The sequence below is a fragment of the Lissotriton vulgaris genome, chromosome 5, assembly GCF_964263255.1.
Source record: "Lissotriton vulgaris chromosome 5, aLisVul1.2, whole genome shotgun sequence".
Taxonomy (NCBI): Eukaryota; Metazoa; Chordata; class Amphibia; order Caudata; family Salamandridae; genus Lissotriton; species Lissotriton vulgaris.
In genome coordinates, this window is record NC_141693.1 from 1,600,392,303 (window position 1) to 1,600,536,481 (window position 144,179).

At 47.3% G+C, this 144,179-nt stretch overlaps 2 protein-coding genes across 3 annotated transcripts; both read right to left on the bottom strand.

Annotated features, from left to right (window-relative positions):
* Nucleotides 1-14,584: 14,584 nt before the first annotated feature.
* On the bottom strand, nucleotides 14,585-86,138 carry TGM1 (transglutaminase 1). Of its 2 annotated transcripts, XM_086923738.1 has the most exons (15): nucleotides 86,033-86,138; nucleotides 64,151-64,438; nucleotides 63,345-63,536; nucleotides 57,717-57,968; nucleotides 56,472-56,590; nucleotides 56,283-56,390; nucleotides 47,970-48,144; nucleotides 26,971-27,109; nucleotides 26,503-26,606; nucleotides 24,090-24,178; nucleotides 23,392-23,545; nucleotides 21,738-22,079; nucleotides 19,629-19,789; nucleotides 18,113-18,249; nucleotides 14,585-16,718 (listed from the first exon to the last, which is right to left on the bottom strand). In XM_086923738.1, exons 2-15 carry the CDS (start codon nucleotides 64,431-64,433, stop codon nucleotides 16,574-16,576), a joined length of 2,400 nt encoding a protein of 799 aa, XP_086779864.1. In that variant the 5' UTR covers nucleotides 64,434-64,438; nucleotides 86,033-86,138; the 3' UTR covers nucleotides 14,585-16,573. The 2 variants fall into 2 exon arrangements, 1 of the variants encoding a protein (XP_086779864.1); XR_015296046.1 differs by lacking the exons at nucleotides 14,585-16,718; nucleotides 18,113-18,249; nucleotides 19,629-19,789 and adding an exon at nucleotides 20,064-21,043 and having other exon boundaries at nucleotides 21,098-22,079.
* A 27,953-nt stretch (nucleotides 86,139-114,091) lies between these two features.
* On the bottom strand, nucleotides 114,092-118,643 carry LOC147716786 (uncharacterized). Its single transcript, XM_086919777.1, has 2 exons — nucleotides 117,281-118,643; nucleotides 114,092-114,114 (listed from the first exon to the last, which is right to left on the bottom strand). The coding sequence occupies exons 1-2, from the start codon at nucleotides 118,641-118,643 to the stop codon at nucleotides 114,092-114,094; spliced, it is 1,386 nt and encodes a 461-aa protein (XP_086775903.1).
* Nucleotides 118,644-144,179: the final 25,536 nt, after the last annotated feature.

The following is a 144,179-nucleotide window of genomic DNA, read 5'->3' on the forward strand; positions in this document are numbered from 1 at the left end:
ACTCACCCTCACCCACCCTCACTCACCCTCACTCACCCTCACTCACCCTCACTCACCCTCAACCTCTCACCCTCACTCACCCTCAACCTCTCACCCTCACTCACCCTCAACCCCTCACCCACCCTCAACCCCTCACCCTCACTCACCCTCAACCCCTCACCCTCAACCCCTCACTCACCCTCACTCACCCTCAACCCCTCAGCCTCACCCTCACTCACCCTCAACCCCTCACCCTCACTCACCCTCACTCACCCTCAACCTCATGCTAAAGATTTACAAAAAAAACCATAAACAATTCTAAAAGCACTAACTCTAATGCTGCGAGACCTATTGCATTTCTAATGCTTGTTCTTCAATTCATTAGCTTAAATCTGCGGTGAAACAGGGTTTTGTGAGTGTAATATTTTAGGATATGTTCTGGTGTCATGCCCTTCAAGTGCAAATTCCTTTGTAGAGACAACTGCAGACGGGTCAGACGCTTTGGGTGGGTGCTGTGTGCGCCGCACTCCTGCAATTCATTGGTTCCTTGTAAAAAATAACACATGCATCCTCTGTTGTGCCTGCTTTCACTAGGCATTAGCTCTTTATACACAGTCCAGTCAGGCTGTCTTAGTTGACCAGGCATCGAAACCTATGAGTGTTTGCACTGCTCCTCCTCCAGGGACGCCCCTTTGGCGCAAATTCAATTTGGCTGTGCTGGATAGTAATACCGGGTTACGGTGGTATCAGTGGCCTCAGATACCACCGTCCGTAAACCGGTATTACTATCCAGCACAGCCTCAGATGTCCCAAGGTGAGAGGCCTTCAGTGTAGGCCAGAAACGTTCTTCTTAGGCCAATTAGCCAGATCCAAGAAACATAGACACAGAATAGGTTTATTGGTCTGACATATGTCCTGCCCAAGAGGAGGGTGGCTGTAGCCTGTCAATCACGTACAACACACCCTATCATGGTTAAAAGATCTAATAAGAGAACTGTATTCACCAATCGGGGGGCGTGGAACAAATTCAGGGGAGATATATGTGAACCACAAGTGAGCGAGATGGGGAGAGTGAAAAAACCATAGGTTATAGACCATATATAGTTAGGAATTCGCATTTACAAAACCTTATTTTACTCACACAAAACCATTGAAATTCCATATATAGTTAGTTGCACTAACTATATATCGCGCACCCGCAATCCACTGCTGATGATGTCACATATTACATCATTCATGACATGGTCAGTGACATCACTGATGACATCACTGATGACATCTCAAATGACATCACTGATGACATCTCAAATGACATCACTGATGACATCACTGATGACATCTCATTTGACATTACTGATCACATCACTGATGATATCATTCATGTGATAATACGATGAACCTCTTCAGACTCTAATATAACCTTAGTTACAATCAGTGTAAACAGACACTCACAGACTGTCACTCATCCATGGAGTTACTCACACACCTAGTCAGTCATGCAAAGAATCAATCACACCTCCATTTCCTCAACTATACAGTTATACAAACTTTACTTATTCAAACATATACTAACACATATTTACTCTCTTATACAATCCCTGATACAAGTTCACAATGATCCATACAGCCACTCACACATTCACTGGCTCTTATGCACAGTTATTTATATATGTCAACTCTCACATGTACTGTGTTTTACATATGTACTTACTTTGACATGTAGCACTGAGATATCCATTCACTCACCAATACACTCATGCACACAGTCAACCGCCCATACACCTGTTTCCACATGCACTTTTGAAACCATACATCTAGTAAATCAACTGCTCACTCATCTATGCACAGAGTCATACACCTCCCAGCCACCCACACACACACTCAGTCTCCCATACAAATACTTGGGCAACCAATCAATAACCCATATAGTTACTCATATAGCTACTTATCAACACATGCAACAGTTTACAGAACAACAGACATAATGATGCACAAATTAAGACAGTTTAGTCACTAACCCATGCACTCAGTGAGACACATTTAATCACTCACTCATACAGTCAGTCATGCACCTACTAAATCCTTCATCCAGACACTTATACATCCACTCATTCTTCAATATGTAGAGTGTCGAGGAAGAATAGCATGGAAAGAAATGTTGGAACTACGAGGGGAATGGGTTGCGAAGGAAAAACGGACTTTGTTGAGGAATTGCCTGTAACAATGGGGTCCAAGTGTATAATGAAGTTTCATACTGCACATCTGAGAATTTCTAAATTGCTGTGCTGTGATTTCCATGTTGATAATTCAATAAACATAAATAAAAATAAAAAAAAGCCCTAATAAGATCAAAAATAAGAGGAAAAAGACACAGCGCGACGCGCTGGTGTGTTTCCTACCTGCTGCCAACTTTGGGACCTACCACTATTTCCTGCCCTTAGAAAATCTTTGGAGACCGACGCTGCAAACGAGGCACCGCCGCTAGCAGCCACACTTGCTGACATCAAGGCGCAAAGGGACTACATTACCCAGAACTCTCCTGGGTGCTGGATTAGCACGTCACTGGGAGCGCCGGGAGGTGCTCAATAACACCGGAGCCCTCACGCGTCCTGCACGGGTGGGAGGCCATGTGATGGATAGATCACTGTAGCTGTATTCGTGCCACTTAGCGGGTTGCTGTTGGTAGCTAAACTTTGTATTATTGCTCTATTGGTTGGTGTATGCTAAACCAAGGCTATGGCTAAGATCACACGTAAGTGGGGCAATGGGGCTGGAGTTGTGGGCACACTAGACGCCTTTCTCTCTAGGGCTGAGTCCGTGCTAATGCATGAGATTCAGCAAACAGAGCGGAGGCTTTCCTTAGAACCAACAAATTCATTACCTTCACTCGCTGCTCCGATTGAGCCCAACCAAACGGTAGCCTTGAGTCCTAGTTCATCATTATACAGTATACCCAATCCACAGCAGGGCACTCCTGGTCTATCAACTACAGTTAATCCTCCTAGTTTAAACTCAGTTCCCTCTCCGCTACACACCAGCACTAGGCAGTTAAAGCCTACACAAGCCACCAAAGTGAAAGATCAGTCACGGAAGAGAAAAGCGGATAGTGCACCCAAAACGAGTTCCCAGATCTCCAAGCACGCCAAGAATAGGAGCCCTGCCGTTGTGCAGGGAAGTCTTGTGGTGTTATCTCTGACTTCAGATAGTTCTAAGGGGGTGTGAATAATCCAAATACATCTGTGGCTGTCGAGGGCCCTAACTGTTCCCAGATTACATCGAATCTAGTGAAACAGCTAGAAGAAAAGTTCCTAGAGTTGATTAATCCTGTTATGGCTAAACTCAATGTAATTTCCCAAAGGCTAAGCATTCTAGAGAAGCATCTATCTAAGGATCCACGTGCTAGTCAGGAAAAAAGTCACTTAACTAAGCCAAAGGATAGTGAGCTAATACCATCAATAAGCTCAGAGGACAGTGGGCCGCCAAGTTTTCCATCAATTCCAATGGCGATACCTCAGAAAGATCAAACACAGCCTGAATACAGGGGTAGTGTAGTACGACGGGCCCCATAGGTGGTTCTAAGGGACGTGGGAATGAACTGCCATTGGGAGCATCTCTACATCTCCCACCTGAGGCGACGCCATATACCATTATCCTAGCCAATGTACCACACTTCCCACATCAGGAAGAGGAGCACTGGTCCTCATTTAAGGAACAAGTCTCTCCACTTCCTGAACCACACAACAGGGCTAGGAAACCATCTTTTTCAGCCATTTATGATGGTTAGAAAGTTTTCATGGGTAGGGCTATCCCAGAAATGCTTGAATGGTGACTGCATTGTGCTTAGCTTTAGATCACCAAATTTGGTTCGGGATATACTGCATCGGGTAGCAAACTTTAGGCCAAATAACGAGGGTATCAGTGTTCTCCGATTGGGCTTCTTTTATTGTCCCGATATATACAAAAGACCAGTAAGCAACAGAAAACAACCAATTTACCTAGAGATATTAACAGGGCAATTTCAGTGTCTAACCGTTTTGAAGCACTGAGCACACTGGATGCCAATGATTGACTGCCCATCCTAATAGACCCCAAGATTCCGGGAATAGCCTCCCTCCGGCAGAATGGTGAATTTGAGATTATTAGTCTAACTAATAGTGCCGAGGCTAACACCTTATCCACTTAGGGACTAATGAAGTGTAACTGTGATGCCATCAATAGCAGGGTGGACATTATAGAGACAAGTAGTTTCCACATTATGGGGAGGCCAGCTGTTGTCGACCCAATACCAGGCCTTCTAACTACAAACGATGTTCCTGGAGGTAGTCCGTCTTTGCTAAGTGATCATAATAGTCCTGGACGGATAATACAAACCCTGGTTTCCTAGAATATTGCAGGGTTTAAGCCCAAATTAACATCCCAAGATTGGCTAAAATTTATAGACAACCATAATGTCCTATTATTCCAGGAAACCTGGCAAATGGAACCACAGTACAGATTAGGTCACCTGAATTTTTATAACTCAGCTACCCCTAGTCTGAGGGGAAGACCAATGGGGGGTCTGACCATCTGGGTCAGACAGGATGGCAGCTATAAAGTCAGTCAATTGGCTTCTAATAGTAGAGACATTCTAATTATTAAAATCCAAAGACCCAAATGCAGAGATCTGTTTAATTTTAACATCTGTGCAAGAGGCAAACCTGGGGGTAAACCCTCGGAGACCATCTCCTTGCTGGATTCGTATCTTGATCACTATAATGGCGAGGGGATTACGCTTGTAGTAGGAGATTTCAATTGCTGTTTTGAGCCACTTGATAACAACGACATCGAACTTACATTGGAGGAAGACCTTGCTTGGGATATCCCGCAATTGACCATACCTCCAATCAAAAAGTGGTCCCATGCGGCTTTACAGCTTCAAGTCTTATGTCTGGAGCCAGGGCTTAGGCCGGCAAATGGTAGAACAAAGTCAGATACACAGGGCGATCCCAATTTCAATAATCCAATACATAGTAGTCGCATAGACAACATTCTTTTTAATAAAGAGTATTGGTCCTCTATTAGGAATATGGTTGTATTGAAACGGGTGGAAAGCGACCATAACCCACTCATATTATCTGGAGAACTCTATAGAAGCAAAGAGCCCAAACTTAGTACTAATACATGTGATATATATCCCTCAAGTGACACCAGGAGGGTAAAATGGGCAGAATGTCTTCTTAAAGAGGACCACATAGCAGTAATGAGTGAACTCGCGGCAAAGGCCACATTAGAACTCCAGAGTTGTGTCACGGACCACGACATGATGTCAAAAGTTATCCCAATACATAACAATCTTTTTAATAGGCTTAGGGTTTTTTTTAATGCGGAGGTCTACAAATTCAATCGCAGGCCCAAATTCCGGGCAGAAACATGGTATGTTAAAACTTGCAGGGATGCTTATAAAACTTTAGCTTTAGCAGTAAGATCAAAAGCCAGGGATCGGATTCAAGTTGCAAGGGTGATGTATAAGAAAGCCCAACACGAAGCAAAACGATCCTGGAACGAACAGTACTGGTTGGAGTTATATAATGCTAGTAGAGCTAGAAACATGGGTGCTTTTTGGGATATGGTGAAATGGGGGAAGGGGCGCCCTAGGGACCATCCACAAAACCATGTCCCTCCTGATTTATGGTCTCACATTTCAAGACGCAATTTGCCTGTCCGTCCCTTGACACGATGTTGAGCTTTGACATCCCCAACATCCCTCCAGATTTTACACCACTACACTTTAGCCTAAACGAGGTGGACAGAATACTTAACTCTGTCCCACAGGAGAGTAGTGTGGGCACCCTATATCCAGTCCCTTGCTAATGCAATTGCAAAAGGATCCCCCATACCAGACACCTGGAAGGGTGCCAGATAATCCCCATCTATAAGAAGGGGGATCGTTCGGACCCAGACAATTACAGGCCTATAAGCTTAATAGACTGCATCCAGAAGGTGATAGCTAGGCTCGTTCTGTCCAGGATCCAGGCCTGGATTGATGAGGATGATATTTTGTCCCCTCTCCAGGCCGGATTCCGCACACATACGAGCACGATAGATCAGGTCTTCAGATTTGTTTTAATTTATTGGCGAGCGGTATTCCTTAGAGGTGGCACTCTTTTTGCGGCGTTTGTCGACCTTAAGTCGGCGTTCGACTTGGTACCGCGCTCGAAAATGTGGAGTGTCTTTTTAGAACAAGGTATGGCACTGGACGTACTTGCTTTTTTAATTAAACTCCACGATGCTAATTTTGTCCAAGTCCGGTTGTGGGAGCACGGCAAAGTTACAGACAGGTTCCCGATTCTTAGAGGGGTAAGGCAAGGGTGCGTTTTGGCGCAGACACTGTTTTCATTGTACATTACCAGGGTTATCGATTATTTCAAGAACGATCAGACAGATGCCCCCAAGTTGAATGGAATATCGATTCCCCTGCTACTGTTTGCAGATGACACTCTTTTAATATCTAAAACGCAGCAAGGCCTACAGAAGGCTATTGGGCGTTTTGAAGTATTCTGCAAAGATTATGGCCTTGCCATTAATGTGACCAAGACAAAATTTATGGTTATGCACAAGCAAAAGCTTGTGAGAGGGAGGGTTACCATGAATGGTGAATTGCTCGAACAGACCCAACTCTTCTCTTACCTTGGTATCACATTGGGTTCCAGATTAGAATGGAAACCCCATATAAACCAGTTGACTACTAAACATTCCCAGTTAGCAGGTGCATTAGTAAGGGAACTGCGCCTTTCTGCCACTAAACCAATTGCCCCAGCGATCAAAATCTACAACACCAAAATAAGCGCATCTATACTCTATGGGGCTGAACTATGGGGGTTTAGTAATACTGTCCAACTGACGAATTCCCAAAATAAGTTTGTGAGGGGTTTAGTTGGCCTTTCGACATCTACGCCACTTCTGCCCCTTTATTATGATCTGGGCTGTCAACGATTAGAGGATGTGGCGCGCTTTAGACCAGTGGCTTACTGGCGGCGGCTCTGGGTTACACCAGAGCCCTCCCAGTATGCCCAGGCCCTCTTCGAAGTCCGAGACGCAGACACAGCCAACAGAATCCCATGGTTGAGAGAGATGAAGTCTGTTTATACCGCCATAGGCTTGAATTCATTATGGGAGAACCCTACTCTTAATCCTTTCCCCATCTCGAACGGCGCTCAGGGAGGCTTACTGGTCAATGGTGTCAATGCAAAATTTTAGAGCTTGCATTGGCCCATCACTTACAAGAAACTTCCTTGAGCTTAAACATGAACCTGTCCATGAGGGCTATCGGGATATTATTACCATTCCAGAAGATCGGAAGCGATACCACCAATATATGGTGGGTACCCTTCCTGTCAATGCCTTTACCGGCAAATGGCAAACTAAAAATAATACATCATGTCCATTCTGTCCAACACAGCTGGAAAGCATAGCCCATATTCTGTTTATTTGTCCTGAGTACAAATATCCTCGGCATAAGTGGCTGAAGCCCGTATGTTTGTTAAAGGGCATCACTACTTGGGCAGAGGCCCTAAGGATCATTCAATCTGAGTGCTCAGAATGTATTGTAATTGCTGCTGCAAAATTTCTACATTGGATGTAGGCAATTCGGAGGAGAAAGCTTCGCCAGAATTAGAATGGCTTTTTATTGGAATTTTGTGTACTATCACTTCTGTGATGCTAAGTGATTAATGACCTCATGATCTTTAAAAAAACATTTAAAAACTTAATTTATTGTATAGGTTTTTACATTTTGCTGTTCTTTTTAATAATATTAACTTATTGCATAAATTAACTTTTGGACTTGTTTCTCTGGTAGGAATGCTGTGTCACTGATGCTGTTATGGTTTTTAACTGGTGTAGTTTTATTTATGTATAGTCTTTCATGATATATTTATCAAAATAAAGGCTTCTTTGAATTGAATTGACACAGTTACTAAACTATAGCGGTAACATCGAGGCCATGCTGTCCTTTTGGTCAGTCAATCAGATGACATGCCACCATCACAAGGTATGGATTTTATGGCGACAAACTCAAACTTGAAGAGGATTAATTGTAGCGACTCTATACCTCACGAACAAAATGATGGTGGCTCATTAAACCCTCCCCGAAGCAGGGAAGAATATAACAATTAGGGAGAGTGCTGTAGGGGTGGGTATCCATAGTGTAACCAGTAGGCCTTCAGACACACCCAGTACTACATACACACAAGCAATAAAGTATCTGTTGAATGTGATGGACCCTGACCCGAGGGCCCAAACACTGGAATAGGTGACTTTCATGGTATTAAAAGTTTGCATTGCTGCCTAAATGATCTAAGCTGTAGGTTATCTGGTATCCTAATACTTTTTGATCCCTGTAATCATGGTAGCCTTATGTGCAAGGGGAGGCCTACACTTTTTATCATGGTTCTGAGCCAAGAGCCACACTCTGAGGCCTTGAGGGATGCACCAACCATTCTCTCCAGGCAGCAAGGGCCTACTGTCTATGTCCTCAGTCATATAGCTGAAGCAGTGGTGGCAGTGGAGCATTTTCCTAATTGACAATACTGCTCAGACAGGGATAAGTGTGATTCCTACAGGCCTCACATGTGTAACGTTCTGCTTGGTGTAATGCCAAGACCCTGCACTGACACACCTGTGTGCTTGCAGTGTCTGGTAGCAGTGCTCCATATTTCTTGTGAGTGTGCGGTTGCATAGACCCCTGGGATCCATCTTGGATAAACTAGTAAAACAGAGCACAAGATGGAGGCCACGGTACATACTCTAAGGACAGTAAATTGATACTTGTATAGTGCACTACTCACCCGCAAGGGTCTCAAGGTGCTTGTACAAATACCGCTGTGGAACCCATCCTGGCTTTCCCTGTGAGGCATCCACTCCTGGGCACCCCCGAGGTGGAGGCCAGGCATCCTTAGAGTTTTGGGGGCCGTTGTGGAGATTAAGCAAGCTATTGCCCAGAGTTGCACTCCATGATTGGAATAGGCACCGAGGCAAGAATTATCAGTTCTGTGGAATTTTTGAGCCCAAGACCCACCGAGGCAGGGAATTGAACCCTGGTCCCGGGCAAGACCTCTGCATCAGGGTCTGTCGCTCTAACCATTGAGCCACACTTCTCCACTCACAGTGGAAGTGTGTTGCCTGCATTCCTTCACTAGATCAGGGAGCTTGAGACAGTGAAGTGTGGGAGGATAGAGACAGGGTTCCCCTAGTTATTCAATTGTGACCTGTAAGCAAGGGTCTGGTGAGTATCTCTTCCCGAGCACTGCAATTTGGGTTGATAGCAGGGAATGGGAGGTGAGTCAGCAGATTTTGTTGTTAAGGAGAAGTAATCTTCTAGGCAGAGTATCCCACCTTTGTGTCTCGTCTGAGTGCAACTCCAGTACCCTGAAGACAGACCGGTGCAGGGTCTGCACACTTCATTTTTTCACATTTTGGGTGCTCAGTTGGACGCAGTCTCTTTGTTACCGGCTGAGAGAGCCAGAAGGAAAAATTAACTGAGAAATGAAACTGCTCGAAGCTGGTTCTTGATTTTTGACTGTGGGATCAACATCTCCCGTCTAGAAAATGTGTATAAAAGTGTGACCCTGCTTTATTCCAGTTTCATGCTCTTAATGGCCAAGATAGGGAGTGCTCTGCAGAGTACTCACAGGACTGCTGGAAACCAGGGCTGGTGTCAGACATCAGTGTTCCCAAGGGTGAGGGACATCTGAAGTCTGTAAATCCTTCTGGAAGATGTGGGTTTAGCTATGATTTGGAAAAGAGTGCCCGATTCTGCAGGAAGAGAATGCTCAAGCAGGAGACACCCAGCTGCTGTGTCCAAAGTGTCAGGCAGGCTAAACTGGGGAGTGTAACTAAAGGTTGGAGAGGGTCTCCCATCCTGCTTATGATTTTCCACAACAAACCGAGAGAGCTAAATCCTCCTTCGACCTCAGTACGTTTCAGTTAGTGCAACGATGTTCATGTGGTCTGCCGGAAGCAGAAGGACTAGTGCGACTGCTGCTTGTGTCTGCTGTTGGCTGTATTGAGTTCTGAGTTTACCCCCACACTGCTTCCCTGACAAGGCGTGGGCTGCTCTCCTTTCTTACCCTGAGAGTGAAGTTTGGAAAGGGTGTACTTGGCGACCAGTTTGCAGTGCCAAACTAAGTCAGGACCCAGGACATCAGTGGTAAAGGGCCACAACCCACACGGCTGCGGCCCTGTAACCCTGCTCGCCCCTTGGCCCCCAAATAGATTCTAACAGTTAATTCAATATCTACCAGCCATACAGGCCACGTTTTAGACTTGGTTTAATTAATTGTATTCATTATGTTTTAATTGCTCATAGATTTACATCTTGGCAATAGTTAAGTGAGTAGAGCAACTGACAATGAGAATGATAGGTTTACGTACTGATATGATAATATGAAAAGAATAACGAGTTTTAAAAAGTGTACAAAATATATATGGAGAAAACCATTCTAAAATGGTTTAAACGTTTCTCTTAGTTGTCTGCCTTCTGATAGTATGTGTCCCTCGAAAGGGGGGAGGGGGTATTGGCAGGATATAATATATACTGTCTGCAGGCGATTTTAATCAACCTGAACATTCGCTCTAGCAGACAAGCAGTGATAAGCTGGCTGGAGGGTTCGTCATGCATTCTGGCTTGCCGAGGAATCAAGTATATGAAATTGGTAAACAGCTGCCTATCGCAAGCGGACGATGTCTAAACTTAAATGTATGTAACACCTCCCCACACTCTCACTTGGAGGCTCATGAAATTTTATTTCTTTGCTGTAACTTGATCTTAATACAGTTTTAGTATGATTTTATACTAATAGCATTTTATACACTCGAATTGTATGGCAGACAGAGCACGGACATAATACGATCGCTCGCATAATGACAATCCTAGCTGCCCGTGTAGATGCAGTTCATTTATTTTATGTAGGGGGGGGGCTTTGTGATTAATTTAATTAATCAAGCAATAAACATTGAACTTGAACTTGAAACTACTGTCTGCAGGCAATTGAATAGCCCACTCTTCACTACAGCCAGTACAATATTCAAAATATTTCCTTGGGATGGGTAACATCACGTGTTTCGACTCTCCAGTAGTCCTGTGTGGTTGTCCTCAGGACAGGGTGGCCCTTGTTACCTAGTTGTGTTCTGAATGTGCCTAATACTGGCAGGCATTCCTTATTGGTTGCTCATTTCTGTGCTGTGTGCTGAGGCCCACAGAGGACATGAGAAAGGTGAGCTGTACTACATTGCTGCTTCCTCTGGCAGACCGGAAAGCAATTCTTCGGGGTTTCTGCATTGCAATTGCATCGTCTGTGAATTACTCCTTTGCCTCCTCTGTGTCGGAGGATTGTACAGATTCAAAAGTGTTTTTACATCACACTGAATTAATTACTCTCCGTTGACATGTTCAGACTCATACTCTAAATAAATCTTATGTCATTTCAGAACAAGATATACTTTTTTCAGATGAATATGTTAATGCACTACTGGCTCTTCTGGAAGAGCAGACACAATGTCTAATGGCTCTTGCTTGGCGGGGTAATTTCTATTCTCTCTCATACAACCTCCTCCATATAACTCTCAACCTGCATCTTCTTTTCTCTAATCATACATTATTAGTTACTGAACTATGGGCTTTAACTATATTGAGAAGAGTTGAAATTATAGTTGTCTTTGTGAAAACTGTCTTAAATTTTTTGGAAAAGTTGTCCTGCATCTCATTTGTTGTTTCATGTACAGTGTTCTGACACCAAGAAGCTGAGCAGGGCTCTCAGACCCCGTTCAGGGGCCACAGAGCAGCTGGGGCCTAGCGGGCTTCAACCGTGTTGTTTAGGGTCATTTGCCTTTGGTGTCCTGGAGTCCGCCACGCGATGGCTCTACAAACTGGACACGCACACCCCTCCTGCACTCTCTCGGAGTAGTGAAGGTGAGCATTGCAAGGCATTTGAAGGAAGTAGTTTAGAGAGTAGAGATTCAACACTCAAACACTCAAACAATAGACACAATAAGAGAATTTCCATGTACCTTTCCTATTAAAACACAGAAAAGTACTTTCAACTCACCACAACTCAATACAATCAGTGGGAAATATGCAGCACTATGGATGCTACAGGGGTTACTACATATACAAGTTAGCTAAGGTGAAATGGAGCAACTCTCCTGTGTTCTGTGACCCATAGGTCTTTGTTTATGGTATGAGCATGCATCAGAGTCATTTTAAGGCATGGGTAAAGGGAGCGATGGCACAGGCCCCGGCCTCCCAAGGGGCACGCTTGTGAGGTGATCAGGACTCTTAGGAGACGCTCTTGTTTTTGCCTGTCTGTCTCACCCTTCCACCCGCTGTTTGTCTATCTCTACCTCTGAGACACTCTTTATGCTATATATCCCTACCTCACCCCTCCCTAACTTTCTCTCTACCTCTTTCTGTACCTCACCTATCTATTGCTACTTCTCAGGCGGTCGGCCAACGGGTCAGGCACACTGAAGGCAGTGCCCACTCCTCTCCCTCAGTGCCTGTCATCCCGTGGCACCGCCCCCAAGACTACATGGTAGGAGAAAAATAAAACTATAATAAACGAGGTATATTACTGTTTTATTTTCCAGGATTTGCAGCTTCTGCTGCTGGCAGGGGGCGACGCTCCGAGCCGCCCCTGATTGTATACCTTCTATGGCATAGCTCTGGGTTGTAACGGGCAGTATATCTTCTCCTTACGGTACAGACTTGAGGCAGGAGGTGCTTATTCAGTGTTTGTGAAGGATTAGTAGGTACTGTTCCTGCTGTATCTAGTGCACAGGTGTGTGGCAGAAAGTATTTCTTTTACATCTAAAGCACAAGGGGCCAGGGGCCCGATGTAGGTCGGTCGGTAACGGCCGAAAATCGGTATTTTCGGCCGTTACCGATCGGTATACATGATTTGACATGTAGGTGCACTATTTTACCGAATCGGTAACTTTACCGAATCGGTAAAGTTACCGATTCTGTAAAATACAGAATCGGTAACTTTACCGATTCGGTAAAGTTACCGATTCGGTAAAATACCGAATCGGTAATTTTACCGATTCGGAGCCACCCATATGTAGGTGGGACTCTTCAGAGTCCCAGGAGCCTTAACGAATCGGTATTTTACCATCAAATCCTATTTGATGGTAAAATAACGATTCCGGTGTGCATGCACATGTGTGCATGCACACCTATGCCATGTGACAGGCAGACCTGCCCTTAGGGCAGGTATGCCTGCCACATGGCACCCGTGCCTGTTTTGGGGGTGCCAGAGGGTGTCAAAGTGACACCCCCTGCACCCTTGAGAAATTCGGTATTTACCGATTCGGTAAATACCGAATCGGTAATGTCCATTCATTCCTATGGGCTTCAAAGCCCATAGGAATGAATGGGCATTACCGATTCGGTATTTACCGAATCGGTAAATACCGAATTCATCCGATTCGGTATTCCAGCACATCTGGAATACCTACATATCGGACCCATTGATTTACCGATTTTAAATTACCGAATCGGTAAAATTCGGTAATTTAAAATCGGTAAATCAATTTTACCTACATCGGGGCCCAGATGTAGGAGACCAAATACCGGTCGGTAACGGCCGATTTCGGCCGTTACCGACCGGTATTTGGGTTTTGTAATGTAGGGGGCCTTTGATTTACAGAATCGGTAAATTTCCCGATTCGGTAAATTTACAGAATCGGTAAAATACCGAATCGGTAAATTTACCGATTCTGTAAATCAATATGTAGGTGGCACAGTAAACAGTGTCACAGGCCCTTTAAAAATCGTTATTTACCACCCGATACTATTGGGTGGTAAATAATGAATTCCTGTGTACATGCACATCTGTGCATGTACCCCTAAGGGCATGTATGTGTGTCACATGGCACACAAGCCAGAAACAGGGGTGCAACAGGGTGTCAAAGTGACACCCTGTCCCCCTTGGCAATTCCGTATTTTTACCGAATCGGTAATTACCGAATCGGTATTTGCCATTGATTCCTATTGGCTTCAAGGCCCATAGGAATCAATGGCAAATACCCATTCGGTAATTACCGATTCGGTAAATACCGAATCCTACCGATTCGGTATTTGTTACCGAATAATTACCTACATCAGATTTACAGATTCATGAATACTGAATCGGTAAAATTCGGTATTTATGAATCGGTAAATCTGATTTACCTACATCTAGCCCAAATCTGCTCTACCCAGTGCATGGGGATGCAGGTGATTTTTATCCAAAGACTTGCTGACAGGGCTGCGTCTTTTCTCCGTTTTTAGCATAGCACGGAAGTGAGGAGTGTTTTCTGACAAGTGTACAGGTTGTATCATATTGTATTTTATATCCAAGACAGTTTTGTATTAGGTGATATGTACTTTGTCTATGGCACAGGTTTGTACTAGATGAAATTTTTTATTTATCTGGTGCACAGGGCATAAAAGGGTGTATTGCTTCAATGCTTTCCGCGCATGGTTTGCTCTAATTGACTCCCCAGGACCTCTGTAACAATGGTAGGAGCTGCACCACCTGCTTCTGGCTATGTGATACCCAACAACAGATCACAACACACCAAGAACTTTATATCATCTATTTAAAAAAATGTTTATTTACCACAGGAACAGACAACAAAAACACAGATTCCCACATACAAGAGAAAAATAGAAAGGAAAATAAAATATTCCCCCATCCCACCGTTCATGCTCCAGTGCCTTCTGTCATCTGTGTCTGTTATTATATAAATACATCAACTTTATTACTTTATAAATATTTATATACCATATACTATATTCATTAATCACAGCTAGAAAAGAAATGGCCTAGTGTAGCATGCCCAAAACAGAGTTGTAATAAGGTATCATGGAAAGTGCTGGACGGTGTCGAGAGGATGGAGAGTTTTAATCTCGACAGTTACGGGGAAAAGTCACAAGAGGATTTTAACCATAAGAACTTTGCCTGATGAGAAAAATCCAACTGAACTACAAGCGAGACATGCTTGTCCAGCCAATCTTGCACTGAATACGCAATAGAGTGTCCAGCCAGTGAGACCTCAAATGGTGACCACTCATAGCCTTCAATCAACCAGATCTGAAGCAAGGGAAGAGATGTTTAGACAATCACTGACCATTAGGCTAAAATGCATTGAAGAATTTATATTCCAAGTGTTGACCGTGAAAGGTATTCAGCCACCGATTATCAACAGGTCCACTCAATAAAAGCTCACTAAAGTTATTCAACCAATCGCTAACTTCAACAATGCACACTATTTGGCGTGTGTTTTCACAGTGAATCGTTCAGAACCTTTGCATATATAAGGTTCTGTCGTATAGATAGGTGCCATAGATCATCAGACTCAAGGCTATGTAAGAAGGTGAGACAGCCACAGACCTGCCCAGAAATGGCCACAGACTGGTCCATTGCAATGTGGAGGAGGCAAGGTATAAAAGTCCTTCAGTCCATACAGGGGTAAAGGGCCTCCCATATACTGTAGGAATAGGTGAGATGCACTGTGTATCGCTTTGGACTAGTCTGCAGCCACTGCCCGTACTTTGGAGAAGTTTAGTTCAACATACTTGTCTCAAGGTAGGTCCTTGTCCTCTCTACTGCACGGCAGACCTTTTCTGGAACTGTACTGAGCTACTGCTAGGATCTGGAGTCATTCCACAGTACTTCGACAGGGTCTTAGGCACACTGGATGGAAGCACTGATAGATTGTCCCATCATTCATTGCATAGAGGCAATGTAGTGAACTCACACTTTTTATACAATGGATTTCTCCTTTTTCACAATTTTTTTAAAAAAAAGATGCACACAAGATTGGGTCTTTCACAGCTGTCACGCCTAGGAGTTCTCTGACCGTATGAGTAAAATCTCCCACAGGGCACAGTAGGAGCAGATGCCATGACAACTATAGCGGACTAGAAAGCTCATCTCTCTTTTGGTGAATTACTGTGACAACATTACCCACAGTGTATTGGTACTTGCCTGGTCACTCATGATCTGGTGTGAAAACGATTTGCCTACAGTTCAATTCTTTGGGTCCATATTTCTTATGGTGCATTGCCTTAACAATATTACACACCATGCCCAGTGAGACCCAGATGCAGGAAGTGATAAAAAGAAAAAGTGACAAATGGTATAAACTATAGCATTACTTCCTGTCTAGGAGTATGCAACATAGTGATGGGTACCGACAGGAATGACCATCAATGCAGATATTGATTTCTTTGAATTGCTGCACCGCCATGTAAGTCAAGAACATTTCCTATAACTTTCAAAAATCTGAGGCAGTAACCAGATCTCTGAAACTAGTGCAATTGCATTCTTGGGTCCTTCAATTTTCTATTTTTTAGCTAGATGTTTAGGTCACAATGGCGTCTGCCCCTGCAATTTGCAATGCAGTCAAGAACTCACAAAAAAAAGGCATTGGTAACAGCCAATGGAGCAAAACACCAGGTGTTCCAAGACTCAGTAGGTCCAAAAGTGTATTTTTAGGGATGCGGTGGTGATAATACTGAATATAATCTTCACGCCACTGGTAGAGTCTCTTTCACAGCCACTGTGGGTGCTCATGCATCACGCACCATGACTTCAGTTGACCCATGGATCTGACTGAGCTCTGAGCTGTCGAAGCTGGCCATCAGCCGCCGCGGTCCAGGTCTTGTGGGGGTGAACTTCTCAATGATAGATGACGCCCTCAAAGGCCCAATATTCCTAAGGGAGTGGGAAAATATAAACATATGTCAAGAACAAAAGAGGTTGTGCAAAGAGACAAGTGGGAAGAAATACATTGACGTGATAAGGAGATAAAGCAAGGAAAAAGGCAGATTAAATGGACTTTTTAGGATAGATAGAGCAAATATAGTTTGGAAACTGAATTAGACAAATAAACATTGCATTACCGGGAGCCCAGAGACACAAGAATACATTAAAATAGCCAACTGGAGAGGAGACTAAAGAAAGATGGACAATAGGGAGTGAAATTTAAAATGGTCAACCGAGGAGGAGAATAAAGAGAGATGGGTATTGAGGAACGAGATTAAAGATCGCCAACAGAAGATGAGAATAATGACAGATGTCCAACAGAGGAGAAGGAGAAAAAAGAAAGATGGCCTTCCATTAGGAAGAAATATGGCCAACATAAGACGAAATAAAAAGATGGCCAAAGGTCGAAAATTAGGAAGAAAATTGGTCAAGATAGTACGAAAAAAATATATGGCTAAGAGAAGATGAAAAAAAAGACAGATGGTCAACAGAAGAGGAAAATAAAGAAGATGGCCATCAGGAATGAGAAAGAAGATGGCCAACAGAGGATGAGAATTAAAAAAAATGGCCATCACAAGATGAATAAAAAGACAGATGGGCAACATAGAAGAAGAAAAAAGAAAGGTGGCCAACAAGGAAGGAGAAGAAAGCTGACTAGCGGAGGATGAGAAGAAAGATGGCTGAAGAGAAATGACCATAAAGACAGCTGCTCAAAGCAGAACGATAAAAAAAAAGATGGTCATAAAATAAGAACATGAAAAAAGAATTGCAAAATAAGGAAAGAATAAATACAGACGTCATGGGAAGCAACAACTGACAACGATATCAGCAGATACAAATAAAGGTAGGAGGCTAATTGGAGAAAGATTTGCCCTGGGAGAAGAGAATGAACAAGAATGATCAACATCAAAGACAGTCGAGAAAGATTCAGCGAGAAAAGACAGAGTAATGTTTTTGATGGTACCTTCATAATAATTATAAAGATTACATTAATGATAGCACTTTTTTCTTAAGCACGTCACCCAGTCTAAATTTAAACTCATTTCGTTACTCTTAGTTTATTGTCCTTTTAAAGATGAAAGACTGTGTTGAACCTGCTGTGAATTGAACCCCTGACCTGTAGAAGAGATGCAAATATAAGCACTTTGGGTTATCTTTCTGCTGCTCCCACAGTGGTGGCGGAACTATCTAGAAAAGAACCGGAACCTACGATCGTTCTACCAAGACATTGGGAGAGCAGAAAAATACCAAGGAGAAGAGAAAGGGGTGAAGAAGAAGAGAGGTCTAGGGATGCAGAATGAGGAGAGGCAAAGCATAAAGGATAGACTGGCGTGGATACATACCCGACACTAACCACCTTCGGCCTTTGTAGGCCAGGACCTTCCACGTGGAATTCGCAGTTGTGTAGTTGTTTATTCAGAGGGTTAGTAAAGGTGATTTCTGCAATAATCTGCCTTCCAACTAGAGCTTCACCTGTTACCTGCGAGTGGACACAAAAATGTACTTTGAGAGATCTAGGAACACAACAGATAAAAAGAACATTGCAGCTGAAAAGGCTACTCCTAGATGAAGAGGCTTCCATGGTAATCCTTCATAAAATACTCATTATGCTGAAGGCTCCATGATACTAAACTGGGAGAGCATAACCCTACTACAGGAAGATATTTGTATTCAACCAGAATAAGCAAACCTCATTCAATATTGAAGCTATTCTCCAGCGGGAGAAATCAAGCCATATAGACCCTCTTTAGAAGTAAATCTGAATTAGCAAGCAATAAAATCAAGTTCCTGGTCGGAATAAGGAATAACATGACAAATATGTTTTATCAAACTCCAAGTCCCCACGTTCTTCCTTGTTCAGACCTCTTTGATGTGTACGTAGAAGTGAAAGGGTCATAACATGGTCGAAACCGTGTTAGTCAACGTGGTTCCGGGACAGACCCTGCTACTGAATAATCCTATCTAACACGGAATCCGACTCTACACTCGAGGACCTCTACTATAGAAGAAAATAATCTTAGGCCGGAAAACCCTTGCTTATGGAGTCCTCCCCCTACTGCTTGACGAACCTTACACTACACTTGAGACATCCTCCTATTCAAGGACGGGAGATGTGATTTAACAACTAAACTGTCTACTAACCTGGGAACCTGAGCTCAAATGCTGACTCTGACACTTGACTGAAAATCATGTGATTCTCGGTAAATCACATAACCGGTCTATAAATTGTAACTATGTGAACTGCAATTGTAAATATCTTTAATATAATAATTGTGTAATTCAAGGTTTTACATCCCCACGTACACATCTTGTATCACCTTCCAACGCATCGCACAATGTACAGCGGTATACTGCCCCCAAGCTAGATCTGTGCTACCTAAATTCCAATGCATACATACACGCTACACGGGGCCATATTGCTCAATAAGCCTCACCGTACTAGAGAGTGCTGGAGGACTCTCCCATTAAATGGAAGAAACAATATGACTAGATGAACTTCAATCACACTTGGGACACCCTAACGCTTAATGAACGTCACACTAGAGCAGAAAGCTGCCACTACTGGAGAACTTTCATCTTTCATGACAGCATCCCTACCTTTCCCTGGAAATACTACAAATTGGTGACTCGTGACTACTTGAGCAACAAATCCCAACACTGAAAGCATCGTATTGACTTGAGAGAGGTACTTAGGCTCCATGTTCATTCAGGTTAGTGCTTTTACTCTTACCCACATTGCTCCATCAATGGGACTCCACCATGCCTACGGGGATTCTCCTTGACACTCAGGACATTCAAGCAATACTGTGCCTGCCCAAGAGGATCCCCTTCCCTTGTCTCTCCGTTGTTGGCTCTTACCGTGATGGTGAGGTCGGGAGTGCGGATACGGAAGCTTTGCTGCTTGGCAATGGTCTGTCCAGTCTCCTTCACTTGCCCAGAAGCGGTCAGCATCATGGCGCCCTGATCCACCAGCTGACTTTGGTACTCGGTGTGGCGTAGAAGCATTCCCACAGGCCTGGCTGGAATGAGAGTAGAGGCCTTGTGAGAAGCATGCTTAGGTTCTTCCTATAGAGTTACCCCAAAAGTCCACACTCCCTCATAAGTGACCTGCAGTTCATCCTCGCCTTGAAGTGCCTCCTAAAGGCCTCCGTCGCCTCACGTCTACAGCCCTGTCCAGTTTGATGGTAAATGTACACTCTCCCGTACTCTGTGGCCCACTTTTTCTCTTGAACTACCTATACACTCCCAATCTCATCACCAAAATATGTTGTAAATAAAAGATGTCCAGTTCCAGGGTAGATTAGATACATTGGTTTATTAAGTAAGATAGTATGAAGAGCCCCACCAGGAGCAGCCTTCCTGCTGCTCAGCCCATCCTCCAACCGACTGCCTCACTCACCCAACATTCCACTGCATCATCACACACCAACATCTCACACCACAGTCACACTGGCTGGGCAGCAGGTATAACAACTACCTCTGGAATTACTCCAACAGCCCAACCCTTACACCAAAGTGATCCATATTTTGGAGTGGACAATACTGACTACCTGGCTTTGCCTCAATGATAACTCAGACAGGCCAGCCTTTGGCACTTGAGTGAGCTGCACAGCCCACCCTCATTCTGCTCTTGACTGACCTGCAGAGCCCACCTCCACTAGTGAGTAAATAAAAATGCACGCCCTGATTCTCGGGTGACCTGTACAGCGCCTGCTTGCTCTGGAGAAATCCAAATGGCAGATCCTTCTTCTTGAGTAACTCTTAGAGCTCACCCTCATTTGAGTATCCAGTATTGCTCATCTTAACCTTTGAGTAACCTGTAGAGCCCACCCCATAATCTCATGTAACCTGTAAATCTCACCATCACTCTTAAGCAACCTGTAGACCCCGCCCCGCTTATGAATAAGCTGTTGAGTCCACCCCACTCTTGAATAAATCATAGATCCCACCCTGACTGTCGAGAGGCTTGTAGAGCCCACCTCCACTCTTGAGTAGCCAAATGGCAGACTCGCACTCGAGTAATTCTTGATGTTCCCCTCACTTGAGAAACCAGTATGCTCAGTCCAACTCTTGAATAATAATTAGAGTCTCCCCTCAAACTGAAGTAACCTGTAAAGTCTTCTCTGACTCTTAAAAAACCTGTAGGGCCCACACTCACTCTTGAGGAAATCATAAAACCCGCCCTGACTGTCGGGTAACCTGTAGAACCACCACCTGTAGAGCAATTCTTGCTCTTGAGAAACCTGTAAAGTCCACTCTCACTCTCAAGTATCCTGTAGAGCCAATCGCTCTCAAGTAACTTGTAGAGCCCATCACTCTCAAGTAACCTGTAGAGCCCATCGCTCTCAAGTCACCTCGAGAGCCCACCCTCGCTCTTGAGAAACCGGTACAGTCCACTCTCACTCTCAAGTAATCTGTAGAGCCCATTGCTCTCAAGTAACCTGTAGAGCCCACTCTCACTCTTGCATCGCTCTCAAGTAACCTGTAGAGCCCATCGCTCTCAAGTAACTTCAAGAGCCCACCCTCACTCTTGCATCGCTCTCAAGTAACCTGTAGAGCCCATCGCTCTCAAGTAACCTCAAGAGCCCAACCTTACTCTTGAGAAACCCGTAAAGTCCACTCTCACTCTCAAGTAACCTGTAGAGCCCATCGCTCTCAAGTAACCTGTGGAGTCCACCATCCCTCTCAAGCAACCGTTACAGCCCATCCTCACTCTCAAGTAACCTGTGGAGCCCACTATTGCTCTCAAGTAACCGTTAGAGCCCATCCTCACTTTTGAACCGCCCATAAAGCCGATCATCACACTCGAGTAACCCATAGAGACCACCCTTAATCTTAGTAACCCACACAGCACACAGTCACTCTTGAGTAACCCCTAGAGCCCACTCTCACTCTCGAGTAATCTGTTGAGCTCTGTGACTCTTAAAGCCTGTATTTACCCCGACACTGACATATGATGGCTCTTACCTTCTCCAGGCCCTAGGGTCACATCTTGCGTCACCTCTTTAAAGGCCGCCCGACACACCCCAGTGTAGTACATGGCTGCTACGCGGAGGCACAGCGCCACATTGCGCTGCGAGTTGCTACAGTTCTTCAAGATGACTCGTACGTTCATGTCGTTGCCCATCACCACGCCGTCCTGCGCCTCGATGGTCACCTCTATGTCCTGACCCGCATTCACTTCTGCGCCGGGCGCCTCTCGTCGGTCTCTAGGCTCTGGGGCCCCCGGTTCTGGGGCCTCAACAACAGGAGGTTTGATGCCACTGTACTGGAGGGCTGTCATCACCGCTCTCCTCTCTTCTGCTGAGCCTGAGCACAGGTCAAAGGGCCAGAGTTAGTATTAAGATACCTATACATGTGATGTGGGTTGCCGTTCCCTCTTTCCTATTTGTGTGGTCATACAAGTGTATTAGGGGCTACTCGCTACTTGGTGCTGATACAAGAATGTCTTGGGGTCCTGTTAACTTTTCTGTGCTCACACAGGTGTGTTATGTCTTTAAATTCTCAAAAGTGAGTGAATAAATTAACTCTCGTAGGTGAGCTTGCACAATGTACTTTGCGCTGTGCTTTCATTCAGAGTTCTGGTAGAGGGTTCTTTTGTGATGTGTTTGTAGGTGGGTTTTGTGGCGACCTACTCTTTGGAGCATTGGTACAAGGAGCATTCCTTCCCTTCAGAGAATTTGCCTGGGTATATTTTGGGTTCTTTTCCCTTTGAGGCTTTTTTACATGACGTGCTGACACAGCATGTTTTGTTATGCTATTCCCTGTCAAATACTCTGTAAAGTTTGTTTTGATGTCTCTTTCCTTTAGGAGGCCGCTGCAAGTGTGGTTTCGAGTAACGTTTTGTTGAGGGCATACATACTACTGTGTTGTGGGGGTCTCCTTCCCTCCAAAGTCCTCATGCAGTTGAGCCCCAGAGGACATTTTTGGGGGCGGAGAGTAGATGTTGGAGGGTAGAGAAGAAAGGTGTGAGAAGAAATTAGAGAGAATCCAAGGTCATGGATACATTTGAACGTGACTCAAATGTATATAAAAGTAATTATTTGATACTGGGGTAACCTGTAAAATTGGTAGAGAGGAATGGAAGAATGAGCAAATTGGAGGAGGTTGAGAAGAGTAAGGAGTGGAGATCTGAGAATTTGGAATGAAATGAGAGTAGGGACAGAGGCCAAGAAGATTGAAAAGTTAGAATCATCAGAGCAGATCTTCAGGTATATGTTGTGGTTTCCTTTGTTTAGGGTTCTTTCCATACGTGTTTCGGGTCTCCCGCACTCCTCATGCTTGGAGTTCTCATACAAGTGTGTGTGGGGGGGGTTCAGAGTTTGGGATATTGGTACAAGTGTGATTGTGGGAGCTTTCCTTTTAAAGGAACTCTTATAGTATTGCTTTCAGGTCTTGTTCTTCTAGAGTGTTGCTGCAGTTGTGCTTTGGGGTTCCAAAACTAGGGAATGCTTGTATAGGTGTGTTAAGTTGGTCTACATGTATGTTTGGGGTTCATTACCTTTGAGTGCTTGTAGATGGATGCCTTGGAGTCCATTTACTGTTGGGCTGCTCATACAGGAGCATTTGGAGTGTTTTGATCTTGGGGTACTCATGCAGGTATGTAGTCAAGTTCTCTTACCTTCAGGGTGCTTGTACAGGTGTGTGATGTCCTCCCGTGCGTTGGATCCCACAGCCTTGGTACTGATTCGATGTCCCACGGCCCTCTCTTCAACAAACACCTTCTTAAACGTGCCATCTGCCTGCCTTTGGTAATACACCTTGTCACTATTGACCTGTAGGAGAAGTTAGAGCTGTAACAACCAAGGCCACAAAGGGACATAGCACAACCATGCAGTGGCCTGAGTGATGGCACCAAAGCCACTCTGCTTCAGAGTGAATCAGAGAGATTGGGGGAAATCCAACAGCATTTGGAAAGATGGTCTCAAAACTCCTCACCCTCAAGGCCCATGGATAATTCAGCAAAAGGAATAGCCCGCACAAAGGCCTAGGAATCTCACTGAACCCACTTCCCTTCGAGAACCAGGGCTAATCAAGGAGACTAAGCATTGCCCCTACTTGGAATGTGTCTCATCAAAGTGTTCAGATGCCAGACATCGCTATATTTCACACCCCGCTTAGTGGGACAGGCTGACCCTGCCACAGTGTGATATTAAGTTCTAGGAGAACGGACAGAGAGTGGCCAACAGAGTAAACCTACTAGATGAGATAGCAGATCTCTCAGATGTGGGAAAGACAGACACCAACACCTTCCCCCAGAGTGGGGACTCATCAAACACAGACAGAGGCAGAAATGGAGGGAAGGTCTGGTGATCTAACCTCAGCAAAGATAAACGGTGCATCGTACTTCACGTAGACCAAGCCGTTCTTGATGGCCGGGAGGGGGCAGGGTCCGCAGCGGAACATACCTGGAAGAGGAAGAACAGAGGAGAAAAAAGACTCATCAGCATCGGTCTGTGCACTGTGCCATGCTCTCCTGATTGTCTAAAGCTGTCAGACCTCCATCATTCACTGACTGGAGAGAGACTAAACTCTACACAGTTCATAGCAGCCATTTCCCACCAAGAAACTAACGACCGCCTTTTTTTTCACCCCTCGCCCATTTCCCTTCTATCCACTTCGCAGAGATGTTCTCCTTTCAAGATCCTCCTTGGATTCAGTGCTCGCGCGGCCACCCAGGTCCCATGCAGAGCCTCACCTACATACAGCCTCCTCAGCAGAAGAGACAGTGTCTATGTTATGACCTGTAAAGGCTAGTTTTGGATGAGGGGCAAACGGTTGCTCTTGCATTACTTGATCTTAGCGCGGCCTTCGACACCATCTCACACAACAGACTACTCGCTAGGCTGAGTGATGATGGTGTCGGAGGGAAAGCGCTTGACTGGATCGCGTCCTACTTGAGCAACCGGACGTTTCAGATCTCGTCCTCGCAAGCTCAGTCAGACACCTTTCTGTCTCCACATGGCGTGCCTCAGGGCTCAATCTTGGGCCCGCTGTTTTTTAATCTGTATCTCCGCCCACTCGCCGATCTAGCTGAGCGAGTTGGCCTAGAACTTATGTCTTATGCGGATGATTCGCAGATTATTTTTTCTCTCACCAACTCTAAGCCTTCATCTCCCTCTGCGTTGAAAACAGGCCTTCAGGAAGTCTTCAGCTGGATGTCAACTAATCAGCTGAAGCTTAACGGGGAGAAGACAGAGATTCTTCTCCTAGGGAAAAAGAGAGATTTATGGCAGGATACCCATTGGCCGCCCTCCCTGGGTGCTTTCCCCTGCCCGGCCACTCAAGTCAGAAACTTAGGGGTATGCATTGATGACTCTTTATCAATGAAACAGCAGGTAAACAAAGTAGCGGGTACGTGCTTCACCATCCTGAAATGGTTACGGAAGATCATCTGGATGCTGCCTATGGATACCCAGAAGACCGTAGTCAATGCACTGATTACATCCAGGCTTGACTACGGTAACATCTTATACCTGGGCTCCAATTTAGCTGTGATTAGGCGGCTCCAACTGGTTCAAAATTCCGCCGCCAGGCTGCTATGTAAGATCCCTAGGACAGCTAGGATATCAAAGCACCTAAAGGACCTGCACTGGCTTAGGGTTGAGAACCGGGTCCGGTTCAAAGCATTGACCTACATGTTTAGGATCAAGGCAGGGACCGCACCAAAGTACCTGCAGAATCTGGTTAGGCCCTACGTTCCTGAACGAAACCTCCGCTCTTCAAATGGAGCCAACTTTGTGGTTCCTAGATTTAAACTGGCCCGTATGGGGGGAAAGTCTTTCTCCCATCTGGGACCAGTTCTTTGGAACTCTTTGCCTTTAGCCCTGCGTAAGGAGGTAAATCTCGCCAGTTTTAAGAAAGGTGTAAAAACCTGGCTCTTTGATAAATAATTGCAGGCTTCTAATAGGTTGTTTTTCTGCGCTTTCGGTGTTTCTCAGCTCTCACATCTTTTGCGCCGGGAAACCCTTTGTGGGTATCTGCGCGCATTATAAGTGCAAAAAATAAATAAAATAAATAAATAAAAGAAGAGCGTCTTCTATTTTCAGGAAGTGCATAGTATATTCACACACCCGCAGAGCCGCTTATGTAACGAAGAGATACCCATGGAGCGGGCATTTGAACATGAGGCACAGGAGTCTTTCAGTTTCCATGAGGTACACAGATCCCAAATGGCTATCAGAACCATCTGCTGCAGAGCTAGAAATACAAGTAGCCCTGGCAAAAATGCTGAAACCAGTTCCATTCCCTTCATCTCCTTGTGCTGTCTCCCTTTCCATCCATCCATTCTCTTTCTCTCTCTTCTCCCTCTCTGATCCCTTTCTCTCGTTCATGCGCAGATGGGACGTTAGGATCGCCTTCCCACCCTAGAGCCCAGGATTGCCGCCTTGGCCGCTGACTGGGTAGGAAATGATGGCTGTCAGTGTTTTGCAGAGTAGAACAGTGGGGGAGAGGGGTGTAGAGCCCAGTAGGGATCGCTTCAGGACCCAGCCTTGCGAGTAATGTCAAATCGGTGAGGTAATCACGCAAAGACAGGTAGGCCCGAGCCCGATGCGCTAATGCACTAGAGGGAGTGGGGAAGACGCAGTTGTTAATGTTAGACTGCTGATTGGGCATTTATAGTTCCTGCAGCTGAACTGAAGGATGAAGTCTGTTGACTCAGCTTGCTTCCAAATAAAGTCACCCTTCCACAGAGCCAAAATGTGAGTGTTGTCATCACCCCCCAACTTACCGCTGCTCGTCTCCTGCGGCGTGGCATCCACGGCCTGCCACCCACCATACCCCGAGGGCAGATCAGGGCGCGCCATCCAGCAGTCATTCCAGACGTGGTAATTCCTGCAGGTAACGAGAGAGAAGGAAACATTATAGGGGGACATTCAGTTGGGAGTGTGTTTACTGTCAGGATTGAGCGCTACCTTCTGGGGTTACTTATTCAATAAAGTCATTTCCCATGCACCTGTCTATGTTCCATACAGTCAGTGACCACATACCACCTCCACTTGGGCCAGTTACTGACTCCCAGATGCCTTGGTGAATGAATGACCATTCGATGCAACTCTTGCGCGGTGCCTTACCAGACACGTTCAGTGCATCCACACACCCTGCCCATTCAGGCCACCACTGATTCCACACTCACGTCAGTCATGCCTCCCCTTCCCCCTCCCCAGTGTCAGTGCCAGCAGCCCTCAGGCTCACTCACCACACGGAGTCTGTGTTCTTGTCTTCCAGTGGCTGCATGTTTTCGTCAAAGTAGACGTCGAGGCACAGGTTGGCGTCAGTGTCGTGGGCAGAGGCGAAGTTAGTGATACTGCGGGTTGGGATGCCGAAGCACCTGAGGACTGTGGAGGGAGAGACACACACCGGATGACACCTCAGGAGAAACAAACCATTCTAGTGCTCCACACCCCTCTCTCAAATTTGACGATGCAGTGTGCTCAACAAAATTCAATTCAATTCAAAGAATCTTTATTCGGTGATTAAAAAACACCATAAAAGCACACACATATGTACATAGATAAAAAAGTCATTAAACATTGTTCAAGATCCTTATACACAAAGTTAATAAAAATAGAAATACAGACAGGCAAATCCAACAATGTTAAAATAGAAAATCAAAAGACATTTCATTCCTCTCCCCTTGTTAACCTTAAACGGACCGCTACCTTAATAAAATTCATTATACAACACAGGGTTAGAGGGTCCGAGGCTTTTTGTAAAAAAACGAGTGCCTCCCTGGCATGTTCCTGTTGGGCTTTTTTTAAAACATTTACAAGAAATCTGCGCCTGGGCATAGAAAAAAAGGGACAGAGCAAAACAAAGTGAAGGGAGTCCTGCGGAGGCCTGTTGTCGCAGCCGCAGGGTCCCTTCTGCTCAATTGATGTGGTGAAACCTGCTGGTGAAGCCAACATAAATGGAAGTAAATTCAGTCTGAAACGGCACATCAGGTATCTGTCCTGTGCGTTGTGCATAAGGTACAGATAAGGCTCCATACCCTCCACACTCTTCACCAGGTTATGGGCCCTCACTGTCTTTTTTACTCCTTCAGCCTCAGCTCTACACTGGCCTTTCCGCTCTAGGAAAGTTTCCCCTACTTGTTTCTTATGCTGGGCTAAAATTGTTGCAGGGTTCGTGAAAAGGTTTCCAAAACCTAGTTCCTCTAGGGTGTTCTTTACGTATTTGAGCCAGGGAATGCGCATACATTTAGCCCTCTCCAAGCAGTCCGATAGAATTTCTCTGCTGAGAGACGCATCAGGATTAACCCAGATTTTTAACCAGGCCACAATTGGCCTAAGTTTTACCAGGTCATCCAAGTATGGCCTCCCTAACTCCCTGTGTGCTACAATTCCAGCAGTGCTAGGTGGTGCCCTCAGGATAGATTTCAAATATTTATTTTCTTCCTGTTGGATTCTAGTGGTGTTCATGAAGCCCCATACTTCTGCCCCATAGATTACTTTGGAGCATGATACGGAGCTATACAAATTCATCACCTGTTCCGGGCTCCATCTGCCTAGCCTCCTACCATAGCTAGCTATTGCCCCGTTGGAGGCAATCATTTTGCTACAACGTTCCTCCACCAGGGAGTTAAACTGCAAGGCGCCGTCAAAAGTTACTCCGAGGTAAGAAAACGTTTTAACCTCCTCTAAAATATGGCTGCCTATTGTATAAGTAAATTTAGAGGAAGTTCTTTTACCGGCCAGGAGCACATACGATTTACCCAAGTTAACAGAAAGGTCTAAGGCGCCCATGAACTTAACTAAGCCATCAATCAGGATTTGTAAGCTCCGGGGTGTACGTGCAATCAGGACCGCGTCATCTGCGTAAAGCAGAATAGGAATATGACGCGACCCCACCCTTGGGGAATCTGCCTTTAAGCCCAACAGAAACTGCTCCAAATTATTGATATAAAGGGAAAACAAAAAAGGGGCAAGAATGCAGCCTTGTCGGACTCCACTCATACAGGGAAAGGAGTCGGACAGTCCCCCCTCCCTATTAAATCGGACCTTGGCCGTGGTGTCACTGTGCAATTCCCTTAATATGGTAACTAAACCACTCTCGATCCCCATACTTGACATAATTTACCACAGTTTCTCTCTATTGACGTGGTCGAATGCTGCTGCCAAATCCATGAATCCCATGTAAATCGGTTCATCGCTGGCCATAGTATATTTGGCAGTCAGCATATACAGGTTCAGGCATTGGTCACTAGTGGACCTCCCTGTCCTAAAACCATATTGAGTGTCCGAGAAGGTGTTATTTTCTTCGGTCCACTCGGACAGTCTATTTAGTATTGCCCTACCCAAAAGTTTGGCCGATACGTCAATCAGGGAGATAGGCCGATAGCACTTGGGATCGTCCCTATTGCCCTTCTTGAAAATCGGCACAATGATCGCTTTAGACCAAGACGGTGGCAGGCCACAGGTGATTGCAGTATTTATAACCCTGGTCATTAAAGGGGCCCATAGTTCTATGTTGCTCAGAAACAGGTCGGGGGGAATTCCGTCCGGGCCCGGGGCTTTATTTTTAGTCAGACCCTCCATCCCAGCAGTGATCTCCTTTGTCATGTGCTTATCTAGGTTCCTGATCGATACTGTGACCTTATGCCCCTATTCGGCTATAAATCCATTTATTCCCTATATTGGCATAACCGTTCAAGTGCGATTTTCTGTAAAGTCATCTCTGGCCTCACACGAGCAGAGCCACAGAGCCACATTCCAGCATGACTCTCTGCTACTTCCTTTGCGACCAATTAGTGCAATGACAGAGCAGCAGTCACTATCTGATATTCCTAGATAACACTCCGAGTTCTTCAACAAGATAAAAACTTAGCAAACCTGGAAATCCCCGCTTGCTATGTTTTGATTAGTAATGGAACTCTAATGAGCAACTGATAGCTGCCACTTCCTAGTGACATCTTTAATTGACGTCTTATGTCCAGCAAACTTGCGTCAAACCCGGCACCTGTCAGGTATAAATATTACCAACGTTGCCTTAAGCAATGAGCGAACATGTTGCTGATGCCAGCTGCCTGCATGACCCCGTGTTGGTAACAACTAGCACTCTGTCGCTGCAGCCTGCTATCCTGTGGTGGTGAAGCTACTGATTACCATTATCGCCGCTACAGCGCGACCTATGGTGCAGTACGCTTGAGGAGCCGTGCAGCCGTCCTCTGCGAAGACATCCAGCCCAGCTGCCCGCGGACGCTGTCACCCCTCCTTCCTCCAGACGCGCTGAGAGAAGCCGCTGCCTTTCTCGTGCAGAGAAATCCAGTCCCGGCGCTTCCGGTTTACCCTCGCGGGTGACTGGGATATCGAGAGAGACCCCTGAAGGAGATACCAATCCTCCATCATTCTATTCAGAGGTATGGTGTTGACTAAACCCTTAGAAGAGAATTCTTGAAACAAACCTTGGCAAAACCAACTTAACTTAAGCTACTTACTTACTCCCCTTCTCACGTGTTAGGCTTAGGTCAGGCACACCGGGGTAGGCTTAGTTAGAAGCACCAGTTGAGTATGTTAGCCTAATGTATATATGACTGTATATATGTTTTATTACTTTTAAACCATTGTATGGCTAAGAAACCATATCAATGCTTTTACAGTTCTATTTCGCTATTCTTATCTTACTGTACGTACTTTTTATAATAACAGTTATTGCAATTGTGGCAATACATCTCTCTTGTATGAGAAGAAAGACTGTTCAATAAATGTTAACCCTTTATTGATACACGCCCGTCTCTCTATTCTCTACATACTGTGAAAGTAAACTGCACTAGACTGACTGAGTGAAATCTGTGTCTATTGTTTCACACGACCCTAGAGATCGACTCTTGATCTGAGGAGCAAAGTTGTCATGTTGCACGGTTGTTGGAAAGCTGAATCCCTTCTTGTCTGTGCCAAGGAAGCTGATCACTTCCTATGCAGAGAAGAAAGTTTCCAGTGACCTCTGAGCTAGTTGGTAACACAACCCAATTAAGTTTAGCATAGTCAGTGGAGGCCTGGAATATAGCCAGTTCCACGTCGATACTACTGTTTATGTTATTCCAATGCGCAGGGCCTAGTGGGAAACTAGGAACTACACTACATGGCGCCCTAACGTTTGGTAAGGCGATAAACTAACGTAAGACTTGTAGAGTAACTCAGTCGTGCATATTTCACACCCCTTTCTCCCTTAAAATACTCCAATAGACGTCTGGAGTGGGTGAAAGGTTAAAATCCGCCCGACCTTAGTAGGAAGAGATTCCTATGTAAAGCTCTGGTTTATTCAACGTTGAAGGATACAGTGTTCCAAAATATTGTGCATCTAATCTTTGTCTCCTTGGAGACCTACTCTGCAAAAACTGCATTTATACAATGTCAGTAGAAAATAACGGAACCACTGGGGCCGCAGCAGATGCGACTCAGCAAGGTCCTGAATACACAGACCCGGATGCTATTATCATCCCGGTCCACTTAAGAAGATCTATAACTTTAAAACTTATAGAACACGGACTGACACCTCAAGGTGGTACAGTAATTTTCGTGATAGAGGCTCACGAGTATCGGCAGACAGAGGTATTCTATTCATGGATAAACTTTCCAGCGGTAAACGCTATAACACAAGAGTTTCACTATTACAAAATAGAGGAACCTCCGGGAGAGTACGCTCCTTTCGAGGAGATTGAAATCCCACTTAAATTTCAAGAGCACCTGCTCTGGTTTAATGGTGCCCTAAAACACAATGATCACATTACCAGGCTCGGTCCACTAGGTAGACCAGGAGCCACGTGGCCGGTTCTAGCCAGCTACACACCACATCCTGACATTATAAAAATGTCTAGAGAAGAGCTGTTAGCACAGCTAAACACATTAATAAAAATACATAGGCAATTAGTCCAATATGTAATACGGACTGCAACAGTCCAGCCAGCTGTTAATTCACACCAGCTGACCCCTCATCAGGGGAACACAAATAAAATTACACCACAGAACATACAGTCATGTCTTGGTAAAACACCCGTAAAACGGGAACAAATTCCTTTCTGGTTAGCCCAGAAAATCACTCAAATAGAGGCAGTATTTCCTGATACTACCCCTATTGAAAAACACAGAATCTTGACCATCTGCCTTCCTATGGGAATCGCACCACACGTGGAGGACTGCGACACTTGGGGTACAGTCTTTGCTTCCATTTACACAAAAACACACGGTGTTCCGTCTATGGCGGTAATACCAGACGTGCTAAAACAGATTCAAAATGAATTCGGTCCAGAACCCGCTTTAAATCTAGGTATGAAATTACTGAAAGACTTCAAGCAGGTCACGGCTATATTATTAGCCAATGTAAAGGGAGAAGCAGCATCTGTGGCGATTCGCCAGAAGTTGAAGGAAACAGATATAAAAGATCCTGTTGAGCTTGCAAAAATCATAGAAAAATGCTATGAAGAATTAGGTAGAGACAGCTTGGGTGGGAAACCAGTTAAGCCCCAACTGCTCGAAAATCCTGAAAAATTATTTATTAAAAATAATTTAAACACTCCTAAAAAGAGCTGGGATGGAAATAAACAATCCACTCCCAAGGAAAAAGTTTTCCAGTCCAGAGGAAGGTCTCCTCGACGGAGGGAAAGAACTCCGACTCGAGAACGCCAGTCTCCCCAGCGGGAGCCCTCTGAGAAAAGATATAACCTTAGAAATAGGGATAATATAAAAAAACCTGATAGATATCAAAGTATTGATACACGTCCCTCTCGATCTTTTCCACAGAATTCGGAAAGAAGAGGACGGTCAGACCCAGGAGAGCACACCAAGTCCAAAGACAAGGAACCTGCTCAAAATAAGAAATCTCAATTTCAGAAAAAGAAGGTAGCCAGTATTAGAGTAATCAACAATGCCGAGAATACTGAGGACACAGTTGAAAAACGGGGAGTGGGCATTGACAATGTTGGACAGTGCAGCAGAAATCAGTATAGCGCGCAAGAACTTGATGAGTCATCTGGAGACAGTGGACACGAATGAATACATTCAGGTTGAAACTGCCGACGCCAGACTTAGCGAGCCCCATAAAATATACGAAATAACATTGCGTATAGAGGGTGATAAGACTAGGAAAATTAAGGGTCTATTTTGGGATAAGCTCTCAAAAGGCTATGATATTCTGTTAGCTGAAAAGGATTGGCCCCCAGAGTTTGTCAGGGAGTGCCCTCGTGGCGAAGAAGTGATTATGCCTGCCTTCTCGAATCACATACCGATTCACAAAAAATACACATATGCAAGGAAATGGGCTGTAGCCCAGGCACCTGCATTGTATAAAAATCATGTAGGATGGGATGATGATTCACCTCCTCACAAAATCCAACTAAAAAGTGAACCAACTGCCCAACGGCAGTATCCCATAAAGCAAGAAGCTAAAAAACAGGTCAGGGAGATCTTAGATCAACTTGAGTACCAGGGGGTGATTGAAACATGCACCTCTCAAATGAACAATCCTTTGTTTCCTGTCTCCAAGCCAGACAATTCATATCGTCTAGTTTTGGACTACAGACACCTTAATACATGTTGCAAAACTTTTGCAGTACAAAACTCGCATAGTGCAGCCCTAATGAATAACATAGTTAGGAAAAAATATAAAACGACATTAGACATTTCTAATGGTTTCTTTTGTCAAAACATTGCACCAGAAAGCAGATACTTGACCGCTTTCTCCGCATTTGGGTCGCAGAAAAAATTCTGTCGTCTCCCACAAGGGTTCAAGAACAGCCCAGGACTATTCTCAGCTAGGGTAACAGAGTTACTACAAATCTATGATGATGAAGCATTATCTTACGTAGATGATATTTATCTCACAGACGACGACTTGGATACTCACTTGAAAAGAGTGAACACCATTATACTTGGGTTCGCAGCAGAGGGTTACAAATTCAACTTTAAAAAGTCTCGAATTGCCCATCTGACAGTACTGTTTTTAGGGTACGAATTATCAAGTGAAGGGAAAAGCCTAGCGGACAACTTCTTAGAGAAGTGCGCTGTACTCCAAGCTCCAAAAACGCTGAAGAATTTACAATCAATACTAGGTTTTCTGAATTTCGGAAGAACTTATATTCTAAATTACGCAGAGAGGGTTAAACCTCTCTACGAACTAATAAAACCTGATTTAAAACAAATCAATTGGACTCAAAAACACACAGAAATTTTGAGATCACTGCAAACAGACATGTTAGCAAAAACAAAATTAGATACACGTGACAACACGATCGATCTTGTAATCCGAGTCATCCCAGGAAGATGCGGATTCACGTACCTAACCTCTAATGAGGGAGAAAAGGTACCAATTTTAATTAAGTCTCACTTGTACACACAAGCAGAAAAAACATTCAGTCGCACAGAAAGAACTGTGAACGCAGTGCAAATCGCATTAGCAAATGAAAGAGAACTAGCACACGGCAAACGGATTAATATCCTTACAGCGGAATCCGCCTTCGAGGCGCTATTCAGCCCAGTAAACCTGCCTACAGTGTCACTGGATCCAAAATGGATACAATACATAGATTCTCTAGGAGCGGAAGACGTGAAATACTATTTCGCCCCGCAATACGAAGAACTGAATGATTTAGAATATGAAGAAGAATATCCTCTGCCAATCGAAATCCTGCCTCTCCCACAATACGCATGTATAATCTATACAGATAGCTTTGTACAGCATTTTAATGTAGAGAGCAAATCCTACAATGCAGCATGTGCGATCATTAAAGGTCGTTGGCTGTGCGGTAAATTCAGACCGAAAGTAACAAAAACTGAATCTGTAAGAAACTGTTCGGTTCAAAGAACTGAAATCAGATCTTTAAAGATGGCGCTCGAAAATGCAGAACGCGAATTCCCCACACTTATAGTGTGCGATTCTCATTTTTGCGTCAACTCTTACAACAACAAACTGCAGAGTTGGATCGAAAACGACTACAAAGATGACACAGGTGCCACAATAAAGCATAAATTGCTTTGGGAACAGGTAGCTCTTTTACACAAAGAACTACAAAAGACTCACGTGATACACGCACAGAGTCTTCAACGTGATGGCGTTCACGTTGCAGGGAATTCATTGGCTAATACAGCCAAAGCGGAAGCAACTAAACCGGCTTCCGTAGCCACAAAAAAGCGTACAGATAAGTATATAGACGGGGAAACTATGCTAGCAGTAAAAACGACCGTAAAAGGCGACTGTGCAGCACTACCCGTAAACTATCCACTCAATTATGCATACATAATCGATGCAAACTCCGTTCCTTTTGCTCGAATCCCTGGAGTGGGGGACAGAGTAATTCCAAACATGAACAGGAGAATATTTTTAATAGCAGACGCACACATGGGTTTGGGTCTACGGCACAGAGAGATCAAGGAATCACTGACTGAATTACAATCAGTATTCTGGTGGCCGGGAATGAGTGTAGAACACCAAATATATGCAAACAACTGTGAAAACTGCAATAGGGATCGCAGTAGCGAACCTTGCTACCGGCTACCAATCAGAAAGAGCGTAACGCTGCCTACACCCCGTCCTGCGTCCTATTAATAGTTAAGACGAAATGCACTTAAAATAATGAGGCCACCAGCACTCGGCTGACGCCTAGAACTGTTATAAAAGATTAGCGAGTCCATATCGGCACATACGCAATTACCACGTTCCATTCTGACCAGGGTCCTGCTTTCAGCTCTCGAGCTTATGGGGGGGCCATGGCTAGCATGGGAATTGGGTTGCGGTATTCTTGTCCGTCGCACAAGTGTGGTAGAAAGAAAAAACCGGGATATAAAGCAATCTATAACAGCGAAGGTATTAGGTTCAGGCGCTGGGTGGGTCAAACATTTAATAAGTGTCCAGACTAGTCTTAACAACATGCCAAGAAATTCTCTAAAAGGTTTCAGCCCATACGAACTATTGTTCGGAATAAGAATGCGCGTTCAGGACCTCGATAGTCAGATGTCAGTGGTACAAGAAGAAACAAAGCAGTTTGAAGTAAAAGACCGTTTGGCTGTTTTACAGGAACTGAATGAAACAAGAAAATCATTAAGCAACATAAAGTTAAAGCAACAGCCAAATACCACTGACGAGGCACCACCCGCAACAGCCCCAGCAAGGCCTGTCTGGATTCCAAAGATTGGGGATCTAGTCAGAGAAAAGATCGCGGTGAAGAAGGAATTTGGGCCTTCTTACAGAAAAGCAGTACCTGTCTTAGCAGTCACCGGAACAAGATCAGTTGTGCTACCGCCCCTTGCTGGTAAAAAGGAGAACAGAGTCGTGTCTATCGATCTGGTAAAACCACAAGCATGTGGCCTATAATCAACAGTAGGCCCAGTGGACTCCCAAGAAACAACAGAATACCCAAACTTGCAACAATCCAAGAGGTTCAAACTGAAAGACTAATCACATTCGATCAGCCTGCAGTGCACAATGAAGGACTATGCAATACAGCCATGGAACTCGTGCCTCTTGAAACACAGATTGAAACAGTTCGTCAAGAAACAACACCAGTCTACAATGATGTGGCATCAGAAAGTGCTACCGAGAGACAGATTGAAAGAACAATCCCATCAATTGACAGAACTGCCTCTGGTTATTTCATCAACTTCGACAACTTCTCTGAAGATTTAAGTGACCCCGAAGTGATGCCAGAAACAAAAAAGTCTTTTAAAGAAAAAGCAACGGAACTCTTTCATCAACTGAAGGAAATCTACCTTATTTCCCCTTGGTTAGAGTTCTGGTTCGGTCTAGGTGTATTTTTCCTCCTGCTTTGGCTCATCATGGTACTGTGTTTGGGAAAATTCATTGAAGGAAAATATATTACAATGGACACAGCAAGTCAGAACATCAACCTAATCCTGAAACCACACAGATCATCCCACGTGAAGAAAAGAGAACTGTCAACAGTAAATGTCACAGCAATTCCAATACCTGGTGGGGTAGTATGGGAGAAAACAGACTATGAGATCTATGGTCCGGTCGAAATCCTGAAGTATCCTCATCAACTAAAGGTTTCCTTAAGTGACTTTGTGACACCAAGTACATTCTCTGATGATTGGGACTTTAACAGTATTAATGACATGATGTCTGATTTAGTAATGTCAGCTAGATTCACAGATCATGATTATTTACAAGGTTCATCTAGTTATGAGCAGTTATTCTGTTACACCCACTATGGGGATCATTACTTGCATAAATCTGCACAGCCTAGAAATGTTTTTATGTATAATCAATGGGAACATTGTGCTACACCACCTAAAAGCAGTTCTAAAGCATTTTTTGAGAAATTCAAATATTTTTCAGGGTTTAACACCAGTGATGCAGAAACGTTTTATTATAAACTATTAGATAAAACAGGAATGAAAACAATGCTGACAAATTCTAAATTGATATATTCAGAAGCATTTTATGACAAAATGATGACATTCGGTTTTGATTATTGGAAAAATAATATTGAAACAAAAACAATTTGGGGTACAAAAGATTGGCAGGTGCAAGGCATAGAAGCACTGTTTAGAACCTGCATGATACCAGAACAAATGTTATTTTTAAATGACACTGTACACCAAACATCTTGTCTTGGCCTAGCTAAGAACAAAGAAATGAAAACACCGTCTATACCAAAACCAATAGCTGAGAATACAACTGCAGATAATGAGTTAGACGTGTCACACATTTTACATTTCAACAGAACACATCCTGATTGGAAAAAGTGGTTAATCTGGCCTACAGACACAAATAGCTGTCAAGATAGGTTCCTGAATAAAACACAGGGTTTAAAAATGACCAGATTAGACTCAAGATATTCCCAGAGACAACATCCAGGAATTATAACCACATACAGTGTAGGCAAACTCTGCCTAGAATGGCTAACTACATCCACACTGGCTGAAATTAAGCAACACTTGTCTTTATTAAAAGATGGTGCTGATTTGCGCGATTTCATTCTTGGACCACGCAAACAGCGTCAAAAGCGTTTCATAGCGACCAGCATCTATGCTGCTTACAACGAGGCTTGGAAAGTAAAGCAAATTGAAACTGCTGAAAAGATACGAGAAATTGATCGTATTAATTTGGAAAAATCACTTTCTGTAGTAGACAATGGGTTAATGACTCTGTCTTCCAGAATATATTCTTTGGACAATATTGTATCATCTGCCTTTGATGTGATAGACAGAGATTTGCTAATGTTACAACATGGCCAATCTCAATTACGCTCTATTATAGAACTAGGCTGGACGCTGCAAAATCTTCGTTCAGGCTATGTGCCTTGGCGTCTGATAAACACAACGTCATTATTTTCCATTTTTAACCTTACTGATAAACAGATCAGTTTGGCACAGAAAGGAGCAGACTATACAATCTTGAGCATCGAGAAACTCGAGAGATTACCATTGACAATGTCAGAGAGTCCTGTCATTGAATGGATAATACACGGAATTATCACAATTCCGATAACAACTTTCCGCTTTAAAAAGTGCCTTGAATACATACCTGCTGGCCAGTATGAACAATTGGGTAAGGGATATGTAAAATCCGAATGGAAATTACCATACACTCATTCTTGCTATAGTGACAGCGACAAAAATGTATTTCTTAGTGGTGAAAATTGTAAACACTCACTAAGCGGTATACTTTTGTGTCAGGGTATTAATTTACACGGAGCATGTGATGGCAATTCAAACAACCTTTCATGCCACCAGCTAGTCACACCTGCAACTCAGATAGAGCCCTTCTTTATGCAACTCGCAAACGGGAGTTACATTCTAAGAACGGATCACAGGTGCTGTGGCCTCGCGCCCGGACTAAGTTATCTAGTAGAAGTTACGTCCATGGTCAAATGTTGCATGCAAGCATTGTTCCCGAGCGGGCCTCCAGACACAGTGACTCCCCTCTGGCCTCGTCTGAATCTCTATTCTATACGAATTGATACATTAAGCAAAATGAAATCTGTGCTTTTACAGACAACAGTGCCTATAACGTCATCTAAAGAGACGTATGATCTTCTAGTCGCAAGGACGGCTACTGAGGTCCATGACCTTTTATCAACAAATTGCCCCGTGCATTTCGTACAAATACTCGAGCAACTCCTTAACATGTCTAGTGCTACAAGCATCCCAGGCATATTTAAGACAGTCTTTACGGGACTGCTAACACCCTTCCAGGCAATTTTGGGAATCTTTCCTAATTTTGTGCACTCCATCTTTGGTGGTATTCCACTATTTTTTGGACTCATCGCAGGGATTCTATTTTTGACCCTCCTGCTACGTTATGGCAAACCTCGGCTCAGACATAGCTCCCATGGGAATGGAAGAAACAATCCTAGCAATGCGCTACAGGGACAGGATAACTAACGTCCTCGGATTGGCCAGGCTGAGAGATCTAAACATGACCTGGTTCCTTTCATTCAGACCAATATGGCAAAATTGCATTTTACCTGTGCTACGGTGTATGCTTTGCGGCGAGGAATGCGTGTTGGACATCTGTCTTTCACTTCCATCAGCAGTACCAATGGACGTCGATACTTTGCTAAGTCCAATAACGGCTCACGCATTGTGTTGTCCCCAACGGCTACCCATCCTGATGACGGCATTCGTGGAGACTCCTGTACTACAGCCAAGTGGTAACAGTGGAGCGAGTGACAAAAGCAACATCATCCAGGTACAACGTTCTGTGAGCATTGCTGATCCTGCGTTCGATGACAGCAATCATTCTCACACCTGCCAAGTTACAGCGCTATCTAATTTGGTTGAACTATCACCTGATTTTGTAGACCAATTCTTTGCGAGCCTGTCTGATACGATGTTCTCACCCACAGAGAAACAATAACTTTTGAGAAGCTTTCCGACACACAGCGTTCCCATGAACTCTGAATTCGGCCTTCAGTTTTGATCAACATAAAACTGCCAGGAGCTTTGGAAAACTGATTTTTTCTTTGAATTGGACAATTTTTAAAAAATATTGACCCTTTCCTTTTGGCACGAAACAATTCTTTGCTTAAACGTAAAAACTATTCTTAGAGAACAGAAGCTTCACACTTCTATTTCTAAACACATCTAGAGACATAACAACATAACACCAGCCTCTAGCACACATGTTATTACAATGCATTTTTATGTGATGATTTATCTCGCATTTCTTCTGTCAGAGATACTTCATGTGTAATTCTTTATGCATAATCGTTCATTGATTTCATATGCAATAATTTTTTGAATGATTACTATGCTTTTTAAAAAACGTACAGTACCTAAATTCCATGTATTACAAGTACGCCTATTTCGAATGCATTTATGTATTTTGGGGTGGGCTATGTTACACAATGTTACACATACATCTAATTGCTTAGTTTTAGTAATTTTGATGGACATGAATTCGTGGAGTGGGTGTCATGTGCTTATCTAGGTTCCTGATCGATACTGTGACCTTATGCCCCTATTCGGCTATAAATCCATTTATTCCCTATATTGGCATAACCGTTCAAGTGCGATTTTCTGTAAAGTCATCTCTGGCCTCACACGAGCAGAGCCACAGAGCCACATTCCAGCATGACTCTCTGCTACTTCCTTTGCGACCAATTAGTGCAATGACAGAGCAGCAGTCACTATCTGATATTCCTAGATAACACTCCGAGTTCTTCAACAAGATAAAAACTTAGCAAACCTGGAAATCCCCGCTTGCTATGTTTTGATTAGTAATGGAACTCTAATGAGCAACTGATAGCTGCCACTTCCTAGTGACATCTTTAATTGACGTCTTATGTCCAGCAAACTTGCGTCAAACCCGGCACCTGTCAGGTATAAATATTACCAACGTTGCCTTAAGCAATGAGCGAACATGTTGCTGATGCCAGCTGCCTGCATGACCCCGTGTTGGTAACAACTAGCACTCTGTCGCTGCAGCCTGCTATCCTGTGGTGGTGAAGCTACTGATTACCATTATCGCCGCTACAGCGCGACCTATGGTGCAGTACGCTTGAGGAGCCGTGCAGCCGTCCTCTGCGAAGACATCCAGCCCAGCTGCCCGCGGACGCTGTCACCCCTCCTTCCTCCAGACGCGCTGAGAGAAGCCGCTGCCTTTCTCGTGCAGAGAAATCCAGTCCCGGCGCTTCCGGTTTACCCTCGCGGGTGACTGGGATATCGAGAGAGACCCCTGAAGGAGATACCAATCCTCCATCATTCTATTCAGAGGTATGGTGTTGACTAAACCCTTAGAAGAGAATTCTTGAAACAAACCTTGGCAAAACCAACTTAACTTAAGCTACTTACTTACTCCCCTTCTCACGTGTTAGGCTTAGGTCAGGCACACCGGGGTAGGCTTAGTTAGAAGCACCAGTTGAGTATGTTAGCCTAATGTATATATGACTGTATATATGTTTTATTACTTTTAAACCATTGTATGGCTAAGAAACCATATCAATGCTTTTACAGTTCTATTTCGCTATTCTTATCTTACTGTACGTACTTTTTATAATAACAGTTATTGCAATTGTGGCAATACATCTCTCTTGTATGAGAAGAAAGACTGTTCAATAAATGTTAACCCTTTATTGATACACGCCCGTCTCTCTATTCTCTACATACTGTGAAAGTAAACTGCACTAGACTGACTGAGTGAAATCTGTGTCTATTGTTTCACACGACCCTAGAGATCGACTCTTGATCTGAGGAGCAAAGTTGTCATGTTGCACGGTTGTTGGAAAGCTGAATCCCTTCTTGTCTGTGCCAAGGAAGCTGATCACTTCCTATGCAGAGAAGAAAGTTTCCAGTGACCTCTGAGCTAGTTGGTAACACAACCCAATTAAGTTTAGCATAGTCAGTGGAGGCCTGGAATATAGCCAGTTCCACGTCGATACTACTGTTTATGTTATTCCAATGCGCAGGGCCTAGTGGGAAACTAGGAACTACACTACACCTTAAGAGTAAATACTACCGGTGAAACCTGGCTTGAGGTTACCGGTAACTCTACAGGGGTATCGGGCTCATGATTATATAGACCCCTATAATGGGTGACCAACTGCTCTGGGAGGATGTTAGCCCCTATCTCCGGAGAGTCATTTTCTTGGAAAGTCGGTTTATTAATGATTCTCCAGAAACCCGCTAAATCCTTTCTTTCCCCTGCCTCTCTTAGATCTGCCCATGCTTCTGCCTGTAAAGCAAGTTTCCTCCTCTTGGTCTCTTTTTTGTATATTTCTCTGCACACCTTAATTTTTTGAGGGTCCCTTGGTTTTAATTTAAGGCGGCATTTCAATTCCCTCAGTGCTTTGGAACATTCTTTGTCAAACCACCGGGGATTAGCATGGTTCCGTGTGGGCGCACTAGTTTTGAGTAGGCCATCGATCAGGTTAGCGATCTGATCAAATGCTTCCAATAACCTTGGTCCATGGACTTCTAGGTCTAAACAATCATTAATGGCCGATTTGCCCATGTCCACCAGGGCTTTATAAAACTTTTCCCCATCTATTTTGGACCATTTTAATCTCCTGCCTTGGTCTGTGACCCTCTCAGTGATTGTGCACTGGACTCTGATTCTAGCGCCCGCCCTATACATCAGCTCCAGAACAAGAGGGTTATGGTCGCTGAAACTGCTCCATTCTATCCCTACGCTAATTATTTTATTTATCAGGGATCTCGAGGCCAGAATATAGTCTATGACAGATGTGCAACCCCTGCCCTTGAATGTGGGTGGGAGTGTGCCATCCGTCTGTGTGCCTATCATATTAACGGTATGCTCTAGGTCATACTTAAGCCGAAGCGTACTTAGAGCCAACCCAGTGGGCGTATGGGAAAAATGCGGCCCCTTCTCAATAGGGCATTGTGACCAGTCTGTGTTAGCCTGGACCAGTGCCGAACAGAGGTGGCAGTTAAAGTCTCCCATTAGTAGCAGCGCGTAAGACTGCCCCTTTTGTTGAAATGTTGTTTCTTGACCCAGCCTGTAATCCAGTTCAGCTACTAGTGGGATATGATTATCCGCTGTCTCGTTGTTATAGATGTTGAAAACAGTAAATCTTAGCCCCTTCCCGTGGAACCGGACTGCCTGAATCCCATATGAGGTCCAATCTGGGGAGGACCAGCTACCCGGGAGGTCTAAATCTACATAAATGGATAATCCACCCATTGCTCTCCCTGATCTGGATTTCCGTGCGGGAACAAAGAAACACTTGTACCCCTGTAAGTGGTAATTATTCACCGGGGCCCATGTCTCCTGCACACAGATTACGTGAAATTTTCTAATGTAGTCATGCCACTCTTTGTTATTAAATTTGCCTGCCAGGCCTGCTGTATTCCAAGAGATCAATCTCAGTGCCTCCCCCCTCTGCTCTAATCCCCCCTGGGGCCTCGATTGTTTCTCCTGCTCTAGCCCTTGCGTGTTCAACCCATCTCCCCCTCCTATACATACTTTGTCTGTAACCCTCGGTTCAGCATACACAAACTCCCCAACACCACTCGGTGGGGTTTGCTGAACCTGGAGGCTTTGCTCCTCCATCTCCTCTGCCAAAGCACCCTTTTCCTTGTCACCCAGTGGGGCATTATCCGTTTGTCAATCTACCCCCTCGAGACCATTCAGACAGTTGAACCGATTAAAGGTATGAAAGGGTGGTTCTGGTCGGCCAAATAATGGTCTGGGGTTGGATTCATAGTGTCTCCCCCTCCGGCCAACCCTCTCCCAGTTATCATGATTTTGGGGCGGTTGTAATGGAGCAGGGATAAGGGGAAAAAAGAAAGACACACGAAGGGTTTGAATGGTAGATTCCCTAGATCTGTTCTTTCCTTGGCATATATAAGACACAGTTCCTGCGTCCCTGAAGCTCACCAATATGCAATCCCCTATTATGGATTTGTATGTTTTCCCCACCCATGGCACCCTTCTTACCATTATGATTTCATTATTAAGGTGTACCGGGAGAGGTCTGTTTATATTTAACCACTTGATTACCCTACTTTTTAGGGAACAAAAATCCTCAGTTTCACCTACTTCAAGTGGAGGGACGCCCGCCATGACTACAGTGAAATCATTTGTCTCAGGGGGTAGATTAGGCCTACGTGGTCTGGGGGGAAGCTTCATTAGGGGAGTCAATGTGGTGCTATCTACCGGCTGTGCCAGGGGAACAGGGACTGCAGAAGGAATGGGCGTATTAGAATTGAGGGACTTAGTTGGCACGGACTTGGTCCTCAAGGGTTGTTGCGGGACCGCCGCATTCGCGGCCTGTAGAGGGGCTGGATTTGCTGCACTATTTGAGGGCTGGTGAGAGACCAGTGGGGTAGAAATGGGCTCTGAATGCCTTCCCTGGTGACCAGCCGGGATTTTCATGCTACTTAATGTTGCCTTCAGAATGGTAAGTCTAATCTCGACCTTTTTTATACTCTCACTGATTGGTAGTAATAGAGACCTAAGCAGGAATTCCAGGTTACCAAGCGGAACCACAGAAAGGTGAACATTAACAATATTAGTTCCTGTATCTTTTATCAGAGCGGGAGCCAGGGCATCTTGGACAGTAGGTTTGGGATGTGATTCGTCCGGTAATTTCGCTGCCAACGTAGGGGGTTTTGAGGACCTCCCAAAATCGGAGTGAGAGATTTTGGGTTTGCTCTTCCCCTGAGCTCCCTTCGATTTCCTCCTACGTTTATTAGGAGGGGGCCCAAGTACACTTAGCGTAGTGGCAGGCTTGGGTTTGGCTTTCCTAGCCTTAGGGGCTGGAGGGAGTTGGGAAACTAAATCAATGGTCACCCTGGTGGGGCTTGGGCTGATAACTGGGGCTATACTCATGGTTGGAACTGGTGGGATGTTCGTACAATCCCTCAACAGGAGTGGGACATCATCTATTGGAGTCAACTCCTCCCTAGGCGTAATGGGATGATCTCCAAGGGGTGTATGTTTCAGGCTATCTATTGAGCGTCTCCGCTCTGCCCTTAGCCGGGATAAGTTACTCTCCTTGTCCCCCTCCCCCACAGCCCGGGAGAAATAGTTCTCCAAGGTCTTGTTTTTAACTCCTCCCTGCTTCAAGGGGGTACTCTCCCTTGCCGGGGACGGCATAACAATAGATGGTAGATTGTACTCGGCGGGGGGCTGTAACAACAAATAGGACCAGGATTCAAATAGCCAACACAAGAAGGTAGGCCCAGCCCGGCCTACTCCGGCCTATGACGGCCTTAGACGGTCCCGCCCTTGTCCCGGGCTTCTCCCGGCGCGCTCCCGCTCGCTCCCGCGTAGCGGAAGCCCTAAGGACTGTTATACACTATGCAACTCAATGATAGGCTGATAGGCGGGGGGCGTGGCCAGCGGGGAGAGCAGCCCAGGTGTTGCGAGTTGGGCGCGCAGGGACTCCTGGACACTGGAGTCCCTGCCAGAAAGCTTGCAGCCCCGCCGACACACTTGCCTGCCCCGCGGTTCCCTCAGCGATGACACAGGCACTCAGCAGAAGTCCAGGTGTTTTCCTCGAGCGCTGCGGGACCCGCGAAGCGGGTCCGGCGAGGCGCTAGGCGGCTCCTTGGTGAGTAGGGTACAGCAGTCCGCAGTCCTCGATGAGGCAAAAGGTCAGTTCCACGCACTCCAAAAGGGTCCCAGTGAGCAATGGGCCGAGCCCGATTTTACTCCGTTGGCGGGGGCGTGGCCAGCGGGGAGAGCAGCCCAGGTGTTGCGAGTTGGGCGCGCAGGGACTCCTGGACACTGGAGTCCCTGCCAGAAAGCTCGCAGCCCCGCCGACACACTTGCCTGCCCCGCGCTTCCCTCAGCGATGACACAGGCACTCAGCAGAAGTCCAGGTGTTTTACTCGAGCGCTGCGGGACCCGCGAAGCGGGTCCGGCGAGGCGCTAGGCGGCTCCTTGGTGAGCAGGGCACACCAGTCCGCAGTCCTCGATGAGGCAAAAGGTCAGTTCCACGCACTCCAAAAGGGTCCCAGTGAGCAATGGGCCGAGCCCGATTTTACTCCGTTGGCGGGGGCGTGGCCAGCGGGGAGAGCAGCCCAGGTGTTGCGAGTTGGGCGCGCAGGGACTCCTGGACACTGGAGTCCCTGCCAGAAAGCTCGCAGCCCCGCCGACACACTTGCCTGCCCCGCGCTTCCCTCAGCGATGACACAGGCACTCAGCAGAAGTCCAGGTGTTTTCCTCGAGCGCTGCGGGACCCGCGAAGCGGGTCCGGCGAGGCGCTAGGCGGCTCCTTGGTGAGCAGGGCACAGCAGTCCGCAGTCCTCGATGAGGCAAAAGGTCAGTTCCACGCACTCCAAAAGGGTCCCAGTGAGCAATGGGCCGAGCCCGATTTTACTCCGTTGGCGGGGGCGTGGCCAGCGGGGAGAGCAGCCCAGGTGTTGCGAGTTGGGCGCGCAGGGACTCCTGGACACTGGAGTCCCTGCCAGAAAGCTCGCAGCCCCGCCGACACACTTGCCTGCCCCGCGCTTCCCTCAGCGATGACACAGGCACTCAGCAGAAGTCCAGGTGTTTTCCTCGAGCGCTGCGGGACGCACGAAGCGGGTCCGGCGAGGCGCTAGGCGGCTCCTTGGTGAGCAGGGCACAGCAGTCCGCAGTCCTCGATGAGGCAAAAGGTCAGTTCCACGCACTCCAAAAGGGTCCCCATTTTATTTATTTATATGTTTACTTACCTGTATTTGGCCGTATTCCGTAGTTTACTAACTCCCGCCCGCCCCTCCTCCGCCTCACGTCACCGCCCGACAGCACTCCCACCACCGACCGCTACTGGTCCCAGGACAGGGTCGGACTGTCCTACAGCGCAACATGGCAGTCCTAATGGGCTGATCTGACAGGGAGTGTGTGGACCGCTTTTATTGGTTGTTTGTGGGTCAGTTTTATAGTCTGCTAGACCGGTTATTGCTGTCTGTGTCCTGTTTTTAACACACAAATATTGCCTGCAGCAAGCACAAACGCAAGCAGACTCTCATACTTTGCAAAATGCCTATACCGAGCGCCTCTACAAGTTCTGTTACGATCTGCAAATGTGGCCACTTTTTAGCTGTCTGATGCGGTAACTTTTATTTTGGTGCTCGGGCCTGTTTTCTGCCCCAGTATCCTCCCTCCCGAGGGTGGCAGAGCCCCCCGATAATCTCCTGAGTCCCCCTGCAGGCTGTGCTGGTTCGAGAGGGGCCACGCATTCTGCTGGACAAGAGATCTCTCCCTGCTGCAACTGGCCCATCGAACCAGGGGCTGGAATCAGTACTCAGGGAGGCCCTGGGTGATGATTTCATGGGCCCTTTGGGTGACCGCCTGCAAGTAAGCACCTTCGAAGCTGCCCTTTAAAGTGCTGGACAGTCTTTTTGAGAACACTGATGGATAAATGTTACTTTGTGACCTTTCGACTGCGTTTTTAGGTGGTGGACCAGGTGTTTCGCAGAAGAGGCCAAAAGCCTATCAATAGAGGAGCTTGGCCACCCTTTTTCCTGTGAAACCCACCTCAGGACACCAAAGAAGTGGTGAGGTGAGTTGAGTAGAACTCCACCTTTCAACATTGAAATCAAACTTAGAGATGGTGTGTGGATTGGTCCTGTCCCCCATGTGCATTATTGCAAGTGATTATTATACGGAATTCTGAACACTGCAATATATATGACATGGATGTTTTTATTTCAGGTACCTATCATAGCCGTAAGACGTGAAATGGTCTTGTGCTATGCAATGTGGAAAATGACAAAAAAACTAAAACCCTGCTTAGATTGTTTTTGTGTGTTTGTTTTGTATTTGCTACAAGTGATCTCTTTTCGGAGTATGTTAAAGCAAATATGGAATTTTAGTGACTTTTATACCCTCCACCTAAATTCATAGATTTAGCTTTCAAGCGGTGATGGAGGGAGTTGGAGAGGGAGAGGGGAACTTACCCAAATATGGCGAGAGGTCGACATGGGTGGAGCTATCAATAGTGCACCAAGTGCAGCCGCGGTCTGTGCAGGTAACAGGTAAGGTAAGGGGGAATTCCAAGGGACGATGCAGAGGGAAAATCAAATAAATAATTAATTTTCTCTCTGCATCGTCCCTCGGAATCCCCCCTTATTCGGCCCCACCGCTGTTACCTGCTCGGACCGCAGCTGAAGTGCAGTGGCACCAGGGTCAAGGTGTTTGAGTGGGCCTCGGCGACCCAATTTCACTGCCCAGCCATGTTGCTCAGGACCCAGTTTCCTTGCTGGCATTGTGGCCCATGGCACCCTTGCTACGACACAAGTATCAGCTCTAAGATGAGCCCTCGCTCTTACAGCAGGCCGTAAAATGGCGTACCTGTGGTGGTGACTCCGGAGAATACCCAGCACTGGCCAAATTTCACCGGCATCCCTGTCTGGTGGTACTTCAGCAAGATGTCCACGCTGCCCACCCAGGCCGTGGGGTTAGTTCCCGCCGAATAATCTCCGGACCAGTCACCGGCCACCACGCCATTATCGTCCATTGAGTTCACCTGAAAAGAGCACAGAGGTAAAGAGACGTAAGGATATGGTAATAATAGCTTCTTTTCATATAGGCTTATTTTCACACACTATAAATAACATGTTTTACTGTCATCTAAATTAATAGTATCGGCCTCAGAAGAACAGAACCTACTAATCTCTGCACAACCAAGGACCACCCTACATCAACCACCACCTGAACTTCCACCAGCCCTCCAGACACTTGCGCTCCGCCTCCCTCTGCCTCGCACCCCCGCATCTGCAGAAGCAACGGTGGGGGATGCTCCTTTTCCTACCTCAGGGCTAACTCATGGAATGAATTCCCCCTGCACCTGCGGACCGCCACCTCTCTCTTACCACTCCACACGTCACTCAAGACCCGGCTATTCAACTAGTCCCACCTGAAGCAACTAGACACCCAGCGCCTAGACACCCTCACGGGTGATGAGCTGTGCTTTATGAATCCAGCTTGATTCTCTGATTGAATCGGTAGCCATACAGAGGACTCCTGCATCACAGCGGCGAGATTTGAGCTCACTGATCCACAATGCCTTTCGGCCGGTGAAAGCCATGTTCCCCTCAGTATTAATGGGGCGAACCTACGAAATCGGACTAGTAGCAATTTTTGCAATGACCACTCTTTTTTTACCAACGCATTTTCCTCTTCTTAAACGAACCCATAACTTTGAAGGGGAAACAGGATTGTTAACACTGCGTTAAACATATCCCACGGCTGTTTTTGAACAAAGATACACAGAGGCATGTCTTCGAACTGATCCCCACCACCCGTGCTTGGGGTTAAGAGGTTTTCTACAACTACACAGGTTGAAGAAAGTGGGCTTACGTTCATTATCTGTATTTAATTCCAGTTTAACTGCATTGTGTGTAGTACTTTCTAGTGTTCATTTTTCACTGAATATTCAAGTATATTTGAAATAACTCGGAATAACCAACATATCAGTGTGCACGAGCCCTCCTACCTGAGCGGCGGCCGGCGCAGTGTGCGTGTCTTGAACCCTGTTGTAAAAACCCCCCCTCCCTATTTGAACTGCGAAATATAGCAATATTAATGGTTCTGCGACCCCTCAGGCCTCTGGTCCCTGGTGCCACTGCACCTGTCGCACCCCAGGAAACCACGCCCCTACTCTCAGATTTTGTGTTATGTGAACTCTTTTTCACCTCTTCGCAGTGGCTTTCTGGCAGTTATGCAGGACGGGCCCGCATTTGCTTATCTTTTGACGAGCCCACATTAATCATAAACTACGCTGTAAAAACACGTCTAACTCATCTGGGCGCGCCCGGCCGCAGAAGAGGAAGGAAGGGCCCTCCCGCTGAGCAGAAGCAGCTCAGTCGGTGTCAGAGGAAGGTGGAGATAAAAAGAGCCCAAAGAAGAGGGGTGGGGCGGGGGAGGTCTCCCATGCATATCATGCAGCAGGCTGCTCCCTCCGGCCAAGCCCCTGCCGGGAATGCCTGGCACACTGGCCTAAAAGGGATGGGGCGCTGCGCTCCCTACAGAGACGGGCACCGCGCCTCCCGGCTCCTCTGAGGCCTGACTCTTACGTCATCTTCTGCAGCCCGTTGGTCGCAGCAGTGTCCACCTTCCCAGAGGGACAAGGGCCACGGCAGCTCCAGAGAGGGGTCCCCAACATTGGCTGCGGCATAGAGCCCCGTACGGTGTTCATTGATGCTAAAGAGACCTAAAGTCTGACTGCTGCCAAGAAAAGCAACCACCTCAAACTGAGCGTCTTAGAGAGAGCAGCAGGCCTGAACTCCAGTGTCATTGAACCGAGGGCCCCAGAAGCAACTAAAGCGGCAGGCCTGAACTCTGGTGTCATTAAAACTGAGGGTCCCAGAAGCGAGCGGCAGGCCTGAACTCGGGTGTCATTAAAACTGAGGGTCCCAGAAGCGAGCAGCAGGCCTGAACTCTGGTGTCATTAAAACTGAGGGTCCCAGAAGCGAGCAGCAGGCCTGAACTCAAGTGTCATTAAAACTGAGGGTCCCAGAAGCGAGCAGCGGGCCTGAACTCCAGAGTCCTTAAAACTGAGGGTCCCAGAAGCGAGCGGCAGGCCTGAACTCTGGTGTCATTAAAACTGAGGGTCCCAGAAGCGAGCAGCAGGCCTGAACTCAAGAGTCCTTAAAACTGAGGGTCCCAGAAGCGAGCGGCAGGCCTGACCTCCAGAGTCCTTAAAACTGAGGGTCCCAGAAGCGAGCAGCAGGCCTGAACTCGAGTCCTTAAAACTGAGGGTCCCAGAAGCGAGCAGCAGGCCTGAACTCAAGTGTCATTAAAACTGAGGGTCCCAGAAGCGAGCAGCAGGCCTGAACTCAAGTGTCATTAAAACTGAGCGTCTTAGAGCGAGCAACAGGCCTGAACTTAAGTGTCATTAAAACTGAGGGTCCCAGAAGCGAGCAGCAGGCCTGAACTCAAGTGTCATTAAAACTGAGGGTCCCAGAAGCGAGCAGCAGGCCTGAACTCCAGAGTCCTTAAAACTGAGGGTCCCAGAAGCGAGCGGCAGACCTGAACTCCAGAGTCCTTAAAACTGAGGGTCCCAGAAGCGAGCAGCAGGCCTGAACTCCAGGGTCCCAGAAGCGAGTAGCAGGCCTGAATTCAAGGGTCATTAAAACTGAGGGCCCCAGAAGCAAGCAGCAGGCCTGAACCTCAGTGTCATTAAAACTGAGGGTCCCAGTAGAAAGCAGCAGGCCTGAACTCCAATGTCATTAAAACTGAGGGTCCCAGAAGCGAGCAGCAGGCCTGAACGCCAGAGTCCTTAAAACTGAGGGTCCCAGAAGCGAGCAGCAGGCCTGAACTCCAGAGTCCTTAAAACTGAGGGTCCCAGAAGCGAGCAGCAGGCCTGAACTCCAGGGTCCCAGAAGCGAGCAGCAGGCCTGAATTCAAGGGTCATTAAAACTGAGGGTCCCAGTAGAAAGCAGCAGGCCTGAACTCCAGTGTCATTAAACTGAGGGCACCAGAAACAAGCAGCAGGCCTGAACTCCAGTGTCATTAAAACTGAGGGTCCCAGTAGCAAGCAGTCAGCCATACATAGCCAGTCTCTAGCGCCATTAAACTGAGGGCCCCAGAAGCAAGCAGCAGGCCTGAACTCCAGTGTCATTAAACTGAGGGCACCAGAAACAAGCAGCAGGCCTGAACTCCAGTGTCATTAAAACTGAGGGTCCCAGTAGCAAGCAGCCAGCCATACATAGCCAGTCTCCAGTGCCATTAAACTGAGGGCCCCAGAAGCACATGGCAGGCCTGAACTCCAGTGTCATTAAGGGTGAGGGTCGCAGGTGGAAGGCCCGAAGTCCTGCACCATTAACAGGGAGGGTCAGAGGAGGTAGGCCAGTACTCCAGTGTCATTAAAACTGAGGACCCTAGGCTCAGTCATCAGACAATAAAGCACAGAAGATGCTTGATTTTGGACATGGCTTGGCAGTTCGGGCTGGACTGTTCCCATGAGGCACAGGGTCAAGACTGATTTGCATATGGCCATGTCTGAACTGGGGTGGCGTGGTGAGCAAAATAACAATGGATTAAACCCAGATCTGTGAGTGGGGGTGAATGTTTTCCCAATGTGCAACATTCCGTCCATCATCTTGTGTGTCAGTCAGCAGACAATAGCCAGAACACCACTGTAATTAAAAGTGAGATCGCCAGACACCTGCCAGAGGCTGAACCCCTATGTCATTAAAACGGGGGGTCCGAGAGACCAGCATGGGGTCAGAACCTGATTCTGATTGTCTTTACCTCTGAGGGCCAAGACACTACAGCAGCCTGAAATACCATAGGCATTACAAATGAAGGTTCCTGAAACTACTAGAAAGCTAGAAATGCTTGAGCATTGGGAACAGGGGCACCAGACCCCCGCATGTCACAAGAGAGACGCGAGGGAGAGAGAGTAGGTTCCTCTTGCAGTCTGTAGGGCCCACTGGCAACTCGCTATAAACCTGTGTAAACACGGAGCGTAGAAAGAAAGTGTCTGTCACACACGCCATGCGGAGCAGGCAGGCTGTCAATGTTTACTCTTGTGGAGAAACAGGTGGCACTTCCTGAAAAATGTGTTAACCACGTGCCAGAACCTGCGAATCACAGCTTCCGCAGGAAAGACCTGAAAACGCAGCCACCTCACGTAAGAATGAATAACACATACACCTCACGAAAGACGTGCAGTTTTCGTGCACGTTACGAAAGACTTGAAAACGCAGCCACCTCACGAAAGAAGGAATAACACATACATACACCTAAAAAAAAGACGTGCAGCTTTAATGCACGTTACGAAAGACGTGAAAATGCAGCCACCTCATGAAAGAAGGAATAACACACACACCTCAAGAAAGACGTGCAGCATTCATGCACGTTACGAAAGACGTGAAAACGCAGCCACTTCACGAAAGAAGGAATAGCATATACACCTCAAGAAAGACGTGCAGGTGTAGCATTCATGCACTTTTCGAAAGACGTGAAAACGCAGCCACCTCACGAAAGAAGGAATAACATATACACCTCAAGAAAGACGTGCAGCATTCATTCACGTTATAAAAGACGTGAAAACAAAGCCACCTCTCGACAGATACTATTACACCTTACGAAAGACATGCAAAACAGCCACCCCACAAAACATGCAAAACACGCACCTTTACCAAAGACAAGCAAACACGTGCAGCTTTACCTAAGACAAGCAAACACATGCACCTTTACCGAAGACAAGCAAACACATGCACCTTTACCGAAGATCAGCAAACACGTGCACCTTTACCAAAGACCAGCAAACGCATGCACCTTAACCGAAGACAAGCAAACACATGCTCCTTCACTAAAGAGAAACAAACACTTGCACATTTACAAAAGACAAGCAAACACATGCACATTCACTAAAGACAAGCAAACACATGCACATTTACAGAAGACAAGCAAACACATGCACCTTTACCAAAGACCAGCAAACGCATGCACCTTAACCGAAGACAAGCAAACACATGCTCCTTCACTAAAGAGAAACAAACACATGCACATTTACAAAAGACAAGCAAACACATGCACCTTTGCTAAAGACAAGCAAACACATGCACCTTTACCAAAGACCAGCAAACACTTGCACCTTTGCTAAAGACTAGCAAACACATGCACCTTTACCAAAGACCAGCAAACACTTGCACCTTTGCTAAAGACAAGCAAACACATGCACCTTTACCAAAGACCAGCCAGCAAACACGTGCACCTTTACCAAAGTCAAGCAAACATGTACACCTTTACCAAAGACCAGCAAACATGTGCACCTTTACCAAAGACCAGCAAACACGTGCACCTTTACCAAAGTCAAGCAAACATGTGCACCTTTACCGAAGACAAGCAAACCCATGCACCTTTAATGAAGACAAGCAAACACTTGCACCTTTACTGAAGACAAGCAAACACTTGCACCTTTACCAAAGACAAGCAAACACGTGCACTTTGACCAAAGACAAGCAAACGCATGCACCTTGACCAAAGACAAGCAAACGCATGCGCCTTTACCAAAGACAAGCAAACACATGCACTTTTACCGAAGACAAGCAAACACGTGCACCTTGATCGAAGACAAGCAAACATGTGCACCTTTACCAAAGACAAGCAAACACATGCACCTTTACTAAAGGCATACATAACTACACCCGCAGATGGAGAAACACTGAGCCATCACTAAACACAAATGAGAGACTGCTCACAAATGATTAACAAAACACGATGTACTTCACAAAAGAAGACTCACTAGTCAAGGAAGAGCAGAGACTTTTGCAGGAAAAGTACCTCCCAGAATCTAGCTGTTAAAAGGGAGTGAAAAGGAGACCATTTTGAATATTACATATCGTGTTCGATAACAGGGAGCGGAATTCTGTGGCCGTCAATTTAAATTAAAAAGACTCAAGTCATGTTTTTGTAAGGCTGCTAGCAATATTCTTGGCGCCTAAGTGGAGCACTTTAACACGAGTGAGGCATTCCAGGTATCTGGGGGTTGTAGTGACGACAGATTGGGCTGGGGTTTGAAGCCGTAGTCAGCTTAGATGTAAAAAGTATGTACAACGTGTGATGATAATCAAAATGTTTTAATGCAATCATGTTTTGTATACTAAATACAGCCTGAGAATCGTTTCCTCAAATGCAAGAGGCGATTGTCTCAGGACAATTCTGTGTCCTTTTCTATAGAGGGTGCCAGTATCTCGGGCCTTGGGATTTTCACATCTCCTGTGGGCATCGGTGTGGTCACCTACCTGTAAAGGAATACAGTCCCCCCATTGTTTGGAGTCAGTGGCATGGATTCTATGTAACAAATTACCACTCGATGCCTTAGAGGCTTAGCTTTGCCTTCGGAGGGTGATCAGGGTTAGTTATGATTAATTTCTGTCTGGTATTACTCTCTGACACAGGTTCTTGCACCATTCTGCAAAGCCACCATGGACTAAAATCACTAATCAGGAATGATCGGTCACAGCAACAGGGTGGCACGTATGTTCTGCTGGGTGGAGATTGGCAGCCATGCCACAGGCCAAGACCCTAGGGTGTTCAGAAAGGGGATTGTCACTTAGAAGCAGTTTAACGTTTGTATTACCACTATGTGTGTGTCACTGATAATGCAGTTGCACGACCTGGAAAAGGTACTTTTTAAAGAACACTGTTAACCTCTGACTTCCTAGGTTATATTATTATTTCAAATAACATAAAGCTCTGTAGGCGACATCTACAGATTCGACTGTGGTTTCGGTTGGTATTGACCTTTGAACCATTCAGATTTTGTCAGACAGGCTCAGGCGAATAAAGGTTACTCATTCTGATATGCTATATAAATGTCTAAAAATCGTTATGTCCTTCAGTTTTTTTGCTATATGGCACCCTTAGTTATTTCTGATTCGAATGGCGTGCTGTGTTACAATATGGGGATTTCATTTGTGATATTAATTTAAATCAGCCAAAATATTGTATCTATGATATTGGCTACCAACATATTGTATTTAAAAGGGAAGTAAAGATTTACTATTTTAACACCACATCTGCTCACTTTGGTAATATACGAGTTTTTTAACAAAATACAAGGTACATCAATCAAAAAATACAATACCTATCAGCAGCATATGTCTGGCTGCAGACAAATGAACACCAGTTCTCAAGCTCCGTAGTTCGGCTGTGAGGAGAAGTCTGAGGGAAACTAACTCCGTGCAAAGGACCTCAATCACAATCACATATAGTGACTGCTACAATCATGCACCTTAACTCAGAAATACTTGATGTACACACCACCCATGCATTTTGTGTCTATTTACGTAGCAGCCATACTTTTAATGTCATCTTTTCACAGGTTATTCTTTCAATTGGCCCCCATATATCTCTGGGTCTAGTTGCTTCGGGTAATTCATCGACGTACATGTAAAGCTGTTCATTACAGAAAGTTACATCTTTTGGCCATTGCTTCTGCGTATGGAGCCTATCTCAACCCCAGCGCATCACCACCTGCTTCTTAGTCATGAGGATCAGATGTCAACAAACTTCCGTACATTTGGATGTATGTCTTTCACCAATCCCAACAAACACATTTGGAGGGACATACCCAAAATGACTGATGTCATCGTAGACAGGCAGTCAATGATCTCCCCAAGTAATTTTGGTTCCCATAGCAGCGTCACGCCAGATGCAAGAACTCTGCCATGAGAGCTGGATATCTGACACATCCCTCGGTCTACTGAAGCCCACGTCTCAGCAGACTGGCAGTTGGTGCAGCAGTTTCCAATGGTTGATACCCAATCTACAGTTACAGGTCAATTAATGCTCCTGTTTTACATTGTTGATGTACTGGTAGCCAACATCATGGGCACATTATTTGGGCAGGTCAACTGAAAAGCACCGATATTTGGAATAACACCTTAACAGTGCTGTTAAACTAATACTGATTTCAAATAAAACAACTGGAATCAAGGTCTGTAACTTCAGGAATAGCTTTGACAAGACTGTTATGAGCACATGAACTGTATGATTAAAACTAACTTGATCTGACTAATATTAACTATTATTTTAAACGTTTAGATAGTGTAGTTGAATGAATATCCATTTATTAATAAAAATGAATATATCTATATATATTTATCATATCGTATGATATACATTATTGCAGCTCTTTGAGGTGCTTACCAGAGCAGACACCACCCGGGTGACGTTGATAGGGTCGCCTCGTCCTGGGTAGGGCATGCCAGCCCGGTCTAGCAGGTATAAGCATGCGTCGAGCACCCCTTTATTAAACTGAGGAGAAAGAGTGGGCTGTTAATATCTGCAATGATCTCCAGCACCTTGTTCGAGACCCTTAATCCCTCAGTAACTTACCTGCCCAAAATTCCATGAGCGCTCGCCAATCTGCTGCTCAGTCCCGTAGTATATACGTCCAATCTCACACAGAACATACTCTCGCTTCCAGGACTCGTCGCTCATAAAGACGGTATCCACTGCGGAGAAAAAAAGAGTGGGGATAAGAGGCTAGCTTATGCATCTGCATAGCCCTTGTCAATGATCACCGGTTCACGTATCTTTATCATAGCAGCATGGTATATCTTCAATTAAGCATGGAATGTCACTGTAGAACTCCCCTACATTTTAGGTTCTATGGTTATCCTTCTGCATGTATTCTGGACCGGCAGTTGCTCACATCTGCTGGCCTGTGAGCACCATCACAAGATTAATGCCAGAATAAATCATCCTTAAATCAGGAATACTAGAGCATGTTCGCTACAATTTTGCGATGATTTTGTCCAGGGCAGCAAAAGGCTTAGGCATAACCCTGATGATGACTTTTGAATCCTAAAACTGATCCTGTGAATGCAAATGTCAATGATGCCATTCCAGGAGATAAAGAGCAGCTCCATTCTTACATGGGGTCAATTAAATGCTATTGTAAAGTTGTAGCAGATTTTGCTGCTAGAACTAAAAATGTACCTTTACTGCTTAGGAAGGGAATGTTGTTTCCGTGGAAGGATGTACAACCAGAAGCGTTTACAAAATTAATGCAGTAGTTGGAAATGCAGGCATTCTGTTGTCCCTTAATGTCAGATGGAAAACGATGGTGACTGGAGATGCGAGTGCGATTGGTCTGGGTGCTAAACTCTCCCAGATTCATGGCACTGAAGACAAGCCAGTGACTATTGCCTCTCTGTCAAAGTGAAGTTCTGAAAGGAATTATTCTGTGATCGAGAAGGAGGCGTAATCTGCTTCGAGGGGTCATGGGTATTTTAGAATGTACATATAGGGTTTTGATATGATTTTGGGAACAGATCACAGGCCTTTTCTAAAAGTTTTAGAACTGGAAGAACTGGATCTGGAAGAAGGATTTCAGGGTAAAAGTGGTAAAGAAAGGAGACAACGATTAGGTACTCTGGATTTTAATGATGAAGGTTATGAGAGAAAGAGGGAATAACAAAAGGTTACTGTGAATACTTACTCAGGATTGGGCACTGATGAAGATGCTGGACTCAAGGGTCCAGCGGTGACGCAGATGGTTGTGAGATAATAGGTGGCGTTGAAAGTAGTGTACATGGGGGTGCATGTGAGGAAACGAGGCAGCGATGAGGTACTTACATTGACACCATGGGTTGTAGAGGATGTAGACAGCGTGTTTGGGGTCCCTTTCCATGACGTAGCTGCCGCCACGTGACTGCGTTTTCACCAGCATCTGCCACCTGCCGATAGGCGCCTGGGCTGAAGTATTCACCCACAGGGTGACCTGGTTCCCGGTCGCCTCACACACCTGTGACCCCCACTGGCCGTTGTCGAACTCGGAAACCTGCGGCACCAAGACCATCGTGCCCTTGGACACCTGAGGAGAGTTTCCTGCAAGGAGAGAAAACAATAGTTATTGGAGGGACTCGCCCAGGATCACACACACAGTAAGAGCTCGAGTTAGAGAAGCATGGTAAGGTGAAGGAACTCGCCCGGTCTTACCAACATTCCGGGGCAGGGCTCAGGCTAGACTGGGTAAGGGTGCCTAAAAAGACTCGCCTACGATCACATGGTGAGGCAGAGCTCGGGTTAAAGTGAGGCCCGAGAGATGAAAAGACACGCCATGGCCACGCACAGTCAGAGGCATGGCTCAGGTTAGACCAGGGCAAGGGGAGGTGAATGGACACGACTCAGACTCAGCGCTGTAAAATCTGCTCTGGGCCATTTGACGAACGCAGACCAGTTTAATTCATGTAGTCAGGGGTATGGATGTTTTTCGAGATTTATGTAAATGTATAGGCATTTATATAGCGCACTACTTACCCGGAGGGTCCCAAGGCGCTTCGACCGCTGCGAAACCCTTCCTGGCTTCCCTGAGAGATGGTCCCTTAATGGGTATCTCCAGGGTGAAACCAGGCATCCCCGGCGGTTAGTGAAGATGAGGCAAGCTAATGCCCAGAGTTGCCGAGTGTGATCGCTGATCAGAGTGGGCACCGAGGCGAGAGAATTATCGAGTCCGCTGACCCTGGTCCAGAAACCTGCCGCGCCGGGAATCGAACCCTGGTCCCGGGCCGTCCTCTGCTCTCGGGTCTGCCGCCTCTAACCAGTGAGCCACACTACTTATGGGGGACATTGTGGTGTTTGCCTAAGGTCAGGCCGAGAGTCAGAGGCAGAGCTAGTATTAGACTTATGCACAGGGAGTGGAGGGGGTCTTGCTTAGATTACAAACGGAAGCTGGGTAAACTGGAGGCACTGAAGCGCTGGCATCTGCAGGGACTCGCCCGAGTCCACACAGTTTGGCAGAGCCATGACTGAACTGACGCATATGAGGAGAATGTGATTCGTCTGGGGTCACAGTCAGCCAGTCAGCTGGGATTATCCAGCTGTCAGTGCGGCAGAGCCAGAGAGGTCATACGAGGTTGAGGCAGAGTTGGGGTTAGACTGACACACAGGTGAAGGGCTCGTCTCAGGTCACAACCAGTCATTTATTATTACTACTACTACAGTCGGCGAACGTGCCTCAGTCTCAAGCAGAATGTCAGCGCAGAGCCGTCATCACGCTGCGGAACAGGAAGGCTCTGCCGCGCGCCGTCTGTCTGACGTCACCATGTCACCCAGGGACGTGCATTGAGCCGGATACCTTCGCAGAGCCGCGCTCTCCCGTGCCTCTGTCTCCCGGGGCGTGTCCCCAGACTCACCCTCGATGGTGCCCCGAGGCTGTCCATGTTCCATTCCCTACCAACCTCACCTCAGAAGCGGTGTCCCCCGCCCGCCCTCGAGCGACTCCGCATATCACCCGCCACTCCCAGGCCTATCAGGAACTCCGTCATCTCACGCCAGGGCCCAGTCTGCACCGAGGCTTTACCCTGCTGTGTCTCCCCCTCCGGGCCCTCCCCAATGTACGGCCGGAGCCCCCACAGCTTCACAAGGCCCTGGTCACCAAAGAGGCTTCCGTACTTCACTATTTAACAGTAAGGTACCTAGGCCCGGGCATGGTCAGGCACATACATAAACATAACGTGTATTTGTAGAGCACGTTCACCCCTGACGGGGCATCTTGGCGCTGAATAACAGATGTTTACAGACTCGCCTTAGTTAGGCTGTTGGGACAGTCAGTCTTGTAGGCGTGTTAACCCCTTCGAAGCTAATGACGAGCTGGGCTCGTCATGGCGCTTACCTGCCGTGCGCTGATGACAAGGCCAGCTCGTCATGAAATAAAGTAAAACAACAATTTGCAGCACAGGACGGGAAAACGCCTAGCAGCCATGTGGTTAAAAGAAGGTTCTTGTGTGGAAATGATGGTCCTTGAAGGAAGGTTTAGTTTGAAAACCTTTATTGGTTACATAGGTGATATGTAGCACAACCCACGACCACTCATCCTGGTATTCCCGCCATAACTGCCAAACCTGCAGAGCAGCAGCGTTTGAACGAGAACTCCAGGATGAGTGACATATCAAATAACAATAGCGCACGAGGGCAGGCGCGCGGACTGACAGGTTGTCCTTAAATAAAAAAGAACAACTTGTGACTATAACAAGGGGCAGTGTCTCTGATAGGACTGTTGCGCAGGGCAGAGTCATAGAAATTATGCAAACAGGTGGTAGGGCGTGGACGTTAGGGCTGGAGTAGCGTCAGTGATATGGGCGGGTTGTTTTACCACATTCTGAGACTGGCTGTTCAAGAGTTACTCTTGTAAGCCTATTTGTACCTGATGTATGACTGACTCTGCCTCAAGCCCCCCAGCCTTCCACAGGCACACGTCTGACAGTACAGTCTGTTGGGGCTGACAGACATTAGTCCGGGCGCTAATTACCAGTCCTGGAGGGAGGTAGGCCCAGCCAAGCCTCAACTACAGGCCTAGGCCGACAAGCGAGGCACAGAGGGGCGCGGCTGGACCACGGTAACTGGAGGGGGCCGCACACTGCAGAGGCAGCCCAAAGAGGGCAAAACGCAGCCTAGGAAAGTCTGCGAGGCTCGGCAGGACCCCAGGAAGTGGGAAAGGTCCGCCGGCTACCATGACCCCAGGACTGGAAGGGATGGTGAAGGGCTGATAGGGAGGTGTCGGTCTGGGCCCGAAGGTTGTCTAGGGGCAGGGGATAACAAGGGATAGACACTGCGGCGGTACCGTGTGAAGGGGTTGGGGTGACAGCTGTGGAGTAGGAGGGACTAGAGCTGTAAAGGACAGTGAGGGAGCGCCAGCAGTGAGGGAGCTCTGGGGGGCGCTACAGGGAAGGAGTCCAGCTGTGAGAGAGCGGCAGCAGTGGTGGAATAGTGCTGCCCGCGCAGGGAGCAGTAGGGAGTTCCGTCTGTGAGGAATCTGCAGCGAAGGTTATGGAGCGCTGGCTGTGAGTGAGCTGCAGGGAGTGCAGCAGGTGTGGAGGAGTGGTGTGATAGTGTCGGCTGTGAGGGAGCTGCAGGGAGTGCAGCAGGTGTGGAAGAGTGGTATGATAGTGTCGGCTGCGAGGGAGCTGCAGGGAGAGCAGCAGGTGTGAAGGGGTGGTGTGATAGTGTTGGTTGTGAGGGATCTGCAGGGAGAGCAGCAGGTGTGAAGGAGTGGTGTGATAGTGTCGGCTGTGAGGAAGCTGTAGCGGATGTGCTGTCTGTGAGGGAGATGGGACAGTGGGTGTAGAAGCGGTGCTTGTATTAATAGTTTCAGCGTTGGCCCTCTGGTTTTGATGAGTGCTGGTTTGAGCGAGTGAGCTCTGGTTTCTGATACCAAAGCTAATGTAAGATACTCGCAAGACCTGAGTGTCACAAACAATTTTGATATAAGAAAGGGTGTCCGTCAAGGATGTATTTTGGCTCCCTTTCTTTTTAACTTTTATATTATTGATCTGGATACCGTTCTACAGGAGGTGCCGGCTGACTGCCCTAGAGTCGGTCGGAGGGGTATTCCAGTTCTTTTATATGCAGATGATGCAGTTTAAATATCTAGGACTGAAAGGGGCCGCCAAGCTCTTTTAAATGCTTTTAAGTCCTTCATGACAGATAGAGACCTAATGATTAATAATTCTAAATCATTTATCATGCAAGTAGGTCAACAACCCAAAAGAAATTTTCTATTCAAAATAGATGAAGCGGTAATCCCGATATCAAAAACATTCTCCTATCTTGGGGTCCTTTTTGATACTAAATTAAATTGGGGCCCGCATCTACTTAAAAAGAAAGGAGAACTGGTCCGGGTGAATGCCTCTATTTTTAATTTTGCCTCGAAATTGGGGAAAAAACCTTCTGGCGCCATGCTGCAACTTTATAATGCTAAATCAGTGGCAACGGCCGTTTATGGTAGCGAAATATGGGGGTATGTCGCTGGCAAGCAGTTCCAGATCACTGAAAACTCCTTTATGAAGCGTCTTTTGTGCGTTCCCTCTGGCACATCCAACCTTGCAGTGCACGAAGAATTGGGGATACAATAAATATGTGATATCTTTGCGCTACGCCCACTGATTTGCTGGATAAAACTGTGGCTGAACCCTGATATCCCATTGACACACCTGATAGTGAGGGACTGCTTGTCTCAGAACAATGCACTGGCAATCCCATGGATAAAATATCTGAAATCCAGTTTCTCTAGACTAGGGCGCCTCGATTTGTTTAAAAATCCCAGTCAGATTGTCAAGGGGGACCGGGAGGTAACTAAACGGGCCTTCCTCATGGTCAGGAAGACACAGAGGGAAGGCATGGAACTCCAGAAGCCGAATGTTAGAAAATATGTTATGTTGAAAACGTGTGTAACTACTGAGCCGTATCTATTGGGTTCCCTGTCTTCCCATGAAAAGTTTTTATTAACCAGGTTCAGGTTGAATCTTTTTCATCACCTGCTTGTTAGGCCAAAAACTGCTAATTTTAATAAGACTGCAGCTCCCTGCGGCTGCGACGGAAAGTCTCCGCAGAATATGCTGCATTTTATATTTTTATGTAGTTTTTTATGAATACGCTATCTGGTTGTTTCTTTTAAGAAAGCTTAATTTTACTCAGATCAGACCAGCCTTGATGTATTTACAACTTTTGCACAATGATAGTATTCTCCAAGTGACTGAATTTTTAAAATTAACTGTTAAATATAGAAAATGTATGGATCTGTAGTGGCCCTCATGTAATGAATTTTTCCAATCTCCTGGCTTTTATGTAATGAAAAAAACTATACCCTTGCACCTTTTGTACTTTATCATGATATGTGATTTTAACAAAAGTATTATGAATTGTGAGTATTACTGTATATGCACTTTTATGGTTTTGAACAAAAACCGAAATAAAGTTTATTTGATGATTTGGAGTGGTGTGATAGTGTCGGCTGTGAGGAAGCTGTAGCGGATGTGCTGTCTGTGAGGGAGATGGGACAGTCGGTATAGAAGCGGCGCTTTTAGTAATAGTTTCAGCGTTGGCCCTCTTGTTTTGATAAGTGCTGGTTTGAGCGAGTGAGCTCTGGTTTCATTGGAGGAGTCGGGGATCAGGCTGCGGTGTAGGAGTTGATGTAGGAGCTCAGGCGTCTGTGTCAGTGTAGTGTAAAAAGCTAGTATCAGTGCAGGAGCATAAGTCAGTGTCTGAGATCTGGTTTCAGTGCAGTGAATAGGAGCTCCGGTTTTAGTTTAGTGGGCAGTGTGGGATTTCTGGTAAAACTGTAGGGTCTGGCGAGGCGCTCCGCGGCTTCAGTCTAGCGCTCAGCGCAGGGCCTTTGGTTTCAGTGCACAGGTCAGTGTAGGCGCTCGGGGCGCTGATTTCGTCGTGCCGCCCGGGGCCCGGGTTTGCCTGCACAGCCACACTCACCGATCTGGAACTGCAGGGAGATCTGGTCGCACTCGGCGTTGAAGGGCCGCCTGAGCTGCAGGCAGATCTGGAAGGGCTGTCCGCGCCGCACAATCAGGTCGTCGCACTCGTACTCGTTGGTGTGGTGGTCGCAGCGGTTCTTGCCGCTCCTGTCCTTCATCAGGTCCACGCCGGTCACCACGAGCATCTCATCTGAGGAGGGAAAACATGGAGGCAGTCAAAGATGGGCAGGGCGAGCTGGGGCAAAGAAGAGCTCTACTCCACACCAAAGATCCCTGCCCCCCCTACCCCCACCCTCACACACACACACACACATCTGAGTAAAATGTACGCTCTGGCACATGGAAGGTTCCCTGTCTGACATCTAAGGATGACTGTGCGCCCTGGCCCCGTGGCGGCAGTGCTCTCTCGCCCACTGAAGGATAGGCATAGGTTGTACCCTAACCCTCATCAAAGGGGGGCTATCTCCATTCTGTGGAAAAAGCTGTGCCCCGGCCCTCCTGGAAGGGGTCTGTGCCAGTGTGATTCTAAGCAGGTGCCACCCCAAGTTGGTGAGCAGCCAGCCTGTCTAGTGCCAATAGAAGCGCGCTCTGTCCCTGCGGGGGGTTCTCTCTCCCTCCCCTCATCAGGTAAAACTAGATATAAACTCCCCTCCCAAGAGGGAAACGCCCACCTTAGAGGAGTTCCCTCAGACTCCATTCAGCGCCCTGCTGAATGGATGGCCCCGCTGTGCGCATACGTGTGCGTGGGGCCAGCCGCCACTCTTCACAAGAGCACGCGCCGCCACGTGCGTGAGTGTCGCTCACCATTCGTCTCCCTGGTCGGCAGCTCGTCCAAAGGTATACCGTCTGCATCCACGCCTCCGTGCCCGTCTCGGCCATTTGTGTCCCTCCCGTCCCTGTGCCCTCTGTACGGGCTAGAATAGTCGTCCTCAGTCTGTTTGCTGCAACAGCCGCAACAGCGCTCGAAGAAGGACTTCTTCCTCTCCACCGGTGCCTCGATGGCAGTCACTCGGCTGGGCCGGTGGGGCGTGCTTGCAGCGACGGCGGGCGGCCACCTGCCTGGGTCCGCTCTCTCAGCTTCAGGCATTGTATCTGTAAAACACATTGGATATGGCTTAGAGCTGCATGTACAATGTGTAATCCAACACACAAACAATATCTGCAAACACACTATAGGTGCAACCTCGATAGATCATCAAGGACCATCAATCATCATTAAAGTTATAATCACAACATGATAGACACCTTCCATGACCAAAGGGGGGCAGACCAGAACCTTACAGACAGCTCCCACAACCCAATGTGGTAATCAGCTACTTAACAAGCACCACCCATACCCCAAAATGCGCCAACCACAACTTAATAGACAGCTTTCATGATCCAACAGGGTCATCAACTATCCAACGAGCACCATTCTTCACACACATGGCGCTAACCACAACCAACAGGCGACATCCACAACCCAAAGGAGTCATCAATAACCCAGCAGACCCTAACTGTAACCCATGAGGCAACAAGCACAACTCAACAGACAGCATCTGTACACCATAGTGGCAATCAATAGGCCAACAGGCCGCATCTGTAGCCCATGAAACACCTACTACAGCTAAACAGGCACCATTCATAACCTATAGAGGTCATCAGTAACCCATTATATCGAAGCCACAACCCACAATGCAAGAACCACAACCCAGCAGACAGCATCCACCTCTCAAGGAGGTCACCAACAATCCAAAAAGTACCGTTCATAACTAAAGAGGTGCTGAAAACAATCAACCAACACCATCCATAACACACAGTACCCATAAAAACTCAACAGACACAATATTTCAGAAAAGCAACAATAACCCAAAAGGCCCCATCCATAACCAATGAAGCCTCAAACACTTCCCAACAGAAAGCATCCATAAACCGGCAGGCCATCAATACTGCAACACATTCGCATTAGTAACACAACAGACACCCTCCATAAACCACTGAGGTCATCACCATGTAACAGGGACCCAGCTGGCAGTAGAGATGGGAAACTCACATAAATCAAAGACAGTCAACCTAGGGAACTGGTTTCGTCTTAACAGTTACAATACCAGCCAAGCAACTTAAAGAAGTATCATGTTTATCATATAGAGGATGACGTACAAAACATGATGACTCTTAAAACTCGGAAACAATCATGTGGGAGGGTATAATTATTTGCAAGCTCACACCCTTGGAGTAGCTGTCGGTGAATGTTTGAAAGTTTCACTTATAGAAGTCATCAACGACTAACACCATCTAGCATGCAGACACACACCATTAAAAGTGAAACTGGCCTAGGTGGTGAAAAAAGCCCTAGGTGGTGCACTATGGAAGACCACCTCAGTCTGAGCAGGGCACCCGTCCTTAGGGGTCGAGGAGGCAGTAAAGGTCTCACATCCACTGCTCGACTGTACATCTTGGGCTTATGATATTGTCTCAGATCATCGCTGCAAACAATGTGGCGACAAAGGGGTCTCTTTTTATACCCAGGCCCCTTGTGCAAGCGTTTTGGAAAGAGGCCGACAGCATTATCACAAAAGTCACAGGAATGACGCGGCCAGCAACTTCAATGTCGAATGTGCCTCCTCAGACCGCGGAGCCCTGGTGTCACCCCGAAGTTGACAACAGCCCTCATAGTTGCTAGAAAACATATTCCCAAAAAAGTCTGAAGAAGCACGTGTAATAAGACCTCAAAAGGGGCCACAGAATAAAAAATAATGAATATTTGCAGAATGAGTAAAAAGCAACCTAGCATATTATATGGATTGAGATACAACGTGTCCACCTAGAACCAAGTTCACTGTGAGGGAGCAACGCGTGCCGTGGGTTCATGTCACTAGCTCCCCAACCTATCAATAACCCAACAAGTATCATCGATAAGCCAACAGGAACTTGTCACATTACTACTCCAACAGATACACAATCTCTAAAGCCACAATTCATATATAACCTACATACACCAACAGCCAACCATGGATAAACCAACACATACCAATAATAATGCAACCTGCACTATAAATACCCTGTGTAATCCAAGCGATAGCACTGATAACTCAACAAACACCAATAATAATGCAAGAGGCAACATCACTAATCCAGCACCACCTATCAATAACCCAACAAGCATCATCCATAAGTCAAAGGGAACTTGTCATATTACTACTCCAACAGACATTAACACTCTCTAAAGTCACAATACATACATACCGTTCATACACCAACAGCCAACCATGGGTAAGCCAACTCATACCAATGGTAAGCCAATATGCACCATAAATAGCCAGTAAATAACTCAACATAAATATTCAGTAAAGCAACAGGCAGCACCACTAATCCACCACCAACCAATACGCGCATCAGTGAAAACCAGCAAGCTTCATCCATAACTCAAAAGGAACCAGTAACATTAAGAATTCAAGAGACATGAACAACTACTCTAAACATATTATAAAGCACTACAGGAACTCATGGCTAAGTCAACATATACCCTTGAAAACCCAAAATACACAATAAACAACTCAACAGGTGCCATAAAATACACAAAGAGAGACAATAAATAATGTAACTGACACCATAATTCTTTTATGGTAGCGACAAGCGCTAGTCATTCTTATGCTGTACAGAGTACTAAGCCGTCTTTGATTTTAATGATTATTTCCTGAGTCCTACAGATGAACACGCCCTACTGCCACTACCTAAGGATTGACCTTATAGATTCGTTCTATTGTATATTATTACCATATGACATACCAGAGCAGGCACTTGCGTCAGCCTTTGTCTCTTTTCACTCTACCTCTGCGGCAGGCAAATTGAGACAGGAATGACACCAGGCCCTTACCTGCATGCTGCTCCTTTTACTTATTTTTCAATTCACTATGAACAGTAGGAATGTAATGTTAAGCAAAGCGATTTACGTCAGATTTATGCCATCAGAATGTAACTGTAATAAATTAATATAGTTGAGCAGCTAAGTTAATTTTTCAAATGTTATTCAATAGGAGGGCAACACCGTATCCTTTAATTAATAGCACAATCAAGAAAACGAATCCTTCCAGGCTTATAATATTGCCAGCTGCAATCACTTTTGATCCAAGTGCTTTTATGTAAAGTCTTTCTTTCTCTTTCCTCTCCTTCAATCAATCTCCAAATACTTGTATCATTTTCATAATCCTTTATTATTTCATTTTCCAGACACTTTCTCATAGACCCATCCAACGTGTTTCATCCCTTAGGCTTATAGGGACTTCATCAGGGCCGACTTACTGTCTGCGTTCAGGTCGCACACGTTCCCGCTTCCATTTGAATATTATTTGGAGATTGAATATCCCAGCATGCATGGAAGATAAATCCACAGACCTTCCCTGATCAACCAGCAGGCACAATTGTTAACCCTGTTCCAGCGGCGATGGGTAGGTGCTAGAAACGCAGCTCAGGACAATACCAACCTTATGGTGGAAGATCTCCCTGAAGCTTTACCCGCTGGACACTGTCGTTGTCTGATTGTTTTTAACGCTAGGTATTGACAATCGCAACTTGAAGAAGGGTAATATAATAGTGTTATCCCTCCAAATACACAATTGTCGTAGCCATAGGAGCATACATACACCACATCCTATATAAATGAGTGTAGACAGTTCTTTTCACATTTAGATACCTGCTAAACTAGTCAATCTTGGTCCTGAAGAATCGCTAGATATACTCTCTGTAGCGAGAAACATGTTGACCTGACTATTATAACCCTTGGACCAGAGTTGGAAACATTACTTTCCACCACTCTCCTCCAGGTTAATCGTTTTTAACCAAAGCAGTGGCCCTTCTGAATAAAGTACTCTTGGCACCACTGGCTTTATTTTAACCCACCATATCCACGTCTACCACCGGTATCTGGTCCCATACCCACACTTCATCTATACAGCAGTTGGAAAAAGATCTCCGCTAAAGAGCCCCTCTTTGAGGTGTCGCCCGTTGGGTATTGCACCGCCGACCCAACGAGGAGCAGGCCCAAATGATGAAGCATGACACCTGAAAGGGTGTGTGAGAGCATTAAATCCAACAAAATGGATTCCCAGGGTGAACTTCTGACCACCCTTCCATAATCCACCTACATCACTGACTATACCAATCTTTCTTTCGGTAGGAACAGCACGACAACTCTTTGCAGAGACAATTGTTAACCCGTCAGGTGCCAGCAGTAACGCTGGAGCTGTAAAGGGTAATCTAAGGTCCACTGAGGACCTACCATCAATGACCCCCAGACAAGGGGAAGGAAAGACAAGAGGCTGTAGAGCAAGAAAACGCCAGGCAACGCTAGGGGTCCCCAAACCCAGTGAGTCTTTTACCCGCATAAGGAAGAGGACCCTGATGTTCAGTGCACAGAGGCCCTGGCAACAGGACCTCAGTGATCCGGTAGAGCTATCCTGGACCAGGGCTGCTCAATGTGTGTCCGGCAGAGCTGGAGGCCTGATCCTCAGCTCCACCACCGACTGGGCAATATAACTGGGCTTCTTTTACAGTAATTAATGCAAATATATTTTATGTGGACATCCAGGAAATCTGGGATGGATTCCGCACCTGTGGGTTTATATTCACAAATTTTAGGCAATGGAATCCTACAACTGGTTGTGTTGTTCTGCTAACAGGCACTGCGGATGGCATAATCCTGCCATCAGATTCTCTTGACGACGTAATCCTGCCAACTAGAGCTGCTCTAGATGATGTAATTCCGCCAACAAGCACTCAAAACGGAGTGATCCTCCTACCAACAGCCGCCCAAAACTGCATAATCCTGTCAACGCATGTTCTAGACGGCGTAATCCTACCAACAGCCGCGCGAGAGGATGTAATCTTACCAACAGCTGCGCTAGAGGGCGTAATCCTGCCAACAGGCGCGCTAGAGGATGTAATCCTGCCAACAGGCGCGATAGAGGATTTAATCCTGCCAACAGGCGCGCTAGAGGGTGTAATCCTGCCAACAGGCGCGCTAGATGATGTAATCATGCCAACAGCTGTGCTAGAGGATGTAGCCCTGCCAACAGGCGTGCTAGAGGATGTAACCCTGCCAACAGCAGCGCTAGAGGGTGTAATCTTACCAACAGCCGCGCTAGAGGGTGTAATCATGCCAACAGATGTGCTAGAGGGTGTAATCCTGCCAACAGCCACGCTAGAGGATGTAATCATGCCAACAGCTGTGCTAGAGGATGTAACCCTGCCAACAGCCGCGCTAGAGGGTGTAATCCTTCCAACAGGTGCGCTAGAGGATGTAATCATGCCAACAACTGTGCTAGAGGATGTAACCCTGCCAACAGGCGCGCTAGAGGGTGTAATCTTACCAACAGCCGCGCTAGAGGGTGTAACCCTGCCAACAGCCGCGCTAGAGGGTGTAATCCTGCCAACCGCCACGCTAGAGGGTGTAATCCTGCCAACAGGCGCGCTAGAGGGTGTAATCCTGCCAACAGGCGGGCTAGACGACATAATCGTGCCAATACTTTCTCTAACCCACATAATCCTTCTGGCGAAGCTGGTATATTTCTTCCATCAGCTGTGGTAGGTTGAATCCTGCCAGAGGTCGCCCTAGGCGGTGTGACGTAGGTGAGATCGTCTCCAGACCGTATAATCTGCTAACACTGAGAGCTGCTCCGGGGCCAGTGGTATGGTTTTCTAGTACTTACAATGGTGGTACCAGCCCGCCAATCACAAGGGTGCACACAGGCGCACGAGTGCCCGGGAAGTGATGGATAAGAGTGCACCCTCGAGAGTGCACAATTACTCCCGCGCCCCGGCGTGCCCCAAACTTGACCCTGCGGTACCCTGGTCTGCTCACAGGGAGCGCCGGAGGTGAGTGTTGGGGAGTGGCAGGGGGGCGGGGCCGTGCATGCCCAGAGCTGCCCTCCGGAGCGCGCACACTGAACGGAGATGAATCTGTACGCAAAGGACCGGAATGTACTACGTAGATCCAGTTCAAGGGCGGGGGGTTGGGGGATGATGTTGCGAGCCAAAGGAAAGCAAACTTCTGCGTGGACTAAAATACATGAGTGTTGCCTGTTTAAGATCACGGATGATATTCCAAAACTGGAAGGCACCTTTCAAACACAATCATTCAATAGTAGCTTTTCTCTAACCGCCTTACACTTTGGACTTTTTCGATTACCTTATCTGCGGTTAAAGGCCACAGCCATACAGTATGTAAGGAGCACAGGGCTCTCCACATAGCGCCTCTCGACCACGTCCCACAAAGATAGCCGCCTGCAGACTTGCAGCTAGGCCCCACCTTCACGTGCACCCCTCTTCAGAGCTGGTGTCTGCATTTCACTTTCTGACACTTCAGCAAAGCCTAAGAGAGGACATTTAGGGACAGGGAGCCTGCCCACTAGCCTTCTGGGTGCAGTGTGTCTCAGATGTGCCTCCTCGGATTTTGGGGGTTCCCGGCATGCGGGGCCCTTCCCCCCCGAGAGGCTAGTGGGCCCTGGTGAAAGTCAGCGTACTAAACTGGGGGGCCCCGGTCGTTTCCAGGCCCGGCGCGTGGCTAGGTCATTGAAGGACAACATGGAGTGTGGAAACGGGAAAAAGAGACAGACAGACAGCAGCATGCAAGTGTGACAGGGTTATGCGGGCGACCTCGGGGTAAAAGCACGGATCGGGAAACCACGGCGTCGATTCGATCCGTACAACAATTAACCCTTGGTGGGTGGTCGGTGCCAGGGCAGGGGAGGGAGTCAGGCCCACAACGTGGAAGTATCAGAGCAACTTTGTTTCCAACGCTCGTGAAGGAAGCGCTTCGAATGAGATGGAGGTTAATGTCAAGTGACTCATCTGATTACCACTTTATAGCGTTATACTTATACTTACATACACGTTTCAAATCTTTTATATAAGGACGATGGTATGCGGAGAGGCAACGGGCCAATAACGGAGGATATGCCCCCCCCCCCCCCCATGCACCAACATTCTATTGTTTTTTCCTTCTGTTTCCGCCTGTGCCGTTTAAAACGTTCTGCCCTCAGGCGGTGGGATGTTCCAATAGTATTTTAGCCCTTATCCGCCAGGGCGCGCCGATCGGTAAAGGCTCTTGCTCTTGCCCTCGTCGAAGGCCCTGCTTGTGCTTTAGGTCTATACCTGGGAGAGACGGCCTTTACAGCTGGTATAACCCCGCCAGCAGGGTGTAATGCTGCAGTGCAAAATGAGAACGCTGGGCTCCATTGGAAACAGTGGAGTGGCAGAGGGCCAATAAGGGATAGTATTGCCTTCTGCCCCAAAATGCCAGCCAGTGTCCGCCCGCCTTGGTGGAGTGGTCCACTATCAGTACAGCTCTTTTGCTTCAGGCTGGACTGGCTCACAGGGCCTCCTCCCATTATAGGCCCTCACCTCCAGCACGTTACTGGACATTAGGGAGAGGGCCTTTAACAGCCAGAAGTGCCCTGAAGCCACATTACACTATATAGCTTTATTTCAAGCTACAGCCCTTCATCCGTGTGGAAGTTCCGCCTCCGACAGGCTCATAACAATACAATACAATACAAGCAGCGTGCCTGACAACCAACTTACCCCGCCCTCCCATCAGCAACGCTTCTTGCCACCGAGATCCATCTGGTGCCGTCCTACACTACTGGTGGTACCCCCTGTGGCAGCCGCGTCTCCCCTGTGATAGGCACTGCCCCTCCTGAAGCCCATATATTATTAATACCTTTGGTTATTATATTATAAGACTGTGTCTAGCCACCGAGATAAACAGAACCGAGAGTCCAACTATGATTGGTTACGGCACTACCGTGGATCGATGAAGTACCTTCCGCTGAAGCAAGCGCGTGTGACTTGGGAGTCCCGGGTCTTCAAAGAGAGATCAGACTCCAGAAAGGTAGCCACGCCCTGGACAGCCTGAGCAGCCAGGGGTCGCTATTGCTGTACGGGGTATAAGGGGTACCTCTAATGAGACCTGTATAAATATCTAAAAAAGCAAAATTCAAAAAAGACAAAAGAAAATAAAATAATGTTTTAGTAATATTTATAAGTCTTGGCTTCTGTCTATAGCATCCTTTCTTATGTAAATGTTTTTGGGATAAATTCTTATGACAAAAGCAAATAGGTCTCATTAGAGGTACCCCTTATACCTAGTTCATTCTTGTCTCCCCCCTCTGGACCTAAAACTTACTGGGAGAACTCTTCTTTCTTTCTATTCGCTATTGCTGTACGCACACTGCACCTAATAAGCAAGCAGCTTAAACCAGCATAGTCGTTGGCCTAAGGTATTTTAAAGCAAATTTAGCAGTACAGCAGAGTAGTTCATCCAGAAAGATGGAGGGCAGTTAGAATACAGCAGGTGCGAGGCCTCGGGGCCTGCCCATGCATCTTGGCTGGTGGACGAGATGTCTCTTGGCAGAAGGGTCAGTTTTGCACATACCCGTGACCTTTGCTTGGGAATGAAGCGAGAGCCTTGCATTTCATCACTGCTCCACAGGGAGCCAGTGGCTGTGATGCTGGGGTGGGGTCACTTGGTTCCATTTGTGGCAGCCTGATTCGTTAGTCTGTGCAGCCTATCAAAGAGCTCCTTGGGGAATCCGCGTAGATTGCATTCCAGATCAGGAAAGGTTGCGTGGAAGCTGTGGGACATGAGTAATACATTGTAAAATCGTTAGATGGCCCAGCAGACGTCTGGTCGTGAGTTTGAATCCGTTGACTCTGCATTACCTCCTCGTCCAGTCTTCCTCGCCACAGTAATCACACATGAGCCTCTGGCTCCACACAGAACTCCAAGTACAAAAACATCGTTCTAGTCTCCCTCTCCCTCCTCCAATATGGCCCCCAGTGGCTCCAGCCAATCCCATAAAGGGACACAGAAGCACCAACACGACCTGTTCTTTTTTCAGCACTTCTCCGAGTGCTGTGTTCCCTGCTGGTCAGGTGAGTGGGGCTGGGTTCCTGCTTTAGCGGTTCCCTTAGTCCGTTGGTATCTAGTTGGGGGAAAGTAGTGTTTGTTTAACTTTTGCGGTGTGTTTTCATTTTTTATTTGCATGTGTATCTGGTTTGATATTTTGGTTTTTTTCCCCCTTCTTCTGCCTATGTGCCTCGTGTCCTGCTTAGCGGACGTACGTGGCGTTTATTGGTGGCTGTGTGACTACTGTCTGGTCGGGACGCCTTGTGTCCTGTCTGCCGTTTGGTTAATTTCCTTTTCCCGGCCGCGCGTCCTGCTGAGCGGACGTTGCGCGGCCGGGGGCGATGTCTGTGGGGGCCGGAGGCTTCCGTGGGCATTTTCTTACCTGCTGCCGGTTGGACGGCATGGTTTGCTGCCTCTTCGCTCTCTGCTACTTCTGGGGCGCATTCAGGGCTCGGCTCGGCACACTCCCAGTCTGAGGCTGCTTTTTTCCTATGTGTGCGCGCGGCTTTTCCGACTGCATTTATTCTTTGAGCATGCATCGAGGAGGGGTTTGTGGGGTTACTTAGCAACCTCTGGTCCTTATTTTACCGGGCTGTTCTGCCTTTTGCCTGTGTTTGTTTTGACACTCGTTCACGAGGCCATGGATGTTTCTTCTGAAGGTGCTCCTGATTCTTTGGCCGTGACTTCTGGTTCTGGGGTGCAAATTCCTTCGATGGAAATTTTACAGCAGATGATCAATTCTGCTGTGTCTGCTGCCTTGAGCGGTCAGGTGCCTGTCCCTCCTGCAAAGAAGGCGAGGGTTGATGGCGCTGCTGCTACTGCTGATTCTGAGAATGAGGAGGAGGTTGATGTCAGAGGTCGCTTTGTGCAGGGTGCCGACCTGAAGGAGGTGCTGGGTCACATTCGCGATAACTTGGTGTTTCCTGCTTCTGTGGTGCCTCTGGAAGACGATCTGTTTTCGCAATATCATCGTCCTGAGCCTGATTCTTTGCCTCTCCATTCTTCTGTTTTGAAGGTCCTGGAGAATGAGTGGAAGGATGTGGACAAAGGTTCATTTCCTCGTTTTTTGAGTAAAAGGTACCCTCTGCAGGATTTTCCTGTGAATTACCCTGCCTCTGTGAAGGTTGACTCTTTGTTGGCCAGCATGTCTTCCCATGGGACTGTTGTGTCGGAGGATTCTTCCCCTGCTGACCCTGTTGACCGTAAGGTGGATGGTGCTGTGAAACACACTTTTGCAGCTGCAAATTTTTCTATCAGGGCTGCGGCCTATTCGTCTTACACTATCCAGTCGTTGCTCAAGGATTTTCAATCTCTGTCGGAGTTGTTGGACCAGGGTGAGGATGTTTCTTCTACCCTAGCGGTGATGGAGCAGCAGGTTTGTCTGCTTTCGGATGTGTCCTTTGATTCACTGGGGGCGGCTGCTTCAGCGGCCGGGTCCTCTGTGGCTGCAAGACGTCAGTTATGGCTCCGTTCATGGAAGGCTGATGCTGCGCAGAAAAACTTGCTTATGAAGATCCCTTTTTCGGGGGTTAAACCTTTTGGTTCGCCTCTTGACGATATGGTGAAGAAGACGGCGGAGGATCGTAAACTGCTTGCTCCTGAACGTCCTGGCAGGTTCCGGGCCTTTGGTTCGCAGAGGTCTTTTGGTCCTTCTAAGAGGGGTCGGGCGGGTCAGCCCTTTCGTAGTAGGGGGCGTGGCCGGGGTGCTCCTTCCTTTGATAAATCCCGGTTCTCCGGTACATCTGCCTCCTCCGCTCCTGCTTCCAAATCCTGACTGGATCGCTCCTGGTGTAGGTCCGGTTGGGGGTCGACTGTCTTGCTTCATGGACTCTTGGCGGGAGACTGTGTCAGACCAATGGGTGCTTCAAGTGATTTCAGAGGGTTTGCGCATTGGATTTGCCCAGACGCCCCCAGACTGTTTCAAGGCCACTCCTTGTCCCAGAGATCCTGTGAAAAAGTTGGCGCTTTTGGAAGGCATCGATTCCATGGTGGTCAAAAAGGCGGTGATTCCTGTGCCCTGCGATCAAGTGGGAAAAGGAGTGTATTCCATTCTTTTTCTGGTGTCCAAGCGCACCGGGGATCTTCGGCCTGTGATGGATCTGAAGTGGGTCAACACTTTCATCCCCCACCAGAAGTTCAAGATGGTTTCACTTCAGTTGATTCTTCCTCTGGTGTTTCAGGGCGATTTCCTTGCGTCAATAGACTTGAGGGATGCTTACCTGCATATTCCTGTTCATCCGGACCTTCAGAAGTTTCTCCGGTTTTGCGTAATGGGTCGTCATTACCAGTTCCAGGTATTGCCTTTTGGGCTCTGCTCTGCTCCCAGGATCTTTACTAAGATTCTGGCTCCTCTTATTGGATATTTACATGGGGAGGGCATTAGTGTTTTTCCGTATCTGGACGACATTTTAATTTCTGCTTCTTCTCTCCCAAAGGCGGAGTTACATGTCCAGAGGGTGTGCCATGTCCTGGAGCATCATGGGTTCCTCGTGAATGTACCGAAGTCCTCCCTGGTTCCTGCGCAGGAATCGACTTTCATTGGGGCTCTATTCAAGACTCAGTTGGGGATGGTGTTCCTGCCCCCTCCCAGAATTCTATCCCTAATGTCTGCTGTCCGTGCCCTGTTGGTGGGGCATTCTCATCCTGTGAGCCTGTGGTTGAGGGTTCAGGGTCTGATGTATGCATCGTTGTTGACGGTGCCGTGGGCTCGCCTACACATGTACCCGGTTGTGTCCCACATTTTGTCGCATTGGGACCCCTGTTCCCTCGATATGGGTGTTCTGGTTCCTATGTCGGAAGCTGTTCAGGTGGTCCTGAGTTGGTGGCTGGTCGACGGGAATCTGTCCAAGGGCCGTCCCTTTCTGATTGTTCCCACCCGAGTGGTCACTACCGATGCCAGCCTGCTGGGGTGGGGTGCTACTCTGGGGGTTTCGTCGACTCAGGGGGTTTGGCCTCAGTCGATGTTGTCATGTTCCTCCAACTACAAGGAGTTGAAGGCTGTCCTTCTGGGTCTCTTGGATTTCTCGGATCTTGTTCGGGGTCACCACGTGCAGATCCGAACGGACAATCAGGTTGTCATGTCTTATGTGAACCATCAAGGGGGGTGCAAGGTTCGCTCCCTTAGTTGCCTCAGCCGCCAAATCTGTTGTTGGGCGGAGTTGAATCTGGAGTCCCTATCTGCGATTTACCTGCCTGGTGCAGAGAATTCTGTGGCGGATTGTCTGAGCCGGGTTTTTCCTTCCATGGGGTCCTTATCCCTCACGCGATGGATGTTCAGGAGGTTGCAGACGATGTTTGGGTTTCCGATTGTGGACCTGTTTGCCTCCCAGGACAATGCCCAGATCCGATGCTTTTGCACGATTATGCCTTGCCGGGATGCCTGGAAAGTGGACGCACTTTCGTTCCTTTGGCCGAAGGGTCTGTTGTATGCATTTCCCCCTGTTCCCCTGATCCCTGCTGTGTTACGGAAGATCAAGAGGGAGGGGTCCTTTGTGCTTCTGGTTGCTCCTTGTTGGAGCCGTCGCCCTTGGTTTCCCCTTCTATTGGAATTGGCTGTATCTCCGGGGTGGGCATTGCCGTTCGTTCCTTATCCTCTGCTGGGTCCTCTTCTTCCACTGCCTGTGTTCCGGTCCCTGGGTCTGCGGGCCTGGCTCTTGAGAGGGATTCTCTGATTCGTGAGGGTTGTTCGGTGACTGTGGCTGGGGTCATTCAACAGTCCCGGCGGCCTTCTACGCTTAAGTCCTACGCCAAGCACTGGGATAATTTTGCTTCTTGGTGTGTTGGTCGGGGGCTGTCGTTGGAGTCTTTGGATCCGGCTCGCATTCTGGATTTTCTGAATGATGGGTTTGGGTTGGGCTTGGCCATTTCGACTCTGCGTGCTCAATGGGCAGCCATTCGGGCTTTTCATGTCCTCCCTTTGGTTTCTATTTCTCCATTGGCTGCTAGACTGTTTAAGTCTCTTTCTTTCCAACGACCCCGTCCTATCATGTGTCCACCTCCTTGGGACCTTCCTTTGGTTTTACGTTCCTTGCAGTTGGCTCCTTTCGAACCTTTGGAGTCGGTGGACTTGAAATTTTTGACACTCAAGGTGGTGTTTCTTGTGGCGATTGCTTCTGCCAGGCGTATGGGTGAGTTGGGTGCTTTCCTTCGTTCTGCGCCATTTTTGTTGGTTTTGTCGGACCGTGTGGTCTTGCGCCCTCATCCTACCTTTGTTCCTAAAGTGGATTCTTATTTTCACCGGTCTGCTGAGGTGGTTCTTCCGGTTCTTTGTCCTGATCCGTCCTCGGCTGAGGAATCCCTTTTGCACTTATTGGATGTTCGTCGTGCATTATTGATTTATTTGTCACGCACGTCTTCCTTTTGTAAAGTGGACAACTTGTTTGTCGATTTTGGTATGTCACGTTGGGGCCTGAAACCCTCCCTCTCCACGATCAGTCGTTGGATTAAGGAGGCCATTATGTTGGCCTATGCTTCGGTTTCTGAGGTCCCCTCCCTTCCTGTTCAGGGTCGTTCCACCAGATCTGTTGCTGTATCATGGGCTTCTTTCAAAGGGGTGTCCATTGAGGATGTTTGCAGGGCTGCTACGTGGTCTTCCCCGCATACCTTCATGTCCCATTACCGCCTCCAGGTTGGGGGTGGGGGTTCTGTTTCTTTTGCCTCTTCTGTTTTGTCAGCGGGGGTACCTTGAGAGGTTTTCCTTGTTGTTGCTATACCTCTGTATATTAAAATATGTTTTCACCGCACTGCTGGTGTGGTCTATTTCCTTACATGAAGCTGTTTGCTTTGGTATCGGCTCATGTGTGATTACTGTGGCGAGGAAGACTGGACGAGGAGGTAATGCCCCGGTTACTTACCGTAATCTTCATTACTCCGAGTCCATGTCTTCATCGCCACAGTATAGTTTCCCTTCCCTCCCGGCCCTGGTAGTGGCTTCATGTCTGCGGCTTGGTTCTTCAGGTCTTGTTGGTGCTTCTGTGTCCCTTTATGGGATTGGCTGGAGCCACTGGGGGCCATATTGGAGGAGGGAGAGGGAGACTAGAACGATGTTTTTGTACTTGGAGTTCTGTGTGGAGCCAGAGGCTCATGTGTGATTACTGTGGCGAGGAAGACATGGACTCGGAGTAATGAAGATTACCGGTAAGTAACCGGGGCATTCCATCCTTCCGAGGTCGATAAAGTTTGTTCCGCGATTTTTCATAAAACACTATCCAGTCATTGACAGCAAAACTTATCAGGCGCTGCATAAACCGTCAGTCAAGACAGCCTCGTTTCTGACATTCAGAGAAAGTTCTACAGATAGCCAACCAGTCCTCGGTATACACAGTGAATAACCGCTGGGAGGCCATGCCAGTGGCAGACAGCGCTACAATATGATCAGTGACTTGGGGATACCCTTGGGGTGGGGGCGAAGGGAAACAAAAGTAGTCAGTGTTTCAAGGATGTGAGTACAGACAGTCTATTTTGGGGGGTGGAAAGGTGGAGAGTGATAGAAACAAGAGAAGATGCAGCAAACTTCCGGTTCACACCATAACTTAGGAGAACAGACGTGGAACCCGGCCAGACAAAGCAGGGGCTCCCGCCAAGGCCCCTTCGCCAGGCCTCATGCATGGGAAACGTGTTTTCGGACCAAAAAAACACAATCAGCCCAGGGAGCGATTCAGGCAAGAATGAGGGTGTTGTGCCAGGGATTTAACTCGTCCTGTGTGGGCACGGAGGCCCTGGCAGCGCCGCGGTAGGCTGCGGAACGCAAGCAGGGCGACTTACAGGAAACAGAAAGAGCTCCGAGTGCGCGTGCGCCGCGGTGATAGAACAGCCTCAGAGGCGCGAGCGCAGGGAGGCCACCTGCTTGCAAAGAAGGCCTGGGCCCAATGTGTTTGGGCATGAAACACCGGGCCACGTGTGTGTGTGTGAGGCGGATGAGGAAAGTGCACACAAATGATGCGAGGTGGCAAAAACTGAGCCGTGTGCTGGCGCTCGTTCTGAACTCCAGCTGACCCCCTGGCCAGGGTCCAGCTGTGTACAGACCAGAAGCATGTGCCAACGGAGGGGCCTCGAGGCACTGTGTACAGACCAGAACCATGTGCCAACGGAGGGGCCTCGAGGCACTGTGTACAGACCAGAACCATGTGCCAGCGGAGGGGCCTCGAGGCACACTAACAAGGCCAGGGCCTCGTACTGCACGGTCACCAGTGCAAAGTTTATCTGAGGAAAACACGTATTTCCTAATGTGCGCAGATGTTGGGACTCAGTCCCAGATTTGGAAAATGGGTTAGAGATTTCAGAAATACCAGAGTTTGTTTTATTGCCGGTAGTTTCAGGCAGGGAAAGGTCTGTAGATGCGCCTGAAAGGAGGGACGAAGAACGGGCGCAACATCGCAGGGGTATTTGTATGGGCCTCGGGTGACAACGATGAGACACCTGGCACTTACACCTCGTCCTGCAGCTGTTCATACCACAGCTTCCATGAGGGGATGGAGGAGTATTTTGAGTGACGGGTCTCAAATGTGGAGGGGGGTTGGGGGGGTAGTCCGATTATGATACTTGACGGTGAGGGTTCTCGTGAGGGGAGAGCGTCCAATGTGAGAAGCGTCCGTTGTGATCTTGGCACCGCTGGTATCGGAGCAGTGGAGCGCTCAAGGGCCTGTGGGAGGCCGGGCGTGCTAGAATGGAGGGCGCCCTCTGTGGAAAGAGGCTGCCGTGATGGGTGGGAGGGAGCCGGGATGCAACCCGTGCAGCAAAGAAGGTGGTGACTGTAGTAATTCAATCCAAGCGTAGGTTTGAAGTAACAGCTTTTATTGCAGGAATGACAACTTAACATCCAGGAATACTACAGTGACTCGGGGCTCGCGCTTGCAGGGGTATCCAGAGAGGTGCGTACATGAGGTGTGGCATGGCAGGGGGCGGAAGCAAGAGGCGCCTGCTGGCTACAGGGTAGTCTGGCACTACGACAGTCACCGAGGCAGGCAGCGAGACCTCCCTCCGGTACAACAGAGCTGCTGAACGGCCGTCCGGCACTGCCTTCCGGGAACCCCTGAATGTGGCAGCAGCACGGGGGCTCTGAAGGGCACATAGAAAGGGGTGCCGAGGTGATGTGAATGCGGGCGTGTGAGAGGCAAGAGAGAGAGGGAGAGCAAAGAGAGAGAGAGTGTGTGTACGAGTAAAGAGACAGCTAAAGGGAGAAAATGCAAGCATCAGAAAATGAAGGAAGCTGACCAGAGGAGCGCGAGAGGGTGAAGAAAGAGACAGCATAATCACACTAAAGGGTGGGGAGGAGAGACACGTCTCTGAACGTTCAATTCCTACCTTAGACACATTCGAAAACAATGGAAGTAAAATATTCGCCGTTTTTTTGGCATTTGCTTGACAAGTTGGAATGTGCATTTCCACTTTTTTCACTTCCTCCACATACAAGTGTTTCCCTTTTTACGCCACAGAAAAGTAAATAAACAATTCTGCTGATTTAGTAATACTTTTCAGCAGGATTAGTTGCCCTCAAGTCATAAGGCTCGTGAAAAAACAGATGCTGACACAGCATTCCGGTGTGTCTTGGCGGAGCGCGTCAACCTACACGAGGCCCCGATGAGAACTTTAAAGGTATCCACGTGTGTGTATTTTCAGTCTCTGACTGGAGGAGAGTGGAGTAACTCACGGTCCAAATACAAGCAAAAAATCTAAACAATTACAAGGTCTGCCCCAGGCGCCCCTAAAGGTCCTGGCCAGTTGTGGGGCGCACAAGCACCCCGAGTATGTCCAGATCTACCTTTAGAAATCTTAACTCCCTTGAGGCCTAGTTCTGGGGTCAGCCTGTGGCAGTGGTAGAGGAGAGGCTGTGGTGGTTTTGGAGGTGGTGGGGGCTCGAGGAGGGGCACGAACACAATTATCCTCACACAGTACAAAGAAACGAACATATTTCGGAGGCCACGAGATAAGGATTCCTGGTCCTGGCTGCCGGAGGAGTTGGACTTGGCAGTCAGCCTAGACGGGGTGTGACAGGAAGCGGCCCACCCCGGGCCTACGGAGAGCGAAGGGGGTCAATGGGCAGAGCAGACACAGAGGGAGGCTCCCAGAGAGCCACGGGCCCACAAGAAAGAAACCGCAGTGCTGCCAGGAAGCTAATGTTAGAACAGCACCGCAGCGCCCTACAGCACAGCACAGGGGCATCCAGAAATGCCTGCCTGGATAGGAGGGACTGACTCCCCCCTGCCCTTGAGGCCTTTCCAAGGCACTAGCATGTCATCTTGTCCCAGCGAAGTATTATTTCAAGGCTTCACAATCACGCGAGACTGCCTCAGATCCAGCCCTCTTGTCTTTCAGGTCGAGACATCTCACGATTAGTTTCAGAACCGTTTCCTGTAGTGTGGGTTATTCTCACATGCATTACCCAGGAGACAAGGTCGCAGCTCCAAATTCAGGCATCGCATCTCTCACTTTCGCCTGATCTATATCCAAAGAAACACAGATCGCCACTGGTCCGCAGAGTAGCCGCAGCATCCCTGACGCATGGTGTTCTCTTGCGCAGCCACCAGCAAGGGGGAGGGCCGGGGTGCTGCCCGGCAACGCTCTTGGTGTTCTGCGCATACTTCCGGGGCACGCGCGGGACAGCTTAGGGTTTGACGGCGTATTCGAATAGAAGGTGTAAACTCTTTGTGGCAAAGTACGATCCAGAGAGGCTCAAGGCTGTCACGAGCCAATATTGTGTTGTGGAAGTGGGACAGCCACTGAAAGCTCCAGCCAGGCTCGAGCCTGATAGCTAGGCCTGGCTCAGCAACATCGAGCCCAAAACGAGCCGAGCCTTCGCTGTCGCTGATGTGTGTAGGAGCCACAGATGTAAAGTGGTCTCAGGAAACTGAAACATCTGGATCAATCACGGCTTCCTCGCTTGACCAAATGGTGTCATCCTTGGCAAATACTTCATTTCACGAGACTCCTTTTCGCCAATTATCACACACAGAGCACTATCAAATAGCGTCCGGGCATTGTGCTGCATAATATTACACCTGCTATAATAATCTAGGCTACGCAAAGAGGAGCCACATCATGTGGCAGGGTTGAGTAAATTATGCAGCAAGGAAAGGGCAAACGATGCGGAATAATTCGACACGTTTTGTGATAATATTACTTCAGCAAATATAGCAATTAGCAAACAGAAAGGTGACCAGTCAACCTTTGCATAGGATCCTCCACTCACTGCGCAGCAACACGTGTCGCTGCGTTTTTAGTAACTTGAACTATTTGAGCTAGAAATATTTTTTTTGCTAAAATCTGTAGGTTATGCAGCAGATTATATGGCAAATTGACAAATCTATACTTGGCGAAAAGCACAGCGACGGAATAATCACATAATTCCAGTGGCCCTGCATTTAGAGCGCACATGAGCCCTGACGAGCCTCTTAGTTCATTTATTGCATTATCATCTGGATGGGCACAGGAATGTTTCTCAGTTCATGTTTAAACCCCCCAACTTTAATAAATATCTCTCACATAATGTGTTGAACAAAGATGAAACGCTTCAGCTTGTGAAATAAATAGGATTTTTATTTTTATTTCCAAGACACCTTACCACAGTTTAACATGATTTAGACGCTAAATGTTTTCAGGACTCTGCTGGTACTTGGGCTCTTAAAGCCAGAATCGACAATTGGCTCGGCTCTGGCACGGCTCCCTGGTAAACTGTTGGCTCGCCCAACTCTACTTATTGACTAGCCATACACCCCCTTATGCTTATGACAGAAGATTCACGTCAGGCCCTTCTCAAACCTCGCATTCCTAGTGCTACGAAGAACCAATGACCTCAAAGACCAGCACCACCCGCAGGCCACCACAAGTCCCTCTGTACCAGAACACCCCAGGGGCACTTGTTAAACATTTCCACTCCGCTGCAAACACTCAGCACTTCACAAGCACTTCTCAAACAGTGCAGTTCAAGCGGCCGAGCAGAATCCTTAACTTCTAGGCGCTCCTCAAACATCATTTCATACCAGAGCAGAACAGTTCCCGTCACAGGACGCACTGCACAGGCCCACCTGAAACTAACTCGGTTTCAAAACTCCAGTGTGAGAACCGAGTGTGTAACAAATGACCATCTGAACCACGGCGAGAGAACGACAGGTGTGAACTGAGTGTGTAACAAATGACCATCTGAACCACGGCGAGAGAACGACAGGTGTGAACCGAGTGTGTAACACATGACCATCTGAACCACGGCGAGAGAACGACAGGTGTGAACTGAGTGTGTAACACATGACCATCTGAACCACGGCGAGAGAACGACAGGTGTGAACTGAGTGTGTAACAAATGACCATCTGAAGCACGGCGAGAGAACGACAGGTGTGAACTGAGTGTGTAACCAATGACCATCTGAACCACGGCGAGAGAACAACAGGTGTGAACCGAGTGTGTAACAAATGACAATCTGAACCACGGCGAGAGCACGACAGGTGTGAACCGAGTGTGTAACCAATGACCATCTGAACCACGGCGAGAGAACGACAGGTGTGAACTGAGTGTGTAACAAATGACCATCTGAAGCACGGCGAGAGAACGACAGGTGTGAACTGAGTGTGTAACAAATGACCATCTGAACCACGGCGAGAGAACGACAGGTGTGAACTGAGTGTGTAACACATGACCATCTGAACCACGGCGAGAGAACGACAGGTGTGAACTGAGTGTGTAACAAATGACCATCTGAACCACGGCGAGAGAACGACAGGTGTGAACCGAGTGTGTAACACATGACCATCTGAACCACGGCGAGAGAACGACAGGTGTGAACTGAGTGTGTAACAAATGACCATCTGAACCACGGCGAGAGAACGACAGGTGTGAACCGAGTGTGTAACACATGACCATCTGAACCACGGCGAGAGAACGACAGGTGTGAACTGAGTGTGTAACAAATGACCATCTGAACCACGGCGTGAGAACGACAGGTGTGAACCGAGTGTGTAACAAATGACCATCTGAAGCACGGCGAGAGAACGACAGGTGTGAACTGAGTGTGTAACAAATGACCATCTGAACCACGGCGAGAGAACGACAGGTGTGAACTGAGTGTGTAACAAATGACCATCTGAAGCACGGCGAGAGAACGACAGGTGTGAACTGAGTGTGTAACAAATGACCATCTGAACCACGGCGAGAGAACGACAGGTGTGAACTGAGTGTGTAACAAATGACCATCTGAACCACGGCGTGAGAACGACAGGTGTGAACCGAGTGTGTAACAAATGACCATCTGAACCACGGCGTGAGAACGACAGGTGTGAACTGAGTGTGTAACACATGACCATCTGAACCACGGCGAGAGAACGACAGGTGTGAACTGAGTGTGTAACAAATGACCATCTGAACCACGGCGTGAGAACGACAGGTGTGAACCGAGTGTGTAACAAATGACCATCTGAAGCACGGCGAGAGAACGACAGGTGTGAACTGAGTGTGTAACAAATGACCATCTGAACCACGGCGAGAGAACGACAGGTGTGAACCGAGTGTGTAACACATGACCATCTGAACCAGGTGTGAACTGAGTGTGTAACAAATGACCATCTCAACCACGGCGAGAGAACGACAGGTGTGAACTGAGTGTGTAACAAATGACCATCTGAACCACGGCGAGAGAACGACAGGTGTGAACCGAGTGTGTAACACATGACCATCTGAACCAGGTGTGAACTGAGTGTGTAACAAATGACCATCTGAACCACGGCGAGAGAACGACAGGTGTGAACTGAGTGTGTAACAAATGACAATCTGAACCACGGCGAGAGCACGACAGGTGTGAACCGAGTGTGTAACACATGACCATCTGAACCACGGCGAGAGAACGACAGGTGTGAACTGAGTGTGTAACAAATGACCATCTGAACCACGGCGAGAGAACGACAGGTGTGAACCGAGTGTGTAACACATGACCATCTGAACCACGGCGAGAGAACGACAGGTGTGAACTGAGTGTGTAACAAATGACCATCTGAACCACGGCGAGAGAACGACAGGTGTGAACTGAGTGTGTAACACATGACCATCTGAACCAGGTGTGAACTGAGTGTGTAACAAATGACCATCTCAACCACGGCGAGAGAACGACAGGTGTGAACTGAGTGTGTAACTAATGACCATCTGAACCACGGCGAGAGAACGACAGGTGTGAACCGAGTGTGTAACAAATGACCATCTCAACCACGGCGAGAGAACGACAGGTGTGAACTGAGTGTGTAACAGTTCTTGTGTGTAAGAGTGCAGCGTCAAAACGTGTGAGCTGGATTCGGCTAGTGTGAATCAGGGGAGCAAATCAAGGTTTAACGTACAGTCGAGTGTGTGAACTCAGGTGCGAGAATGAAGAGTGGGAATTGAGTGTGCAACAACAGACGTGGAAGATCTGTGTGTGTGTGTCTGTGAATTGAATGGGTACCAACTCTGTGTCTGCATCTGTTTGACGAATGCAAACCAATCAGCGAGGAGCGGAGCCACTGTGGAGATCTGAAGGGACAAGTAGGAAGAAGCGATGAGTGAAAGCCAGTTGTGAGAATCGAGTGAGTGAACTGACAGTTAATGGTCTGAACATGCGAACTGGTGAGCGCGAGGGGGCTACTCAAACCGATCATGCAGAAGCACCCGCGAGAACTTCGTTTTTGAGAATCTAGTGTGGGGCAATGTGTGCACCACCACTGTGTGTGAGAATCTAGTGTGTGAAGTGGCTGTGTAAGCAGCGGCCGCCTGGCCCGTGTGGGGCAACAGATAACGGGGCCAGGAGCCCGAGCCAGGGGGGTCCTTGGGGTGCAGATCGCGCTCTTACCGTCTCTGGCGGGGGGTGCTCCTCTTCACGCTGGCGCTGCTCCTGGGCACTGCGGGATCCGGTTCTGCTGGCAGAAGGAGGGCCCGGCGGATTTAAGGAGCTGGGCTGTCCCGGCCGGGGAGGGGCCGTGAGCACAGGCCCCGTCACCGCTCCCGCCCTCACCGGTTGCACAAATTCCCAGGCGATAGCGTGTAATAGAAAAAGCCGTGCGTCAGTGAGTGGATGAGGACACTTACAGCGCAAACAGGACACGGACGCCTCTGGCCCTGGGCGAGGAGGCGCGGAACCCAAAACAGTGCACGCCAGCTGCCAAACACAGGACACACCCCTGTGCCTCGCGCCGCCCGGGCTCTGCAGCAGGCGCACTAACCATCTGAGCTACGTGTGTTCTTTATTGCACGGTTAACCAAAACCGTTACAAAGCAAGTCAAGTAAAGGAAGAAGAAGCGGACCACAACTTTACATATTTAAACAGTTAAAAACAATATTTTCTGAGCAAAAGTAATACCCAAAAAGCAATTCGTCACATGCTAAATATATAAAATCTTTAAATCGACTAGTTTTGGAATATAAAGTACAGTGCAGATGGCAGATAGGGGATGGGTCAGACTTTTGTAGCCAGCGGCTTTGGGACATGATCCATACATTTCACACATATGCAGTTGCCATGTATATGCTGGCCGTTCAGCCTCTGGATCAAGCCTTGGTTTTTTATGTAGCACACAGTGTACTATGCAGGTAGTTTTCTTCTTTACAGCCACGGAGCCTGCGGTGGGGAGTGGACCAAACTCTTTTGCATGTTGGAGTTGATTTCTTTATGGAGCAATTGCTCATTCGATGAGGCAGAAAATGTAGCTTTAAATGTGCAGAGAAATTACTATTCAAGTTTTTCTGTTGCGTTCCAGGTGTGTGTCTTACTGGCAAGATCATCCTTGTCCTGCAAATGCAAAAGCATTTTCACAGATTTATTTAGACATTTGTTAAACACCATTGGAGGGGCTGGTAATCCTTGCAAATTCTTGCTTGATTCAGGTAGGGGGTGGGTGGGAAATGTCGCTTCCCTTGGCGGAGTGCGCAGAGTTTTGCCCAGTCTGTGCTACATGAGAATCGTGGAGTTCTGGCAAAACTCTGGCAAGTGCGTGGTGGAGATGTGTCTCATGTAAGGCTCAACAATGTTGGGATGAGGAGCAAGGATTTGTGTTCCCAGCACCATTTTCAGGCACTAACACGCCTCCCGCCAAGATTTTCTCAATTTGGTCTGTCCCGCCAGGCCGCTACCATTCACATTGAGAACACTGTCCTCGAGTAGAAAATCTACTCGAAAGACAGAAAGAAGCAGTGTCCTCTGGCAATGTGCAGTTCGCACTGATTTAAAAGTGCGGAACAAGCTCTCTGCGCTAAAAATAAGCACAAGCAGCTCAATGTTCCGAATTCCGCTCACTCATGTACCTAAGCGGAATCTCATGGAGGGGCGGATTTACAAGCCTCTTGCGCCTCTTTTGCTCCGCTGTTGCTTCACTTTTGTGACGCAGCGGCTGCGCAAAAGCTGCACCATGGTGCGGGGTATTAACAACGTGACGCATCTGGCAGATTTGTAAAACCCTGCGCCATAAGAAGGCGTTCCTGCACAGGGGGATGGGGGGGGCGTTCCTGCTCAGGAACGCCTCCTAAAAGTGGCTGAGTGAAATCTACAAGATTTCACTCAGTCACTTTTAGGATAGTGCTGAGTCAAAACCCTGCGCCTGCTTGAAGCAGGCGTAAGGCTTGAGGCAGCATTGAAAGAATAGGCCCCCCCAGAGCATTGATGGAGCTGCGTCGAGTTTGCGACGTAACTCCAGCAATGCGCCGCTTTTACGGCACAGATGCGTGACGCATCTGTGCCGTTTTGGCCCCATGGTGCTCCGCATTGTGAATGCAGCGCATCATGGGTGGCGGAGCTGCGGCGCACAATTATCGGCGCATCCCTGCTGATTTGAAGGAATGCGCCAGTAATTGTAAATCTGCCCCTCAGTTTGTATGTAACTCCGCTGAGTTCCCCGGAGTGAAGCTCTGCAAGCTATGCCCCCCCTAGTTTCAAAGGTAACCAATGTTGAACACAAAAATGATTGGCATGGGATGTGGGATTCGGGTGTTGTCATTTCAGCCCAAATTTGGTCACTTCCTGTGTGGTTTGGGGACGTCTGGCCCTGTCCAGCTAATGGTTGACTTGCAAGACCGAACTTCAAACGTATTTGAGCTGGCAACGTATTTTTGGAAGCTTACATATCTGTCTACATAAGTTTCCTTGTAAGGTGTCCAGCATCATAGCATCTCTTCCTCGCTGGATTTCAGATCCGCAACTTAGTTTAGGTATTACTCTACTCTGCATAACTTTGAGGAGAGGTTCCAACAGATGACTGCCCAGTTGTTGAATAAAGATTTAAATGCAAATAGCAAATATCTTGACTTTGACCTTAGAGATTGAAAATGAGCCTTGAAATTACAATGAGTATCAAAATCACGCCAATGTTGGTATATGTCGTGTGGTAGCAAGTTGATCCTCTCAATTCTACCTGCCAAATATTTTGAATTGGGAAACAAACAATATTACTGTTGTCTTTTTTATGTTTATTTCCATTCTATTTGTTTCCACACAGCTTTTTAAAAAGGATTAGGCAAGGGACTCCCACAGTTCACATCAATCTCTGATTTGCACTATACTCACAGACCTCGAGAGTGGGTCATTAACCCACTAAGTTATCTCACAGATATTGGACCATTTGAACACAGGACATGCTATATGTCTGGGAAAGAGATGCCTGATTTGCAGGTTACACAATTTCGACCCTGGGATATGAACAGGTCACCCATAAACCCCTGCTTTAAGCACATTAACCCACTGAGGGATAATACAGTCATTTGATCTCCCACAAAAGACCCAACACTCATGTCCCTGGTCCTATTTACTACCTCTGCCCTTTATTGTTTGTCAAGATTTAGCAGCATTTCTATTTCTGACTCAGTGAAAGTTGCCCATTTCTAATGCCTCACCCTGCAACAACTCTGCCCGTGTTGAGGTCAATCCTCACAGGAGTCTGTTGAATGCTGGGTTCCCGGATGTGTTCGCATTGGACAGCCTATATTTAGATTATCTGTTGAATTCGCACCTCACGCTCACATTCCCAGGAGCCCCTTCCTGCGTCTGAGATCTCTCTGCTCAATGTGTTCTTTATCCCACCCACCCCTGTGTCCTCCTTTCACACTCGTACGCCCGACTCAATATTTCCCAAAAGTCCGGCGCCTCAAAGGTAGCCGGAGTGGTGTCAGTCACACGGCAGGATTCAACTTCACATAATCTTCACTCTTACCTACATCTGATTTTTCCCTTGTCACTACATGTCTTTCAGAGTGTCACCCAAACTGGACTCAGTGACTCAGCTAGAAACTTACAGACTCTGCCCCTGCACTTCCTGAGAAGTGAATGACTCTTTTTAAGCTCAGTCGACTTTTCAGGGGCACTGACTTGATGGACACTACCACAGCCCTAACAATCTTTATATGTCAACTAATCAAACTCAATGGCAGTTGTGGCACCACTAACCTCACAAGTCTGTAACTTATTGTTCAAAAGCGGTGCACATTCCCTGAGGACAGACTGCCGCCAATACTCTATTAACACAACTGTACCAACTAAGGGAAGGTTACTTAAATATTTAGATGTCATTTCCTTTTAAGCAAAAGTCCATCCATGAATAATATGTTGATGGCCAGGAGTCATTCCACAGTCAGTTCATTGAAATGAATGAAATATCAAACTCAAGAATTTTTCAGCTTCTTTATTCATTCCAATTCCGAAACATTCCAGTGACCCAGCTTACGCGTTTCGTCCCTACCATGGAACTTTATCAGGGCGTATAAAAATTAAGCATGTGCGAATTTTGCGAATTGGCAATTCGCGAATTTGCGGATTTGCGAATTGGCAATCCACAAAATTCGCGAATTCGCGCAAATGTGCGGATTTTTTTTGCGTGTTCACGGGTGTTCGTGGGGCGCTTTGCGTGTTTGCAGGTGTTCGCGAGGCGCTTTGCAATTTCGCGGGTTTTTTTTTTGCCTGCTTAATCACTGCCACCCTCTTGTTTTTTATGCCCATCTGCCCTCTGTACCACTTGTTTCTGTGCCCTTCTGCCCTCTGCCCCACTCATTTTTTGTCCCCTTCTGCCCTCTGTCCCACTTTTGTGCCCTTCTGCCCTCAGCCCCACTTAGAATGGCGCCGACAAGCTGCCAGCGCCGACAAGCTGCCAGCGCCATTCTAAAATAGCTAGAATATCTTCAACAGGAAGCACTAATAGATAAAGTAAAGCAGGTGCTCCAGTTGAAGGTCAAATTAAGTTACACAATCATTAATCACCCCAAGTTTGGGGGTGAATAATGATTGTGTAACTGAATTTGAGCAGCACCTGCTTTACTTTATCTATTAGAGCTTCCTGTTGAAGCGGACTTTTGTAACTATTTTAGAATGGCTCTGGCAGCTTGCTGGCGCCATTCTAAAAGAGTTACAAAAGTCAGCTTGAACTTTTGACCCAATCCCCGTTCACGGATCTCCGTTCGCGGATTTTGCTGGAAATTTGCGAATCTCGCGGATTGCGAATTTACCGAAAATCCGCGAAATCCGCGAGCGGAACGGATTTTCCACCCATGCTTAGTAAAAATAAACATACAGAAACATTTGTAACTATGCCTACAATAAAAACATATTAAATCTATTGAATAGATCCAACTCTATTGAACTGGTGAATGTTCCAGTACATAGTATTGTGACACCATTACTGTTTAAACTACCCCTGGCCATCACTGTGACCTTACTGTCATGTGGTTTGTTCTCTAGTGAGTTTTATTCACACATTTATCGCATCACCAAGCTCTAGTAATTAGATCAACACATTATTCATATCTCATAATAATATTATTATGAACATTTTTTTGAACAATTTATATCCCCATTTTTCAATGTTACTCACAATAATTACTCTTGAGATCTCAATAAGAGAGCGAAGCTTCAAGCATTCCGATGGTGTCCATTCATATTCAAACTGTTAATGAAAAACCAGTGATACTATCTAGATCATAACCTTTCATATGAATCCTACATTTATTATCACAACTCCTGACCATCAACATATGATTCATGGATGGACTTTTGCTTAAAAGGAAATGACATCTTAATATTTAAGATGTCTTTCCTTTGCTTGGATTCAATCTTAATATGTAACTGACTGCATAGCTTTAAAATACTTTTAGCGTCACCCGCATGGCATTTGATTGTCTTTGCCCAGAGCGTAGCCAAAGACAAGAAAAGTGGAGAAAAAAAGTGATGGTCGTAATGCTTGATTAATCTCGGACACTGGTAATTACTCAAGGCGCATCGCAGTCAGTCGATTTTTTGCTCAACATGCCACTTCAGCTTAGACCCAGCCGTATTCAAAAAAGCTGTGACCCTGCTCCAGCCCGAACTACCAAGCCAGGTCCTCTCCAAACCAGAACACAAGCAACACAGGACTGTTTTTGGCCTATTTTGGCTCCTTCGGTTTGGTACAGCTTGGCTCCAGTGGCACATGGAGCTTGGGGCCCACGTCTAGGCATACCCGTCACATTTAGGGTGTCACACCGAAGAATATAAACAGTGATGGATGGAATGCTTGAATTAATCTCAGCCACTGTCAATTAATCAGGGCTGCATCCCAGTCCATTGTATGCCCAGACTAGAACAGAGCATCACCTCCAGACTGGGCCCTAATACAGACTCAACAATGGGACCAGCTTGAAGCCTCCACTCTAGGCCTTCACAGGGTGTAGACCAGCAATGATGATGGCCTCCATACTAGGCATTAGCGCAGTCTCTAAAGAAGGATCAGCATGTAGTAGATGCTGAGCGCAGGCAACAGCCTCGAAACTCTTCCAGGCGAAGCTCGCACAGTAGCTAGCTCCCACCCAGCACAGCCTGAAAGTCCTGAGTACAGCCTCTCGTCTGAATAAACCTAGCAGCGAGAGCGGTATGCACAGCACATGCACCGCCTCTATGGTGAGTTAAAACAGCCTCATCTAAACTAGGCTCGAGGAGACTGCAGAGTTAGATCCAGACTACAGACACCAGACTAACCCCAGAGCTTGTTCTCCATGTTAAGCTATTAGCCCTGCTCCTAGGCCAGGCACAAGAACAGCCTCTAGACTGGGTTTTGAGCCCAGATTACAGACTGGGCCAGGGTTGAGCTGCCAGAATAGAGTTGTGTGCAACTGCCAGAGTAGGCGTGAGCTCAGCTTCCAGATTAGTCCAAATACTGCCACCGAAAAAGACCATACAGCAGGCCTCATTCCGCTGTCCGAGACATATCTGTAGACCATACGTGCACATTAACTCCAGACCAGGCCATGATTTCATCCTCGCAAATAGACTCGACCCCTGGCTCTAGGGTTTGCCTAGACCACTGATCAGCATGGCACCTGCCCGCAGTCCACCAGCTGGTCGGTGCTAAGATCACCTCTCGGACAATCCTGATCCACAGACTCCTGGTGGTGCCAACAAGAGCACGCATCGAGGAGATATTTGAAACACTAATATCAGACCCATGTGCAACAAGACAGGCTACTCCAAGTACAGGATTCAGAAACATGCAACAACTCCGGCTACTCCATGATTAGTACCCAGGATTCGGCCCATGAGCATCAGGATATGCTATTCCATGACCAGCAGCCAGGATTCAGACACCAAGTGCAACAAGACAGCTACTCAAAGAGCAGCATTCAGACATCTGCTTCTCCACGATTAGGTATCAGGAATCAGACCCATGAAAAACAACATAAACTACTCCACAATCAGCAATCAGCACTCAGACCCAAGAGCAGCAACACAGGCTATTCCATAATCATGATTCAGACACCTGCTCCTCCACGATCAGCAATTAGGAGTCAGACTCGTGTGAAACAACACAAAGTACTCCACAATCAGCAATCAGCACTCAGACCCAAGAGCAGCAACACAGACTATTCCATAATCATGATTCAGACACCTGCTCCTCCACGATCAGCAATTAGGAGTCAGACTCATGTGAAACAGCACAAACTACTCCACAATCAGCAATCAGCACTCAGACCCAAGAGCAGCAACACAGACTATTCCATAATCATGATTCAGACACCTGCTCCTCCGCGATCAGCAATTAGGAGTCAGACTCATGTGAAACAGCACAAACTACTCCACAATCAGCAATCAGCACTCAGACCCAAGAGCAGCAACACAGACTATTCCATAATCATGATTCAGACACCTGCTCCTCCACGATCAGCAATTAGGAGTCAGACTCATGTGAAACAGCACAAACTACTCCACAATCAGCAATCAGCACTCAGACCCAAGAGCAGCAACACAGACTATTCCATAATCATGATTCAGACACCTGCTCCTCCGCGATCAGCAATTAGGAGTCAGACTCATGTGAAACAGCACAAACTACTCCACAATCAGCAATCAGCACTCAGACCCAAGAGCAGCAACACAGACTATTCCATAATCCTGATTCAGACACCTGCTCCTCCACGATCAGCAATTAGGAGTCAGACTCATGTGAAACAGCACAGACTACTCAGTTTTCAGCAATCAGAATTCAAACCCATGTGCAGCAAAACGGGCTAGGTCCATGATCAGGATTCAGAACACCTGCTCCGCCAGGATCAGCAATCAGGAGTCACACCTCAAAGGCAAAGAGACGGACTACTCCATGATCAGCATTCAGAACACCTGCTCTGCCAGGATCAGCAATCATACCCGTGTGAAACAACGCAAACTACTTCATGACCAGCAGTCAGGATTCAGACACCAAGTGCAACAAGTGGGGCTACTCCGTGATCTGTAATCAGATCTGTTCAACAACACAGGCTACTCCACCGGACTCAGATGCAGCAAAACATGCTACTCCCTGATCAGCCACCAAGACTCAGGATCATATACAACAATGCAGGCTACTCTAAGATCACAAATCTGTATCCAGACCTGTAAAATAACACTGGCTAGTCCATGATCAGGAATCAGAAACATGTGCAAAAACACAGGCTACTCCATGATCAGGATTCAGAAACATGTGCAACAACATAGGCTACTCCATGATCAGGATTCAGAAACATGTGCAACAACACAGGCTACTCCATGATCAGGATTAAGAAACATGTGCAACAACACAGGCTACTCCGGGATCATGATCCAGAAACATGTGCAACAACACAGAACCATGTGCAACAACACAGGCTACTCCGTGATCAGGATTCAGAAACATGGGTAACAATACAGGCTACTCCATGATCAGGATTTAGAAACATGTGCAACAACACAGGCTACTCCCTGATCAGGATTCAAAAACACGGGCAACAACACAGGCTACTCCATGATCAGGATTCAGAAAAATGTTTAACAACACAGGCTACTCCATGATTAGGATTCAGAAACATTTTTAAAAAAAAACATTTTATTAGTGCAATCGATGCAAACCACAGTAGTAAAATAATCAAAGTCAGTTCACAGTATCCAAGCTCGTTAAAGTAAAGCAATTCAAGTAACATCAGGATGACGCTAGCGAAATAAACAGTTGGGTTGCACCATGAAATAAAACAAATGTAGCAATGGGAAATGTTTCTAATAAGCAACTGATATGTAAAGCAAACATAAGGAATAGTCCAAAAAATCAGGGAAAAGATAAGAGACACAATAGTCATAAAAAACATATTGCGAGACTAGCACAAGAAATCCTTCTGTAACACAGTAGGTGGCACCTTAGACAATGACCACAGTTCTTTAAAAGTAATTAGTGAATCAACCCACCCCGGGAGGAGCAGGGGTAAGAGCAAGAGATCGCACAGTACAAAAATGCCAGGTAGAACCGAAAGTAGGCCAAACTAGCGAGTAAAGGACCATCCCTGTCCATGGCCAAAGGAGGACCAGCCAGTTGAGGCAGAAGCAAAAACAGATTGAGTACAGCGTGGGGTTCCCAAGGCCTAGCCCACCCCAGTCGGAAGATTGGGGTGTAGGGACTGGGAGGGTGCTTCCAGCGCCTTCTCCGCAATATATTGATGGTATGGACCCCAAATGTCCGTGGGGCGGGAGGAAACAGGGAGTTGGTCAGAATATTCCACGCTATTTACATTACAATACGCCACACTTCGTAGCCAAGCAGCAACTGTGGGAGCACGCTTCGAGCACCAGTGCAGCGCGACCTCTCTCTTGGCCAGAAGGAAGCAGATCGATGCCAGTTTGCGAATTTTGCGGGGAAAGTTGGACATGTATCCCATCAGGGCAATCTCCGGAAGGACTGACAGTGGCAGGCCTAAAATCGCACCCAGTCTGTCATGTAGGTCAACCCAATAAGAGTGCAGTTTCGGGCAAGTCCAGGAAAGATGGGCAAAGTCCGCATGAGGGGCCTTGCACTTGGGACATGTGTGGGGGCGAGCCGGGTCGATTTTGTTGGCCATCGCTGGGGTGTGGTACAGCCGCCGAAGGAATTTAAAGTGTATGAGTTTGTGTCTGTTATTCATTGAAACCTCTCTGGTCGTGACACAGCATGCGTCCCATTGATCGTCAGAGATTTGGGTGCCCAGATCCTTTTCCCACGCGGCGCGAACCGCCTCATCTGACGATGGAAGTGAGGACAAGCATAGTTTGTAAAGCTTGGACACCACGTGGGCCCCCGAAGTGTTCTGGATAATGGAAGTGAGTGCCAGAGTGTCATCCGGTGGCAGTGGGAAAGTGTGAAACGTGGCTCGCATCAGCGCCCTGAGTCTAGCGAACACAAAGGTATCCATAAAAGTGCGTTCGGTGAAGCGTGGATCTTCGGATATGGAAAGAGCGTGGCCATCTGGGAACAGGTTACCGATTGTAGTCAAGGATTCAGAAACATGTGCAACAACACAGGCTCATCCATGATCAGGATTCAGAAACATGTGCAACAACACATGCTACTCCCATTATCAGGATTTAGACACATGTCCAACAACACAGGCTACTCCCTGATCAGGATTCAGAAAAATGTGCAATAACACAGGCTACTCCATGATTAGAATTCAGAAACATGTGCAACAATACAGGCTACTCTTAGATCACAAATCTGTATTCAGACCTGTAAAAAAACACTGGCTACTCCATGATCAGGATTCAGACACATGTGCAATAACATAGGCTACTCCATGATCAGGATTCAGAAACATGTGCAACAACACAGGCTACTCCATGATCGAGATTCAGAAACATGTGCAACAACACAGGCTACTCCATGATCAGGATTCAGACACATGTGCAACTACACAGGCTACTCCATGATCAGGATTCAGAAACATGTGCTACAACACAGGCTACTCCATGATCAGGATTCAGAAACATGTTCAACAACACAGGCTACTCCATGATCAGGATTCAGAATCATGTGAAACAACACAGGCGACTCCATAATCAGGATTCAGAAACATGTGCAAAAACACAGGCTACTCCATGATCAGGATTCAGAAACATGTTCAAGAACACAGACTACTCCATGATCAGGATTCAGAAACATGTGCAACTACACAGGCTACTCCATTATCAGGATTCAGACACATGTGCAACAAACAGGCTACTCGATGATCAGGATTCAGAAACATGTGCAACTACACAGGCTACTCCATGATCAGGATTCAGACACATGTGCAACTACACAGGCTACTCCATGATCAGGATTCAGAAACATGTGCTACAACACAGGCTACTCCATGATCAAGATTCAGAAACATGGGCAAGAACACAGGCTACTCCATGATCAGGATTCAGAAACATGTTCAACAACACAGGCTACTCCATGATCAGGATTCAGAATCATGTGAAACAACACAGGCGACTCCATAATCAGGATTCAGAAACATGTGCAAAAACACAGGCTACTCCATGATCAGGATTCAGAAACATGTGCAACAACACATGCTACTCCATTATCAGGATTTAGAAACATGTGCAACAACACAGGCTACTCCCTGATCAGGATTCAGAAAAATGTGCAATAACACAGGCTACTCCATGATTAGAATTCAGAAACATGTGCAACAATACAGGCTACTCTTAGATCACAAATCTGTATTCAGACCTGTAAAAAAACACTGGCTACTCCATGATCAGGATTCAGACACATGTGCAACAACATAGGCTACTCCATGATCAGGATTCAGAAACATGTGCAACAACACAGGCTACTCCATGATCGAGATTCAGAAACATGTGCAACAACACAGGCTACTCCATGATCAGGATTCAGACACATGTGCAACTACACAGGCTACTCCATGATCAGGATTCAGAAACATGTGCTACAACACAGGCTACTCCATGATCAGGATTCAGAAACATGTGCAACAACACAGGCTACTCCATGATCAGGATTCAGAATCATGTGAAACAACACAGGCGACTCCATAATCAGGATTCAGAAACATGTGCAAAAACACAGGCTACTCCATGATCAGGATTCAGAAACATGTGCAACAACACATGCTACTCCATTATCAGGATTTAGAAACATGTGCAACAACACAGGCTACTCCCTGATCAGGATTCAGAAAAATGTGCAATAACACAGGCTACTCCATGATTAGAATTCAGAAACATGTGCAACAATACAGGCTACTCTTAGATCACAAATCTGTATTCAGACCTGTAAAAAAACACTGGCTACTCCATGATCAGGATTCAGACACATGTGCAACAACACAGGCTATTCCATGATCAGGATTCAGAAACATGTGCAACAACACAGGCTACTCCATGATCAGGATTCAGAAACATGTGCAACTACACAGGCTACTCCATGATCAGGATTCAGACACATGTGCAACTACACAGGCTACTCCATGATCAGGATTCAGAAACATGTGCTACAACACAGGCTACTCCATGATCAGGATTCAGAAACATGTGCAACAACACAGGCTACTCCATGATCAGGATTCAGAATCATGTGAAACAACACAGGCGACTCCATAATCAGGATTCAGAAACATGTGCAACAACACAGGCTAGTACATGATCAGGATTCAGAAACATGTGCAACAACACAGGCTACTCCATGATCAGGATTCAGAAACATGTGCAACAACACAGAAACATGTGCAACAGCACAGGCTACTCCATGATCAAGATTCAGAAACATGTTCAAGAACACAGACTACTCCATGATCAGGATTCAGAAACATGTGCAACTACACAGGCTACTCCATTATCAGGATTCAGACACATGTGCAACAAACAGGCTACTCGATGATCAGGATTCAGAAACATGTGCAACTACACAGGCTACTCCATGATCAGGATTCAGACACATGTGCAACTACACAGGCTACTCCATGATCAGGATTCAGAAACATGTGCTACAACACAGGCTACTCCATGATCAAGATTCAGAAACATGGGCAAGAACACAGGCTACTCCATGATCAGGATTCAGAAACATGTGCAACTACACAGGCTACTTCATGATCAGGATTCAGAAACATGTGCAACACAGGCTACTCTGTGAGTAGCAGTGAGAACTCAGGCATATGTGCACCAAGACAGGCTATTCCATGATTAGCAGCCATGAAACAGACATTTGTGCAATAACACAGGTCACTCCTCAATCACAAATCAGTATTCAGATACGTGCTGCAGCACAGGCACTCACTATTCAGAAACACGCGCAGCAACAGAGGCATGACTGCAGTTAGAGCTCAGGCATATGTGCAACACACCAGACTACTCATTGAGCAGCAATCATAATTCAGACAACTCTCATTGGGGATGCAGCCGGCTGTGTTCTCTGGAGCAGGGGTTGGCGGCTGCTGTCAACGATTCATTCAACCACAGCACGTTACATCCATGGAGGCAAAGGCTCCCTCGGAAATGTTCGAGGCTTACACTCAGCATTCAGTGTCTGCCTTGTTTAGCTGAATTGTTTTCTTGTATTGTTTGTCAATCATCACAGCTTCTCGTGTTATTAAATGCGCAATCTACGTTTCCCATCTTTTGTTATCCAACATGGAAAAACACCTTAGTAGCTGCTGTGCAAGAAACCGCATTTCTATCTGCCGGTGGTTCGGGAGGATAGTAGAGGCGGGATTGTTTAATGCCTCGCGTTAGGTTACTGTGAACAAACTAGCCACGAGCAGACTGCGCTGTAACCTCAACATCGACCCTCCTCCGTTAGGGAGAGCTAGTGAAGGGGCCCTAAGCAGTCGGCGGATACACTTTGAGGCGTTTGCCACAACAGGGGTCTGTCTGTGTGTTGATCTTCGTAGGTGATTGTTTGCACAGCTTGGTATTCAACAATTTCCAGAATGCTCGGTGTTCGGCTGCACCCTCAGGGCTGGTGGAAGGACATTCCATAGCTGTGGACCTTTGCTCCCAGGGTTCTGCTCCTTTGCTCGAGAATTTTAAACTCTGGATGGCAGATGGTCTTTGCGTTGGCAGATGGTCTTTGCGCTGGCAGGTGGTCTCTGCATTGGCATGTGGTCTTTGCCTTGGCAGGTGGTCTTTGCGTTAGCAGGTAGTCTTTGCCTTAGCAGGTGGTCTTTGCGTTAGCAGGTGATCTTTGCATTGGCAGGTAGTCTTTGCCTTGGCAGGTGGTCTTTGCCTTGGCATGTGGTCTTTGCGTTAGCAGGTGAACATTGCGTTGGCAGGTGGTCTCTGCGTTGGCAGATGATCTTTGCGTTGGCAGGTGGTCTTTGCGTTAGCAGGTAGTCTTTGCGTTGGCAGGTGGTCTTCACGTTAGCAGGCAGTCTTCGCGTTAGCAGGCAGTCTTTGCCTTGGCAGGTGGTCTTTGCGTTAGCAGGTGGTCTTCGCGTTGGCAGATGGTCTTCGCGTTAGCAGGTGGTCTTTGCGTTGGCAGGTAGTCTCTGCGTTGGCAGATGGTCTTTGCACTGGCAGGTGGTCTTGGCGTTAGAAGGTGGTCTTTGCTCTGGCAGGTGGTCTTCGCGTTAGCAGGTAGTCTTTGCCTTGGCAGGTGGTCTTTGCTTTGGCAGATGGTCTTTGCGTTGGCAGATGGTCTTTGCGTTGGCAGATGGTCTTTGCGCTGGCAGGTGGTCTCTGCATTGGCATGTGGTCTTTGCCTTGGCAGGTGGTCTTTGCGTTAGCAGGTAGTCTTTGCCTTAGCAGGTGGTCTTTGCGTTAGCAGGTGATCTATGCATTGGCAGGTAGTCTTTGCCTTGGCAGGTGGTCTTTGCCTTGGCATGTGGTCTTTGCGTTAGCAGGTGATCATTGCGTTGGCAGGTGGTCTCTGCGTTGGCAGATGATCTTTGCGTTGGCAGGTGGTCTTTGCGTTAGCAGGTAGTCTTTGCGTTGGCAGGTGGTCTTCGCGTTAGCAGGCAGTCTTCGTGTTAGCAGCAGTCTTTGCCTTGGCAGGTGGTCTTTGCGTTAGCAGGTGGTCTTCGCGTTGGCAGATGGTCTTCGCGTTAGCAGGTGGTCTTTGCGTTGGCAGTTAGTCTCTGGGTTGGCTGATGGTCTTTGCACTGGCAGGTGGTCTTGGCGTTAGAAGGTGGTCTTTGCTCTGGCAGGTGGTCTTCGCGTTAGCAAGTAGTCTTTGCCTTGGCAGGTGGTCTTTGCTTTGGCAGATGGTCTTTGCATTGGCAGATGGTCTTTGCGTTGGCAGATGGTCTTTGTGCTGGCAGATGGTCTTAGCGTTAGCAGGTGGTCTTCGCGTTAGCAGGCAGTATTTGCTTGGCAGGTGGTCTTCACGTTAGCTGGTAGTCTTTGCCTTGGCAGGTGGCCTTCACATTAGCAGGTAGTCTTTGCCTTGGCAAGTGGACTTTGCGTTGGCAGGTGGTCTCTGCGTTGGCAGAAGGTCTTTGCACTGGCGGGTGGTCTTTACGTTAGCAGGTGTTCTTTGCACTGGCAGGTGGTCTTTGTGTTGACAGGTGGTCTTTGCATTGGCATTTGGTCTTTGCGTTGGCAGTGGTTCTTTTTGTTGGCAGGTGGTCTTTGCGTTGGCAGTGGGTCTTTTCGTTGACAGGTGGTCTTTGCTTTGGCAGATGGTCTTTGCGTTGGCAGGTGGTCTTTGCATTGGAAATTGGTATTTGAGTTGGCAAGTGGTCTTTCAGTTGGCAGGTGGTCTTTGCGTTGGCAGGTGGTCTTTGCATTAACAAGTGGTCTTTGAGCTGGCAGGTGGTCTTTGCGTTGGCAGTGGGTCTTTGTGTTGGCAGGTGGTCTTTGCGTTAGCAGTGGGGCTTTGCGTTGGCAGTAGGTATTCGCGTTAGCAGGTGGTCTATGTGTTGGCAGGTGGTCTTTGTATTAGCAGGTGGTCTTTGCGTTAGCAGTGGGTCTTTGCATTGGCAGGTGGTCTTTGCGTTGGCAGTAGGTCTTTGTGCTGGCAGGTGGTCTTCGCGTTAGCAGGTGGTCTTTGTGTTGGCAGGTGGTCTTTGCGTTAGCAGTGGGTCTTTGCATTGGCAGGTGGTCTTTGCGTTGGCAGTAGGTCTTCGCGTTAGCAGGTGGTCTTCGCGTTAGCAGGTGGTCTTCGCGTTAGCAGGTGGTCTTTGTGTTAGCAGGTGGTCTTTGCGTTAGCAGGTGGTCTTTGCGTTAGCAGTGGGTCTTTGAATTGGCAGGTGAGTTTTGCGTTTGCAAGTGGTCTTTGCATTAGCAGGTGGTCTTTGCATTAGCAGTGGGTCTTTGAATTGGCAGATGGTTTTTGCGTTGGCAGTAGATCTTTGCGTTGGCAGGTGGTCTTTGGGTTAGCAGGTGGTCTTTGTGTTGGCAGGTGGTCTTTACGTTAGCAGGTGGTCTTTGCTTTAGCAGTGGATCTTTGAATTGGCAGGTTGTTTTTGCGTTGGCAGTAGGCCTTTGCGTTGGCAGGTGGTCTTTGCATTAGCACGTGGTTTTTGTGTTGGCAGGTGGTCTTTGCGTTGGCAGATTGTTTTTGCATTGGCAGGTGGTCTTTGCATTTGCAGGTGGTCTTTGCGTTAGCAGGTGGTCTTTGCGTAAGCAGTGGGTCTTTGTGTTGGCAGGTGGTCTTTGCGTTAGCAGGTGGTCTTTCAGTTAACAGGTGGTCTTCTTGTTAGCAGGTGGTCTTTTGGTTGGCAGGTGGTCTCTGCGTTGGCTGGTGATCTTTGCGTTGGAAGGGGTATTCACGTTAGCAGGTGGTCTTTGTGTTGACAGGTCGTCTTTGCGTTAGCAGGTGGTCTTTGCGTTGGCAGGTGGTCTCTGCATTGGCAGGTGGTCTCTACGTTGGCAGGTAGTCTTCGTGTTAGCAGGTGGTCTTTACATTGGCAGGCGGTCTCTACATTGGCTCGTGGTCTTTGTGTTGGCAGGTGGCCTTTGTGTTAGCAGGTGGTCTTTGCGTTAGCAGTGGGTCTTTGAATTGGCAGGTGGTTTTTTTGTTGGCAGTAGGTCTTTGCGTTGGCAGGTGGTCTTTGCGTAAGCAGGTGGTCTTTGTGTTGGCAGGTGGTATTTGCGTTAGCAGGTGGTCTTTGCGTTAGCAGTGGGTCTTTGAATTGGCAGGTTTTTTTGCGTTGGCAGTAGGACTTTGCGTTGGCAGGCGGTCTTTGCATTAGCAGGTTGTCTGTGTGTTGGCAGGTGGTCTTTGCGTTAGCAGGTAGTCTTTGCATTGGCAGTGCTCTTTGCGTTAGCAGGTGGTCCTTGCGTTAGCAGGTGGTCTTTCTGTTAACAGGTGGTCTTCTTGTTAGTAGGTGGTCTTTAAGTTGGCAGGTGGTCTTTCTCTTAACAGGTGGTCTTCTTGTTAGCAGGTGGTCTTTAAGTTGGCAGGTGGTCTCTGCGTTGGCTGGTGGTCTTTGCGTTGGCAGGGGCATTTGTGTTAGCAGGTGGTCTTTGTGTTGACAGGTGGTCTTTGGGTTAGCAGGTGTTCTTTGTGTTGGCAGGTGGTCTCTGCGTTGACAGTTGTTCTTCGTGTTAGCAGGTGGTCTTTACGTTAGCAGGTGGTCTTTGTGTTGACAGGTGGTCTTTGCGTCAGCAGGTGTTCTTTGCATTGGCAGGTGGTCTATGCGTTGGCTGGTGGTCTCTGCGTTGGCATGTGGTCTCTGCATTGGCTGGTGGACACTCCTCTTCGAGGCTTAGTGTTTGTTCAGCTTCTTGATGTATTCTGGGATGTTTTTCAGAATGTATGGTACCTCGTGCACTGGGCTGTGAATCGAACCCTGGCTACAACAGTGTCCATCTTTTGAGTGGTATTCCCCAAGACTTTTGCCTTCTTTTGCTGAGCCCATTTATGGTGGCCATAGGGTGCACTTTACTCCTTCTAACCAGGAACCTTGGACTCTCACAACCAAAGGGGTCCCCTTGCACGGGAGAACCCTGGAGGGGACACTACCCTGTTTTTGTCTTTTTTTCTTTAACCCAGGAACCGTATAGTAACATATTTTAGAATTAGTAACTGTTTGTGTTGCTGCAATTGTCTGAACAATTGTATACTGCAGAAGCGTATTTGATCGATGTACAATACACACATTGAAATCCCTTCAACAAATGTACTGATATCTCTTCAATACTGTGCTTAACTATATGAAAGTACTTGTTGTTAAATATCTTGTCGCTCAATACGTCAATAAAGAAATAATCTAATAGAAAAACACTAATTAATGGATGCGTTGGACACGTGCTTATTGAAAATCGGTGGTACCACCAAGAGATTATACTGCCCTAAATTTACTAACTTAGTAGATTTAATAATATAAGTTTATTAGTGCAATAGATTGTTGTGAGGTTTCAAATTTGATATCAATCGTCACTCCAGCTGTCCTAAGCAGACCGGGAGTGCCATTGTCTGATAGGGTATCTGCATTGCCAAAAGAAACAGATTTACTCTGCACCTTACACCTGGCAGTCAGGGTGTGATTTTTACATCCGTTTGTAAATAGACTGATCTTGTTATAAAGTTAGATGACGCAGTCATTATTGAGTAACTTGAAAGGATTCACTCTACACTGCCTGTGGGGTTTAATGACTAAGTGGTTAATTGAAATGATGATGTCAAAACTACTGTGCACGTGACTCGGGAATTCTAGGGATATACTACAGAAATAATTGGAGGCACCTGAACCGTCGCGCCTCAATAGGGACGTAACAGGTTCCTCTGAAAGTATCTGGAGAAAACACCTCCCTTACTCAATACGCTTGTTGACTTTGAGTACATTAGTGAAAGAATGGATTTTTCAAATGCAACCAGATAGGAAAGTGATGAGACCCTCCAGATAGTCGGTTAATTGCATTACTATTGTGAATGGTAATCCATGCTTGGATACGGCTACTGGGTGTAGCAGTGTTGGCGGTAAGTATACTTACACTCCTCCCAAGCTTCTTAATACTTTCGGGCTGATTACCTACCAGAAAGCACTAATGCCGCTCAATTATCACAGGATTATTTCACTCTGATTAAAAGAATACCCAGAAGAGAGAGGATGGACTATCCTCACGTGCGCTCCTATGAACACCCTGAGGAAGGCTCAGTGGCATGATAATGAGAGGAAAGAGCCACAAAGCTATTTGAGACGTCGACTTAGAAAAATGAGAACTGATTTTTCTTTGGGTGAGATACTACTGGGGTAAAAAATAACAGACAGTGCTTGAAATTAGAATGAAGTTAAAAAAAACTTGGGAACGTAATCCATATGTTGACTGATCTCATGTATGCGTCTTGGATTCAGGTTTCCAAACCAGCTAGAGCTACCAGCAATTAAAGCATTGCTTCATAGTCTCAATATAATTTTGGTCCAAACACCTGGCCATACTATTCGACAACATTTTGGAATCCCACACTATCCCCGACTCCTGGAGAGGAAGTATATTGCACCCAATATTTAAATCAGGGGCTCGTACAAATCCCTCAAATTACAGGCTGATAGCCCATATAGATGTTGAGGCAAAAATCTACGCAGCCAACTTGCTTAAGGATTTAGAAGATTGGGTAGATAACATCAAACTGATCCCCAACACACAGACAGTTTTCGAGCCGGAATGGGCACTTTAGCAAACATTTCCGCTGTCACACTTCTGGCCAATCAATCCATCACAAATTCCAAAGTATTGTACACGTGTTACGTGGACCTCAAGGCGGCCTTTGATAAGGTCCCTAGACAAGCCTTGTGGGCAAAAATGGAATCTTGGGGCGCACCTACAAATTTATTGAATGCAATCATAGACCTCTATTCGGAAACATGGGTTCAAATAAAAATGGGAGATGGTTGAAGCCTAACAAACAAAATCACTACCATCAACGGCCTAAAACAAGGGTGCGTTCTGGCCCCATGTTTATTTAATATATACACAGCCGACCTAGACAACTACCTACGTTCAACATTAGGCGATCCTCCTAAACTGGGGAATGTGAGAATAGTAAGTTTGCAATATGCAGATGACATAGTGTTGCTCTCCCAAACGCCCCGTGGCCTACAACGACTAATAAACAAATTGGCAGAATACATAGACGCAAACCAACTACAGATAAACTTTAAAAAAAACAAAGGTCATGTGTTTTTCCAGTCCAAAGAAAAAAATACCAAAATTCATTTGGACAATTAACAGCAACAGTTTGGACCGCGAGGAGATGTACAAGTATTTGGGATTGACTTTGGATAGCCATCTTAATTACAAGCAACACCAAGAACATCGGAAAACAAAAGCTAAACAACTATTGTTTGCATTTAAAACCTTGCAAAAAAAACTCAGTGACAGCTCCATTACTCACTTAATAAAGGTTGTGTCATCAAAATGTTTACCTGCAATTACATAGGGTTCTGAACTATTAAATGCAAAGGATGCATTATCCTTGAATATCGCCCAAACCAGTCTCTTCAAAAAACTGTTCATCATCCCGCGCCATATCTCACAAGACCGGATAAGACTTGAATTCGGGCTAAAGAATCAGACCATGGCAAGACAGGTAGCACTGGTCAAATATTATTGGAGAATGCATGCAGCAGAGGACGACTCCCTGGTACATTACTGCTGGCTGGAAGTCGAAAAGCAATCCAAACTGACCAACTCGATTCATTCGTTCCTAAAAAAATCGATTGAGGCTTTAAAGTTAGAGGAAGTATGGCAAACAACACCATCCTACTTGGAGTTTAAACAATTGGTCAACAAAATAGTTAACCAAATGTCCCAAGACCAGGATAAAGGCACGTTGTCCAAGAAAACAAACGCATGGACGGTGCTCCCGACGGGGGCGTGGCTTAGCACGCGATGTAGTCGGACGTGCCCGGGCTGAGCTCCGAGTGAAACTCCCCTACCACGGGCCATTTCTCCGGCATTTTCCACAGCAGCCGGCCCACACTCGCACCGAGTGTGCCCGGGAGCCTGATCCGCCGCCCGAGAGACTTTGGGGGAGATCGGTGACACGGACCCTCCGGCCGGCGGGAGCCCCAGCAGTTACCCGGCCGGGGCCCGCTTCCGGCCGGCAGCACCGGCTACTCGAGCCCGGGGATCCGGCCCTTCGAGGTAGGCCGCACCGCGCACACCCACCCCCGGGCTGCACGGGGTGGGGGACAGGACCGCACCACAGCGTCTGGTGCCTCAAGCGACCCCACTGCCCGGGAGCCCCTAGATTTGGTGGCGAAGTTGGCACCCTCGGCCACTCGGGTCTGGAGAATCGGCCCACATAGTCGGCTATGCCAGGGACACCCCGCTGGGCCACACAGTGCACAGGAAAGGACTGCACCGCACCGATTGGGGCCACCAGTGACCCTGCTGCCCGAGAGCCCTTGCCATTGACGGTGGAGGCGGCGCCCTCGAGCGAACTGGGCCCCTGTCCTCTCTCTACCCTGGGGTGGTTTCCGGCCAGCGGCGGGCCTGGCCTGAGTCCGGGGATCCGGCCCACACTTAGCAACAGCCACAGCCACACTCGTGAAGCCCTGCTGGAAGGCGATTCCGCCGTACTTATGGTGGCGCAGTGCACACCGGGGGTGCTGAACTCGGCTACGCAGGTGCGGATCCCGTGAATACCCACGCATAGCGCCTCCTGATCCACCCCACGCCGAGGGACACGACGCCCTGCACCGCCATTGGTGTTATCCTGTGCCACCCGGACAGACTGATCCTCCCGAACCCGGAGGAACAAGGGCAGCCAGAGTGGCCGTGTGGCCTGGATTAACTAGTCTACACGCGGCCTACTAAGAGGAGAGTCACCATTGCGCCATCTGAAGGGACGTCCAATAGCGCACAGACGCTCCTACACCAACTGCGGCGCAACCTTTATACCCTCCCTAGGCGGTATCACTGAGCGGGATCCCGGGTGCCCTGGCGGGATTGCGATCTCCTCACCAGTTATACAACGTCCAGAGTGGGCGACGCGGAGTGCTGGACCCCGTGACCAACACGCCCAAGACCCTGCAGTGCTGGTTGTGGAGGCCTGCCGTCCCGGCCGCCTTGCAGTGCTGACCAGTCCCATGTCAGGAGGGACTAGAGCGAGGACTGGAACCGGAGGGGCGCAAAACAAGGGGAAGATGGCGAAGAACCCCGAGGCTGACTAGACTGCCTCCAAACTGGACACCATGCTGGCGGCCATGGAGCGATTGGAAGAGTCCATGCAGTTGACCCGTACATCCCTGGAGACCAAGATAGACAAGGTGGCAGTGGACTTGACGCACCTCAGGGCGGACCACAAGAAACTATCCGAACGAACCTCGGTCCTGGAACAGACTATGGCGGAGGCCTCGCCCAAGTTGGTACAGACGGATAAGCACATACGTGACCTCCTCAATCGAGTGGAGTTTCTCGAGGACAGGGCGGAGGATGCGGAAGGGCGTGCCCGGAGGAACAATATACGCATAGTAGGCCTACCGGAACGCTGGGAGCGGAGGGAAGCGGCGGAACATATGGAGGACTGGCTCCGCGAACTGTTACCGGAGGGCACGCTGTCACCACACTTTGTAGTGGAGAGGGCGCACCGGGTGCCATCCCGTCCACCCCCGGAGGGCTCCAACCCCAGACCAATGCTTATGCGGGTGCTGAACTACCGCGACCGGGACACCATCCTGCGTGAAACCAGGAAACTGTCAGACATTAAAGTGGACAATGCAAAGGTAATGTTCTTCCCCGACTACACGGTACAAGTCCAGCGGCAGCGCCACTCGTTCATGGCAGTGAAGCAGAGACTCAGGCGTTTGGCTCTCAAGTACTCGTTACTATTCCTGGCACGCCTCCGGGTGGTAGCGCAAGATAAGACACATTTCTTTGACACTCCTGAGGCGACTGAGGCCTGGCTAGATTCTGGAGTCGATACGGGTCGTGGGACCGCACCGCCAGAGCCGCGCTGAAACCGTGGCGCCCTCAGACGGAGGCATCGGCGCCCCTCGCCGGCCAGGTCGTTCACAGCGGATAAAGAGATGGGCCCCACGCCAGAACAAATACAAAGCGAACAGCAAGAAGCCCTCCGGATGGCAGCCGAGCTCAGTGGATCACAGTCGCCTATCCTGATCTCCAACGCCAGTCCCGGATCACGTGGGAGCGAGGATGACGAATACTTATACGGAATGCCGGATGAACAGGTAACAGAGGGCCTACCGGATGTCACACCCCAAACGGCGGACCTGATAGCGTAGTGAGCTCCCTCACTCTGTTCTTGGACGGACTACAGCGGATGGCGCCACGTAGGAGGCAGTGAACTACATTGGAAGACCCACTTGGAGAGCCCACCGGGGCTTCTGAAGACCTCAGACAGTACTATCGGCACTGTCCCCGGGGCCCGTGCCCTGCAGCCCGCCTACCTACCCTGGTGAACCCTGAGCTGCTCTCACTGCCAGGAGGGGGGTCGGAGTTACACTATCTGTGGTACGTCAGAGACATAGTGTTTAAGGGGTGGCCGGACCCCTAGAGGTGAGTGTCCCTCGGGGGTGAAAGTGGGGGCTTCCGGAGCGATGTGTCCCGGTTCTGGGACGGTGGGCACTTTGGCCCTGGATGTGAACACTGACATTGACTTCTGATGGCTTTTGGCTCGCAGCCCGTGGAGGGGAGACACCACAGCTCTCTTAGCCTGGTGAACTATCATACACTGCTTGTTTTGCATACTCTGTCACCCCCCCCCCATTGAACTCACGGATTAATTGAGCTCATTAGAGCGTTTGAGCGACGACACGTTTCGTTGTTGCCCTTTTGGCATTATGGTTCTGTTAGTATTCTTTTTGAGACTAGTGTCGGCACTGACATGTCAAAGTTTATGTCCCTGTATCTGTGTGGGGTGGCGGGCTGAAATCCTGGTCATTGGTTTCTGCTGTTATGCTTGTGTGGATGGGGCGGGCTGAAATCCTGGTCATTGGTTTCTGCTGTTATGCTTGTGTGGCCGGGGCGGGCTGGAGATTGGGGGGGGGTGTGAGGGTAATTGGGAGATGTGGAAACTGTGATGACTACGGTTAAATTTTGTACCTGGAATGTCAGGGGCATGCACACACCCTCACGTCGATATCAAGTGTACTCCTATCTTAGAAGACATCAAGTACAGATCGCATTGTTGCAGGAGACCCACCTGGCAGCCGTGGAGGTCGCCACACTTCGCCGTAGATGGAGGGGGCAGGTATATGCCACAGGCTTCTCAGCGTTTGCGCGCGGGACCCTGGTCTGGGTACGACCGGGGGTTCCATTTGCACTGACATATAGCAACATTGACGCAGAGGGGCATTATGTATTCATACAGGGCAGACTGGACGGGCAACAGATAGTTATAGCCTCCATCTACGCGCCCAATGTCGAACAGGGGAGGTTCCTGGCGAGACTGTCGACGGGGATTGCACCTTGGTCTGACGTGCCACTATTATTGGGTGGCGATTATAACAGCTTATTAGATGTCTCCCTCGATCGCTCGTCTTCTCCGGCGGTTGTCGCGCCAGCCCAAGCAACCTCCAGGGCCCTTCTTGATTGGGCGACACAGTGGAACTCGCAGGATGCTTGGCGAGTCAGGAACCCTAACGCCCGGGTATACTCCTACTTCTCTGGGGCCCACTCATTGCACGTCAGATTAGACAGGTATATGATGTCCCATGACTTGATTCCTCACGTGACAGAAACAGATTACCTGGGGCGGACACACTCTGATCACAACCCACACACTTTGGATTACGGGTGGAAACGCCCACGCCCGCCTGTGCCCACATGGCGCCTGCAGCCGGATCTCTTACTCGATACGCCATTCCGAGAGGAGATGTCCAGGAGGATAATACAATACTTTGAGGACAATGGCGACTCTGCCTCATCCCCGAAAATTGAGTGGGACGCCTTTAAGACAGTGACCCGAGGGAGCTGTCTCGGTGTGCAGGCAGGCCTGCGGGGACAGGTGGAGCGGGATCTGATGAAAGCGGAGGCGACTTTACTAGACAAAGAGCGGGAAGCGGTAGAGGGCGATGACTCCCAGTTGATTACTGCCAGGGCAGATCACGCCCTTTTGATGGAGAGGCTGAAGAACCTTAATTTTGCGGCACACTCTGCACGCACCCACAACACAGGTGACAAGCCAGGCAGACTCCTATCATGGCTGATACGTCAGGATACTCAATCGACGTCGGTGCTGTCGATCCGTACGACTCAGGGCGCTGAAGTCTTCACCCAAAAACTGATACATGAGGCGTTCACAGCACATTACAGGTCCTTGTACAGCTCACGACTGAGAGCCACTGAGGTGGAGATTGCAGACTACCTAGCGACACTGCAGCTACCTGCGGCCACTCGCGCCCAACAGGCGGAGCTGGGAGCGGATCTTACTAGTGAGGAGCTACGAGAGGTGATTTTTTCCCTCTCTAATGGAAAGGCGCCGGGCCCGGCCGGCCTCCCGGCCGAGTTTTACAAGGCCTATTCCTTGTTATTAATACCGGAAGAGTGTACAAGGCGGCATTTGAAGATGCTGAACTTCTGGCGTCTCTGAACGAGGCCAATGTGATCTCCCTGCTGAAACCAGGCAGGGAAGCGTGCGAGCTGGGATCTTACAGACCGTTAGCGCTCCTTAATACAGACTACAAGATCTTGGCGGCGACATTGGCTCGGAGGCTTGCGCCCCTAGTTCCCACACTGGTGCACTCTGACCAGAACGGCTTTGTGCCCACCCTCAGCACGTCTTACAACATACGTCGCTTCTTTAGAGTCCAACGCTACGCGATCTCCAACTGGCCATGCTCAGGGTGTATAATACTCGATCTGGAAAAGGCGTTTGATTCGGTGGAATGGCCCTTTCTGCTCCAGGTGCTCGAAAAGTATGAGCTGGGCGACGCCCATATCCAGATGGTGGAGCTCCTGTACCAAGCGCCCGAGGTGCGAGTCAGGACCGTGCGGCTATTTTCTGACAGAATAAGGATCAGGAGAGGCACCAGACAGGGATGTCCCCTCTCTCCCCTGATATTCGCGCTCGTGATGGAGCCGTTGGCAGCGCTGCTCCGGACCTCCGGAGCCACCTGGGGCATCCCACTGGCAGATGGGACACACTTGGTGTCTCTATATGCCGATGACTTGCTGTTATATGTCAGGGACCTCACCTGCATACCTGCGGCACTCACAGACATCTTTCGGGTGTTCGGGGATATGTCGGGGCTCCGTGTCAACTGGTCAAAATCAGGGGTCTATGCGTTCAGTGAAACTATGCCACAATGTATAGTGCGAATGATGGGCGAGGAGCTTCGGTGGCACCCGACGGTCTTCCGGTACTTAGGGATCCTCATATATCGGGATCCCGTTGATCTCCTAGAGGGCAACCTCGTAAGAGCCATCTCCTCGTTATCGGCCCAGGTCACGTTCTGGAACTCCCTCCCACTGAATGTGCCGGCTCGAGTAGCGTTGACAAAGATGATAATGCTCCCCAGGCTCCTCTACTTTTATGCTAACCTTCCGGTGTATGTGCCGATGCGTATATTCAAGGGATTGGAAGCCCTCACCAGGCGCCTGATTTGGAATAAAGGGCGCCCCCGGGTGGCATTGAGGACCCTCTACGCGGCTACGGAATCTGGAGGCCTGGCGGTCCCCAATCAGGAACTATATTACCTAGCGGCCCAACTGCAGTGGGTTGCCTATTGGCTTAGTGGCAGGAACCTGATGGACACGGCCACGGAAGACACTACCCTGACCCTGACTCAGGTGCTAATGCTCTTCCACCCCCTGACGCGGGGCCGGCCTCCCGACCAGATCTACTTAGCTGTCGCAAGACAGTGCTTTGTGCGAAGCCTCAGACTTACTAAAGGCACGGTGCCGTATGTCCCGAACATGCCGCTGCTGGGGACCCCCTGGGAGAGTGGTGTGATGTCCTCATCCGTGCTATGCAGTTGGACTGCGGCGGACTTGGACAGTCTAGGTGACTTATATAGTGATGGGGAGCTACTGTCCTTTGAGACTCTGACCGCCGACACAGATCTGCCGGCGGGGCAGTTCCTGACACACGCTAAGCTTCTCCGAGTGCTGACGGGGACGTGGGGAGATCTGACTCAGGAACCAACCACACATATGTTAATACAGTACCTGCATGTGATGGGCGATGGTTCCCATCTGGTGCACTGGCTGGCACAGACACTGCACCATCATACTCAGTTCTCCTCCCAACAACTGAGAGAGAAGTGGACGGCCGACCGGGGTAGTGAATGGTCGGACAAACAATGGGCCGCAGTGCTGGCTGGCGCAAGGAACATTCCTCGTAATGCGAGATTTAAGATCATCCAATATTACATAATACACCGTGCGTATTTGTCCCCGGACAAACTAAATCGCTACTTCGGCCTTGCCTCTTCAGCGTGCCCCAGGTGCGGACTCCTGAACTCGGATCTGCTACACGCACTCTGGAGTTGCCCTCACCTTACCATGTATTGGTCGGCGGTCACTGACACATTAGCGGCAGCCACGGGCGACACTCTTCCTAAGACGTGGGAGGCATGCCTACTGGGGCTCTACAAGAGGACCAAGCAGACCAAACTGCAGGCACGTTTCTGGGACCTGGGGCTCATAACAGCCAAGCGGCTCATCACAAAACGCTGGAAGAATAATGCCCCCCCCCGCGACCGGTGGACTGGCGTCGCTCATTTGCCAACTGGGCTAGCGCAGAGAGCGTGACATTACACAGAGAGGAGACGGCGGGACTTCAAATGTACCCAATTGCCCAAGAGTGGGACACTACTCTGACTGCATACCATCAGGCTTGTATCCAGGCTGAACGCTTAGTTATGGAGCGGTGATAGATCCGTCACCCTTACATTTCTGGAGTCAGACCTCTCCCCCCCCCTGTTGTTTCCCTCCCCCCTCCCCCCGCCCCAACATACCTCTCCCCCCTGCCCCCCCGGCCGCTGGGGTAACGCCCGACAAAGTCTGCTTGCTATTATTCCCCCCTACCACCACATGGCCGCAGCGATCCTCAATCCACGACCATTCCCATCCCCACACTGTCCACATACAGCGTTACATAAAACATTAGTGTCACTGATACACTGCTGTACACGCAAACACTAGTCCGATTGTTGTTGATGTGTTTTCCCTCCTACTTCCGTTATTTCCCTATTATTTATTTATTTATTTATTTTTCTCCTTTATTCTCTTGATTGGCAGTTGGCATTGTTTCTGCTGCGCTCATGATGATGTTGATCTCTCCCGTTCCATTTAACTTTTCTTCAATGTTTATTAAATACTGCCATGATCACACGACTATAGCCCTGTATCCCATATGGTAATGTGGGATGTGATTCCTGTCTCTGACATCGTCCGTGCCACCCAGGGAACACAGCCTGGACCAACTGCTGTTGACTATCATGAACACTTTGGCCCCTCTGCAGTGACATATGCTGCAGGCACTGCAACCTAAGATTTCTCCTGAGACTGAGAATGAGAAATTTCCTAGTTCACACAATGGAAAGTTTCAATTCTATTAAGGACGCGGAGGCGAGGATTTTGCTAGTCCTTTCTTCATTTTTAATGACAGCAAGTTAAAAGAATAAAGAAAAAATACATCGAACCATGAACTACCCTAACCAACATGGCAGCGGTAGTCATGGTGACCCAATGGCCAATCAGAGTCCATACAATAGCATAAAGAGGTCCCACGACGGAAGTCCTTCCTCTTTCTCTGCTGCCGGTGAAAAGAAGTCTCCTACCCTTTAGTCCGTTTTCTGATCGGAGCCTAGGGAAGAGATAAAAAATAATAATATCTCGTCCAGAACAATGCTGAAGCATCTTATACAATGCAAAGGAAGAGGGTAAAAAACAACTGCAACAGAAGCAGTAAATATGCATAAAACATATCATTCAATGTATACATCATTTATAATAAAACATAATACTTCCCTCGAATGAAGATCAGAGTTTGAATTACATAAGATCGGGAGGGAAGGCTAGAAAAAGCCAGGGTGGGAAAATCCTCGCCTCCGCGTCCTTAATAGAATTGAAACTTTCCATTGTGTGAACTAGGAAATTTCTCATTCTATGTCAGGAAGCGGAGGCGAGGATTTTGCTTGTTTAAAGCTTACTCACCACCAAAGAAGTTGCCTCATGGATTGGTTTAAAATAAAACTTCTTAAAAGTTGAATCCGAAGACCAATCCGCGGCATTCATGATATCTTCCAATCTGCCCCCAACCTGGACAGCCTTGGAAGCCATGGCGCCTCTCGTGGAGTGAGCGCCAAAGTTTGAAGTATTAATACCTGCTTCGGACATGATCCACCTGACCCATCTGGCAATGGTGGGAGAAGAAACCGCTTTGAAAGGTTTCTTAATCGCAATTAGTAATTGTCTTTCGCCCGGGGGGCGCAATTCCAAAGTTACATTCTCATAAGCCTTGAGGCAACGAACCACACAAAGTTTAGGTGCCTCCGGAAAGGCTGGATAAGATACTGACCTGGTATTACACTTTGTTCGTCTAGAGACAGTAAAAGTAACACCTTCTGGTGTAAAAATTCTGGCAGAAATATCAAGAGCCCGAACATCAGAAGCCCTTTTGCAGGAAATGAGACAAAGGAGAATAGCCAACTTAGCCGAAAGCTCCTTGCGTGAAAGATATTCGTTATCCTGCCAGGAAGTGAGGAAACGTAAAACCACATTCACATCCCAAAGACCAGAATAACGTGGTTCTGGAGGGCGCGAAAGGCGAATACCCCTGAGTAGTTTGCAAACCCAAGGGTGTTCACCCACCGGAGAACCATCCACAAGGGCATGACCCGCAGAAATTGCTGACCTGAAGGAATTGATGGTACAATAAGCAAGTTTGTCCTGAAAAAGCTTAGCAAGGAAGTTAATAACTTCAGTCACAGGAGAGCCCACGGGATCCAAGTGTTTTGCCACACACCAACGAACCCATCTGTTCCAGGCCGACCGGTATCGCTTAGTGGTACTAGGGGCCCATGCTCGTTGAATGAGGAGCTCAGCGTCTTTCGAAAGTGAGTCGTTAGACCAACGTCCCCTGAAATCCTCCAGGCCATGAGACGTAGATGGCCTTGGAGAACCAGAGGATGTGGATGACCCAATGGATCCGTCAGAATGAGATTGGATAAGGGGAGCCGAATAGGACTGTCCCAAGATAACTCCAGAAGAGAAGGGAACCAGCATTGAGCTTTCCATATAGGAGTGATCAATATGAGAGAGGCTCGTTGTCTGCGGACCTGGGCTGCCACCCTTTGAATGAATAAGAACGGGGGAAAGGCGTAAGCTGGAAACCGGGACCAGTCTTGAAGGAACGCATCCACTGCTTCCGCACCCGGATCCGGTTTCCAGCTGAAGAACCTGGGAAGTTGGGCGTTCCATCTGGACGCAAACAAGTCCACCTGAGGAAGGCCCCAAATCTCTGAGATCATTTGAAAGACCGCCGGATCCAGCCTCCAATCGCTGGCATCCCGGAAGTTCCTGGATTGCCAATCCGCTACAGAGTTCAATTCGCCGGGAAGATACTCTGCCAGGACTGAAATCTGGCGAAGAAGACAATAGTTCCAGAAGTCCTTTGCTAGGTCCGCTAGGACTTTGGAGTGGGTGCCGCCCAGGCGATTGATATACCTGACTGCCGTCGTGTTGTCCATCCGAAGGAGGACACAACACGAGACCTTGTTCGTTGTGAACGAGCGAATGGCGAACGAACCCGCAAGGAGTTCCAAGCAATTGATGTGGAGATGAAGTTCCTCCTCCGTCCATCTGCCTCCCACAGAAAGGGAGCCGCACCGGGCACCCCATCCTTGGCGGCTGGCATCCGACTCGATCACCAGATCCGGACGGGAGCCAAAAATCGCCTTCCCATTCCACGCATCCATGTGATCCAGCCACCAAAGGAGTTCCGACCTTGCTTCCATGGATAAAGAAATGAGTTCCGAATAAGTGAGGCCTTTGCGGAGATGAAACGCTTTGAGTCTTTGGAGAGCTCTGTAATGAAGCGGGCCTGGAAAAATGGCCTGAATCGACGAGGATAGTAAGCCCACTATCCTGGCCAGGAGACGGAGGGAAATCCTGTCTCGACGGAGGACTTTGCGAATCTCCTTCTTGATTTTTATGATCTTTTGAGAAGGGAGATGTAACGTCGCCTCCGTAGTCTTTATCAGAAATCCTAGAAAAATCATCTCCTGTTGAGGGATTAGCTCTGATTTCTGGGCGTTGATGATGAACCCCAGAGATTGAAGAGTAGTTATGGTCATCTGAAGTTGATGGAGGAGGAGGACTTTGGACTGATTCATTAAAAGAATGTCGTCCAAATAAATTATCAGACGAAATCCCATGGTACGGAGGTGTTCCACTACAGGATGTAGGAGCTTGGTGAAGCACCAAGGAGCAGAGGAAAGACCAAAGGGGAGAGTAAGAAACTCGTAAATCTGTTCTCTCCAACTGAATTGGAGGAATCGACGATGTGGAGGGTAAATTGGGACTGAAAGATAAGCGTCCTTCAGATCCAAACGTACCAACCAATCGTTTTGCAGAAGAAGATCCCTCAAAAGATGGATGCCTTCCATCTTGAAATGTCTGTATATGAGCCATTCGTTGAACGAACGGAGATTGATGACTGGTCTGAACCCTTTGTCTTTTTTCTCGACCAGAAAGATGTTGCTGAGAAAACCGTTTGGATGAAGAGAGGAAAGAGAGATAGCGCCTTTTCGCAGCATAGCATGAATTTCCACGTCTATAAGCTCTTGGTCTGCAAGAGAAAAAACCAACGGTCGAGGACGCGAGAGTTGAACAGGGGAGCCGTAAAACTCTATGTGAAAGCCTTGAACCGTTTCTAGAACCCAAGGGTCTGATGTGAGACGTGACCATGCCTGAAGAAAAAGAGCAATCCTTCCCCCCAGACGTTCTGGAGAGATGATGGAAAAACTCACCGTTGAATCCTTTGGCGTTGTATTGGTTGCCACCACGTCCTCTGCCCTGTCCTCTGCCTCCTCGGGAAGGATAAAAGGAACCTTGACGTCCGTCGTTCCATCCGTTGTTCCTTTTGAACTGACCTCTATTGGGACCTTGTTGAAATTGGCGGCCGGAAGAGCGACCCCTGCCTCTGCCGGCCCCACCAAAAACCTTTTTAGGGAACATCTTTTTCATTGAAGCCTGGGCCTTGTCAAGGGCCGAAAAAGTAGCCACAAATTTGCCAAGTTCTTTGACAAAGGGATCGCCAAACAAAGTACCCTGCGCTACTGAACCTGCCTCTGAGGATGATAATTCACCCAGTTTAGGGTCAATCTTAAGCAGAAGAGATCTACGACGCTCCGCAGAGAGAGCACAGTTGGCATTGCCAAGGAGGCAAACTGCCCTCTGTGCCCATCCAGCCACGTCATCTACAGGTAGAGGCATACCAGATTCTTTAGAGCGTTGAGCAAGCTCAATGATTTTGGTCAGAGGACCTACAACATCCAACAGCTTATCTTGACAAGCCTTCCAAGATCTGTCAATTCCTTTCTTGGGGTCCTTTACATACTTAGCGAAAAAAGTACACAACTTTGGATCTATTTCTGGCGTAGATGCCACTCTATTGGGAAGAGAAGGGCGAGGACACTCAGAGCGTAAACGTAATCTGACATCTTGAGAAAGGGGCTGTCTAAGCTTAGCGGCCACATAATCAGCCGTAGATTTTTCAGGGACCCACTCCGAGGAGCGCGGTCTATAAATAGAATTAGGATCAAACATATCTGGGGCAACAAAGTCACCTTCCCCACAATCAGAGACATTAGATTTAGGGCGCCAAGACCTACTAATGTCAGACATATCCTCAGAAGATGCGTCATCATCTTCTTCCTCAAAGTCATCCTCGTCATCAATTCCCTCTGAGGGAAACCCTTCTTCCGGGTCAAGGTCTTGGGTGGAAGTACCACCAATATTCCCGGGTGAGTCGTCCCCCCGGAAGGGTGCGCTTCTTAGCGTGCGCGCACTCTTATGGAATACCTCAGCAAGTCTGTTGAAGCCTTCCAGGTGCCCCGCGTCACGCTTTCTGGCCGTGCGTGAAGGAACAGAAATCACTCCACTAGGCCCAGCCCCACTGTCCCCAAAAACACCTGAACCAGATTTAAAAACATGGGCAGACAGTTTATTGACACTATCCTGTAGAGGTGCCAAAGCCTGGGCTATAGCCGAAGATAGGAGTCTGTCCACCTCTACAGGAGGGCGCACTAAGGGCTGAGGAGGCTGTTCAGAGTCAACAGCCATATCAATATCCTGACGAGCCTGCATTTGCGCAGATGACCGGGCACCCATACAAAAGAAAACACCCCAAACTAATTAACAGGGGATGTTCCCCACACAGGCACCCACAAAAATAAAATCGTCAAGCAAAAACACTCAAAAACCGACTGAATCCTGATTTAAAGATTTTTAATAAATATCAGGGAAAAAATCCAGTCAACACGATCTTGCCGCCACCAGCAGCGTCAGTGTGGGGAACGAGACAGAAAGATACACGAAGCGCCAAAGCCTCGGTGCACTGCTCTCCTCAAGCGCAGGGAAGCGCTGAGGAGAAAAGCCGGTCCACGTCAGAAAGACGACGTGACAGACCCACGCAGGCGCACCACAGAGACGCTCGGGCCAAAGTGCCTACCGCGTCAGAGAAACACAGTCTTGAAAGACAATAAATATCAAATACGGCAAATACGCTGTCAAAACAACCAAATAACACTGCCACGCCACAAGAGAAGTATGAGGAGAAAACGACTTATCTTGAACGCGGCAGCAATGAAGAAAGAGGAAGGACTTCCGTCGTGGGACCTCTTTATGCTATTGTATGGACTCTGATTGGCCATTGGGTCACCATGACTACCGCTGCCATGTTGGTTAGGGTAGTTCATGGTTCGATGTATTTTTTCTTTATTCTTTTAACTTGCTGTCATTAAAAATGAAGAAAGGACTAGCAAAATCCTCGCCTCCGCTTCCTGACATAGAATTGCGGACTAATGCATCTTCCCTGGCTACTGTTTATTTTCACCTATATACGACCGAAATGTCAAAAATGCTGCCAACTGGGTAATGATTGTCGTTTATATGACATTGTATGATCTATTGGCTTGTTCTACGTTTTGATTTGTGAAATTAAATAAAATCTGGGACCTTTGGTCTCAAAAAAAAAAAAAAAAATGGACAGTGCTCCCGACATATAAAAAGCTAAACTCCCAACCATACCTTCTGGAACACTTTGCAAACCGAATGAAACAGCAATTATTTCTACTGAGACTGGGAGTGTATCCCACTAAAGATTTAACTCCTAAATGGAAACGCACCTGGCTCTCAATGGATTGTCGCCTTTGCGGACATGGTGATGAATCAGTGCTCCACCTACTCTGTATTTGCCCGGCACTATTATCCGAACGGAAAAAACTGCTGCGGCCGTTGCTGAAAAAAGAGCAGATAAGGACATGCAGATCTGCAGTAATAAAATGTTTAGGAGGGTCAACAGTGCAATTGGCATGTAAATCACTAAAGCTTTTGAGACTTGCTGCAAAAGCGCTAGAAAGGAAAGATACAGAACTTGATTCAGAAAATGTTTAGACATTCACTTCAAAGCAAACATAAGTAAAATAATCAGATTCCTCAAGCCAGATCAACTCTATAAGACTAAAAGGCATTAACTGTACTATTTTCCTTTACTTTTCTATGTTTTAATAATCAAAATCTTTTAAATGGAATTTTACCAACTAACTAGTGTTTATACATGAATTTTAAATCACAAGTGTTTACATATTTTTAGAGGTTAATCCGCTCTTTGTATGATTTAAACCAAATCAAATAAAGTATTTACTTACATACACTCATAGTCTCAACATAGACAATGCGACCTATTCTCCCACCCCTGTTTACCATTGAAATGTGTGAATTAAATGATAGCCCAACCTCAGTGCAAACTCATTGTTTCAATCTTGGTGCACTCATGGTGGTGGTATTGTACTACTTTGTGAGCAAACTCCTGTAGGGTTACTGCAGAAGGGTAATATTCTTGTCAAATAGGCACAATTGAACGTGGTAAGTTAACTATGGTAATTCACAGAAGGTGTTTAGCGGTAGTACATTTAAGGTTAGATGGACAAAAGATGATGGACACTCATTAAAGTATCCTATACAATGGTAAATATATAGGGGCACATTTATCGAAGCCAAAAGGAGCCCCTTTATAACTACCACCAATACCCTAAGTAAATGTCATCACAAATACAGTTTTACCTTACTGAAAACTTTGCTGAAGGCCTGCCCAAAAATGATACAGTGATCCTTGCATTCAAAGCACCAGCATGGCGCCTTCTAATTTGCAAATCCAATGACACTAGAGAAGCTTTGCATTGCATGAAGCAGCTAGGGCTATGGAAAAATACTCCAATTGAGCCTATTTGGCTGCAGATTAGATACACCAGGAAAATAGCATTGGGATTAAGTCAACCACACCAAGAATGGAGCAGAGGACTGTCACAAATAGATGGCCACATTGGGATTAATGGGCGCTTTTATGGTTGGCCGATTACTCATAATAGGTTTAGGAAATTGATAAAAAATGCACTGCAAAAACTTCGAAACGTATGTATGTAATGAATGTATGCATGTATCTGTGAATGCATGTCATACTTGTATAGTGCAAACCTAGCCAAAAGTCAGTAGAGCCTGATATATAGTGCTCACTATTCTAGTGATCACTGTGTATCATACCAAACGACCCTTATTGATGATTGGTTGTAAGTCAACCTTATAGACCAGCTATCCTAGTTGCATGGACAAGAGCAGTCTTTAAGCTAAACTCTAGAGGGCGTGTTAAGCCAGCTGTTATACCATCACATATACCTCATGAACACCAAGTGAAAGGACACCACACAAGTTGTTATGAAAATAAAAGGATATTTATTTATAACAAGTCTACCCTGATCTCTTTATGAGTCAGGGAGCTAAGCACACAACAAAACTCTTAAGAAAACACTTTAAGTTGCACAATTTACACAAATGCCCGAGGGGCACGAAAAACCATATACTCTAAAAGTGGAATGCAAAATACTAGCAGGTAAGTAACAAGATCCAGAGGCTTTAGGATCGCTAGGACTACACTACTGAACCTTCAGGTTAGGAGCAGAAGGCCTAGGGAGATCGGGTGCAGAGTGTAAACTCTCACGCGGGATGCGTGACAAAGTCTATGGATACTAGTATTCGTAAAGTTAGTGTTATCGGACGAATCCGACTAGATAGACTGAAAACGACAAAGGATCTGGACACTTAGATAGTGAACCTACGTTGGAGCACCGAAATGCTCGGGTTACCTAGCCCAGGGGCTGCGGCTGCATAGGGTTCAAAAGACGTCGGAAATCCTCGTTGAAGTCTATGGAGCCTGAAGGAAGAAGTTGCTGGCAGGCGACCAGTGAAGAAGTCGATGTGATCCAAGCCTGGATCGATGATGGAGACGACCTGAAAGCAGAGGGGACTCAGTTCTTAATCACTAGCCAGTGATCACGTGGGCACCAGGATGGCACCGGATGAAGTCACCTCGACCAGGTGAGTGGGCGACGCTGGACTCGGCTGTCTCTCGGACCAGGAGGCTTTGTCAGCGACCAGGATGGAGGTGCGAGCTGTCCCACGAAGGTGTCTGCTGTCGGCGATGCTGGACCCAGGATTGGGGCAACAAACCTTGGCAAAGGCAAGCCCACGCAGTGGAGTCAAGATGGCATCTGGAGTGGACCAGGAGGGTCCGGGGTGCTCCTCTTTTGGAAGGGAGCAAGGGCCAGTCTGGAGCAACCAGACCAGCAATGTAATCATCGTGGTTCGTCGTCAGGAGGGCTACAAGCCAGCAGGCAAGTGGCCCGACAACGCGGTGAGCAGCAAAGAGCAGAAGGGCCCCACGCAGATCTCGTGGATGCTGGGGGGCTGGACTTCGATGCTGGAGCTGCTCAGGGTTAGGGCTTCTCAAATCCCAAAGCACTCACTCGAGGATCCCTCGGCGGTCGTGCTGGTTAAGCGTCGTGCAGTTTTGAAGATGGCCGGTCCCTTCAGGTCTCGTCACACCCACGAATCTCAGCTGGGCTGATGATGCAGGTAGAGGTCAGAGATGCCAGGGAATCCGGGTCTCGTTGAGCTGGGCAGTCTTGATCCGGAGGATGGACTTACAGCAAACCGAGATGCTTAGATGGTGCCTGCGGGTGCAGGGTGGCTACTCCTTAGCCACAAGGGAGAGTCTTCAGAAATAGTCAAGAGTCCTTTCGTGGAAAGTAGTCAAGATTCAGAATTATCTTATTTGGGAAGGGGGCCCGCTCCTACCTTTATTCTAAAAAAGGGCCTGGCACGCGACTAGGTCCTGCCCATGGGTGGGACCAGGAGGGGGGTGGTTACACCCCTCTCCTTTGTCCGGTCTCTCCCCAGCTCAGGGGCTGGTGTGCCCCTGGAACTGGTTTGAGCCGGCATATGCACAGTGAGCACCGGGGTGCCACTTGCAGTCACCTTCCTCTCAGCCCTGACTACCTGGGATACACAAAACCCTGTCTGGGAGGGTGCTAGCACCGCCCCTGACAGGAAACCCTTTGTCCGAGCTCTCCTCACTGGAAGGACTCCCAGCAGCAGGAGGTCAGACTTGTGTCTGTGGTGGCAGCATCCATTTTGTGAGGCTTAGGCTCGAGTTAACTTTAACCGGGGTTCACAGTTACATACATGTCGTGTCCCTCTAGAAGGGTGGAATGCTAACCCCGTCGCCAGAATTGGCGAGGGGTTAGTATTCCAATTCGTATGACACCTTACTCGACATGTTTTGATAAAGCGATACCAAAGTTGGCAAATAACCGCGAGGATTATAATGCACTTAAGAGTATATGGTACGCGTTATCATGGAACAGCTATTAGGACTTGGTTCCGCAAGCTGCAAACGGGCTCAGCTCATGCCAGAGCACCATCTCACATAATTCCAAGCACTCTGCCTTCAGATTGATAAGGCCTGCCATAGGAGTGACTGATAGGAATACATGTGTCCATTTTAGGGTTAGATATAGGAATACTATATCTAAAGCAAAGGGTGATTACACCACCTTGCCCCAGCTGTCGTGCAGCCAGTTGTGTCAGATTTAGATGGCCAGCCAGGGGTGGCATAATACATGCTTCAGCCCCTGGTAGGCCCTGGGTACACCTATGCCCTGGATACAGGGACTGATAAGGTGGCCCAGTACCAATTGGTAAATGCACCTAAGGTACACATGTCAATTTAGAGAGAGAACAGCTAGGCTGTGGGTCTGATTAGCAGGCCCACAGCCAGGGAAAGTCGTAAACCAGTGAAGCAAAAAGCAAAAAATCTGGGGTGATCATAGGATTGCAGACCCTACTCTCCTACACAGAATATGACTAGTGTGGCTTAGTTGACATCACATTAGGATATTCTCTCTTCAGCATAGAACAACTGACACTTTAGCACACATATGTTTCCAATGTAAAATGCTATAACTCCATGCAATAACAAATAGTTCAGAAAAGGTTACATTGAATTTACTTATTGACTATCGTGATATCTTTAGAAGGTGTGTTGATGCTTCATAGAATTCTGAAAGCACTATCTGTTCTGTAATCTGTTTCATTTCATGAACTTTGTGTTTGTATGTTTTCACAGTGCGGATGGTTTACCTGAACCACAATTAAACTCATATACATTAAAAAATGTTCATCACTAATAGATGGAAATGATCTGTGACACATCCAGGCAACGAAAATAAGATGGATAGCTCAACTGGAAGATGTTGGATTCATACAGAGGAAGAGATGGAAAGTACACTCATAAGGACTTAGTCAAACTGAAAACTAACAAGTGGTCAACAAGAATCAAAGTCAGAAATGATTCAAAAAGGAAGGGACGCTAGGCATCAAGCTGATCAAACTTTAGGATGGAAATCTGAGAGTGAACAGTAAAGTAACCCAGCATTTGTAATTCATGTAGAAGATCCTGAGGTAAAGATGGGAGCACATGTGATTTTACAAGCGCACTAACACACTTTTAAAATAGAGCGCGAGTCGCCTTCTTTTCTCTTTTTCAATGGTGCTTGATATAATCTATAGCGATGCAGCCCTAAGAAGACACGCGACGACCGTCAATGTATGTGTCTAGATGAACTCCACCATTCAAACTACCTTTCATCATGTTTCGCACCCCAAACTCCTCCTTATTCAACTGTATGTCTAGTATTCTGAAGAGGGAGACATGAGGACGGGGTACAAAAGACCTCCATAGTGACGAGTGCTAGTCCATGCACATTGTGCCAGCAGTCAAGGCACACACTCATCAGCATGAAGATGTCATGATGTGACAGTTTCCCTGTACCCTGAGGTGCACAAAGTGGCCCAGAGTGACCACAGGGAAAGGTCTGCGTTTCCGTCCTAGCGCATGTCTGCAGAGGGCCTTCCTCACTCCCCTCCACCCAGCGACAAGAGGGTGTAAAGACAGTCAGTTTAAGCTGATGGGTCCCCTGGAGCCCAGCTATGCCAGTGTGTGCAGATCTGCACAGACCCTCCCTCGTGCCCCCCCCCAACTTCCATCAGCAGGGTGAAAGGTCAGTCTGCTTAGAATGATAGGCCCCCAGGAGCACAGCAAGCCAGTCAGAGGTCTCCAGAGCACCTTTAAAACGATTGGTCCTTACTGGCTGCATTAACCCTTCTTAGCAGCCAGGAGGGATGTATTCCAGAGATAAAGGTGCCTTTTCTGCTGGTTGCCTATCATTGGCTAATTTAAACAAATTTCAGATCTTTTAAATCTAAGTGATCGAGCTGCATAAATGCAGATTAATTAAATTGTTCACAGCGGGCAGACAGAAGCAGTAATAACACAAGTTGTGGTCCCCAAAATATATTCTTGTATATGTGACTCAAAACTGGGAACCTGATCTAATAGTCAGATATTTCATTATGCCTCTTCTTTCCCATTAGACGTCTTACTGATGTATGTGTTGTCTTCTGTAGTGCCTTTACGGAGCACTATGCAGACCAGGCGCTGTACTGTGAGTGAGTTTAATCATGGCATGAAGTGCATATCCTGGGCGGAATGGTGCATCACCTCGCATTCCAAGAGTAGTTTGTCGCGTCTTGTCACTAAAGAACTGCTTCTGGCCTGACCTGTGGTTTCCCTGAAGGACAAGCCTATATGAGTCCAATGCTGGTGGTCTTTATAGATTTTGTTGAGCATCACCAGGAATACTTACATTCTGCAGCCGTGGTGTACACAAAGAATACACCCAATTACAGTGTCACCTGGCTACTTCACCCTCATACCAGCCCAATGGGGGACTGACGGCTGAAGGTAGCTGATTATTGTGTAGGGGTACAGGCTTTTTTACCTGTATCCTTGGTGGAAAGGTATTTTACTGGCCATTATCTGTAAGAAAGCTACTAACTCTACCCTAGCTTCCTTTCATGAGGTGTGGTATTCTGTGAGCTGACCATAGTAGGTTGTATGAGGTTTTTGTTGCCGGGAACACGTAGAGGTCTTGGGAACCTGCTTTGGAGTCCTTTAGCTGTTTTGTGGTTTGGTGAAATCTACATCTGCCTACCTGCCAGTGTTCCTGGCTACCACAGTATCAGGGCTCATCTTTGCACCCTTGGTGTAGAGTTGAGCATCGCCTAACAACTTGGGTCCTTTGATGAGTGTGTCTAGTTTTGACCGGGGCCTATGCCTAATCGCATGATCTGTTGCTGCCAGCCCCCTCTACCTTTCCAAACAGCCAGGAAAGACGGATTGTGTACTGATTGGAGCAGCGTTTTACATTAAATGTAAAGATGGGCTTTGATTGGCCGATAAATATCACGAGTCTGTGCTTGCTGGTAGCAAGTCTTGGTTTGTTTCAGTCTGATTCAAATAACTTGTGTCATTTGGTTACAGCTATTTTGCATCAGGTTTCTGCGTAGGGTTTTCAGTATACAGGAAGATTGGCGCACTTAACAGGCAGCGGTGAAATGGGGAATAGGTACAAAATGAAAACGGTGCTACTGGGTCAGGGGGAACCCAAAACCCCTGAAATAGAGTGGACGAGGGCCCACCCTGTAGAATGCAATCAAAGGTCCTGTGCACACGTCAGGTGAATTGCTTCACAACCACATATATCAACAATTATTTCGTGTTAAAGCAAAATATGAAGACAGGGTCAACAAACAGTAGTTGATTTTTCTGTTTTATGTATTATGGTCCTCCTTTAAGAGGAGACACCAAGAAGAAACCAGCCGACACGCCTTTCATCAATCGGGTAGTTACCCGTGACTCTTCAGGGCTGGAGATATCAACACAAAAGATGGTACAGTACTTTGTACAAATGGTGTATTATTACAAAAAATGGCGAGAAAATGTGGCAAGAAAAAACACCTCCAGATGATTGGAAACCCTATAAGAAATGTGGAAAGAGTTAAAATATGTGACTTCACACAAATGGAAGGATAAGACCAATAGTGACATGGGGAAAAATAATTAACTTTCTCTGTAATAGAGAAAACTGGATAAAAGGAAAAAGAAGGGAGGAAAAACAAAAGAGCGGGAAGGGGAAAAAAGGCGGGAAAAGAATAGTCCAAACGTATATAGTGGAAAAGAATACATTGAGTATCATGACTCTAATCCATAGGAGCGACAAAACGTGAGTGGTTGGTGGTTGAGTGCAGGCACAAAATATCTCAAAACCAAAACTGACATATTTAGGAAAATCAATAAATTGGCCAATATTGCAAATCAAATCGAGTGTATGCAAAAAGCACACAACTTATAACACCGACATATTTAAGAAAATCAAATAGTTGGCCAAATTGGACCTCGATCAGGGCCCTGAATAGAAGAACAAACAGTACTATAAAACATTATATTGAGTTCCCTGTAAAAATTGAGAAGCGCTTGGGCCAAATACATTTGAGGTTCCTCAACGCAATTGAGAAGATAGCCAAATAAAAAGATCGAGCAGCGCTCTGTAGAAAAAAGTAATCATGTACATGACATAACACTGGAGTCACCTGTAAAAATGAAATGATTTTAGCGCCGAAATACATGAGGTAACTATACATAACACGAAGGCCTGATATATGCAAAACATATTACTGTGATTTTCCAAAAGGGGATACAAACCCCATGTAATTCGCAAGGCTGCCACAAGAATTGAGAAGACTAAAAAGAGTCAACACTCATTAACAAATTCATACCATACAAACAGTGAGGCTCATCATGAACTACAACGACGTGAGCCTAGTTGTTAATAAGAGTCTCAACAAACATTGGAGTGTCCTACTCACTGACAAATCCTTAAGGGAGTTGATCACGTCAAGACCTCAGATTACTTACAGACGGGTAAGAATTTGAGAAACAGACTAAGCCCCACAGTGCCACATTTCACAAGAACCACACCACATGGCTCACAGAACAAACAAGAGGCTTTTTACATAAAGAGACTCGGCAGCACTCCTGTTTTCCAAGAGTGTTCACTGTAAAGCTATTTGCTTCTACAAGTTGATATAACCATCACATTGAATGACATCACCAAAGAGGGTTGATTGAAAATGTACCCCACTGCCGGGTGCTAGAAGTCCAAAGAATAGTGTGCGATCCAGAGAAACAGAAACAGAAAAATAGTAAAAGAGCGCAATAATGGGCTAAAAACGTTAACAGAGATGATTTATTGAGACCCAAAACACCGAATGAACAGGAAGAAAGATATGTCTCTGTAAACACGTTCCAATGAAAGTGATAAAATCAAAAGAACGGTGTGACAAATGATATTATCAGACCAGAATCATCAATAACCTTGACTCAGTGGACCTGGACCACAACCACAAAAGAACACCCCCTTGCCTAAATTGTATACATTGTAGTAACACCATGAGGCAGATTTACAAGCCCCCTGCGCCACCAGTACGTCACTTTTCGAGTCGTAGGGAGACGCAATGAGGAGAAACATTTTCATTTCGCCTCGTTTTTTCCTCTTTCAATGCGTGCTGCATTCTACAGCACACATTGGAAGAGGAAAATCCCTTTTGTGATTGTTTTTGTGCAGGAAGCTGCCCCTTCCTGCACAAAAGCAATCTCCCCATGACGCAGACATCCTTGCACCATGATGCAAGGGTGCCTACGTCGACGCTTGGCAGCTGTTTGTGCGCCAGCGCGGGGGAGAGCACAGGAATGCGACATATTTTTGTAAATATGTCACATTCCTGTGTTCTGAGAGTGCCGCAGCGTGGCGCAGCCAAAGGATTAGGGGTGCCACGCTGGGCACTTTCTTGTAGATGTGCCCCCTAGTGTACACCATCCGCTAACTGAAGTCACCGTGGCCATTAATCAGAGCCTTGGCAACAAGGCACCTGGGCCCGACGGCTTCCCAATAGACATAATCAAGCACAACCCAGAACTCTGGGGAAACATTTTTGTCAACCTTTTCAACAGTCTACCGTTTGTCCCAATACCCGCAACTTGGTCCACGAGCATAATAGTGCCTATTTATAAAAAGGGTGAAAGATCTGATCCCGTAAATTATAGGCCTATTTCGCTCTTGGACAATACTTTAAAGATCTTGGGTAGGGTACTCTATAATAGAGTTAATGACTGGGCTGAGGAAATGGGGGTACTTGACCGTTGTCAAATGGGTTTTAGACGCAAGGTGGGAACCATCGAACAATGCCTAAATTTAAACCTTTTAATTAGCAAATATAATATTGCTAAGGCGTCACCCATTTACTTGGCGTTTATGGACTTATCGTCCGCATTTGACCTGGTAAACAGGTCAAAATTGTGGTTGATTCTATTGTTGTATGGCCTGGATCCCCCCCTGGTACATTTCCTTGCCGATTTGCACAAAGATACAAAGGCACAAGTACGGATTGACATGGAGGGTACAGTCTCTGGGCCAATTAATGTATAGAGGGGGGTGAGACAGGGGTGCGTTTTAGCACCCCTGTTATTTATCATCTACATAAATGGCTTGAGCGACTCCCTAAAAAAGGCTACCCAAGATGTCCCTAAAATTAAAGGATGCCAACTACCGTGTCTTTTATACGCGGATGATGCTGTGCTTATGGGATTAACACCTAATGCCCTACGTGCACTAGTCAGGGATTTTTCATCATATATGGGGAATTTGGATTTAAAAGTAAATTTAAAAAAATCATTCATCATGTCCTGTGGGCCGGGTGCCAAGCAATTAAATTCCATCACGATAGGAGCTGATAAGTTGCTCCTAACTAAAACTTTCCCATATTTAGGTATGGTCTTTGCTGCGAACGGCCTGTGGAGTGGGCATATTGCCCACGCCACAGGCAAGTTCTCAAAGGCCATAAACTCAATTTTATCTCTCCCCAAACCGAGGAAAGTTGGAGCAACTAAAGCAATTCTAAAGATTTATAGGCTCCAATGCATCCCAGTGGCAACTTACGGTGCCGAAATTTGGGGGTCAGTAAAAACCCCCTCAATACAAAGAGAAGAGAATCGGCTCTGTAGGAAGCTACTGGGGGCTTCCATTTCATCATCAGGGTTTATTTGCCACTCGGAGCTGAATGCACCCTATATTAGTGACTTTATTGCAGCCAGGCCTGCATTATTTTGGTTAGCTATCTGGGCAAATGAATATGCTAGCTTAACACATGACGTTTTGAGGGAATGTTTAGCTTGTGACAAATGGAATAAGATCCCATGGTTTCGTGGTATACAAGAGATTCTGTCTAGTATAGACAAGGGCAACCTCTTTGAAAATCCATCTCATATACAGAGGACTGACAAAAAAGAAGTCCAACTTGAACTGTATGCCAATTACAGGGAAAAAAGATTGTCAGAAGAGATGAAGAAACAAACTGTTGTGTCCTACATTAACAATGGTTTACTAACCCAGCAACTCCCGTTGTATTTGACATTACCAATGTGTTGCTGGGAAAGATCTCTATTGTTTAGAATGAAAGCAGGAACGGTAAAATTTTTACTTTGTTTTCCTCTGGGACACACCGTAGATGACAAGATTCCGTGTCCTTGTGACAGAACCAGTAAACAAAACGATCTACATTTCTTCTTCATGTGTAAGTTTTATATGAAATATATTAAATGGTTTCTAGCACCATATTTTAAAAAACATAGACCCATTTCCCTGAACCAGTCTTATTTGATGCTTTTAAAATTGGAGGACGATGAACTCATATTTCGCACAAGCTGTTTTTTAAAAGTCATTTTTAATGTACGTAGAAGTATGGAATACCCTTGATTTATTTGTACTATCAATGACTACTGATCTTTTCTTGCACTTTTGAAATGCGTGACTTAGTAAATGCACTGATAATGTACTTTATAGTGTCTATTGCACCTATTGTAACTGTAATTGTAAATAAATCGTTTTTAAATTGTGCTTTTATGGATTTTTGAAATCCGAATAAAGATTTTTGAATTGAATTGAGAAGATAGCCAAATAAAAAGACCGAGCAGCGCTCTGTAAAAAAAAGTAATCATGTACATGACATAACACTGGAGTCACCTGTAAAAATGAAATGATTTTAGCGCCACAATACATGAGGTAACTATACATAACACGAAGGGCTGATATATGCAAAACATATTACTTTGATTTTCCAAAAGGGGATACAAACCCCATGTAATTCGCAAGGCTGCCACAAGAATTGAGAAGACTAAAAAGAGTCAACACTCATTAACAAATTCATACCATACAAACAGTGAGGCTCATCATGAACTACAACGACGTGAGCCTAGTTGTTAATAAGAGTCTCAACAAACATTGGAGTGTCCTACTCACTGACAAATCCTTAAGGGAGTTGATCACGTCAAGACCTCAGATTACTTACAGACGGGTAAGAATTTGAGAAACAGACTAAGCCCCACAGTGCCACATTTCACAAGAACCACACCACATGGCTCACAGAACAAACAAGAGGCTTTTTACATAAAGAGACTCGGCAGCACTCCTGTTTTCCAAGAGTGTTCACTGTAAAGCTATTTGCTTCTACAAGTTGATATAACCATCACATTGAATGACATCACCAAAGAGGGTTGATTGAAAATGTACCCCACTGCCGGGTGCTAGAAGTCCAAAGAATAGTGTGCGATCCAGAGAAACAGAAACAGAAAAATAGTAAAAGAGCGCAATAATGGGCTAAAAACGTTAACAGAGATGATTTATTGAGACCCAAAACAACGAATGAACAGCAAGAAAGATATGTCTCTGTAAACACGTTCCAATGAAAGTGATAAAATCAAAAGAACGGTGTGACAAATGATATTATCAGACCAGAATCATCAATAACCTTGACTCAGTGGACCTGGATCACAATCACAAAAAGAACACCCCCTTGCCTAAATTGTGTACATTGTAGTAACACCATGAGGCAGATTTACAAGCCCCCTGCGCCACCAGTACGTCACTTTTCGAGTCGTAGGGAGACGCAATGAGGAGAAACATTTTCATTTCGCCTCGTTTTTTCCTCTTTCAATGCGTGCTGCATTCTACAGCACACATTGGAAGAGGAAAATCCCTTTTGTGATTGTTTTTGTGCAGGAAGCTGCCCCTTCCTGCACAAAAGCAATCTCCCCATGACGCAGACATCCTTGCACCATGATGCAAGGGTGCCTACGTCGACGCTTGGCAGCTGTTTGTGCGCCAGCGCGGGGGAGAGCACAGGAATGCGACATATTTTTGTAAATATGTCACATTCCTGTGTTCTGAGAGTGCCGCAGCGTGGCGCAGCCAAAGGATTAGGGGTGCCACGCTGGGCACTTTCTTGTAGATCTGCCCCCTAGTGTACACCATCCGCTAACCGAAGAAAAGAATACCCTTGAAAGAATTACAAGGTGTGAGAAGACGAATTGTGTTCACTTCATCAAATACCTCTGTGGAGGGGCCTAGGCAGGAAAAACAAGTCGCAAGGCGACGATACGATTCACAAAACATAAAACCAGTGTTAGGAATAACAACAAGAGTCATCAGATCAAGTTCCAGATTTCAGAAAAAAGTCGTGGCCCCCAAAACAGGAGGACATGGAAAATCCGCTTATCCAAAAGGCACCTTTTTGGACGCCCCGTTTGAACACTTTGGCACTAGAGCGACTAGAGGGACACAGGAAAGAGATGAAGCGCTTTATCTAACTTACATAGGTGGACCCTGAAGGTTCTCAAGGATTTCTCCGGCCAAGAGAGGTGCTGCACACACTACAAGCTGGCGAGAGGCGACTTACATGAATTCATTTAGTCAGCCATTTGGAATGAGAAGGATAGCATATTACATGTTGTATTATATATCTGGATGCAATAACAGAAGCAGCAAAATATCAGTCGGGTGGCACAGATTTTTCGCTGAATGTTTTCTATAATCTGGTACATTCAGGAAGACAAGTACGAAAACAACATATTTATTGGTTTAAACGTAGGACTTGCCAATCGGAGGAAGCGCTATACGGAACCATTTTGATTGTTAGCTAAAAGTGTGTTGGAGCAGTAATAGTGCTCTAAACTAAATGCACATAATCTTTAAATTATATCTGATCTTCCTGGTGTGAAGATGGTGGGAAGTAATGTTTAAATATTAGCATCGCAGGATGTTATAGATGGCTGTCATTGACATGTTGTTTAAGTCAGAACACGTGGTTCGCGGGGTTGGTTATGTGAGGAAACACCGCACAGCTTATAAAAGGGAGGGAGGGGCGCGCTCGCAGCAATGCAGGCCTCTAATTATCCGTCTGCTGAAAACTAACTGCAGCCATGTGTTTGTTCTGCTTAGGAGGGCTTCCTTAAAATTCAGGACCAAAATAGCAAGTTTTTTATTTAGTGTTATGTGCGAGAGCAGCCAGGGATGTGGGGTTCTCTCAAAGGGGCGTGGCCAATGCGATTAAGGGACTGGATTAAAACACATAAGCGAAAAATCTGTGCCACCCGACTGGTATTTTGCTGCTTCTGTTATTGCATCCAGATATATAATACAACATGTAATATGCTATCCTTCTCATTCCAAATGGCTGACTAATATCCACCACTCAAATTGCTTTCATATTTCAATATAGTAATTCACCACTAATCCTTTATGGGTCTCCGGAGTAGTGTGCTACTCGCCCCCCCCCCCCCCCCCCCCAAAAAAAAGTGCTTCAACACCCCATCGGGGGTAACAAGTGCTATATAAAAACAAACCCTTTTTCCCTCTTCTATTCTTCAGCTATCCTTCTGAATCCAAATAATTGACTAACCTATCCACCACTCAAATTACTTTCATATTTCACTATACTAATTCACCACTAATCATTTATGGGTTTCTGGAGTAGCGTGCTACTCGCCCCCCAAAAAAAGCGCTTCAACACCCCATCAGGGGTAACAAGCGATATATAAAAACAAACCTTTTTTCCCTCTTCTATCCTTCCGCTATCCTTCTGAATCCAAATAACTGAGTAACCTACCCACCACTTAAATCACTTTCATATTTCACTATACTAATTCAAGACTAATCCTTTATGGGTTGCGGAGTAGCGTGCTATTCTTCGAAAAAGCGCAATACAATTATACCAATCACAAGCAAGCACTTTTGGCTTTGTAAATGGTTATTAGTTGCATAAGCAACAACTATGACTTCGTTGAATATAATATGGCATTCCTTCAGTTCTGAAATGATGATACTGTGAAAGAACTTTGACACGTCTCTTTAAAGTTACCTCAAAGGCAGTGAAGGGTGGTACTGCTGTAGAGTCAAGATTTTTGTTGCCACCTGGAGGGTGAGGGCAAAAATACAGAGCTCGATAGAGACCCGTCTCGACACCTGCTTTTTAGAACTGCCACTGCTGAGCACCGGCAGGACCCGGCACACTGAAAGGCCTGAGAGTAGCACACTGTTTGCAGGACATAGTCAAACATAGTTGGCTGACTGCAGGGCTTTAAGTGGGTTGAAAAATCTTGGGGGGGGTCTCTCAAAGGGGTGTGGCCGATATAATTAAGGGCGTGGCTTAAAACATTTATGCATACAAATGTGTGCTCAGCGTAATGTGTCACCTGCCTGGGATTTTGCTGCTTCTGTTATTGACACCACATATATAATACAACAAGTAACATTACACCTAAAACAAGCCAGGACTATTGGCATTGTCAAAGGTTGTTAGTTACATAAGATAAATATACTACAAACATACATACATAGTTCTTGCGCAAGAGGTCGCAACGTAGGTTTGAGTCTCACTGTCGGCTCAACATCCTGTGTTTTTGGGTAAATCACTTAATGGCCTGTGTCTACCAAAAAATAAATGAACATACCCTTGTTGGTGCTCATGTAAAGCACTTCGAGTTTTGCAACATAGAACTGCAAAAAAAGAAAAGTTACATCAAAAACAGTGAACTTCTGCAGTTAAAAAAAAAGTTCCATTCTTAGTGTGACGGCGAACATGGGACCCGTCTTGGCACCTGCTTTTAAGAACTGCTAGTGCTCAGGACTCAGGCCACTTAAAGCCCTGGATGACTGATCAAGACAGAGGTTTATGTGTAACACCGTGGTTACCAAGCAAGAAGAAACAGAACCTCTAGAAGGGCCTATATTTCTTTCAACAATATATATATCCATCGTTGAAAGAATTATAGGCCCTTCTAGAGGTTCTGTTTCTTCTTGCTTGGTTTGTCTCCCCCCTCTGGGCCTCAAAATATTTGGGAGAACTCTCTCTTTTCATATAACACCGTGGTTACGTCAGAATGAGCTTTCTTTAAATAGGACTGCTCCTGGTTACCATGAAGAGATTACATTGAGGCAAGCAAAGGCATACCGACCTGGACCCCCGCGTTGTATTCATTTATTTGATTAATTTTATCGAAAGAAGTATCGCCAAGTCTGTTTTTATAAAGTCGTCATGGAGTGTTTGACATAAAACACAAAATATACATGGAAGAAGTTATCTAAATAAATGGGCCCATTCAATTTTTTTTGTTAAATCTGTTTTTATTGTTTTGCAGAGTTTACAACCTGTAGACAGACAACAGTCATCACATTACATTGACCATACCTTAAAGTATTAGGCATTAACGGATGAGCATGACCGTGGGCCAGGAGAACCCCCCCCCCCAACATACAGCAATGTCAGTGATGAATTAGCGGGAGTATGAACAGCGACACAATAAACGGGTTCATGCTTTGGAAATATAGGTCCAGTGGTGCGGTGTACAGAGTTCACGCAAAGTCTTCAGGATACATGCATGTACAGATGTTACAAAGGGAACATTAAAAGGGTGGGGCAAAACTCAAGAAACCCCCAATAACCAAGAGCAGCAGCATAGTCCGACAGTTAAGTGTGTATCCCGCATTATTTCCCCACCGCCCCCGCCTCCCCCATCCCCCGGCATCCGACAGGCGGACACCACCCCTCAGGGAGCCCAGCACTAGCCATTCTGAACGTCAGATAGTACACAGGCATCTACGTGGCGAGCAACTGATCCCTGGTGGTCTATTCAGCCATCCCCAGGAGAACGACTCCCCCATGTACAGAACGTCCCTCTGCGGTGTCCCCCCCCGATCTGAGTCAATACCTGTAAGAGACCCTCCCACTGTGTCACAATATGCGTCTTCCGGAGACCCAGTGTTTCCTCCCTCAGGAGAGCTATTCCCTCCGCCCACACCAGGAGCAAATACCTCCACGCCTGTATGTGCGGCGGGTCTGGAGCCTTCCAACGTTTAGTGAGTAGTTGTTTAGCCACCGCCAGCCCCAAGTCGAGGCAGCGGGAGGTAATTTTCGTGGACGGCGTTCTGCGAAAGAGGTGCAGCAGGTAAACAGACCATTCAAATGGAATGGTACGGCCCGTGCACATATGCAGTGCCTCGTGAATTGCCTCCCAGTAGTAGTGTAGCTTGTGGCAGCTCCACAGCATGTGTACTAGCCCTGCTCCCATCTCCGCGCAGCGAGGGCAGACCGTAACTGTGCGGTGACAGTACCTGTTGATCGTTTTGGGTGTAAGGTATGCCCTGTGAAGTATAAGCAGCTGTATTTGGCGGAACCGCATGTTTCTGGGTATGCGCATTGGACTCTGCAGCATCTTGCCCCATTCCTTATCTTCTAGTGGCCGTGCTAGGTCTGTTTCCCATTTGCGGCAGAGGGGTTCCAGGCTGATCACTGCGCGTGTGTGTAGGGATGCCCCAAACCATCGGATCAAGTGCCTACCTCGCCCCATAACATTGAGATACTGTATGGTAAGGTGATGACTCGGTTCCTGCTTCATGTCTCCCCAACTAGCGGTCAGTGTCACAATCAGGGAACGGTGTCTGAGGAAATGCCCAGGTGGTAGCTCCGCCTCGTCAACCAGGGATTCATACGACATGAGGTTGTTGTCCCAATAGAGCTCTCCCAGGGTCTGTATGCCAGCTTCGTGCCACTCCCCAAGCTCAGACGATGTGAGCGCCCCAGCCCGCTGAGGGAGCCCACCAGTGGAATCGCCGGGGTGTATGGGACCAGAGTTCTGGTAAGGTATAGACTGCGGCGGTAGCATTTGTAGGCCACCACCATGAGGAGTGGTGTTGGCATTGGGGCTTTCGTGGCAGGGTGAAAGAGTTTGGTAATGTCAGCTAGAGAGAGGGGAGGTGCTGTGGTCGCGGTGTCATCGCGGCCTCTGTCTGCTAGCCAGTGGGCTATTCATTGTAGTTGCGCCCCCAGATAATAATGTTCAAACCCCGGCACAGCCAGGCCTCCCTGGTCGGTGGGCAAATACAACTTGCGCAACTCCACCCTGTGACACACACTCCCCCAAAGGAAATTCCGGAACGACTGAGTGAGTGCGGTGAAATAGGCTGCCGGAACATATACTGGTAGGTTGGCAAAGTAGTACAGGAGGTGGGGAAGAATCACCATCTTAGATAAGGCCACCCTGACAGTGACTGTTAGTGGGACCGTGTTCCAGAATCGCATTTGGGACTTAATTGCTGTTACAGCTCTGCCAAGGTTGCCCTCAATGAGGTCCGCCGGTTGGCGATATATCTGAACTCCTAAGTATTGGAAAGTGTCCGCTTCCCACCGCACACTCACGCCGTCCAGGATGTAGCCCAGGTCCTGGATGTCTCCACCGAACGCATAGAGGCAGGACTTGGTGGCAATCACCCTAAGGCCCGAGAGAGCGGCATAGTCGAGCAATATGTGCTCCAGCTTGGCCGGGATGTTACTCACATCTTTTACGAAGACCAAGAGGTCATCCGCATACAGTGAGGGGATACCACTCACGGGTACTTTTAATCCCGAAGTGCTGTGAAGTGAGCGCTCCCTGAGGAAGAGCTCTACTGCTCGAAATGCATCGGAGCATTATGAAATAAGATAATGTGGGAAATGTTGAACATGTACTAAAATATTTTTGAGAATCCCATCAAGAGCATGATGATGAAATTGCAATGACAAATAAAAGCAAATAAATACCTAAAGGAATTTTGTACACGAAAAGCGTGGAAGTTATTGAAGGTTCTCAGAAGAGAATAATTAAGGAGAGTGCATACAGGGGGATGCAACCAAACCTATTGGAAACGCAATTTCGAATACTATACAGGACATAACAGGGTGGACACGTCACCCCTGGAGCACCCCAGAAATTTGAAACAAATCATACAAAGAATCCAGAACAAACCACATAGGTTGTGCTCTAGCTATTCCGTGGTCTGGCTCCCGGTTGGGGTTTCTGCACCGGGATGCGGTGGGCTCTCTCGACCACAAACTGCTGTGACAGTATTCCCTGAGGCATAAGATCGCGTAGTCAACGTTCCGTAAATTGCTCCGGGTGTCTACCTTCTTCACTTTCTGGCAGGCCCACCACGCGAACGTTGTTGAGGCTGGAGCGGCCCGCTACATCTTCCGCTCTGTCCTCCAGTTCGTGAACACGATCCATTAGATCTTGCAGCGCAGCAGCATGGCTTTGCATTGTAGGCTCGAGCTCCTTAATTGTTTGGCCTTGCGTGGTTACTTTTTCGGCCAGCTTACGATGATCAGCATGTAGAAGGGTGAAATCCGAGGTGACCTTGTCTATCCTGGTTTCCAGGGAGGTTCTGGTGTGTTCCAGCGTGTCACCTATTCTTTCCACTGTTGCAAGGACAGAGTCCATTTTGGCTGCCAGGGCCGTGGACGTGGGATCGACGCCCCTCCAGTGCTCAGATTCAGGGGATTGAGGAAAAGTGTCCTTCTTGTCGGCATCCATTTTGTGTCATGGCTTCATTGTTTTTGCATTGCCATTTTGTGTCAAACACCTCTATACGACCCTCCTGGTCTTTTCTGCTGATGTCTGTTGAAATTCTAGCTGTCAAGACCACCCTGTCTTTCCTGCTCCTTGTGGTTGAGCCAATTTTAAAGAAGGGAACCAAGAATTGGCCTCACCACCCTCGGATTGAACTCCTGCACACATCCATCCTGTTTCGCAAGACTTGGTCACACCACCATCCCAGAACTTGTTTCTTTCACATATCCTGTTGCTCAAGATCTCTCTGCTCCCTCACGTACATATCCTGTTTTGCAAGACCTGTCCATAATCTTTGTACCATCTGTTGCAGCCCCCTTCCTGCCTGAACAAAGAATGGTGTAACTTCATTTTTGACTCGGGGCGCAAACCCCCCACCCAAACTGGTTTCTTAATGTTGGAAATGTGTATATAAGGCCTGTAAGCTGCAGAGTGAGGCAGCAGCCTCCTCAGTCTTGTTTCTAACTAGCTTGGGACTCTGTTCCATAACCGGGGCTATTCGAATAAAACTTGATTCCTCCTGCAGACAAAGGTTCCTGTGTCTCCTTTTACTAAATAAGGAGGGTATGGAAGACTTGGGCGGTTCCCCCGCCACCGAGACCCAGTAAGTGGGTATAAATGGTTCTTCAAATGGCGCCCGAATAGGGACTCCACGAGCACGAAGGTCAGGCCTGGTGGATGTGAGGAGGTGCACGGAGAGACTCCAACGGAAGGTACCCTACCCGAGGGATTCTTGCAGTCCAGTAGCCGAACGACTCGGCCGCTGTTCCTCCCCGCCCGGTCTGGGCCACATGACCGCATCCTCGCTGAAGTCCCCATACAAAGTGATTTCCGGAGCAGGACACAGCCCTACGTCTGCAGAAGAGAACTACCCCTGTCAGGTAAGGGTGGGCTGATCACCCACCGAGTCTGTATGATCCTGCTGTTATTGACTTTTGCAAAAGCCAAGCCAGCGAGGTGAGTTTTTAAACCCGCTGTTGTCTGTTATCCGTTTACAAGCATGCCGGTCAGTAGTAAATTTAAGAAATTATGTTGTTGTATGTGTGCGCAGGACTCCCAGCTGGAGGTGGCCTGTCCGCTTCCTCCAGAGGGGACCCCTGGTTGCACCATGTATACTAAACATGGTCCTTCTGCTATAATGTTTTCCCCTTTTTGGACCAAATACACTAAACAAAGTGACTCAGAATTGCAATGGCCGCTTTATGGGTCTTTTGACCCGCAAGTTCTGGCAAATCTAGAGGAACAGCTATTAAAACGGAAGATTCATCCCTCAATGTTTGAGTCTGTCAGGTTGTTTAGGAAGGAAATTGAGCAGAAAGCAAAAAGGGAAAATGCACTAGAAAGGAAGCGGGAGAGGATGTCAATGGCTGACCATGCTAGGGAGCACTTATAGGACCGAATAGAAAAATCTGTAGAGATAGCTGATAGGGAACATAGGGCGCGGGTGCAGAAGTGCTACCCGGCCCGGGAAGAGAAAGGAAAAGGCTTTATGGAAGGGGGAGAAGAGGGCGATTCCCTGCCCGATACCATGTTGGAAAGTCCCCCTGGTTATGCCCTCATGTACCCTGTGCTGACACCCCTGCCCCGCATGCAGCTGCACCAGCCGTGCTGCACACTCCTGCCCCCACTGACCCTCCTACTGTTCCCCCGTCACACCGACTCCCCTTATTTTGACGCCTATGATAACGACTGTGCACACTACCCCTGTCCTTGCCACAGGAATGACCATGAGTCCCCATCCACCCAATCCCTCCAGCTTTACCCCTGCCCGCCCCTTCCCCTCTTCCTCATGGTCTATGGTTAAGCAGGATTTATATAGATTATTCAATTCCCCCCGACTGGCTTCCTTGCACTCTGCAGTCAGCTTTATGTCCCTTCGAGAAGATGACATGCAAAAGCAACAGTGTGAATGTTGGATAAATAGCTGGAATATTTACCCATTTAAAGAAATATGGTCCACCTTTTCCCAGTGGACGGTTATGGGACAGACCACCTGGGCTGAAAACATGTGTACCTTGGTTATGCAGAGATTAGAGAATTTATTTATGCAGATACCCACCGGATTAGTGGACCTCAGGTCACAAATAAAAAGAGGCGATGTGCAAGGAGAGGGGATGTTTGGCGCTATGTCTCCTTTGATAGCTTACCATGATATGACCGCCTTCACCAAACCCCCCGTAAAGACAGCTATGCCAATGGGAGAGGCGGCCCCTGTCTTTGTTAACGCACTCACCGATGCCCAAAATAATGCCCGAGGGGCTGTCGAAGCACACTGGCGCAGGCTATGGGTTCATGTCCCTTGGAAAAGGTCAGAGGTAATGCAGTTGAAAGGGCAGTTACCAGATCCTCGATAAAATCTGGCTGCCTTTTACAAAGAATTATGCCAGATAATATCTGCTAGTACACTGATTCTTGAAGACATCGACTTGCTCTTTGGTACGGACGTTCCTACTGAAATTTGGGATAAAATTCGACATACTGACCATGATGAAAGATGCTGGGCGTTAAATGGGCTAATCTGGAAGCTATGGAAGACGCAAGGGTAGGAGGGACTAAACCAGAAGCTGCCATCCTGACTTTGTCCGGTAAAATAATAACGCTTATGAAAACATTTTTGCCAGAAAAAGTCATTAACTGGGATAAGATAAATGCCTGTAGACAGCGAAAGGATGAAAGTGTGGCTGAATTCTTTATTTGTTTTGAAACAGAATACATGGGACATAGTGGCTTGGACAACCGGATCCCAGGCTCTAGCCCAGTAATTGTCGATAAATTTGTCAGCAACTTGCTTTCTGAGATTTCTTCCAGGCTCAAGAAGGTTGAGAGTACATGGTCTGCCCAGATTATGACTGGTATCTTGGCTATGGCATAGTATCACGAGAATAGGGAGAAGGAAGATAGAGAAAAGGAAAGTAAGAAGGCTAGGGATCTTAAAACGAAAGTACTTCTGAGCAGGTTTACCCTCCCCGAGGTCCCTATGCCCGCGGGAATTTCAGACCACAGCCCCAAATCCTCTGAGGGCTCGCCAGTCTACCCCCTCAGGCCCTTAATGCACGGGGGCCCTCCAAACAGATAAGTGTGCTTATTGTAAAGGGTACGGCCATTGGATAGATGAGTGTCCCGTATTAGCTGAAAACATCCGAACAGGGTAGACTCGGCCTCGTGTTCCTAGGGCGGGGAGCCCGACTAGAGACCATGGCCCGCCCCATCCTCAGGACAAAGAACGTAGGTCAGGGATGACGCTCCTGTCCGGCAAAGCCCGGCCAGTAGGTTTGATGGATACGAAGCAACACGCACTTATTACAATGATGATTATGACAAAGTTGATGAGACAGGGTTCTATCAAGCATAGGACAGCCAGGAAAGGGGTATTACTATAGTGCAAATTCCAGTGGATCAAAGGGACCCGTATGTTCAAATGTCAGTTGTGAGGAACAATCAGAATTTTCTTTTAGATACTGGGGCCACCAGGTCTTCTATTGCACGTCTGTCAGTCCCGGAGGCACCCCTTTCTGGTAGCATGAATGTCTCCGTGGGTTTCGCAGGAACACCCGTGACCAGCCCTGTCTCTGAACTCCTTCCTCTCGATATTGGCCCGCACATGTTGACGCTCCCTTGGTCCTCACTACAGGTTGCAGTGAAAACTTATTAGGCCTGGATTTACTGAAAGCTCTGTATGCGACCAAATTATGTAGTCCCCAAGGTGTATCCCTAACAATTTCCCCCACCGCAGCCTCCTATATGTATCTGTCCGGTCCTCTCCCACCAGAGTTGCAGTCTTTACCTTCCTTCCTCTGGGCATTATCAGACACTGATGTGGGGTGTCTTAACATACCCCCTCATGTGGTACGCATTAAGCCAGGCGCACTTCTCCCCCGCCTTCGACAGTACCGACTACCTGCGGAAGGAGAAGCGGCCCTTTTAACAATAATATCTGAATTGATGGACAAGGGCGTAGTGGAGGAGACACGTCATGGTAAAATCTGTAACCGTCCCATTATTCCGGTTCTTAAAAAGACCAATGGAGATGCTCTCTCCCCTAAAATATAAAGATTCACGATTGACCTGAGAGCCCTTAACAAAATAACAATCTCTCAATACCCTGTTGTCCCCGACATTAGAGCCCTCTTGAGGATGGTCCCTTCTGACGCCACGCACTTTTCTGTCATGAACCTGAAGAATGCTTTTTTCAGCCTTCCTATACATCCTGACAGCAGACTTTTTTTGGTTTCTCTCTTGGTGGGCGGAGCTTTAGATTTTGCCGCGCCCCTCAAGGCTTCACCGAGAGCCCCAGTATCTATAGTCAAGCTCTCAAAAGTCAACTAGATTCCTTGGAACTCCCTGATAATTCCACACTGCTGCAGTATGTTGATGACCTCCTCATTACTGCAAATTCCGCCTCGACATGTAAAGAGGCTACTCTCTGTTTGTTACACCACCTTGCCCTCAATAACCACAAGGTCTCTTTAAAAAAGCTTCAGTTTTGTCAAGAGAAGGAGACCTATTTATGTCATCTCCTCTCGAAGGAGGGAAGGCAGCTCACCGCTGATCGTGTAGCTGTTATCAATGCTATGGCGGCCCCATGGACACAAAAGCAGGTTCGAGCCTTCATAGGTCTAACCTCATACTGCAGTGTATTTCTAATTTTTCGGCCATGGTCAAACCTTTTCTTGCCCTCACCACTAAAGACGTATCAGACAGTTCCTTTCCATGGACTAGAGAGCATACGCAGGACTTCCAGGATTTAAAAAGAGCACTGTGTACTGCTCTAGTCCTCGGTACTCCTGATTATAACCAATTTTTTCTTTTTGTACATGAGACAGCCGGCTGTGCATGCGCTGTCTTCACCCAGATATTCAGAGGTCACCATCGGCCATGTGCCTATTTTTCAGCCACCTTAGATCCTGTTGCGAGGGCTCTCCCAGGATGCCTACGGGCGACAGCTGCAGCCGCACTCATGGTCTGTCAGAGTGCGGGGATCGTCATGAACTCCCCCTTGACTCTGATGGTTCCCCATTCTATGGATACCTTCCTTAATAACAGCAAGACAGAGTACCTCACTAGTGCATGACTCACAGGATATGAATTGACACTCTTTTCCAGCCACATTAACATTAGGAGATGCACTGTACTGAATCCCGCCACATTACTCCCACTGGATACTCAGGATGCCTGTTTAGATCCACATTACTGTATATTAAGGACAGAAGAGGAGACAAAGGGACGGGTTGTCTTACAGGATACCCCAATAGCAGACCCAGAAGGTACACTGTATGTGGATGGATCATGTCTCAGAGGGCCAGATGGTAACACGTCAGCCACCTACGCCTTCACGACATTAGAGCAAGTAGTAGAAACAGCTCAGATTCCGTAGTGCCCTGCTCAGGCTGCAGAATTAGTGGCCCTCACTAGAGCCTGTGAGTTAAGCAAAGGAATAACGGTTAATATCTACACTGACAGCCAGTACGCCTTTGGGGTGGCTCACAACTTTGTGAGACTCTGGAAAGAAAGGAATTTCTTTACTTCACATGGGCCAAAAATTCAACATGGCCCCCTAATTCACCATTTATTAGACTCCCTGACATTTCCCAGAAAGGTAGATATTATAAAATGTAAAGTGCATAAGAAAGTGACGGATG

What these genes read in the sequence shown, in the direction of transcription:
- TGM1 (XM_086923738.1), bottom strand. Translation starts at nt 64,433, where the DNA reads ATGCCTGAAGCTGAGAGAGCGGACCCAGGCAGGTGGCCGCCCGCCGTC. An exon ending in CTCCGGAGTCACCACCACAG is followed by an intron (nt 27,110 to 47,969) that starts GTACGCCATTTT and finishes CTCCCTCCACAG; the next exon opens with TCCTCAGGTGCTTCGGCATC. An exon ending in GACCCTAGGGCCTGGAGAAG is followed by an intron (nt 19,790 to 21,737) that starts GTAAGAGCCATC and finishes CTCTCATTCCAG; the next exon opens with CCAGGCCTGTGGGAATGCTT.
- LOC147716786 (XM_086919777.1), bottom strand. Translation starts at nt 118,643, where the DNA reads ATGGGTGCCCGGTCATCTGCGCAAATGCAGGCTCGTCAGGATATTGAT. An exon ending in CAACGCCAAAGGATTCAACG is followed by an intron (nt 114,115 to 117,280) that starts GTGAGTTTTTCC and finishes TCTCTTCCCTAG; the next exon opens with GCTCCGATCAGAAAACGGAC.